This window comes from Nansenia antarctica, assembly GCF_963989245.1.
Source record: "Nansenia antarctica genome assembly, chromosome: 9".
NCBI classification, from domain to species: Eukaryota; Metazoa; Chordata; class Actinopteri; order Argentiniformes; family Microstomatidae; genus Nansenia; species Nansenia antarctica.
Window position 1 is genome coordinate 12,691,631 of NC_137679.1, and position 144,179 is coordinate 12,835,809.

The 144,179-nt window shown below is 43.3% G+C and overlaps 2 protein-coding genes across 2 annotated transcripts; one reads left to right on the plus strand and one right to left on the minus strand.

Annotated features, from left to right (window-relative positions):
• Window positions 1-14,709: 14,709 nt before the first annotated feature.
• Window positions 14,710-46,894, minus strand: ankrd26 (ankyrin repeat domain containing 26; the record flags this gene model as incomplete). The annotated part of the gene is made up of 39 exons (XM_080539502.1): window positions 14,710-15,781; window positions 16,050-16,095; window positions 20,094-20,343; window positions 20,555-20,790; window positions 21,472-21,762; window positions 22,622-22,760; window positions 23,263-23,375; window positions 23,994-24,128; window positions 24,777-24,854; window positions 25,313-25,339; window positions 25,642-25,735; window positions 26,174-26,349; window positions 27,029-27,181; window positions 27,374-28,342; window positions 28,771-28,917; window positions 29,425-29,608; window positions 29,753-29,966; window positions 30,494-30,641; window positions 30,815-30,845; window positions 31,175-31,398; window positions 32,276-32,308; window positions 33,581-34,528; window positions 35,063-35,139; window positions 35,233-35,334; window positions 35,810-36,172; window positions 36,766-36,810; window positions 37,644-37,722; window positions 39,011-39,072; window positions 39,187-39,400; window positions 41,285-41,478; window positions 41,560-41,620; window positions 42,038-42,107; window positions 42,195-42,244; window positions 42,809-42,983; window positions 43,130-43,267; window positions 43,956-44,062; window positions 44,738-44,911; window positions 45,219-45,333; window positions 46,689-46,894. 39 exons carry the CDS (start codon window positions 46,892-46,894, stop codon window positions 15,633-15,635), a joined length of 7,017 nt encoding a protein of 2,338 aa, XP_080395628.1. The 3' UTR covers window positions 14,710-15,632.
• Window positions 46,895-140,146: 93,252 nt separating this feature from the next.
• Window positions 140,147-142,058, plus strand: avpr1aa (arginine vasopressin receptor 1Aa; the record flags this gene model as incomplete). The annotated part of the gene is made up of 2 exons (XM_080539505.1): window positions 140,147-141,095; window positions 141,763-142,058. 2 exons carry the CDS (start codon window positions 140,147-140,149, stop codon window positions 142,056-142,058), a joined length of 1,245 nt encoding a protein of 414 aa, XP_080395631.1.
• Between the last annotated feature and the right edge of the window lie 2,121 nt (window positions 142,059-144,179).

A 144,179-nucleotide genomic window follows, 5' to 3' on the forward strand; every position in this document is an offset into this window, starting at 1 on the left:
TTCCTCTCTCCCTAGTTTCTCTCTGCTTCAACTCCCACTATCCACCCTTGTGTGGTCCTCCAGACTCAGCTGAACCCTTGTGCGGTTCTCTAGACTCACCTGAACCCTTGTGCGGTTCTCTAGACTCACCTGAACCCTTGTGTGGTCCTCCCTCTAGACTCACCTGAACCCTTGTGTGGTCCTCCCTCTAGACTCACCTGAACCCTTGTGTGGTCCTCCCTCTAGACTCACCTGAACCCTTGTGCGGTTCTCTAGACTCACCTGAACCCTTGTTGGTCCTCCCTCTAGACTCACCTGAACCCTTGTGTGGTCCTCCCTCTAGACTCAGCTGAACCCTGTGTCCAGTGTCGCCATGTCCAAGAGCCTATCATCACCGTCCCCTCCAGATGTGCCACGGATGTCTCCGTCACCGTCAGCCCCTGCCCACCCCCCATCCCCCCCAGGCTCTGGGGGACTGTGCTCCGCCGGCACGTTCGGTGTGGGGGCCATCAGGAGAAGACATGGTGACAAGCACCACTCCCTCTGTTCTCTACCCTCAGGTAACTATTCACACGTGGTCATATAACACACCACAATGAATGGGGTACACATACTGTACATCCCCTCTCTTTTGTTGCACTTGAGTCCTGACTGAGCAGACTTTGTTATTATTTGCATTCACTTTTCTAGGTTGTGGCTGAAGATTTTGGGGGAGAATTTAATTTCAGTGCATTGTCATTCATCCTGAGATCACAAGCCCATACTGATTCAGATATCTGAGAGAATGAAGTACTAATGGTTTGATGTTGTTGTTGTTTTTTTCTTCAGAAATGCTCCAGAACCATGAGATGTACAGGAATGCAGATATGAGGCCGCCGTTTACCTATGCAACTCTGATTAGACAGGTGAGAATTTGCTTTCTGCGGCAGTATGTTGTTCCTACATAAATGTCGTGCTATTTCAAGAGTTGCCCAATTGTTTTATTCATGTTTGTTCTTGTCCTGTTTTAGGCTGTCATGGAGTCATCAGACATGCAGTTGACACTTAATGAGATATACAGCTGGTTTACGAGGACATTTGCCTATTTCAGACGTAACGCAGCAACTTGGAAGGTACTGCATTCAGATTTTCATGTTATTCTTATTTTTTAATTAAACTGAAGGTATAATATTATTGTTTGTCTGAAAGGAAGGCGATGAGAATGTTATATTTGAGAAAATGACCCGTCATGCTGAAAATGATCTGTATTTACCTGAAGCCTTCTGTCACACACACACACACACACACACACACACACACACACACACACACACACACACACGCGCACACACACACACACACACACACACAGAATGCAGTCCGCCACAACCTGAGCCTGCACAAGTGTTTTGTGCGTGTGGAGAACGTGAAGGGGGCCGTGTGGACAGTAGACGAGGTGGAGTACCAGAGGAGGAGGTCACAGAAGATGACAGGGTAGGTACAGTACGCTGCCAGGGCTTCTCTCTTATCTACCCTAGCCATCCTAGCGACTGGATCACTTCTCTCTTATCTACCCTAGCCATCCTAGCGACTGGATCACTGGGAAAGATCTGCCACTAAATAGCCCTTCCCTATTATTGCACACAAATGTAGTCGTTGTTTTTTTGAAGGCCATTGTATATACACGACTGCACGGGTTTTCTTACCTTGTTTTGAGAGGGAGGAGAGATCGGCAGTCAGGCTGAATTAGTGATATGATGAATATTGCCTCAAACTATACAATTGTCTTGGGTTGAGAATTCATTCCAGGTATTGACTGCTGTCCTTCTAGGTCCTTCTTCTTTTTTTTCTCTTTTTTTTCTTCTTATTACTACTCGATCTTTTCAGTTTGTAAAGCGTCTTTGAGTGTCTAGAAAAGCGCTATATAAGTGTAATGTATTATTATTATTATTATTATTATTATTATTATTATTATTATTATGTGAAATGTATAATGACATTCTTATCTTTCGTTATGACTATGCAGAGGCCCAGTGCTGGTGAAACACCTGCCCTCTACCATGGCATGTGGGACTGCGCCTAAAGCCAGATTCCAGGTGGGACGACCTCTTCTCTCAAATCATCCACTTGCTGCCTGTCGGCCCGGGTCACCTCACCCCCCTGTTAGGTTTGATTGGCTTAAGGGGCATTTAACTTGACTACATTAACCAATTGACATTCTCTCACTTTCTCACTTTCTCCCAGACTACATTAGTGGAGGCTGCTCTGCCTGGGATGAATAATGGAAGTCCGTGTCTGATGGACAGCATCTCAATGAGTCTGGTGCAGGAGGATGGTTCTCTAGAGCACCTGGACACCTGGAACAGCCACAGCCCTGGGTCCCCTCCACGAGCTCAGCTGTGAGTGAGCCGTTACATTTGATCACTCTTAGGATAAAGGGTTAAACATTGTACATTCAGTAGATGTATGTGTGTAGGCCCGACCAAGTCGGTTTTTTTCTTAAATGATACTACATGTTATTGCAGGCCGCTCCTTGTCAAAGAAGAGGACCGAGAGTGTTTGATGTCATCGGTGCCAACAGCCAATCACAGTCCAGAGCTGCCGCGGGGCCGGGAGCAAGAAGAGGGGCGTTTAACGAACCTGAAAGGACCCATGTGACCTCCACTGAGTATGACTGTGACCCTACAGCACAACTTAAACAGACCCTCAGCAAACACAATGACTGGCACAGATACAGTAGACCCAGTTACTACCCATAAGGCCGTGGGTGAGCTTCCATATACTTGAATGAAGGCTTCTCTCTCTGTGAAGGTTACACACACCATACCAGAACAACTTCCTCTCTTTCGTCAAATCCTTCTCGAAATAAGTCCCCACATACAACTGCCTCACACTATCCATAAGTTTTGTGAGGAAAGGGTGAAAGCAGATCATTGTAACTTATGTAGAGTATGTGCAATATTATGGGGAGGGGAATAATGTTTTATTTGTTATTTTAATTGTATATAAATATGTAATTGTTGTCAATGATTCCCATGTGTCCTCTGTGTATGTGCTCTGTGAAGAACGTAAACATATAATCTAAATCTAAATATCCCTAAAGTAGTTTTGTGTGTACCCTTGCTTGTTTCAACTCTTTGTGTAGCTCATAATATGTACATATAAGTATTGTGTGACAATTTGTGTCTGACAATAGAGTGATGATAGATCATCATTAATGTAATACAGTTGCCCTGAATTGTGTAGGGCAGTGCACTTTTATACCATTGCTATTCACTAAATATTAATGAGAAATTTAGCATATAAACATATTGTTATGTTTATCTTTCATTTTCAAGACGCTTTGTCTTCATACAAAGAGAGTTTTGTGTTCATGGCATACAGAATAAAGCCATACAGCATGTTATAAATGTCTATAAAGGGAAATCTTCTGTGTGGTTTTTCTAATGCACAATAAATCAGTGGGATTTCATTTAAACATAATATGCCTAAATTATCGGCTTGCTTGCAGCAATCTGTTGTACAACTGTTGTTCAATTCCAGCGTGTTAGCCATAGAGTAAAACAACACTCTTTTTCTCAGATGAACTCCCTAAAAATCATAAACGGGTTATCATATTGCTGTGTGGGGCAGTGTACTCTCATCAGGAAGTAAAGAAGACAGACCCCAGCATCTCAAACTGTGTTCTACTTTAACTGTCTGCATTTGTGACTAATGCCAGTAACTGCCTGCAGTGATAGGTGAGGTGGAGGTGTTCTGACGTCTCTCGGGGCTTCCTTTGATGCATTGTCAGCACATTAGAAGGCTTTCTGATTACCTCTCTTAAGTGGCATGTTTACTGACTGAAAGTTAGCATGCCGACAGACAACTTCAACTGCTTCATTTATGTGGCGCGCGCGGGGGGGGGGGGATTCTTTGATGTGCCACGTACTTATTGCAAGGCGGGCGAGTCAACATGTTTTTCCAACACAGCACTTTGACAGCACTTAGTCAACAGCCAAAAAAGAGCCCTTTTGCTTGAAACATCCTGTAATGATGTTTATGGTGTTCTATTATGTTTGTCTAATATATTCATGCCCCTTTCTTACTGAACAACTAGTTAATGTAAAGGATGTGTTTGTGGGTAGGTGAAGACAGTAAATGCATCATGTTTGTTAAGAGTAAATGTGTTAACATTTCTGTTAAATGACAGTATTAAATGATTTGAATAAATAATGATGATAGATTGCATTTGTAAAGCATATTCCAGAAAACACAGAGACTGCAATCTAGGCGGCTGGTGATAAACATTTTGGGTGGGGCACAGGTTATGGGGGCATGCTCCACGGGGAAGAATATCAACTTTAAAATCTGGATTTACAGTCGATTTTAGCATGAGAATATATATATAGCTTAATTATTTTTATATATAACTTATTAAAGGGCAAACTGCAAACACAACAAAAATATAAGGCAACTGACAAATCAACTGGAATAGTCTTTGTTAGCAGAGTAGACCTAATGTTAACAGAATGGACTTATACCCTTTGTCTATCTGTGCAGCGGTAAGGTGAATAATTCTAGCAGTACTGTCCAGACAGTTGTCTTGTTTAGCCATTCAACTAGGCATTATTTATTCAATGGAGAAAGACATGGAACACAATGCAATTGTGATAATAAACGTGTTCTTTGTTACTTCTTTAATTAAATTGAAGTGTACCTTTCTATTATCATACAATATTTCCTTGAACATGTAATACTCTAATAATCATACAGTTGTCTTTCTATTAGTTGTCTCTGTCATACTGAACTGTTTGTTATCATCCTGAACTATCTCTGTTGCTCACCTCACCTCAGTTCTGTCTCTATTGCTCTCCTCTCCTGTTGTCTGTCTCTCTATTGCTCTCCTCTCCTGTTGTCTGTCTCTCTGTTGCTCTCCTCTCCTGTTGTCTGTCTCTCTGTTGCTGTCCTGTTGTCTGTCTCTCTGTTGCTGTCCTGTTGTCTGTCTCTCTGTTGCTCTCTTCTCCTGTTGTCTGTCTCTCTGTTGCTCTCCTCTCCTGTTGTCTGTCTCTCTGTTGCTCTCTTCACCTGTTGTCTGTCTCTGTTGCTCTCCTCTCCTGTTGTCTGTCTCTCTGTTGCTCTCCTCTCCTGTTGTCTGTCTCTCTGTTGCTCTCCTCTCCTGTTGTCTGTCTCTCTGTTGCTCTCCTCTCCTGTTGTCTGTCTCTCTGTTGCTCTCTTCTCCTGTTGTCTGTCTCTCTGTTGCTCTCCTCTCCTGTTGTCTGTCTCTCTGTTGCTCTCCTCTCCTGTTGTCTGTCTCTCTGTTGCTCTCCTCTCCTTGTTGTCTGTCTCTCTGTTGCTCTCCTCTCCTGTTGTCTGTCCGAATATCGGTTGTTAAGTCGCGACGTGTTTCCGGGTCCAAAGTTGGCTGAGGCGCTGTCTTCGAAATGCCGCAATAATAATAATTAATTATATTTATATAGCGCTTTTCCGAGGCTCAAATACCCTGACAATATGGGGAAAACGGGAAAGTGCTGTGTCCCTTGTTGTATGAATAGATCCGAGTCTAAAAAACGATTAAACTGTCATTCTACCGCTGTAGTACACTGGTATTCTGGTGCGGAGAATTTCTGGTTTGGACCCGGAAATTGCAAAACGTCACGTTTGACGTCAGACTTAACAACCGGATATTCAGGGCTCTCAAGTCTCACGCATTTTTTAATTTTTACTACCCCTAGTGGTAGTGGCCCTAGGCTGCAGCCTAGGTAAGCCTATAATCTGCGCATGCTCGGGGCGCATTTTTTGCGCCCCGACCGAGAAATAGGAGACAGCCAATTGGAGCGCTGCTACAGCTCACGTGTAAGCCAAAAGTATTTGGCCTGCCACAGACTGCCATTCGGCCGGCGCCCCGACTCCTCCCCTATGTATTTTCACAGTGAATTTTACACACACACAGATAAAATGTTTATTGTATTGGAGGATTTTTAATGAATGCTGATAGGCGCCGACAGAATATCAGCCGCATTTTATGAATAAACAATGTTTATTTTAAAAAATATTTTACAAATAGCAACTAGGAAGTGGGGCTGCGTTGGAAGGTGGGGGCGGCGCCCTAGCACCCTCTATTGGCCAGCCGCCACTGCCCATATACCATAGTTGTACACTGTCAGTATCTGGGGTACAGCTATATCATCAGAATGTGTGAGAGGAACATCAGAATCATGATTTATGTGACCATCAGAGCATACATGTAATTTGCAGCAACTATTCTTCAAAACATACAGGTACAACCTGTATGTGGACAGCTCATGATTTTGCCTGATATTCTCACTGTGTTCATATTTTGACCATTTGCTGAAGGCAAATTGTGCTCTTTATTATTGACATGTTGTTAGACATCACTTCAAGTGTATCACACTGACAAAAACAGTAGAAGTGAATACATGTTGACATGCTTGCAGTTACTACACACAAGTAGTATACTAAAGTGGTCATTGAAAATGACACAAGATTTGCAGGCATGAAACAACTGTAGCAGTGTGTTTGACGAGCATCGTTAGTGGAAGAAGGATCGTTAGTGGAAGAAGGATTGGCCTCTGATGTTTTCATGTTTGGTTTTCCCACCAACAGCCAGACCCTCTCCTTTTGAAGATGTCCTGTGAGCTTGAAGTAGTATACGAAAACTTAAAAGATTCAAATTCTAATGATGAAAACATCAGCATTTGGATTCTAACTCTGATGAACTCTACTCTTTCTTTTGATAATGATGGTTTATCAAGAGAGAGACTGACATTACAGAAATAGGATGTTTTTTTATTTGTGGCAAAAATAAAATAAATCATGAGCGATAAATGATCATATTCAGAGTGCTGCAATTTCACTGAAATACTGAAAGTGCATGTTTGTTCAAATGTTCGTAATGCTTAAGAGTTAGTAGGTTACTGTGTGTACTGTGTGTGTGTGTGTGTGTGTGAGAGAAAGTGAGTGTGTGTGTGTGCGTGTGAGAGAGAGAGAGTGAGTGTGTGTGTGTGTGTGTGTGTGTGTGTGTGTTGCTCTGCTAACAAGCTTATGGGGTATGTGTCTCCATTGTGTTAGATGACTAAAAGCAGAATGGTGGAGGCACAGAAGTAGAACACTCCTTCTATCTCTATAGATGGATATCTCTATGGGTCCAATGGAAGTGCAGGGAGCATTTACAAAGAGTAAGTCACTCGGGGTTATCCCAGTATTAACACACACACACACACACACACACACACACACACACACACACACACACACACACACACACACACATTTTTTCATTTAGTTGTGAAGAGGTGCGCTGATTCCTTGGTCTCAACAAAAAAAGAAAGTTTGTTGTTTTTTCATTGATGTCTATTGGACTCATCTCTTTGCAGGCTTTGAATACAAATTCTAGTTTGTTGTTTTCTGAATTTACAGTTATTTTTGTGTTTTAATCACCAGCAGATTGGCAGCAAGTTATGTTAAGTAATGTGTTGGAGAAAAGATGTCACCAGAGGATCATTCACCTGTAGACACCACAGAAGATGTTTCTCTGGAGGGAAGCCAGGCACAAGGCAAGATGACATTGCATTTTATATGAGAAACATACTTATAAATACAAAATATTATTAAGAAATGTTACTCCACATTGCATATTCTGGAATAATATCAATTCTACAGATAATATTACTGGGAACGTGTCACTGTTTCTTTTGGTATGCATGTGAGCTGAAACAAATGTCTGTGCAAGCAGACAATAAAGTACAATCTAATATAATCTAAACTTTCAGAACATAACTCCATTATTTTTTATCATGAACTGGAAACTCATTCGTCGCTTCTTGTGATGCATCGCTTCTTGGTTACGTAACAATGTAGTGTTACCCAACGCAAAAGTGTTACCCACGTTTTTTTTGTTTCTTTTATTATTATTATTCTATCTTTTCAGTTTGTAAAGCGTCTTTGAGTGTCTAGAAAAGCGCTATATAAGTCTAATGTATTATTTGTATTATTATTATTATTATTATAAAAACTGTATGGCAGCCATGTTGATAATGCATGACAGAATATAGAATATCATAATAACACATAACACAATTGCTCACTTGTATTCATGGTGTAAGATAAGGCAAGGCAAGGCAAGTTTATTTGTATAGCACATCTCATACAACAGGGGCAATTCAAAGTGCTTTACATACAGCATTAAAAAGTACTTGCAATTAAGTATGCCCTTTCCTTGACTCTTGCTAAAGGTAACACATCACTAATCCCAGTACAAGTACAGGAAATTGCTGCACATGGTCACATGACCAGCGAAACCACCACCAATGACCTCATCAGAAGTAAGTTGTGACCAAGACTGACTATCTATCGACATACTCACAGTGTTACTTCTGTTTTACACATAGATCTGGCACATAATGTTGAATACTCATAATCATGTAAATATCGATACTATTGATACTACACTGTGTAGCTGATATCAAAATGTGCTGTAGCCTTCAACCTTAAGTTCATTTAAAAAGGAGGCGTTCTCATCGGCGTGTGAACCTAGCTGAGTGACTCAGTGACAGAATCTTTGACCCTGAGGCTAAATTAGAACTGAGTCAGCTGAGCCAACACCATGGCAGAAAGCGGGGGCTGTTATATCATGTAATTGACCATCAATCTACCATCGATTTATTTATATATGCACTAAAAGAAAGAAAGAATGTATCTGAAAGTGCCTTCTCTCTCTCCAGCCCAGCCCGTGGCCCAGCCCATGCCTGCAGCAGCCTCAGGTCTGGGGCTCTCTGGGACAGAGACATTTTCTGGAAGGCTCCAGGCTGACTTACGTGGGGCCGGAGCCCCCCAGTGTGGCTGCAGCAGGCCTCACCCTTCACCACACGGGACAGAGTCGCACCGGGGCACGGGCCACAGGCTGTCCCCCCTCTCCCCCACAATGAGCCGGGTCAGGGAGCAAGGATCCAGTCTGTCTGTCCAGAGCAACAGCAGCAGCAGCAACAGGAGCAAGAAGAGTAGAGACAGCTCAGCTAGCACACACAAGCCTGTGGCTACACAAGACGGTTTGGACTATAACCAGCATCTTATACTTAAACCATGATCATACTACGTACAGAGCCAGGCAAGCTGTAGTGTGTTGGCCTGGTTACGCATCTACCATACAGTAGTTGTATGGTAGATAACAGTGCTGGAAAGGAGAGTGTGAACAGAGAGTGTGAACAGAGTGTGAACAGAAAACATACAAGCCAGCATAACATGGGTTGGGTTGGGCTTGCAGGGTTATGGAGCTCTTCAACTGCTGGAGTGTAGTTTGAGTTGCAATCATGACGCAGATGAATTCGTATGGAAAGTAAACACTCTAGTCTGCGCAGTACTCTTGGTCTTAAAACGACAAACTACACTTCATACGGTAACAGTTAATATCATGAAGTCTGTAGCAGGAGAAGTCTTGTTTACCACCGTGCTCCTGCTGTTTGTATAGAGTTGTACATGTAAATCAGTACTGTAGTCTCACACATCGGTCTTTTAATGTTCATATCATCATAACGTGGTTCTGTGAGGAGGACGATACCTGCTGCTGAGCAGAGAAGAGCTGAACCCCCCTCTCCCTAGGGATTTACACCACCATGTTTTTTTTTTCATTTACTTCCTTAAAGTAAACAGGATAAAACACCTTCATTTGCATAATGGGGCTCTCTCTTCAGTCTGTGTACGGGTAAAGCGGTAGTACAGTTACTATACATAGTACGTATAGTAGGCCAATAACCGACGTACTGTTACACATAACGAGGGTTAATGTATGCAATTCCGTGCGTGCTCAATTTGAATATCTGAGCAGTTATAGTATGACAGCTCTGTTTGCTTTGTGGCTCATTACGAGTGGCCTTTTTTTACCTGCTTCTTTATTCTCCCTGAGGACTAAAAACAAGTAAACACAGAATCATGCTCTATCACTTCAACAGCTCTTTTAAGTCCTGGATAGTGTTTACTTGTACTGTAGATAAACATACTATTATTAATTGAGGTTAATATTGTTGGTAACCCAGCGCTGGATAAGCACTTAGCACAATGATTAAGCTTGTCAGTGACGCTGGATTTCAAAAGGATATTATTGTCGTTAGTACTCTAAAGCCTTATGCACTTCAACATCGACGACCTTCTCTATTCTGGCTGTCTGCTCAGGTGTCTGCTGATTACATCAATACCCCTCTCTCCCTCTCACTGTCTTACGTCAGTTGTTGTCATTTCTAGCATGACCCCCGGCTTTGCCTGAACTACCTGTCTTATGAAAAGATTCTGTTTGCTGTTTGCTGACAATGCTCTCTCCCTCTCTCTTCTTTCCACTCTCTCTCCTTCACCCTTCTATCACGCCTCTCTCTCTCCCATTCTCTCTCTTATCTCTTCCTCCTCCTCCTCCTCGCCTGCAGGCTGCTGTCTGCCCCTGGTGCTAGCGTGCCTGTCGTGCCAGTGTTCGGTACTGATCCTGGGCCTGTTGGAGGCCTGCTCCTCCTGCCTCCACTCCCTCTGCGCCTCCTGCTGTGAGGGCTGTGCCCGCTGCTGCGCCGCCCTGCAGGAGGCTCCTGTGGAGGAGCTCAGCTGCCACACCCACTGCCACCAGGTGCTGTTCCGGTCCTGCTGCGAGCCCACGGAGTGTCTCGAGGTCTGCCTGGAGTGCTGTAAGATCTGCCACAACAGCTAACTATTGGCGCTTTTCCACTACAGGGCCGACCCGGGTCGGCCTGGTTTGGCCCTGTTCTTTAGCCTTTCTCCCCTGCCAACAGTACCCGTGCCATTTTTAGTACCCGTGCTATTTTTAGTTCTTGTTCGGGATGGGTAGCGAAAGGTACTTTTTTGCCAGGCTGCGTGTGACGTTGCACACCGTTGATTGGTCAATGGAAATCGTCATCCCATGTTCATAGATTTCTTCGCTAACCGCCATTTTTAAATACCACAACAGATTTCGCTCTCGGAAAATGTCACTTACTGTTTCTGTAATAACTTATTAATAAAGATTAGAAAAATTATGATAACCATCGTATTATCTTAGTTTAATGTCATTTCAATGCATCATAGAACTTTTATTTACAACAAGCATAACAAAAAAATCGCTATTATGCCGATGTCCTGTGCCTATGCTGTTCCTCAGTCCAGCGCGCTTCATCATCCCCCTTCTAAAACCCCGGCCGGCTACCTACACACCATATGCTTTGAAGTACAGTATGACCACAGCCTGTATTTCCTGGTCACTTTAGTCAGTGTTGACCTGTATGAGGACAGATCAATATACAATGGTCCATATCTATCATCACAGGGACACTGTCACAGGGACACTGTGGGGCACTGGTCCGAGCTCTGGCACAACAGCTAGCCCGCTCAGAGCCAAGACTTTGTAAGCCAGTTTGTAAGCAGAAGGAAATTAGTTCGATGCCTGTGTAGGTACACGATGTATTCGGGTCTGTTCGAGTGTTCGGGGTCCTGCCATTACAGATGATGTGCAGCCAATCATAATGTGTTATGTGATCACAGCCAATCGTACAGTGATGCATCATCTGTAATGGTAGGACCCCGAACACTCGAACAGACCGAATACATCCTGTACCTACACCTGCTTAGGCCAAGCTACTCTTAACCTGCTGTTCGCTACAATATAAATAAACATCCTATATTCAGTACGGTCTGATATTTGTTAAGGTCATTTATTCAATATTTGATTTCTCAACGGATAGAGGATAAATAACATTACAGTAGTTGTAAGTCGACTGTGAGAGTTGTTACTACCATTCTCAACTGACTCCGCTGTCGACCAATCATAATGCAGTATCTCTAGATAGACTCATTGCGTCAATTCAGTGAACACAGTCTTATCTGCCAGCCACTGGAATGTTCTACCTCCTTTAGAGTTACCACATCAGTACTAATAACAAATGTAATTCAGCACCTATAATCCAACATGAAACAACCCTGGACATAATTCAGCAATTAAAATCATGTAATGATTGTGACCCACGTGAGCCCCGATACAAAGAGGTCATCCTTCAACTGCTCTAGTTTAGTCTGGGTTTATATACATGTACGATTCCTGCTTTGACTTCTCCTTTCCCAATCCTTTACAGCTAAGGGATGGAGCCACGGAAAAGTTGTCATCTCTGTTTTGAATCCCTTTTCATATGTGTCAGATAAAGCACTTACAACATGAAAGGACGCTCAGTGGCTGACAAGAGAAGGGTACGAATGTAATGTTTATCCTGTGTGTGATTTTTGGAAGATAAATTCAATAGCATCAAGGGGGTCTTTTGAAAATGCAATGTCTTGAAGATCGATGTTGGCTCCTTTTAAGCTCTTTGCAAATGATGACTACAAAAGGTAGTAAATAGCCCAAAATACAACAAAGCCCGACTTAAGACAACACTGTCAATCTACCCAGGGATGAGAGGCTCGTTTAAGTCACGTTACAGCGAGAAAATCGAATCAAAGCGTTTTGAATTCATCAAGTGACAAACAACTGTGGTGATATCTCATTTAGAGCTCAGTGACCATATACAAGCGAACAGACACTAATGTTTGCTCCCCTTGTCCCTCTCAATTTGTCTCACATGTTGTCCATTTGTTGTCCAAGGCCTTAGCATATATTCAAATACTGTATGCAAACGAAATACAGAAAATACATGTGAAGGTTAAGTGAAATTTCAGCTCTTGGCAAATATAAATATGTTAATTAGTTCATACTCATATTATTGTTTATTGATTACCATGTTAGTTAATGAACTTGGTCCTATGATTGGATCATCTTATCCCACAGCATAGATTGGGGGTGGTGCCCCCGACTGAAGGGTCGGGTCCATTACCCTAAATATGTTGGTGCATGATGCATTCAGTGTGAGGACAAGACTTCACAATGGAGACAGGGATATTCAGTACCTAGCAAGAGCGAGGAACAAGGTGACATTAGTTGCCATTTTGACATGACACTGCCTCTGGCTATGTTAAACCAATGTGTTTCCATGCAGTGAGTCCTATCCAACCAGACAGCCTGCCTGGATCACAGTACTGGTCACAATCATAAGTAGCCTTGAGAACCGATGGACCTCCTGTTTCCGTAGCGTGAGGCGGCTTGATTTACACCGACTGGATATGACGCTGGTATGTCGCAGGGTCTTACCCTCCGATCCAACCCTGAAAGCTGAGTGCCAAGCAGGGAGGCATCGGGTAACATTATATGTCTTGGTCTTTGGTATGACTCGGCCGGGGATTGAACTCACAACCTCCCAATCTCAGGGTGGACACTCTAACTGCAAGGTCACTGAGCTGGTATAGTCACAAGTCCTCCAGAGGGGGACACACACTGACCATCCCCATTAGCTTTGAACTGCAAGGCTACCATGCCTATCATCAGTGTTCTAATTAAGCAATATCACACGAGAGGGAGTGTGTTATACTGAATATCAGCACGGCTGTGATTCGGTCGTAGGTACGAGGCCGCAGAACTGTTGTATAAAAGCAATATCACACTTGAGGTCGTGCTGTTATACTGAATATCAGCACGGCTGTGATCGTCTTCGGTACTCGGCCCGCGGCCTCGTATCTACGACCGAATCACAGCCGTGCTGATATTCAGTATAACACACTCCCTCTGGTGTGATATTGCTTAAATGAATGTATACAGTATATAAGGTACGAGTGTCTATCAATGTTTTTGATGTCATTACATTTTTAAAAACATACAGTATGCAGGTATATAGACCAGTTGGAAGTTTGTTGTGGTGGTTAAAACAAACTAAAACTGTTCAAACCTAAAAAATAACCTTATTATTGATTGATTTCCTAGCTTGATGTGCTTATGGTTGAAAACTTCTGTTTTCATAAGGACACCTACTGTACCATTGGTTTGACAAGCGACTGGAGAAAACAGAGTGGCATAATCAGCGGGAATTACAGACACAGGATGACCCACTGCTGAATGATTTGTTTTATGTGTGCGTTGCTTTTCAAAACAAACGCTTTCAACATATCTTTATTCAGATTCTGTCCATTTGTATTCCTTCCTGTTCTACATTAGATGACAATGTTTGTAACCTCTTCAATCAAAATATGGCTGATGTATACTGTATGAAGTTACGTTAAAAAAATAAAAGATAAAGTGAATAATAAAACATCTAATAGTCAGTCTGTCAGATGTGCCCATCTACTGTAAAAGAAACAAAAAAAATATGTAAGCAGATTTGAATATCTAACATTAGAAGCTGCAATGAGAAGACAGATCAAAGGAAAGTGAGAAGCATTGGAGGGGGGGGGGGCATCATAAACACATCCCTCATTTTAATAAGTGAGGGGGATGCTTTTTAAATCATATACTGTACCATATGATTTGGGGGGAGGGAGGGGACATAGTACGATGCATCAAACAAGCGGAGGGTGGGTAACAAATGGGTGGATGTAGAATATACAGTACCTGCAGTATATATATATATATATATATAATATACACAATATACCTGCAGTATATATATATATATATATATACACACACACAATATACCTGCAGTATATATATACAGTATATATACACACACAATATACCTGCAGTTATATATATATATACTGTATATATATATATACAATATACCTGCAGTTTCTTGGGCCCAGTCATTTTCAGAGGACATAAGAAAGTTTCAGAGTTTTATTTATATTTAGGATCTTCTGCAATGTACAGAGGTTCTCAAATGTTCAGGTCTTCTCTTCCCTCAAATCCATTTAATATAGTAACAGTTGACATTTAAAAAATACTGAAATGTACATTTTCTTTCTGTGAATATTAAACAAAACCAAAAAGGATACAACCAAGTTTGCTTACAAAACAAGGTACCCTGTTTAATTACGGTAACTAGAGAATATCCTAGTTCGTCTGATTCAAGTATATCTTGTGCATAAAAAAACCCTCTAAATAACAGGAGTCTCTTTTACAAAACAAAACCAAGACAAATACATATTGCACCATTACATGGCACGTACCAAATGCAATATCTTGGCAATATAATTCATTGTACATACATCCAATACTTACAACAAAATGTTGAACAACTAAAAACAACTCTATATGCCGAAACCTATATACTATATATACATACAGTACATAGATACATACCATGCTAAAAATATTTAAACATTACAAATTAAAACCGAATAATTCGGGAGGAACAATACTTGAGTTGCTCTCCATCGTACCCATTAATAACAAACATGTTAAAGATATGCCTTCAAAAACAAAAACAAAATCATGCATCTGCTCCTGAGTTATATACAGTGCCCTGCGTCAGTAATGGGACATCGCAGCATTTTTTCTTATTTCAAGCTCTATACTCCAAAGGTTTGCATTTGAAATTAAACAATTACTATGTAGGATAAATACAATCAAATAATAGCAGAGATTGTTTGATTTGAAATCCAAACTACAGCCAAAAGAAAGAAAAAATGCTTCACTGTCCCATTACTTACGCAGGGCACTGTAAGTGCAATGTGCATCATATTCGTTTACTTTCTTAAAAGAGGAGAATAAATAGCCTAGTTTTGGCCTTAGTGTTGTTCATGTATCAATTGTGTAAACAGGCAGTGAAGAAGGTACAGTTTATTGTTGAGTAGACAGATGTACCGGTAGTTCCCTGTGGGCAGCATAGATGCGTGCTTCTGTGGGGTCAGATCATGTAGTTCTTCTTCAGCACCTCTATGTACTGCTGCGTGGCCCTGCTGACTGGGTCTTGTTCCACTCCCGTGGTCCTGGGGGAGCTGGAGGCTGAGCCCACCGGGGACATACGAGCCGAGCCACCCTCCAGCTCAGCTTTCCCTGTGGACCAGAAAGAGAGAAACACTGATTAACCTGGTTAGAAATAAGCTATCCAAACAGTACTGGAGTTTCCTGTATGTTGAATTTGCAATATACAGTATTATCTAATTTAGTAATGATCAAACAGGGCATGACTTCTGAACTCTTCTATTACAATACATAAACAGAAGAATATTGTCTGTAAAATAAAATACAATTCTAATATCAGAAGTTAAAATGTCAAATGTTTCTGACGAGAGAAAAGAGAATATTGGGCATAAACCCTTACCGTGGTCCAACTCTTTCGATATGTTTCTCTCCAATTCATGTTGCATCTAAACAAAAACAAATACATAGTAAAGCTTTTTCACAGCTTACATTTTAAATGACCATACAACTGCAGAAAGGTGGGCTTTTAATTACTGTAGGTACAATTTTAATAATTGGGTATCCAGTTATCAAACAAAAGAGAGGTAAATTCACAAAGAGAAGAAGAGAAAATTGTCCCGTAAAGTTTATCGTTTTGGTAAATGGACTGAAATCGGGCTTGTTGAAAGGGCAGACTGCATGAAACCAAACACTGCAACCATAAAAGCACACCAGAACATGCAAGCAAGGCTTTCACTCATTGAGTGTAGATGAAAACCTAATGGTGTTTTTCTTTTTATGTATTCCATCTTAGACAACTTTCCCATTCTGCTTGATACAGGGACTCAAGCTGGAAGCTTTCAAATCTCAGAAATCTAAAGCCAAGCCTTCCTGGATGTCAAGTTTCCCCATTCACCTCACTACAAATAGCTTACTGTTGGACATTTTCAACATTCCGTTTTTTTTTTTTATGTTTCAATAAACGTTTTCAAGGGTTTGGGGTGTAATTTTCAAAATAATCATCGCTCTTAGCAATATTTCTGTGAACAATTCCCATTCATAGTTCAAACGACAGACCATAATATACAGTCCAAATACAATCAAAGAATCTCTGTCCTCCCATATATAGCCTTATCCACCATGAATGTCTCTCCCTATCATTAATTCAGGAAACCAGCAGGTTATCAGGAAACAGCCCTGGCCAAAAGACTCAACCGTCCATGCGTTCCCGCAATAACCATGTTCAGGGACTTGATTGACACTGGTGGGAAACACATTCCATGTGAGCTGAGACCCTTGATGAACTGCACCCTATTGCCTATAGGTGCCTATATGCTTGCTCAATGAGACACATTCAAATATTTTTTCACTTGGTTGAAGCACTGACTCTCTTCTCTCTAAAAGGGAAATATTTAGACACGCTAAATTGACACAGGACAGCAGGGTTAGGGTTAATGTTATGATTCGGTAAAAAGCAAACTGTTGATGAAAAATGCTTCTGAAATCTATGTAGAATTGCATTAAATGTGCTTACAGAAGACCACATTTTCCTGGGAGAAAACTCCAGATCCTCCGTCCAAATTATGACGACGTTTAGCACCAATGAGTCTTCCAGCTGAAATGTCGCCACTGAGTGTTGTGGGCATGCTCTTATATTAACCATAACAACATTTATTTGGCGGGAATGCACTGGCACTAAAGAAAATAGCACTACATGTTTATGTAAATATATGTTATAACATGTAAGTTGTCTACATGGAGAAGCCAAATTGCGCTCTGATGCCAGGTCTTCTGATACCAGTTCCTGTCAGGAAGTGGTGATATTGAAAGCCCAAAGGGATAAATAAGCAATGAGAAAAACACAAGTGCATCTCTTTTTTAGTAGACTGCAAATCCATGGCGTTACATATTGCGGTATTCTTTTTTCTTCTTCCTGAAACCTACTTAATGTAGTGAATAGAATCTTTGTTGGAGATGGGATATAAAAAAAAGCCTGGGCATAAAAAGGCCTAGTTAGTGGAATGTAGGCATGTAGCCTAATGGTAATCGCTAATGGTAATTTTAATGCTGAGAATCATTGAAAAGTTGAAAACACATTTTATTCATATGAATAACAATTTCTAAATGCTGCCATTTTCCCCACATGCTCGACATCTGTGATTGGTGTGCAGTCGTCCGAATTGCTGTTGTTTGAGGGACTGTGTCCATTCTACTCATTCTATTTCTATCTGTGTGGTATAGTGGGGCAGCTAGAGGACACATTTTGAAGGAATCGTGATTTTGACATAGATCAAGGGCAGGTCTTGAGGTGGGATTTTTCAGCTACAGAGCCATCACAGATGTGTAGGGTTGACCCTGTTTGATCGGCTCGTTGACTTTTGGGTATTTTCGTTCTTGGTCAACTCAGTTTTTTTTTGTTGAGGACTACCGTAATTAGTAATTAATTGTGACACAGTGACAGCCAAGACTAAATGAAACTGGCCATTTAGTACACCAAGACTGTTCAGAATAGAATAGTAAGAAAATGATGTACCTTGTTTGAGCTAGTGGTGTTATATGCTAACATTTAACCAGAAATCATTTTATATGGAAATGAATGGGCCTGTAACTAACATAAATTAGAAATGTAATAAATTTTTAATTTAATAATTTTGCCATTTAGCAGACGCTTTTATCCAAAGCGACTTACAATTACGAATTACAGGGACATTCCCCCTGGAGTAACTGAGGGCTAAGTGCCTTACTCAAGGGCACACTAGTAGTGGTGTGGTTTCAGGTGGGATTTGAACTCACAACCTTCCGATCACAAGTCCAACTCACTATCCACTAGACCACCACTACCCCAAACAATACCTATTTTTAAGGTGTTATTTATGAATGAATGAATGAATGAATGATCTTAGGTACAACGACGTAACAGCTACAACGTCACAATTAGTAATACTATAGTATTACTTATGGTCTCATTCGGGTAGGGTACATTAAAAAATAAAGCTTTGATGACCGAACCTGCACAAAGACGACACATCTGTATTCTAAACTTCAGAAATTATCAATGTTGCATTCTAATATTTACTAATATCTACTAATATTTTAAATGACTGAGATACCAAAACGTTGGATTGTTTCCTGAAGCAATCCTACAACTCATAACAAATGAGAAGACAGTTGTCACATCTTGTTTTGGACCTTTTCTACAAATATATTTCCACCTATTCATTCATTTCAGTTTGATATTTGTGACAGGCTGTGGAACGACCTCCCACTGAAAATCAAGACCACCCCCGATCTAGAGACTTTGCTTCAAACTCACTACTGTCGTGAGACGTTTCTGATGTGTTATATATAAACTCCTCCAAAAAAGTTGGGAAACGTTATATCGGTCGATTATTCCTCCCCTTTAATAATACCAATTGGTATTGTATTTTATATCGTTGGAAAGCCTGATTAGTCACCTTTACAACGAAGTACAACTTGTAAGGATCATGCATTGTTGGAATGAGCAACACAGCTAAACGTATGGGTAGCGGCCCCCCAAAAATGGCCCAAATCCCTTACAATATTCTTCTGTTGGTATTCTCTGTTTTAGAGTCCGCACCCCGGGGCACCCTAAACCGGTGTAGCTTGGTGCGTGTTTAAATAAATTGACTGACAGCTGTGATTGCAGCTGCAGATACTGCCACTGCCCTGAACTGAACCAGCACTGCCACTCTCCCATGCCCATGCAAAAACACAGTTAAGTGGAGTGCAACAGTATAAGCCAATGGGAGGGTGAGGAGGGGTGGAGGAGAGAGAGAGAGAGAAACAGCAGGTCAGTCAGCTACACACAACTACACACCTGATCATGAGTCTGGCTGAAGAGAGGAGAGATGAGAGACAGACTTTTGAGCTAGAAGCTGAAGGAGGCGTGAGAAATAGAAGAGGTTAGGCACAAAGTCCTGCTATAAGAGAAACTCCAGAAGGACAGGAAAGGTGCAAGGAATAAGGATAGGATGGAAATGTAGTTATTAAGGTCTAGTAAGAAGAGGAAGAAAGAAAGCAATTGAGAAAAGTATAAGCAAAGCCATAAGAAGAGTTTGGTAATTCAGATTCATTTAAATACATAGTTAGTTAGTGTGCAAAAGTTACTCTTCGTAAAAAACAAAAACATGTATTGATATCATCTTCACAACCGGAAATCAGAATAGCCTATATTAGCCTAGCCACTGTCCTACTGTACCTATGTTAAGATTTCTTTTTACATACTTACATACGATAAAACAATTTGCTTTATTAAACATCAAAAAATAATGTGAACAATGATGTCACCATGGAGATGGAATTTGGAAAGGTCCTAAAATGGTTTAAAAATAAATCAAGGCCATCAGAAGAATTGCTAACCCTAAACACTTCATATTTTCAAGCAATACTCTAAGCGACGCCTGCTATTAACCAATCAGAAGTGTGTTGACCAGCGCTGACTCACCTTAGCCAGGTAGGCCTCCACCCTGCTGCTCTGTCCTTCCCTCAGGGGGCTGAGGAGGGGTGCCCCCAGGTCAAAGCTCCTGCTGAGGGGCCCCAAGGTGGCCCCGAAGGCCCCTGCCGAGCCATAGGAGCCCATGTCCAGCGGGGGCCCGCCCAGGTTGCCGTTGGCGATGCTGCTGGCGATGAGGGACTTGCTGCGCTGTCTCTCGCTCAGCAGCTTGCCGTTGGCCTCGGCCAGGCGCTCGTTTGACCTGGGGACAGAGAACGCAGAGAGAAGAGTCAGAGCCCCACAACCTAGAGAAGTTGCCTGCCTGGCCCTACCGCCGCGTCACTTTAATGTTTTCATACACGCCCAAGGACTGACAATCAGTCATTTATCCAGGCCTACTTAGTCCAAGCTAAGAACACAAAGGCCCATTCTAGGCAGGGTCAAAGAACAAAGAACCCCCCTAGGCTTCTCACCTGTCTAGTTTGGCAGCCAGGGCCTTGCGGAGACGCAGCTCTTCGGTGTAGAGCTCTCTGTAGCGGTCCAGCTCGGTGCGGGTGGAGTCTCGCTGGCTCAGGCTGTCCTGGTGGGTGGAGCGGGTCCGGCCCAGCTCCCCCTCCAGCTCCCTGATGCGCTGCTCCAGCTGCGAGCGTAGGCTGGCCTCGTTGGCCGCTTTCATCTGCCCCAAAGCCTCCTGGGATGCCGCCTGGGTCTGAGGGACACACACACACACACACACACACACACACACACAACATCTGTACTGGACGTCACAGGCCATGAGAACTCTACAGCTGGGTCTGAAACACACTTACACCACACAAAAAGGTTATGTCTGTTAACGCAGGATAAAAAGCTCTTAAATACTATAGAGTTGCCTCAATTTGTAATGGTTACATGGGAAAAAGAACATCCACCAATAAGTGCTCTGAGCATAACGCTCCGATAATATAGCCACATGTACAGATTTGACTAAAACGAGTGGGCAGATGAAATGATACAGTACATTACATTTAAGTTTTTGGCGTTTAGCAGACGGCTTATTCCAAAGCGACTTACAATCGATACATTTGAAGCAAGTGAATCATCAATTCATCAGTTGTAGCAGGAAGAGTAATCCAGCTCAGGCCAGGGGCCATTGGCAGTCGTCATGATAGAAGAATAAAGATTTTTTTATTTATTTTTAAATATATTAAAATGTATAGACACTGGAGAAACAGTACAAGGGGGGAAGTAGAAATCTTAGGAGACACAGTATAGAGGGAAGCAGGTGCCTCAGGAGACGCAGTATAGGGGGACGCAGGTGTCTCAGGAGACACAGTATAGGGGGAAGTAGATGTTTATCTACTAATATAGCCTTCATCCACCAGTGTGTCCCCCCCCCCCCACCCACCTGCAAGAAGAGGTTGACCTCCTCCAGTTTCTGGCGGATCTCCTGGCGGGCCCTCTCCTCGGAGTCGCGGCGGTACTGTTCGGCCTGGCCCTGGTCCATCAGGCCCGCCTCCACCTGCCTCCGCAGGCCCGACACCTCCTCCTCCAGCTGCCTGTTGCTGTGCTCCAGCCGCTCGTTGCTGCGGCCCAGGCCCTTCAGAGAGGACAGCTGCTCCCTCAGCTCCCCGTTGAGCCGGTCCAGCTGGCTGCAGCGGGACACCTCCTTCTCCAGCTGCACTGACAGCTCGTCCACCTGTGGATGTGATGAGGTCAGAGGACAGGTAGAACACCGGATAAGAGGGATGGACGGAACAGTATGCGTTCATCGCGAGTCCCGGCTGTCTGTTTACTTTGGTTTTCGAGTGTGGGTCGCATGCGGATCGTTACAAATGTTACCAGTGTAAGCACAGGTATCAGATGTGGGTCGTTTGAAAAAGCAGGTGTAAGCAGGCGTTCCCAAAAAAACGTTTAAAGGCACTAAATCGGAACTAGGCATTACGACCTGCAGTGTAAATGCAGCCTATGTATCCAAGGTCCATGGCATTGGCAAACCTTTGGAGATATTACGACGTGTACATGCCTCTTTTCTGAGACTGTCATGGAACTGCTTCAGTAAAACTATGCAATTCCTGTGTTTTGATTAGAAGAACATGAAAAACGGGCAAGGAGACAGACAAATTGGCCCAGATTACAGATATTTGGAACACTTACTACTGTGCGTAATTCGATTGTTTGTTATAAGCCAGGAGCCAACATCTATTGTTTTCAACAAAAGCTTAATCCCCCTTTAAGCAGTTCTCGTCTTGCATGACTAACAAACAAGTTTGCCTGACAAGTTTGGCATCAAGTTTTGGTTTGCCGCCGACGTAGACAGCGAGCATTATGCTGAATGGATTTCCATACCTATGGAAGGATGGGTTAGGGGTTACGATGCAACCAGTGCATAATTGTTTAAAAATCGAATTAAATGACTTCACTGTTACACTAACTTCAACAGGTGGATGTCTCGGGACCTCAGGCTGGGTCCTTAGGTCAGTAATGAGAGCCCGGGGATTCACCCCTTTATGGGTGGCTGATCTAGCTGAGGCGCTGTAGCCTAGGTAACAAGGTACCTTGTCCTTCATCCGTCCAGTCTGGGAGTGTCTGTGGTCCATCTCCCCTCTCAGGCTGCTCATAGGAGAGCCAAGCTCAGCAGCAGGCCCGTCCTGCTCCCTCAGCTTCTTCTTAGCAGTCTTTACCAGAGTCCGCAACCTGCAACACACACACACACACACACACACACACACACTCTCATTGGTGGACAACACAAAAAAATAGGATAAAAAAACAGCTATACACGCTGGAAACACCTCATACCATTACTGAGTCACAATGGACTGCACTTATACACAACACACACACACACACATATGAACTCAATGTTAATGTCAGACACTGACATGTGAAAGAACCAGAATAATCGTGTGGTCGACTGCTAACTAATGAACACATAAACACAACAACAAGGCATATCTAACTGACAACAAACAAGAAGCAGTACATACAGTACATAAAGTACATTTCAGATGAAAAACAAACCCACAGACAGAGTAGAACCCATCTGACTCACACAAAACCCACAGAAAGGGACACCAGGGGAGGGTGAAGCGGGGGAGGAGTGCACTCTACCAGGCTCTATACGGTAGCTAGTACACATATAGGGGTCGCTCTGCCGTTGGTGAGGGGGTCGCTGTGGTGGAAAGTAAGGTGTCACCTGTACATTTCTTTCTGGAGCTCAGTGTTTCTATTCATCTCCTGGTCCAGCCTGGTGTCCACGGCCTTCTTCTGCTCTGATATCTTTTTAGCTTTCTTCTTCTCTATCTCCATCTGGAACACAGAGGGAATGATGACAAGTCCTTAAAACACATCCCCAGTCTGTCTAAAAAGATCTACCCAGGGCAAGGTCCTTTTCATTTTTTTAATTTACTTTTTATTTTTTTTACAGATTATGAAAGTGCAGATGGTAAGCTTTCAAATGATGTGTCATATATTGAAAATAGTTGAAGATGTGCTTATTTGAATGTTGGTACACCTCAAGCGGAAAGAGAAAATCACTCTGAATCAAAACACGCATTTGCAACTACATTTGCAAGATGGTAGCTAACTACCTAGGAGCTAACAAGAAAACATTGCTATGTAATATCTATTCTAAAAACACATAACTACACATAATTATTATTATTATTATTATTAATAATTAGTCCTTGCTTTTGAACACATCCTAAAACGTAACACGCTAACATGTTTTGATGATTGATTTGACTTCTAGGGACCTTTTATAAAAAATGTAGCCTCCAGGTCCCTCCCAAAAATCCCGCTTTTTTTTGCCAAAATCCAAAATACCTGTAACCTTTAAGTGAGACATGGCAGGTGAATAGGGTAACATTTTTAACTGATAGATATGCAAATGAGGCGTTACCTAATTAAATATGCACTAATAGTCACCTGGCTGCTGAGTTCTCCCTTCTCCTTCTCCAGCTCGGCCATACGCAAGCCCAGGCGGGAGCGGCTCTTCAGCTCCTCCTCCCACAGAGCGTGTGAGTCCTGGGCGTTGTGAGACAGCATGCTCTGCTTCTGCACCTGAGCAAGGGAGCGCAGGGGGGTAGGGTGAAGGGATACGGGGATATACATACAAAGGTGTTAAGTGATTTGGAGGCGCCACAAAAAAACAGATATACATCACTATGCTTAACTGACTATTCTTCTCTTCCTCGTGTCCTTTCCTTCATCTGCACTGATATGAAAGAAACACTTTCACACTTTCACACACACCATATTGAATTCAAACACTATCTGGTGTTTAAAGATCAGTGCCGACGATGGAGAGGTGAAAGGCAGCTACGTAAGACTGCAGTGTTTCCCCTACCATTGCCTTGGGGGGGCGGGCTACGGACGTAGACACCAAACATCTGACAAGTAGGCTAAAATATCCGCTTTTTAAAAATGCACCCAACCTGAATCTGGCGAGTGGCAAGCCCATGGGTTTGTTGGTAACGTTAGTCCGCCAGTAGTCTCGCATAGCCAGATCTATCTCTACACTTTGCTTCGCGCTGGACACACTCGCGTACAAGATTGTGCGCGAGTGTGCGCGCCACGCGAGAGAGTTTTTGCAGGGAGAGAGTTTCCATGCCACGGTCCATGCCACCCCCCCAAGGCAGCAAACCCAGGGGAAACACTGGACTGTCAAGACACAACCTTCATGCCACACAAACTGAGCGGGTGACCGACCTCGTGGTTGAGTTTATCCTCCAGAGACATCTTGTCGCCTTGCAGGTTTGTAACCAAGTCCTCAAAACGATTCCTGGTCTGAGGAATTAAAGAAAAGGTGAAGAAATGTGTGAATGAATTCTGTTGCTCGTCATCTGGATCACCGTGGAAACACAAGGACCAACCACTTCAATCTAGAGGATGTAAACATGCAACATGCAGCTCAATACAAACAAAAGAATGTCAGTCCCCTCGCACCAAGATTACAATAGGTAGAAACGAAGTTACTGAGGCAGAGAAACCATCACCAAGACACACACCCTGAAAAACCAACCTGACATTTATGATAAAAAAACAACACTTTCATGCAATGTCTTTGGATTTCTGATGTATAAAGGTTGTGTAAGAGGCACAGTGTCTAAGGCACAGGCACTGTCTAATTACAGTGACTAAGGTGCAGGGCAATCATGATGGGGGGGGGGGGGGGGGAGAGGGGGATTTTTCCAGACCATAGATCAACCCAGAGAAACGACCACAACTACATCTGAAATACCAACCCCTCCTCCGGGTGAAGAGTCAGATGGCTGTAAAGAAATTCAACACCTTAATAATAATAATAGTACTTAAATAACATTGCATTGCATCTTATTTGTTAAACCACATTTGGAGATGCCTGAGCTTGTATAAGGGTGAAGAAGGTGGTGCAATAAAACAGTACATTTTATACAGTACCTACATTAACATAATACAGATTCATTGAAATATTCATTGAAATATTGTGCTTCTTACAAGTCTGTACTTAGTAAAGCAGGGTTGGTTCCACTGATGTTGTGATGGTAGGGGTTAACCTAACGGGGGGTGGATAGGTTTGGAGACAGTGACTCACCACGGCAGCGTCCTGGACTCCTTTCTGTAGTGTCTCAATTCTGTTGTTCTGCTGTTTGGCTGCAGCCTCTAGCCTGGCGTTGTCTATCTCCAGCCTACAGTGACAACAGATTGACAATCACATTTACTCATTTGCTAGCACCATGACAAAAAAAAGCACAGTATCATTGAGTTTAAAAGCTCTCGTCTTGCTACGACGCATTAACTACATGGTTTAATTCATTTATTAACAAGCGTTGGGTGCAAAACAAATGACTGGAGCAGTTATGACTTCACCAGTTAACCCTCTCCCCCTCCCCTTCCCATGTATCGCCAGCACTACCTTAATTAGGCCCCTATAGTTTTTTTTTGTTTCTTTTTATTATTACTACTCGATCTTTTCAGTTTGTAAAGCGTCTTTGAGTGTCTAGAAAAGCACTATATAAGTCTAATGTATTATTATTATTATTATGACAGCATGTGCAGTATCATCTACGTACTTTAAACCCTCTTAATTTGAGCCTATTTATCTCAGAGAATGTGTGTTCTGATACCTCTGCATGGCCTCCTCCAGCTGCTTGATGGTGATGTTGGAGCCTGCCGAGGCCGACAGCGTCTCCTGGAGTTTCTGAGCGGAACTGCAGAGCTCACGCTCCTTGTCGTCTAGACTATTCTTAAGACTGTTGATGCGCCTTTCCGCCTGGACATACTGGTCTTCACTCTCCTCCAGCTACATACAAACAAACACATTACCAATCAGACCAGAGGTCAGACAGTCATCTTACAGGTCAATCCCAGGCCATGACATATCCAGGGTTTCCTACACCTTCTGAAACATCAAATTCAAGCACCTTTCAAGACTCAATTCCCTCAAATTCAAGGACCCAACACGTCATAGTTTGAGACAGATCTAGATGAGAATTTATGTAATAGGAACTATCCGCTCACAGACAACAAACAGTCTCTTGCCTTCTCTACCACAGAACAGCAAAACAATATATTGTGAAATATGTGTAAAGTTAAGCAATACAGAGACTTATTTACTAGTTGATGAGCTAAGTAAAACATTTTTGAATATATTTTTTTTTTGAGAGAGAGAGAGAGAGAGAGAGAGAGAGAGAGAGGGAGAGAAGGGAATTCAAGCACTTTCAATGACCCATGTCTATTTTCAAAAACTTTTAAGATCTTGATTTTTTTTTTTCAAGGACCCATGGGAACCCTGATATCACTCTGATCAAATCAACTGCCATCTACCATTCATAGGTCTTATGGCCAGCAGACAGCAGATTTTTCTAGTGAGTTATTTAATTCAAGCTATGGTTAAGACAGCTTGATTGATTGCACATTATACAGCTCGTTCTGTATTGTAGACGCCAATGACTCCAAACAGCCACAGGGGGGCGTCGTACCTTCCCCTTGAGCCTGTCGATGTCCTTGAGCAGGCGTGACTTCTCCTCCTCCAGGTCGCTGCGGTAGCGGGTGTTGACCTCCAGTGAAGCCTCGCTCATCGCCAGCTTCTTTAGGGAGTCAGCCAGCTCCTGCTGCAACAGCCGCAGACCAGTCTGGTGACAGAAAACAGAGTGGGCATTTCGATAGATAGACAGACAGACAGACAGACAGAGACAGAGACAGAGACAGAGACAGAGACAGAGACAGAGACAGATAGACACTGATGTCTCACTATCAGCTTGCATAAGAATGAAGGGCTAAGGGGGAGAGGTAAATCCTCTTACTGTACTCTATCCCGGCCTTACCTCTCTGTCGCTCTTCTCCTCTTCCAGCTTGAAGACTTGGTCCCGGAGGTCCGCGGCCTTGCTGGCCAGCTCTTTGCTCCGGTCCTCCACCAGCAGCACCCTCCCCTCGCAGTCCGAGCGCAGTTCGGCCAGGATGTCGCTGAAGCGCTCCTGAGCGTCCGTCACGGCGCGGTCCTTGGCCGACCCTTTGTTCTGGGCTTCCTCCAGCTGCTGGCGGAGCAGCACGGCCTCGCTCTGGGCATGGGCCAGCCTCTCCTGGGTCGCCTCCTGCCGGGCGCCGGCGCGGCTCGACTGCTCCCTCTCCGCCCCCAGGGTCCCGTCCAGCTCCTTCAGCCGGGCCGCCGCCCCCTCCTTCTCCCGCTGCAGGACGTCCAGCAGCAGGCTCTTCTCCGTCAGCGACAGCGTGACCCGGTGGACCTCGTTCTCCAGGCTGTTGGCCCGGGCCTCCGCCTTGGACAGCTTCTGGGAGAGGCCGCTGACCGCCTCGCGCTGGCTGGCCGCCTCGCCCGTGCGCTTGTCCTGGCCGCGCTGGCGCTCCTCCCGCTCGCGGTGCAGGGCCTTCTCGGCGTCCGAACGGGCCGCCTGGCAGCGCTCCACCTCCTGCAGGGCTCCGGCCAGCCGCGTCCTGGCTGACTCCGACTGGGCCTCCAGCTGCTCTCGGGCCTGCCTCTCGTGCTCCAGCCGGGTGGTGGACACGGCCAGCTCGGCTCTCAGGGAGGTCAGCTGGCCGTTGAACTGGTAGACCGTCTGGGCCAGGCCCTCCTCGCTGAGCCGGAGGTCCCGGCGGGCGTCCTCCAGGCGTTCGCGCAGCGCCTCGATCTCCTCGGCCAGGCGGCCCTCCTCCTGGCGGCTGTGGCAGCGCGAGCGCTCCAGCTCCGTCCGCAGGTCGCCCAGTTCGTCCTGGAAGACGGAGCTCTGCTGGAGGAGCTCCTTCTCCCGGTCGCTGGCCTCCGTCAGCTGGCTCAGCGCCTGAGGACGGCAAGGCACCGCACGCTCAACCCACACGGCACTGACAAGACGTTCAATACAAGGGAACAGTGTGACAACGGACCTATCGCTAAAGCCACGCCGCCTTTGAAAACTCTGACAAACAAACAACGCTTCACTGACAGTAACTGACTGACTGACCGTGACTGAATGACATTCAATGACTTACAATGGCGGGAGTTGGCACATTTCTGATTTCTGATTTACCACAGCAAGTAATAGACATGTTTTTTTTAAAGATGACAAGAATATTTAGTCTAGAAGCTTTTCACCATCAGATATTAGCAAGTTGTTTGTCTGAGTTTTCTGCCTGTCGTGACTTTTGCTGTGATATGATTGGATAATTTCTATTGTGGGACGTGGCTTAGCGATAGGTCCATTGAGGGCACACGAGGGACACTCGACGTTACCTCGTTGCTCTTGCTGACGTTCCTCCTGTTCTCCTCCTCGATCTCCTGCTGCTTGCGGAGGTGGTTGCTGAGCAGGTTCTCCTGCAGGGCGCGAGCGCTGCGCTCCTGGGCCAACAGCCGCTGAGTCTCGCTGCGGTCCTCTTCCAGCTAGAGGACATACAAACCGTTCACCACTGGCACATATTGACCTGCATTCGTGTGTCTAAACGGGCAGAGCGGATGCGGTTACAGTTAAAGAGGTAGGCTGAGGCATCACATCTGACCTGGTTTGTTTTTTTGTGTGGGCCAGTCCGTCCCACTCATATTTTTTTATTGGATAGAGACAGTGAAGATAAGACAGGAAAGTATGGAGGAGAGGAGAGGGCATGTCAGCAGGGCACGGGCCGGATTTGAACCTAATGCCGACATGGGCACACTAGTTGGCCGTTATGCTAGACCGCTAACCCGAACCTGTTTCATGTTGTTGACCATGGCTCTCTCATCTCCAGCGCCAGGTTCTCTCTCTCTCTCTCTCTCTCTCTGTCTCTCTCTCTAAGCCAAACCTGTTTTATGTTGTTGACCAGAGCTCTCATCTCCAGCTCCAGGTTCTCTGTCTCTGTCTCTGTCTCTCTCTCTCTGTCTGTGTCTCTCTCTGTCTCTCTCTCTAAGCCGAACCTGTTTCATGTTGTTGACCATGGCTCTCATCTCCAGCTCCAGGTTCCTCATGGAGAGCTGAACCTTCTCCCTCTCCTCGGCCTCCGAGCGGTGCTGCTCCTCCTTCCTCCTCAGCTGTTCCCGGGTCTTGTCGTACATCATGGAGGCGTTCCTGTGTTTCTCCTGCTCCTGCTTCAGCATGAACCTAGAGAGAGAGGAGTGGAAAAAATGAGAGGAAGAGGGACGTGAAAGAAAGAAAGAAACACAAAGAAGATGACAGAGAACAGAGAAGAGTTTGGGACAGTTGACGTTGAGAGACTAGACAGACAGAAAGAAAGAGGTGCTCTACTTGAGGTTGTTGAGGTCCGTGTCCAGCTCCACTTGCCGGTGCTCCAGGGCAGACTTGGTGTCTCTGGTCTCTGCCATGGTGATCCTTAGCTCGCCCCTCTCCAGCTCCAACTGGGTTACCTTGTCGGCCAGGCGGACATAACGGTTCCTCCAACTCTGGATGGTGTGCTCGTACTCGTGGAATATGTTCTGCAGCTTCACCATGCTCACCGGATCTGAGGGGAGAAGACATGGGTGGGGGTTTAGGGTTGAAGCATACAAAGACTACATTGTGGTTTTATGAGGTCAGCTGACTGGATTGACCCCCAAACAGAAGATTACAGATACTACTATTAACCACTATTGAACCACGATAAAATGGACTGACTTATATATAGCGCCTTATTCCAAAGCGCTTTACAATGGCCTCTCACTCACCCATTCACACACACATTCACACACCAATGGCGGCAAGCTACCATGCAAGGCGCCGGCCCACTCATTGGGAACAATTTGGGGTTCAGTGTCTTGCCCAAGGACAGTTCGACATGTGGCCAGCCGAGGCTCGAACCGCCGATCTGCCAACCCTGCGATCATTAGACGCCGGCTCTACCTCCTGAGCCACAGCCGCCAAACGATAAGTTACGCTGGACATTCAAAGTTTAGGCAGTTAACAAAGTGCAGGTTGGGAATCATAAGACAGATTGTTTGAGAGAGTCCGTGTGGTGAGTGAAAAAGCCAGTGAAAGCTGAGCTTTGTGTACCTAAAGTGATGGAGTCCAGCTGTTTGATGAGCAGAGAGGCGTGACGGTAGCCAGAGATGGGAGAGTCGATGTCCTCTGTGGCTTCGTCAGAAGACTGGGTCAGCTCGTCAAAGTCCTCCGCCATCTCCATCTCACCTGCAGTCCGCATCTGAACACAATACAAAGGATTTGTAGGCAGTTCAAATGTGGCATCAGTCGTGGGTTCTTAATATGAAACGAGTGAATATTGGGATTCACAAAAGACATTAAGTTAGTAAGATTTGTAAAAAATAAATTTAAAAAAGCTCATGATGGTATAGAATGACTATGGCAGAACTATACCTTGTCTTTCTGAAGCACTGCAGATGGAGATCTAAATAGCAACAAACAGACAAACAGAGTGGAAGGAGTTATTTTGGGAAAATGTAACATTCCCTCCTCAAGCTCAGTCTGTAGAGAGAGTACACTGAGAAGAGGTGATTTAGTTGACGTGCGACGGTATAATGCAGTATACGCTTCAAGATCAGGAAGGAAAGTAGACATGCAACTAAATAGAGCAAACCTAACTGAGTCAGGAAAATCTAATTCAGGCCAAAAAGAAAAGTCCAGATCATTTCCCATCACCAATATTTGAACTGTCAAAGAAGTGACACCAGTGTTTTTGCCAAAGGTAAAAGAAAAAATGGCATACTGCATATATACCTTCCTTCATCGTCCGACACTTCGCTTAAAGTACTATCGTCAAACACTGAGAGGGGGTCTCCGTTAAGATGGGTGTAGGGGGTCTGAGAGGCCCCACTGACCAGCTCCCGAGGGGGCAGCCGTAAGGTCCCCTCTTTAGCTACAGCTCTCCCCTCCTCCTTTTGCTGCAGCCGTGGGTATTGTAGTTCCTCTGGAGCCCTGTGGGCGCTAGGAAGAGCATAGACCTGGCAGTGAATGTCACGCACATGACATGTACATGTCGGTCACATGGTTGCTCTTTGTAAATGGACCGACTTATATAGCGCCTTATTTCAAAGCGCATTACAATGGCCTCTCATTCACCCATTCACACACACATTCACACACCAATGGCGGCAAGCTACCATGCAAGGAGCCGGCTGCTCATTGGTAGCAATTTGGGGTTCAGTGTCTTGCCCAAGGACACCTCGACATGTGGCCAGCCGGGGTTCGAACCGCCAATCTGCCGACCTTGCGATCATTAGACGCCGGCTCTACCTCCTGCGCCACAGCCCCCCCTGTGTGATGTCATCCAAGAAGTGCATTGGGAAGGGAGGTGAAACCAATCATATGACTGGGGTTGCTTTCTGAGTGGTACCACACACTAGGGTATGGCCATAGAATTAGAACTCAATTCTAATGCTATGGGTATGAAGGTATGGTGCTCTCTGAGGATTGCCTTTGGGTGGTTTGTCCTTAGAGGCAAATAACTGTTGAATGATATTATTCAGTCCCACTTCAGAACAGTGACGATGCCCATCAGAGTGGATACGCCTCTTTGCTTGCTCTCCTTTTGAGTGTAAGAACCTATTACTTGGCTGCTAAAACTATGACAAAATGACAAAGCAAACTTAACTCATCTTAAAGACAAAAAGGTGCATACCTATTTGGACTTTTTGAACACAGTCTTTGGGTAATACGGTCACTGGTCTTGAGCTGCTGTTCCCTGAGAGTTGCTCCATTTCCACTCTGTGACTCCTCTAGGTGTCCTAAACTGGTTTCAGGTTTCCTCTCTTCTTCTAGTTCAAATTCAGACGGTCTGCTTGGTCCTTCAGCGTCCCATGAAGCACTTGATTTTTGTACCTTCATTTTGGTTGTTGTCTTCTCTTTGACAACCTGAAAAAGAGAGGGTATGTTTAATGAGCAAAGCTGCAAAGTTAACACATACTGTACTGTACTTAAATAGGTTAAGGCCAGCCTAAGATGTGTTTTGAAGCAGGTATCCTTCCAACATATATAATTCAGTGTGTCACCCTTCCTCAGGGAGACTTAACACCTTGTCGTGGTTACTCTACAACAGAATATTGTAGTCAGTTAATTAAAGGGATACACTTTGACTGAGAACCCCATTCCCAAACAGCTACTTTACCCTTGCATATGAGATGTAACATATCATACAAAAACACACTTTATTCCAAAGGCTGGCCAAAAGGTTTGTGTGTAGGAGGATTACAATATTAGTCACATATTAAGATTAAGGGCCTGTTTCAGAGACAAGGTTTAAGCCTAGGCCTGGACTAAATCACACTTTCAATGTAAAGATCTCCATTGAAGATGCTTTTTAGTCTATGATTAGGCCATGTCTGTGAAACTGTCCGGAAACTAAGTCTATCACAACACCATGCAAAAACACAGTCAACATGAAAACAACAGCTGCTAGAACACATCAATCCAATCACAGCTTTGTTTTCATTGAAAAGAAGAAAACACATTTCTCCATGCACATTTCATCCACTACACACCACCACACAAGCTAGGGAGAACGAGCAAAATACAATTGACCCAAGTGAACAGAAAAACTAATATTTTCTCAAAAAGGCAGCATGCGCAACTCACAGACGGAGAAACAAACAAACAAACAAACAAACAAACAAACAAAACATTCACTAAGAGGAGAAGAATGGCTTTTCGGTGGATGATGGGAGTGAAATCCAGGACGCACGCACAACAGCTGAGTGAAAGAAAGGCCTGTGTGACCGAGAGGACAGTGTCGGGCGAGGAGTCACTAATGACGTGCTAAACGACAGTGCGGCAACTGTCAACACCGTACGTGGTGAGAGAGTGAGAGAGGTGAAGGTGGAGAGCAGAGGAGGAGGGTTAGAAGTTCACTTCGGTTTTATGAAAGAGATGAAGACAAGGAATTCTACTTAATAATACACACTCCTTGATGTGGGGAAAAAAACGGCAGATTTCTAAAAACAGAGAGAAATTGTTTTCTAAGATCTATTTCTCCGGCAATAGTTTGGGTCTTTTCTCACCCAGACTCAGCTGAGGTGGGTGAATGAAGAGATGAAGAGACAGAGAGACAGAGAGAGAGAGAGAGAGAGAGAGAGAGAGAGAGATACAGTGGGGGAGACTATGGGAGTGAGGGCGGCCGTCATCCTCTACCTCTTTCTGCAGCAGGGCCTTCTCTTTCTCCAAATCCAGGAACACAACCTTCAGCATCCCTACCTCATGCTTGAACCTCTGCATGTCTTCCTCCAGCTCTTCGTCTGAAAGGCCCGGTGGAGCTGGGGGTCGTACACTCAGGGAGGGGGGCTGGGAGGAGCACGCTTCAGGTACCTCTTCCTCTGAGAGAGATGGGTCCTTCTCTGCATCTTGCCTTTGGACAGAACAGCTTCCCTCTGCGATAAACTCTGGTTTATTGGCCACATCCGGCGCAGGTTTGGTCTTGATTTTGCTTGACGACGAGACAACATCGTCATCATCAGACTTGGGCTCTGAATTACCATCTGTGAAGATCTTAGTGGCATTGTCCATATCAGAGCCTCCTTCTACAGCTTTACTTCCTCCAGACAGTTGTGTTGAAGGAGACCTGTTCACCTGCTGCTTCTCAGCAACAGCGTTGTTACTGGGCAGCTCCAGGCCCTTACCGCCCTCGGTACTGGGGCCGAGGTGGGGGCTCCCTGGGAGATCAGAGGGCTGGGCTCTGTCCTCACAGTCAGAGTTCTCCGCCGAGTCTGTCAAGGAGTCCTCCAGCCCCGACTCCCTCTGCTCAGGGATGGTGAGCAGGACCGTGCTCTTCGCTCTGGTGGTCGGACGCACTATGGGCTCCCCCTCCTCTTCATCACTGGACTCTTCCTCATCAGTGGGAGCAGCTTCGGCCTTTCCCTTCTGTTCTTCTTCAGCAGTGACCTCAGGCAGCTCACCAAACCTCTCCTTCAGTTCAGCCGCCACATTCATAAAGTGGGACTTGACGTCCCTTTTCTCCACCTCCACCCATATCTTCTCATAGCGTTTCTCCCATGGCACCTCCTCATCGGCTGCCTCTCCTTCTCTATCTAAATCGATCCCATCCTTCTCCTTTTCCTCCTCCTTCCTCCTCCTCCTCCTCCTCTCCCGTTTGGAACCCCAAAGGGCCAAGATGGTATGGCTTACTCACGTCTAACTCTGATGAGTGTAATGCATCATCTTTCTCCTTTGATGGCATGAGTAGACAAAGAAATGTGGTTAACACTGAGACAGCAAGTGTTACCAAGTCAAACAAGAACACTGTTCAAAAGGAATGAGCATGCGGGTACGGTTTCTTACTCATAAGATTAGCACATCAATAACACAGTACAGGTAAACAGATTCAGACACTTTATGATAGTGGATAAGTGGTTAATGAAGCAGTCATGGTAAAGTAGTAATGATCACGAAAGGTGGAAGAAATACAGCTCATTCAGGGTTCACTGTTGGATACAGTGCTGAGGATATGAAAGAGTGAACGTATGGTATGATGATACAGGGGAATGGGTGACGTGTTTGAGTGAAGGTGATAGGGCAGGGTAGAGATATCATGTATAAGATACGGCTTCTTCTTGTAAGGAAAACATGACGAGGTAAGATGGAGAGGCTACAGCAAGGTATTCCCTGACTATGACCCACCACTTGTGGCTGTTCCTCAAGCTCTGGACGGCTCTCACTCTCTTGATTCACTGGCGAAGGCTTATGGGCAGGAGACTCTGCAGGGGGAAAGACACAGCTGTCTTAACAAAAGCAGTAGCAACACATAGTACATAAATAATCATACTCTTAATCAACTGTGGGTCTTTTACCTGGTTTCAACACTGAGTCAGTCTCAACTATATTTGGCATTTCCTTCGTAGTCTTGACTGGGCTGGAGGTAGAGGTCACATGATCTGAATCCCAATCAGAGTCTTAAAAAAAAGAGAAAAAAATGAAAAAAGAGATAAAATCCTGTGAACTCACGCAGTATCTATCTACAACCTGACTTAAATAACCTAATAGCAGCAGAAAGGTATTAGAGATTTGATTTGATCTTTATTTATCTCGAACATTTCAACCTTAAAAACACACACATTTGTAATAACAAAAAATAACAAAACTACATTTAAAAAATAAAAAAATAAAAAATAAAATAAAATATATATATATAAATTAAAATAAAATATATCTTCCTAGACATGGAAGTAAGTCAACAATGGTTTTGTTCGAGAAGGGACAGAAAGAAGCAAAGCTTATCTGGTCCTGCCCCTTCCTTACAATATCATATTATTATGCAAGAAATTATCTATCAATATCAAAAAAGAATATACCTATCCACTATAGCAAAAGATAACTAAATATGCAATCAAAAGCACACGCAGAGCCTGCGGTTTCATCCCTCCTTACCATCCTCACTATCCGGTCTCTGGGACTGGGATATCTTCCTGGCACGTGGCTGGGGTTGTGGATGGGGATGAGGGGCAGAGGAGGAGGAGGAGTGAGGGGTGAGGGGGGTCAGGGAGCGGGGGCTGGGCAGCGGAGGGGTCCCAGACGGAGACGGCTTCTTCTTCTCACGGCTCCAACTCCTCTGGGACGTATCCTCCCTAGGGGGTGTTGCGGGGAGGTCTTGCTCCTGCTCCTGGACAGTGGGCAGCGGGACGGGGGAGGGAGAAGGTTCCTCCTGCAGCTCCTCGACCCCGGGGGAGGCTACTCTGCGGCCAGGGAGAGTCCTCCTGCTGGCAGTGCTGGCTGTGTCCCAGTCAGAGGCATCTGGTGGTCAGTGACACAGTGAGAATAGTGTGAGAGAGAGAGAGAGAGTGGGACGTCTCTGGACATGAACAGCATGGCTACTTCACCACTACTTCATCACTCTTTTCTCTGGATCTATATGTTACGGTACATGTGGGAATACGGTACATGTGGGAAAATTAGGGTTAGGGTTAGGTGCTACGTCGACTTGGTACATGCTGGCATGTCTAACCCTAACCCTAATCCTAACCCTAACCCTACCCCTAACCGTAGCACCCTAGCACCTAACCCTAGTTTTCCCACATGTACCGTATTCCCACATGTACCGTAACATATACATTTACAGGCTACTTCACCACTCTTTTCTCTGGATCTATACATTTACAGACCATGCACTGAGGAGGCACTAAAAAACAAATAAAAGTAATATGTAGAGGCTTACGACAACAAGATATTCATATGCACTAACCTGCTTGATTTTTTTGAGTTTCTTAAAAAATAAAGTGTTTTAATGAAAGAAGAGAAAGATATTCAGAATAGTCTAATGAGATGATCTGTTGTTTAATCATGTGATTGTAGCAGATACAGCTCCGTAGACCTCGGAGTAAAGTTACCTTCCAGGTCATCTACGTCACCCAACCCCAGCTCCTCCATGAAGTCTGTAGAGCAGAATGAAGGACAATGTCGCGCACAATGTAAAATATAACATGTAAATATAACAATAGTATAATAATAGTGAGGCTAGAGGCCCCAATTTGAAGAAATCCTGCCTGTTGCGATAGAAGCCCCACTTTAATACACAGAGCAAGGGCAGGTCTTCAGCAGCATTTTTAGCTATAGGGCCATCACAGAATTTCAAAATGGCAGCTAATATCGCTTTGGGGTCAAGAAAGACCTCTCTTTTTATTTTTTTATCCCTTTTTCACCCAATTTAGTATCCAATTGAACCCAACCTAGCATCCAATTATCCCCTGCCTATTGTGTAGGATCCGCCGCACGACCCCGTGGCCGGCAGCCCCAGAGGAGATCGCCAGGCAGACTGGCTCCTCGAGCCCAGCACCGTTATTCCGGCACCCCGGGGGCGCTGTTGCGCGACGGATCCTTGTCCGGAAATAGTCCTATACCGCCCTCTGGAGCGGCCGCTCAATATGCCGCTCCCTGTGTGCCTCGGCCATATCCGGATCTGGCGAGACCGGGATTCGATCCCAGTCCCCGGTGGGCAGCTTGCACTAGTGGCTAGTGCTTAGACCGCTACGCCACCGCGGGGCTAAGACCTCTCATTTTGAATGGCCATATCTGATTAGATTATTGGTGCAGTAAGACCAATTCTTGGGTGTAGTGTTTGCAGCAGTGTGGAGAACAAACATGGTCTTTATAGCTAAACATGTTTTTTAAGACCTGCCCTGGTGTCAAATGTTGTGCTTTTATCAAAAGCAACAATTCCTTAAAAATGTGGCCTATAGCCCCCCCCACCTATAAGGAATACGTTTACCTGTCTTTCTGTCAGCATCCTCTTTGGAAGACTCGATTTTGCTCAGAACAGACAGTGGTTCCCTCTTTATCTTCTCAGGCTGCGGAAAGGCGACCTGTTACAATTTACACCAACAACCCTGTGTTCTCCCTAAATTAACTGAAGCTGAACTTACCTCATTTTCTGGGACATCATCATTGTCATCGTCATCGTCATCATCATCATCATCATCATCATCATCATCATCATTGTTGTTTCTTAAAACTGCAAGAAAACAAATATAAACACTGAAATAATTGTATATATGATGAGCTGAAAGAGCACAAGAGCGAATCAATGGGACAAGAGGACAGCACAAGCACTGCAGTTGGATGAGCCGGCATGGCAGGGTGCTGAATGAGCCAAGAGCTGTACTGTGAGTGGCTCTGCCATGCAGATGATCTTTTGCTTAATGTGCTGATTAAAAGGAGGGTGGTTAGGTAATGGACAAGAACATAGAAACAATGGCCCCCTTGCTCTTTTTCTGAGAGGGCCACAAAGCCATGCAAGTTGTTTTGTTCTATTGTTGATAAAAAGCTGTGAAAAATGTAATCAAAATGTCAGTCACTAGCTTTGTCTATAAGGCAATACGGGGGGGGGGGTGAGTTGAGTTAATGTGGGCACCATGAGTATTCACTGCATGAGTGATGAGTCCACTGGCATAACCGGCATGCTGTGCTTTATAAACGTCCATACCCGGTCCCTGGCTGCCTCTGGGCCTGCCTACACCCCTCCGTGGCTCTAGATTTGCCATCCTATAGCTCCCAGATCCTCTTAAGAAAGAGGGAACGTAAAACAGGTCTACAAAAGGAATGTAATACAGTTTGTCAAAGGGTGGAAAAAGCACCATAGGAGACTATTCTTTTGTTTCACAATACTGTGTGTTTACAAAAATATTAATTAATAATTAATAATAATAAGTTATCATACTTTAAGAGACAGAAAGGTAAAAGTAATCATTGAAAAAAGCAAGATATTTATGGTTAGCTCTACCTAAATAATGAATTGACCAAGGACTAATACTGTATGCAGTTACTGATTTTAATAGTATAGCCATACTGTTCTTAGAGAGCATGGGATGGTAGCTGGAATGATTTCAAGAAAGCATAGCTATAATGGTGGTCATCCATGTACTTGCTTAGATCATAAAGGAAAAAAACAGTACACATAGGCATTACCTTCTTTGTTATTTTCTGAAATATTGGACATCACATTGTTTAGATCCCCAGCATTCTTTTTCCTGGGACTGCCAGAGCAGGTCTGGAAGAGGAGGACATGTCTGTAAGCAAATCTGATAAAGAATGACCAATGCTACAAGGGAACTTGTATTTCTCTAGTTCCCACTGTACCTCTGAATCCCATGAGTCTTCGTCCTCGTCTCCTTTCTCCAGACCCAACTCAGAAAGGAAATCTATGGAGAAAATGTTTGTAGGTGTATGAGCTTTAACAGTTGTATGTGTGTTGTGTTTTTAGCTTGATATTAAAAAATGTCCCTTCTTGAGAAAGGCTAGGATCAATCAGTTACCTCTTTCTTTATCTTTGGAGACCTCAATTTTTGGGACTGGCGAACTGGCGCACTGGCGCACTACAACAGAAGAATCATCTTCCTCCCCATCTGCCTCCTCTTCAGTATGATGCTTTGGCTTTCCCTTATCCTTCTCCTCCTTGTGCCCTTTCTCTTCCGTGTCTATATCACTTTCGTCTTCTTCATCCTCATCATCCTCCATGGAATGTTTTTCCTGTGTGGTAAGAGATATTTTGTGAAGCTCTGAACTGTATAAAAACAAAGAATAACATTGAGTAGCACAGCCTAATGCCTAGTTCTGGTACTACTGTATAGGTTCCATCTTACCGGTTTGACAGCCAATTTGAAATCTTTGACAGGCTTTGTAATGTCTCTGAAGTCAAATGTTTCCCTATCATGCAGCTCATCTTCAAAGGATGAATCAACATCAACATCATCAATGTCTGTCTGAGGTATTTCCTCTTGATCAGAAAAGTCATCACTCTCAGGGTGATTATGTCCAACAATCATTGACACTGCGACTCCTTCATCTCCCTCACCTACGTCCCTTCGTGCTTCAGAGAAATCTAATTCATCAGCTGCTTTATCTAACCTCATCTGCTCGCTTGCACTCATGGGCCTGACTGTTGGTGATTGCAAGTCTCTTGAGGTTGAAGATCCACTGTTCACAGATTTATAACGGTCAACATCCTTTGTCCGTCTGCAAGGGGACATTGTGTCTTTCAATGTATGTGGAGCAGCCTTGTCAGGAGACCCTGCGACTGCTATATCATTTTCATCATCCCAACCACCATCACCATCATCATCATCATCATCATCAAACATCTCTTTAACCTCAACTTCTTTTTCTCCAATTTGTGGAGACCCAGCAAGAGATATATCCTCGTTATCTGATATTTTTTTATTGGTAACCTTTTTGTCTCCTGGTTCTGGAGACTCGGGGTCATTTAACATCTCCTTAACGTCATCGGCATCTTCCCAAGAATCAAAAGAATGCCGTTGTTCTTCAACTCTGCTTCTTCTTGCTGATGCAATGCTCCTGGCTGGTGGTGGCAGCTGACCTGCCCCTGTTGCAAAAACAACCTGTACATCGTGATCTTTAGAGAGTGAGACACCATCTTTCTCATGTTCATCTGATGAGGAATCCCACGAGGACTTGGGTTCATCCACCTTTTGTTTAGACGATGTGCTTTGTGAGCGAGGGGTTGTTGGTGCTGGCTGAAAATATGACCCTACTCCGTCTCCTTTCTGATGGGGAACCTCGGATTCAGCATCATCACTCCAAGAGTCTGCACCTGCATCATCATCATCTACATTTGTTTGAGCTGTAACGTCTGTGCTGTGTTGGGGGGTCATGGGCTCTGCTGGGGAACCGGCGTCAGGAACAATCTTATGATCCGATGCCCGTCCACTACAGAGGCTATCATCTTCCTCAGAATATCTTGACTCTACCCTGATGGCTGACACAACACAGTCTTCCCCTAAATGAAGAGTCACTGGGATTCCAGAGTTCAAGGTTGGAACTGGTTCAACTGGAATTTCCTCATTTTTTGGGGTCTCAATATTGGAACACTTTTCCAGACCTTCTATGTCTTTAGACATATGTACATGCTCTGAAACAACTACTGAGACATTGATACTGGGTATAGTTTGACCATCATCATCACCAACAGTTTCTACAGCTCCAGCACTCAAATGTTTTGGTATGTCATCAGTGCCGATTTCCCCTGCTGTGACTGAGGTCGCAGGGAGGTCTCCCTCTTCTAACTCTTCACCATCCTGATCTTCATCATCATCATCATCATCTGCCTCATCTTCCTCTTCATCATCATCTTCCTCTTCCTCAACTTCATCATCATCATCATCCTCCTCTTCATCATCATCATCATCATCATCCTCATCCTCAGATCCTTCTGAGCTCTCCTCAGGTGAATCACCTTTCGCCTTGCTACCAGAGGGCTGCTCTGAGAGCTCAGTCCCCTCAAGCCCAGCTCCACTTCCTGTTTGTATTGGCATTCACGGACGAGAAAAGGAGAAAAGAGAACACAGAGAAAGATGTCACAGAAGCAAAACCCAACATTAGCCACAAGCACATTACCTTTCTTGAGCTTTGGAGAGGGGTTGAGGTCATCTGGGGAGCTTTGGAAAAGGAAGCGGGTGAGGGAGGTACAAGGTGCTTGGGGGCGCTGTTGGGCGGTAAAGCCTTGGGGAGGGATGGGATTCTCTGGACTTCGTCCTGACTTTCACGCTCAGACTCAACCTCACTCCAGGACTTGTCGGGATCAACTAAAGCTACAGGGTAGGAGTGATATGTTACTACACAGCCACACACTACTGGAGAACATTTTCAAGGAAACTAGATTAAATAATTACCGCCATTATTTCCCTTCTTGGAGGCACTAATCAGTTTCTTTAGGTTTAGCTTTGGATGTTTCTGTAAGTACAAGAAGAAAAATATCTGAAACCACAACTCAAAATGATTCAACCTAGGCTGATTCCGTGAAAAATGTCCATGTGGGAGAGGCGCCTTGTACCAAGTGATTCCACATGGAAACGCTTAGACTTCTATAAATAATATTGAACAGACAAGTATTTTGTTTGTGTACTGTTACATCCCTAATAATTAATGATTCCTCAGTAGTATGGTAAACATTTAACTTATACTTGATTAGCACTGAAAGTCAAACCAGTGAATTTCCTGATGGCCAAAAGGTATATTTAAAATAATTTAATAACCTATCATAAACTTTTGATGATTAGTTGACTGGCAAATCAGATTCCACCAAGCAATTTCTTGGTCGCGTACAGCCCTAATTTACCCTTATGTTAGAAAATGATATATCATAAAGACCTTTGGGCTTAAATCCAATTCATCATCTTCATCTGTGGATGGCCATTCATCAGCAGCACTTTTTGATGCCCTAAGGATAAAGAGGAGATAAAGGTCACATTGATTATGTCAACCAGACAAAATTAATGTTCATGGTAGAGAAATAGCATTTGCTTACCGACTGATTGATTCAGTATGTGAACGGTCCTCAACATCTGCAAAAAAAATCTATTTAGTGTTGGCTGTGCATTTTTTCTTAACTACATTTGTAACAACTTAAAATCAACTGATAATCACAAACTAACAAAGACAATACCATGAAATGGGCACTGGGTCTTGTCAAATGCTAGCTACAAAACACTGCAATCAAATAAATAGCACAACTAGCTCAGACATCTCATTTAGGACAGGAGAGGCTGAACGACTATACAAAGACCATACAAACTGAGTACGGTACATGAACCCTTGTTTAAGAGCCTTAATATCCGTTAGACGCTGCAGGATTATTTGGCTTTTCATCCAAAACCATATTGGACAGAGCCTCAACTATCTAAGCGTGTCTGATCTTGTGGTGCTATTGTAACTGCTACGGCTGCTGGCAATAATACCTCTTCCTGCTCCATGCTCTAAATCCAGTCATATGGTATTGCATGAGGGGAATGGAATATCAAAGATAAATGAATATGTTCATGGGCATGATGAACGTGCACATTGTTGTGACAGCTTATTAGAGCAGGAATCATTAATTACATTGAGCCACATTTATTAAAAACCAAACATGATAAGATTTACATAGAATTCCGTACCATCTTTGTCAGTGGCTGGTCCCCTCAGAGAGAAGCCTGCTTCAACCCCTTGGGAGGGGCTGCCCAACACGGAGGCTCGCTTCTTTTTGGAGGGGACAAGATGTGAAGGAGATGGCACAGACTTCCTCTTGGTCCCATGCTCAATGATGAGATGGGAACAGCTGAAACAGAGGTACCGGAAACATACAACTCAACGCATCCTGTTCATTCAGTCTAAAAACAAGCTGAAGAAGTGTAAATATGCACAATATAATGGAATACAACAACCCCGGACCAGGAGGAGTAAAAGTGTCCGGGTAATACTTACCCGTGGTGTCCATTCATCACGGCATAGTCATCGGACGACCATCCATTGTTGTCCTTTAACATGATGTCTGCGTCATACTGCAAGAGTAGCCGCACCATACTGATTTGTCCATTGCAAGCAGCTACCATCAATGGGGATCTACAGGTGGAAATGGCTGGTTGTTGAATATGCATACAATACCTACACCCTCTTGAATATCACAACTGCATGGTCAAAACAAGTCAATGATCCCTGTCCTCCTTACTCTCTTTCGATCTCTCTTTTAGTTTTTTCCCCTCAGCCCTCTGTCTAGTAAACGACTCAGGTGGGGTAGTGGTGGTCTAGTGGATAGTGAGTTGGACTTGGGATCGGAAGGTTGTGAGTTAAAATCCCGCCTGAAGCCACACCACTACTAGTGTGCCCTTGGGTAAGGCACTTAGCCCTCAGTTACTCCAGGGGGAATGTCCCTGTAATTCGTAATTGTAAGTCACTTTGGATAAAAGCGTCTGCTAAATGGCAAAATTATTAAATTAATTATTATTAATTAAATTAATTATTAGGTGCCCGCCCCTTCCCGAGTAGGGTTTGCACTGGACTGAACCCCTGACATTGCACTTGCCCTGCCGTTGCACTATATTGTTATTATTCCATTGCACTGATTTGTCTGTTATTCACTGTTCTGACCTGTTTGCACTTGTCTCTTATTGTATATTTGTGGAAAAAATAGAACTAGCACGCACACACCAATGCCACAACAAGTCCCTACTATGTGTTTCAACATAAATGGCAATAAATGTTATCTGAATCTGAATCAAAAGGTTCATTTTTCAAACAGTTATACACTTACCTGTGTGCCTGGTCCATAGTGTTCACATCAGCGCTCTCTTTGAGTAGAAACTCTGCCATCTCAACGTGGTTGTCCTTCACTGCCACAGCCAGGGGGGTACATCCCTCCTGCAAGCGGAACCAAATCAAAACCAACTCAACCATATTATGAGGCACTGCCAGATCTGCGGCATATCCAAGTATTTTATTATGTCATTTTCATCTTTATCAAATCTGGATGTGCATCACTTCTTAGTTTCTACAAAAAGCCACGTGTGTGTGGAAAAAAACAAACAGTTTTCCTCTCTTACAGCTATCAGATAAAACTTCCTTTAACCACAAGAGCAGGTATTATTTACAGAGGTCTCTTTTGCTTAGCTTGATCCTCTTTCCATTTGAACCTACGGGAGAGGATTACTCCCAAGCAATCTGGAACCCTACTAAGATCTCCCAGGCTGTATTAGCAGTGCTGGCCCTGAGTGTATTGTGAGCCCTTAGGGGGTGGTAGTACTGCTGGCCTCTGGGTCTGGGGGGTGGTAGTACTGCTGGCCTCTAGGGGGTGGTAGTACTGCTGGCCTCTGGGTCTGGGGGGTGGTAGTACTGCTGGCCTCTGGGTCTGGGGGGTGGTAGTACTGCTGGCCTCTAGGGGGTGGTAGTACTGCTGGCCTCTAGGGGGTGGTAGTACTGCTGGCCTCTGGGTCTGGGGGGTGGTAGTACTGCTGGCCTCTGGGTCTGGGGGGTGGTAGTACTGCTGGCCTCTGGGGGGTGGTAGTACTGCTGGCCTCTGGGGGGGTTCAGCCATACCTGGTTCTGGGCATTGATGTGGGCCTCGTGCTCCAGTAGCAGCATAGCGGTGGAGACCGCGGGGATGAAAGCAGCCAGGTGCAGGGCCGTGTTCCCCTTGATGTCCACTAGGTTTGGGTCAGCTTCATGCTCCAGCAGAGAAGTCAAACAGCGATCCTGCTCGCACTGTACCGCCTGCCAAGTAACAGATAACACATTAAATGTATGTATGTGAATGCGGTACGCAACTCATTGGCAAGGAGAGGCCTTAACTGTTGCTGGATATTCTAGCATCTATTCCGATGGCTGTAAACTAGAAACAATGCACTGTGGGCTAACAAGGCAAAGGAGGACACACTGCTAGCATTACTCAGATACAATTGTATATCAAATATTTCTGATGTTTTGTCAGTGTATGATCCTCATCAGTTTCGCTTAGATAGCAAAAGGTTCCCAGAGGTTCCATCACTGTCTAGGAATGTCTCATGTCATATTCAATTACCTTCATCAAGGCGGATCGGTTTTGATTGTCACATAGATTAAGCTTGGCTTTGCTCTCAACCAGGAACTGGACCACCTCTGCATGTCCCTTGGCACAGGCGATATGAAGTGCTGTTCTAAAATAGGAGTATGGGGGACAGATTCAGTCATTCGGCTTGCATACAGGTTTAGGGTTGCAAAGTTCCAGACATTTTCAAACTTGCCATGGGAATTAACAGGAATGTATGTGGATTTTCAGCAAATGGGAGGTTTTTTTGGCACACTTAGCTGTATTTGTCTCGGAACCTTTTACTATACTCTTCAATTACAAATAAAAACAGCCTCTTAAAACGTAATTTAGGTTAACATTTTGAGCTGTAATTGAGACAGATTGTAACATTGACCTTGTACTTGTTACATTAAGTGATAACTTCCCCAGCAGTGTCAAGTCTATATTGGTTGTCTAATGTTTACAAGCATCCATCCTCCTTATCCAAGAGACTACTAGCTTCATATGATGCTATTTCATGCTAGTGATTCATGTATGATGTGATGCAATGACTTGTATGTAGGGTTGCAAAGGGGTGGAATTCTGGAAACTTTCCTTGGAAACATGGGCCTGGGAATATTGGAGAAAAATCGCTATGCTGCTCCAGAACATGCATTCTATAACCTGGAATGGACAGCCACGGGAGCTTTGACCGCCGCCTTGTTTCTATTGCACTCACAGTTGTCTCACGTGTGCCGTCACCTCATTGGACACAGCTTTAATCCCTAACAGTTTTGTTAAATAGCTGATGATGAGTTATTTAATTATTAATTTCGCTTTTTTTCAACACAGAGTGAAAAAAGAGTGAAAAGGCGATTTTTCTCCAATATTCCCAGGCCCCATGTTTCCAAGGAAAGTTTCCAGAATTCCACCCCTTTGCAACCCTACATACAAGTCATTGAAACACATCATACATTAATCACTAGCAGGTAATAGCATCATATGAAGCTATAGTCTCTTGGATAAGGAGGATGGATGCTTGTAAACATTAGACAACCAATATAGACTTGACACATCACAATTGAGAGATGGTTTATCTTGTAGGCTAGTAGTTACTAGGAAGTACTTTTAAAAGTGTCATTTCATCACAACATCTCATGTGACAACTGACTCTCCAATTACAGTATTGAATAGCCTATATTTTCAGGTCAGACATTGTAGGTTAGAGGTAACAGTCATTGTCTGCACAATAAATGTAAGCTCTATGAGGGATTGTCACTAATTGATTGAACTAATAGTACAGGATGTACTACTGCCTATATATACAATGAAGCATTGTAAAGTAGGTCTTGATAGAGTGGGGAGTAAAAAGAGGGGTAGCAATTATAAAAGAGCAAATCAAGCTGCAGGATCAGTACCAGTACACAGTTTACATCACACGGATTCTCCTGAATCTTTAAGACAGTACCATTGTGGTGCTAACCAGCTATCCTAGTTGTTTACCTGTTTTCCTTGTCAAGCTGATTAATATCATTCTTCTTGGCGAGCTGCTTCAGCTTGGCCAAGTCACCTGCCAGGGCAGATCTATGGACCTTTGGCAGATCTTTATCCTTCAGGTCATAACCAGCCACCGACAGCACACTCCCGGCGTCCGAGGCGTTGGGGGAGAAGCCTTTCTTCTTCTTAGTGAAGTTGAAGATCTTCTTCATCGTGTAGTATGGTTGTAGTACAGCTGACAGTAAGGCGACTGCATTGCTTGTGCACCGTCACTACCTGGCACTAAGATGCCACTGGAGGTCTTTGCCATCCCTAAAAATAAAACGAGTAAAGCGGATTACCGCCATTCAATAATGTCAAAGTCGCGACTAGCACTGTCGCCGTTGGACGTCATGAGAAATGGCAGAATTCCTACAACTACAATTAATTGTTACTGAGTATTTTAAGCTTGACGCCTAGAAAAGCTGAACGGACACGAATGACGAAAGAGCTAAATCGACGTCTAATAAAATAGCGACAGTAAACGGCCAAGACAAAATAGAAGAATGATGCACAACAGTCTTCTCTATCGATCTAGCGAACGAGCTATGGGCTACAAGCAAAGGAGCTTTATGTGCTGCGAGAGTATTAACTTAATCCGACCTTACCGTATTATTGACTCTTGCATCTGTATTCGTTTTTAAAACGTACATGCAACATCGAAATCGTTAGATTAGGTGTTTACAATTGTATGTATGGCTTTGCAGACGCTGTCAGGAAGGAACGTTGACCACCAAGACCGTTGCCAGGGCAACCGTTCACAAGTATCAGAAACTGGGGAGCTCCTCTTGTCTTGTAAAACACCGTTTTTTTAATTTCACATTTTGCGTTATCGTCTTACACATTATTTTCTTTGTGGTTAGTCACTTTTAAACCGATACCATCAAAAAAAATATTGTTTTCTATTTTAATTTCCCGAATACCCTCTGGCAACATCAGCGAACTGTAACGTTCATCGTAAACTCCGTCGTCACCTCGCAAACATACTTGTGCCAAACGTACTGCACCGCGATATTTAAATCTGTAACAGAGCCAGCGGACACTAAATACATATTCTTGTTAGTTTACTCATCCGTTCATCCGCGCTAAATTAGAAATCCTAGGTAGATCAGTCAGTGTCTGTCACTGGTTAGGCTAAGCATGTACATTTTTTAGAAGGTAGTTTTATGTAGCTCATGTTTGATGCTAGGCAGTTTAGGGTTAGGGTACCTTTAACGACTGCCCGGTACAAGCGGAAATAGTCCTCTCGCATGTTAAACGTATTTGCGTTAAGCTATATGGCTATCTACAGAAACATTTTAAAATACTTTCCGAAAAAAACTAGAAAGAATTGTTTGCCCATACACTGACCTGTTGATCACTTGCTTGCGTTTTCGCAAGTACAGTCAGCTAGCGACACACTAGTATGCTGTCTGGAGTGAGCCAATCGGGAATCGGCTGTATGATGTATCTCCCTCATTGTCCAATCGCGGTCTAGTAAAAACTGTCACTAGTAGCGCAGACTAGTGTGGTTGAGGGAACATAACATTTTTGTGGTCTGATTAAAATATTTGACTGATTTTGGCCCATCTACTTGTGGAAGGGCCACGCATTTTACAGTAGCTGTCACATATGCCCCAATTCCCTCTAAAAGCTGTGTTAAAATAATGTTTCTGTGATAATATCCTATAGCTGGGTTAATGAGATCAGATAGGGCTTGTTTGACTTCAACATTTAATCTGACTAGAATTCAGATGTGGCAAGTCGAGAACAGGCGTGGGCAGCAGGGTTTTTGAAAAATCGAATCCCAGTCTGTGCAGTCTCAAATTTGGACAATGATGCAATTCTGGCTGCAGGGCTTGAACATATGGCTGGCTATGACGGCTATTGAAATGCTCAATAAATAATAATAATAATAATAATAATGATAAAAAAAACTAGTATGAAAATGAACTCTATTCCGTTTTACTCATCTCCATCACCACAAACAACAAGAGAAGTGCTATGCTGCAGGTACGAAAAAGTAAGTTGTGTGCGTGGCTCTGTCATGCCAAATAGTGTCCGGCTGCCAGAATGTGTCCGGAAGGGGGGGGTAATCACCTGTGTAATCACCTGTGTTCAAAATATCTAAAAAAAAAGTTATGCAAGAGCAAGCCAGTCACTAGGAAGTGTTCTGCGTTCATCACTCCCCCTATTCTTAAATCAGTTATGCACTCCTTGGTTCTTTCTCATTTAGAATACTGCCCTGTTATCTGGTCCTCAGCTGAAAACATCCCAGTTCTGGGCTGGACATGTCACCCGTTGAGCATGTTTGGGATGCTCTGGATCGATGTATACGACAGCGTGGTCCAGTTCCTGCCAATATCCAGCAACTCCGCACAGCCATTGAAGAGGAGTGGACCAACATTCCACAGGCCACAATCAACAACCTGATCAACTCTATGCAAAGGAGATGTGTTGCACTGCGTGAGGCAAATTATGGTCACACCAGATACTGACTGGTTTTCTGCACCCCCCCCCCCCCCCTAACCCTACCTCCCCCCCCAATTACATTAAAAAAAAATGCATATATGTGAAATCCATAGTTCAGTGCCTGATAAACTGATAAACTCACCATGGGGTTTAGAGCCTTCAGCCGCTCCGCCCCTCGCCTCTGGAACTTCCTCCCCCCCGACATCAGGAACATTGATTCAATCTCCTCATTCAAAACCCACCTCAAAACCCACCTGTTTACGCAGGCGTATCCCTGTTGATTTACTGTTCCCGTGCTGCTCTGCTGCTAGCTATGTTTTATACTGTATATTTCTATGTATTTTGTATTTTGAATTTTGTAACTGTTTTTAAATTTGTTGTACGGCGACCTTGAGTGCCATGAAAGGCGCCTTATAAAATAAATGTATTATTATTATTATTATTATAAACGTCTCTTCTCAAGATAAAACTCCACATTTTAGAGTGGCCTTTTATTGTGACCAGCCTAAGGCACACCTGTGCAATAATCATGCTGTCTAATCAGCATCTTAATATGCCACAACTGTCAGGTGGATTGATTATCTCGGCAAAGGAGAAGTGCTCACTAACACAGATTTAAACAAATTTGTGAACAAAATATCAGAGAAATAGGCCTTCTGTGTACATGGAAAAAGTCTTAGATGTTTGATTTCAACTCGTGAAAAATTGGAGCAAAAACAAAAGCGTTTATAATTTAATTAATTATATTTTTGTTCAGTGTAGTACAAGTATCTCATGAATACCTGCAAACAAAAATATGATTGATTGTACTTGGTTCCCTGTGAGAGCCAGACAAGACCTCAAGATGGCGATGTGTTTCTGTGCTATATATCTCTCTTTGATTCCGGAGGAGCATGACTTGACATACCTTTGAAGGAGAGATTCCTGTGTGTAATCCAAATACAGAGTGGTGGAGCACTGCTAATTAAAAAAACGAATCACTTTTTGATTGTAGAACTTCTTTAAAACCAGGAAGTAGGCCTATCAGACTTTAGTAACGCTTGAGTAACGGCAATTACTACGAGTACAAAATACATTCCCACATTAATCATTTTCTTGACTGAAAGTGGAAATTTGTATTTGATGTTACACAACGCTGTATACCCTCCATGTTTGCCTCACATGGGGAGTCCATCAACCAGTACCTTAAACTGACGGCTCGGAGCATTTAAGCTGACTTAAGCTGACCCCATGTGGCTTAATCATAACCGTACGCACAGTCGAGCGGTTGAAAAGTGTCTTATCTCTATAAAAGTGCTGAGGAGATCCCGACAGGGCTCTAATGAGAGGATTATGTCTGCCTGAATTGTATTCAGTCTCTTTCCCTCCACAGGGGCCATGCTCAAGTGCAAAGGTGCTTTCTGGGCACTCACACGGCATGACATGAAGAGACGTCTGTCATCGGAACCTAACTGGTCCATTTGTAGTGTGATGTGAAGTGAAGTGTGGACTGCCGCTACACAACTATAATCATAACATAAGCAGTTAAGTTATGGGTTAACATTTCGGGGGTGGTTATATTGATTTGGCAGCTATGTTGGTGTTCTGTTCTATTATTAGTCGCTGGTGTGAAATTCGTTTTTTCCAAACACATTCAGAGTCACAGACAAATCCCTAGGCCTAACCATGTCCATACTAGTGGAGCCTCACTCTGACCATGTTTACTTCTGAGAAATGTGATGTTGTTTACTTCTGCACCTGAAGGGACAGTACGGTCAGTGCAAAGGGCACTGCTTTTTTTCCAGTGTGTTTTTTGACAGTCAATACCTTGAGTTTCAAGTTTCAAGTTTCAAGTTTATTGTTACGTCACATTACACAATACACACAAGTGTAATAGAGTAACATTCTTAGGTCTTGGTTGCTGACATTGCAGCACAAGACATAAGGCAATAGGCACAATTCAAGATAAAAGATGTGACAGTAGTACAGGACATAAGTGACCAAAAATAACAAGACAGGATATAGTTATAGCAGTATCCGGACAATTTGCAGACAATAAGGCAATAGGCATAATACAAGATAAAGGTGACAATAGTACATGTAAGACAGGATACACTAGTGGTGCAACTAGTAATAATAAATAGTTCAGTAGTAAAGTGGCTGTGAGCTTAAGGTTTTCATAGTCCGTATACATGTTAGGTGTGCTTGGGGATGATAGTCAATTGTCTACAGTTGGCTTGTTCATGCGCCTGATCGCCTGGGGGAAGTAGCTGTTGGTTAGCCTCTGAGTTTTGGCCCTGAGGCTCCGGAAGAGGCCTCACCTTTTGGACGGCATCGGTTCGAACAGACTGTGGTTGGGGTGGCCTGGATCTTTGATGATCCTCCAGGCTTTGCTGACACACCGTTTGTCGTATATATCCTGGATGGAGGAAAACTCACAGTGATGTGCTCGGCTGTCCGCACCGAGTTGCAGTTGCTATGCCAGGCAGTGATGAACCCAGTCAGTATACTCTCGGTTGTGCCTCTGTAGAAGGCCCGCAGGGTCTTCAACTTCATGCCAAACTTCTTCAACCGCCTGAGGTGAAAGAGGCACTGCTGTGCCTTTTTCACCACTAGTTCGGTATACACGTCCCAGTTGAGGTCATCAGAGATGTGGATGCTGAGGAACTTAAAACTGCTGACCCTCTCTACGGCTGACCCGTTGATGGTGATGGGGTCCTATTCCCAACCTTTCCTCCTGAAGTCCACCACCAGCTCCTTGGTCTTGAGTGACTCAAGGTTAAATCAAATCAAGTTAGTTTTCACATAAATGTATTTCACCATACAACACACAATCTACATTAGCTTATTGTAGTGATTTATGCATCATCACCAAGAGAACAATATCCCAGTCAAAAAATACTTCATGAATTTAGTACTCTTGGATAAGTGCAGATTGTATGTATCAGAGGGGAAACCTTGGTGCTGGAGATGTTAAATATTCCCATATATTCCCATGAGAACTGGTGACTTTTCTCTCCCCGCTATACAGTCTGCTGCTCATAATAAGAGATAGAAGATTCATCCAACCGTACTGTGAACACACCCCAACTATGAGATAAATCAATACTTGAACTGTAAGCTCTCTTTCCTCCACCAGAGCACAGCGGTCCTTAATTGCTTTCTGTTACAGCAGGTAAGGACACATCGTACCATAGAGGACTCATCGGTCCATATGAGAAAGCTCATGTCCCCTAAAGTAAGTAAGTAAGTACAACTTTATTTATATAGCGCCCTTCACAGCACGGATGCACAGGGTGCTTTACATCAAAAATAAGAAAAGTGCAATCAGAACATTAATGATTAAAAACAAAAAAGGGGACAACATAAACAGAACATAAACAGGAACAACAAGAAGGCTAAAGGTGACTACCGGCCTGCGTAAACAGATTAGTCTTTAATTGACACTTAAAAATGTGTTCTGAGTCTTGGGGCCGTCACCTCAAGCGCTCTGTCCCCTTTAGTTTTAAGTCTAGTCCTGGGTACGACCAGGAGCTCCTGGTCAGATGACCTCAGTGACCGGCTGGATGAGTAGGGGTGGATGAGATCAGAGATGTAGGCGGGGGGGGGGGGGGCTTGGCCATGGAGGGCTCTGAAGGCGAACACCAGCACTTTGAAATGAATTCTGAGTTGTACCGGGAGCCAGTGCAGGGATGCTAGGATGGGGGTGATGTGGCATGATTTCTTAGACCTGGTGAGCAGCCTGGCAGCCGCGTTCTGGACCAGTTGAAGTTGAGCCACAGATGATTTGTTGAGACAGGTAAACAGTGAATTACAGTAGTCAAGTCTGGATGAGATGAAGGCATGTACAGACATTTCTAATTCAGAGTGGGATACAATGGACCGGAGCGTAGCAATATTTCTGAGGTGAAAGAAACAGGTACGGGTCAGAGATTTCACATGCTTGTACAAATGCATAGGCTGATCAAAAATAACAAAATAAAGACAAAAACATTGTCTTTAATTAAAGGACCTTACTAAGTGTGTGGCTACTCTAGAAGCAGTGTTTTCAGCAGCTACAATCAACACTTCAGTTTTGGCTGCATTGAGTTCCACATCCCTACGTCATGTTCGGAAACACAGAGAATAAACATTGACTAGAGGCATTATGTAATGACATTAATGACAAAAGGAATGTATGGAATTAGACTGCCTATATATAGATATAGAGGATTATTCACGCACAGGTAATTTGTTAGTGATATAATACTCTGTTTATTGAGGCAAGCAAATATGAAGAGAAAAGTCAGACTCTTTGAAGTCATGTAATGAAGTTTAAAACATGTTTTTTGGTAGCATCATGGGTGACCTGATGAGAGGTTAGGAAGACAGGATACAATAGTTATGCAAGAGCGTATTACATTTGATAATGGTGTCACGCCCTCTACCTCGAGGTAGCAGGCAGTGCCTCTCTCTCTCCCTCTCCTTCTCCCTCTCTCTCCCTAATTGGCAGGAGTGGAGTCAGGTGTGCAGGTGTCCGGCTGTTCTCAATTATCTCATCGTTAGCCCTGCATAAAGACCCGGTCCAGCCTTCACTTCACGGCCAGATCGTAGCTTCAGCTTACCGTATGATACGCTTCCAGCTCCCCTACCTAATTACTACCCTGCCTGTACCTGCCTCCTACTTACCCCTGTTTTGCCTTTACCCCCAGTACCCCTACCGGACTCCTGCTACCTGCCCTACCTGCCCTCCTGCCTGCCTGCCCTACCGGCCTGACCCCTGCCTGCCTAACGACTACTCCTCCTGCCTAAGCCCCTGCCTGCCTGCCGACTACCCCTCCTGCCTAAGCCCCTGCCTGCCTGCCGACTACCCCTCCTGCCTAACCCCCTACCTGCCTGCTGACAACCCCTCCTGCCAAACCCCCTGCCTGCCTGCCAACTACTCCCCCTGCCTGACCCCCTGCTTGCCCTACGACCATTCTCTGCCTAACCCCTTACATAATTATACTTTATTTTTCTACATCTGTCTCTGGTCTGTGTCTGCGCCTGGGTTCCCTATCTGACCGTAACAAATGGGGGAACATGGGCTTGGACCCCAGACGAGACATGAATGAAAAAAAGCCTTGGCTTCCACCTAGCATAGAACATGTTATTACGCATTGTTCCCTTGTATTTGGTCAGCATGAGACAGCATATTAGAAAAAGAAAGCTTGGACCATGTCGCTATGAGCCTCCTTCAGAGTCTAGCCCCTTCTCTTTATACTGTAGCCCTGTCTGGGCGCAACTATCGGCCAAACTCAAGTCAGCAGGTCAATGATGTTGTCTATGGACACATCCCATTTTACTCCCTCCAGGAAACATACGACGACCACAGTTCTTTAATTACAGGTGAATTTATTCTCTGGTCTCAAATCCACCAGGTCACCATCATCATTCACCATCATCCTTCACCTTCGAACTCACTGGCTGCACACAACCGAGAGGGAATAAGTCCACTTGAAAGTAAAAATCTTCAAAACCAAAACATAAATCTTCAAAACGTATGCACTTCTTGCTTCTTCTACTTCTCAACTACTTCTGCTAGCCAACCAAAAACGGAGCATCTTGTCTCTCACTCATAATATATTGACATGTGTTGCTACACATAGTAAACACAGTAATCAATATCCATAAAATAAAATACATATAAATATATGTAACAAATAAAATTAATAATAGCAACAACAAATTACAGTAATATTTACTTATGTATGCAGTTAAATCCCAAACTAAACAGATTCATAAAAAAAAGAGTGACTCAGGGGAGGACTACTAGTACATACATCATTAGTAAACATTGGGGTATTTGGGAATGAATTTGCACTTGCCTCGCCTTTGTTGTGCCAGTGCTGCATCCTCTAATAAACTCTCCAAATGGGCTCAACATGTGAGTCAGTGACTAGGTTACGCGCAGAATAGTAATAAGAGGACCATTACCATAATTGCCACAAAATCAAATCAAATCAAGTTTTATTTGTATAGCGCATCTCTCACAAGATGCGACTCAATGAATGAATTAATGAATTAATGAATGGTCTTTATTGTCATTGATATAGTACAGGTACCAAACAACGAAATTTGGGAGGGGGGGCTCCCCTGGTGCTAGGAAAGAAACAAAAAACTAAAAAAAACAAGAAGGGAAAGGAGCTGGTTTACATAAATAAAGGCTATGTACACTATCCACTATACTTTCAATGCGCTTTACATACTTTTTCCACTGACAGAGTCAGTTACTTTTTGCAGGCAAAAGTAAAAACATGTACACTGTGTAGCCAGGAAAATTCCCTTGCAGCCCTCTACTCATAGAGCGACTACTACAGAAGCCCATTACCTCTTTTCTACACTACTTTCCACACCATCTTTCCTAGTTTCATACCTAATTAATTCTGAAGATATTACTTATGGACAAACTAGCGTTATCGATACGCCCATAATGATTTTGCATCTGAATGAAGATAAATTGTTTCCAACTTTCGGAAAACTGCCCCCTCAATCAGAGATTTCTATTAAAGCTGCTAATCGCTGTTAAATGAGATCAAGTGGGGGAGGTTAGGCTTGAATGCGTCATGGGACCATACTTGCAGATAAGGCAAGTTTGAATTATGCACTGCTATCCCATTATGACAAGCCAGTGAGTTGTGAATAATAGTTATTATCAGTTAACATTGGATAATGGTGCTGTCATGCCAAAATAGCAACGGCATTGGAAAGACCTGGCACCCCGGACACAGACCTGGCACCCCGGACGCAGCTTGGCATGACGGTGCCACTGATGACTACCTGAATGTAGAAACTTCCTGGGCCATGAATCAGTGTCAGATAGATATTTTAATAGGAGTAGCAGGCCTTGGTGTACATCTCATTGTTAAGCTAGAGTACAGAGAGATGAATAGCCCAACCAGACAAGGATAAGGATAACCCTACCCCTAACCCTAACCCTATGTAGACAAGACAGGATAAAATAACCCTAACCCTAACTAAATTAAACTGGATAATGACACTGATAAGACTATTTTTTTTCATGTCTTGAGTCAACAATTTTTTATTTGCTACCTGAAAATGAAATCTCAAAAGGCTAAAGTATGTCCTTTCCCAAATAATTATAATAATGTCAAGTTCATGTCAGGATGGTAAATGACATTTGAAAGTGATCACTTAAAAATGCAGTGCATGCGTCGCAGAGGAATGAATAGATTGTATTTATGAGCATAGAAAAAATTGTTTCCCTTTGCAGTGCATCTCTCCTGCTCTTCCCCCTCAGCTACTTTTCATAATGAATGTGAACCTTGTGGATGACTTCCATGATTCCATGATTTTTAGAGGCACAGTATAGTATTAATATCCACAAAACCTCTCCATGAATCCCAGGTGAGTTTTGATAAATCTAGTGCAAAAGCATAAACTTTTCTTTTATGACCTGAGCTAGCTTTTTTGGCAGTTTATTTTCAAGTCTATTACAAATGTTTTGAAAATACAAGTTTCCAAAACTCAATAAACATTTATACATGGGGTATCAAAACAAGTGGATTCTCGAGAAAAGTGGAAAGAAAACATTCTATGCAGGTTGCATTGAATATAACTAACAACACGCTAATAATATAACAGCAAGCTAGTAAGAGGCTCTATATGGATGTTTACTCTACTCATCCACATAGCTGTGGGCTATCAAACAATACATCCTGATCCTGGCATTAACTACTTGTTATTCCCCCCCCCCTATATTGTTTCCCTTGCTTAAAAGACATCCTCATAATTAGTGATGTAAACATATAGAGACGGATATTGTTGAGTCATAAGCAAATATACATGAGTTCAGTTACTGTTCAGCAATTTCCAATTACAAATAACAACATAATTAGGGTTGCAGTATGGTCTAAAGCACAGTGGCATTATTGTGAAACATGTTCGATTTGAGCAAACCTCTTTCTAGTTGTCAGTTCCCATTGTAGATAATTATGTTCATTGAACCATATTGATGTTTTACTCTCACATACTTAGCGTAGACTCCCAGAGCTCTTTATGGTATCTTTTAATGTTTGTTTCATGTCTGTTTTTTTTCAACTGTCTTCCATGAATCCACTTCAAGAGATTTGCAGTTTGGCTGCAGTTTGTGCATGCTTGCCTTGTATATCTCGTCCTTAAAGCACCTGCTAAGAAAAATACAATGGAATTCTTTCCCATCATTGTAACCTTGTATAGCATCATTCATCACAGCACATCCAATGATTAATTATATGAATCTGGTCCTCAAATGGCCTCAAATCTATTATAGAATGCTCTAAGCAAGAGGAGGAGAGTGCAATGACCACATTTCTGGTCCGATCAGTGCAGTTATGGGCTTAAACGAACCAGGCTCCCCATGAGTGTGATGTGGTCTGCTTGAGAATTTCCTTCATTGCATAGTTTTGTTTATCTTTCTGTTTCTTTGTGATTTTTGGTGGTCCGTAACGTGGGGCAATGGGCATTAGAAGCAATTGTGACATCATATTTTTCTCATCACAAAAACTGCTCACTTGTGGAAACAAAGTTAGTAGCAGCCAAAATGAAGTATGCGCTTTTAGAGCTTGAAAGTCTGAGGCCATGGATTCAAAGATCTACAATACAACAATTAGATTCAGCACTTTGTTTTATTACAGGGGATAAGTTTCCTACTCATCACTGTCTTTTATATCAGGCAGTGGGGTGGTCATCCCTAACCTCTAGAAGGACTCAACACTGGCTCTTATATATATTAAGGAATTCTTCATAAACTCCCATACTATCTTATATCCCTGGATAGCACTGGATATCAGACATGGTCTCACGATTGGTCAGTCCTTGGGGAGCGACCCTTTGTGAAATGCACTTTTAAGCTGTAGTCATCTTCCCTTCTCAATATCTCACACTGAATCATCATTAGACTATAATAGTTGCTCATAGATCGCTGCACATTTGAAGCTACATTTTGTCTGTAGATATTAGGTTTGGCGGACGGTAACGTGGGGCACATTATCCATAATTATCTTTGGAAAACATCCTGTGTTTTCATAACGAAGAGTTACGCAACATTCCATGAAGTATAATGTTATTAGATAAAGGTTAATTCAGTACACCCACACAATTCAATGAATCACTCATGTAAATCATCAAAGCTTTACAGACACTGATGGATGCTTGCCAAAAAGAAATACTGTCCCTGAGCTCCTAATGAATCCAATAAACACCACAACATGGCCCTCAAGAGGCAACAACCCCTTAGATAGCGAGATAAGGGACAGGACAGAGATTTGACCTTTTTAAACATGTTGGCTGGGGTTTTACTGTCATCTACTGCCAGGGAGAGAGAGAGGGGGAGGGAGAATTGTCAAGTGGACTGGCAAATGGTTTTATGACCAGTTTAGTTTTTTTTTCTTTTTTCTTTTTAGTTCAGTTGACCATCCGTAGGATTAATTGAAATACAATATTGTTGTTGTGACTCTCAGTTAAAGGAAAAGCAGCTGGAGAGTGCCTCCTCTTCTGGGATAATAGTTTCCATTGAAAAAGCATGTCTGCTTGAAAAAAGCTCTGTGGAAATTTCACATGCGTGAGGACAGAGGCAACCAACAAATGCCTGAGCCCATCTGGAGTTTAAGAATGCCCCAGAGTTTAGAGTGCAGGTCATGCACTCACCAACATGCAGTAAACTGTGAGTGTAAAAGCTGTGTGTGTGTTCACTCACTTCATACACAGAGGGAACTCAGGGACACCAGAGGTCAGACCCCAGTGACTTTTACATTTGTACTGTATGTATTATAGCCCACCTCAAGTCTCACTTAATTGCAGAGAGGTGCTAGGCACTGTTTTTCTTTGATGTGGAGAAGCGAGCAACATGTTTGCCAACCCTCCTTCTTTAATCTTGCACAGCTATGTAAGAGCTGAGGTTTTAAGAAATAAGTGTGCAGATGTGATTTTCATCCAGCTGTAGCAGAAAGATAACAAATGTATAGGCAGGAGTGGCCTGGGGTGGTCCAGTGGTCTGGCACCGCGGTCTACAGTGCACACATTATGCCCATGATTCGAATCCGGCCCATGCCCTGCTGACATGTCCTCTCTCCCTTCTCCTCCTTACTTTCCTGTCTGTCTTCACTATATCTGTCCAATAAAATGCAAAAAAATTAGTGGGACTGCCCCACTCCAAAAATATTTAAAAAAAATATATAGGCAGGAAAGCTGCATGCGTTCTTTGGGTTTCAGAGCCAAGCTATCCAAGGTTAGCCTATATTAAATCAAAGGTGGAGAGCCTCCCAAAAACACCTGTATTTCCAAGAGAATCATCCATCCCTTACTTCAACTTCACAGTTGACACGCATAGTACAACAAACAACAAAGTTCAGTTTAAATGTCAATGGAGGTCGACTTCACTATCTGTTCTGACTATGAGTGACAGTACATGACTGAATGTATGTGTGCTTGTCTCTCCTCTTCATTCCCCTCTATCGTTGCCTGACTCCATGTAGATTATTATCAGCAGATGTACAAAGACAACGAAACGTAGTTTGGCATCTAACCAGTGCAATAGTGCAAAAGCCATAAAGGTATGAACCGATATATGTACAGTGTGATATATCCAGACATCGGCGAAGGTATGTACAGTTAAGATATATGCAGTATGATGTACAGAAGGGCAATGTATATCAATACAATATGTACAGAGTCCTGAGTGGTATGGGGGGTGGTGTACTTTGACACCATGAGAGAGTGGCGGTGTCAGCAGTAGAGTCAACTGGCAGCTCGGGGAAACAAGCACCAAGGGAGTGGAGGCCTGGCAAAAGGAAGAACAATCTCACGATATAATCCCCCTCTTTTGCCTTCAGAACTGCCTTAATTCTTCGTGGCATAGATTCAACAAGATGCTGGAAACATTCCTCAGAGATTTTGGTCCATATTGACATTATAGCATCACACAGTGTTGCTGCAAATTTGTGCCAAGAAAATGTCCCCCACACCATTACACCACCACCACCATTTCCACCCACAAGACATGGTAATACTGAGAAGGAGCAACACAAGAGCGCTGTATTCCCATGGAGTTGTGTCTGAAGTGAGGTCAGAGGTGAATGGGATTGAAGCAGGAAGTCAATAATGGCCTTATCTTTGCCATCTGTTGTTTTTCCCCATCTCAGAGGTGATGTCATAATGAGATGGCATGCTATGGTCAAGTTAATAGAAAAAACACAACAACTCTCTTTAGAGTTAAAGGTCGTTACACTAATAGGACAGGATGAGACAACGCTTCAAGGAAGTTTAAGCAGAAATATCCCCTTCCGTGAATTGTCCATGATTGCTCTCACTCTGACCCTAAGAATGCATGGAAGGATATACTATGGATGCCTATACAGTGGCCTTCATAAGTATTGGAAAGAGGAAGCATGTTTGTCTTCTTTTAGCGCTATAATCCAGCAGGTTGGATTTGAAATCAAACAATGACTATGAGGGTCAAGCTTTTTATACATAGTCTCCCTATTGCAGGGGACCCAAAGGTGATGGGACAGTTGGCTTGTTTCTGGTTCATCAGGTGTGTCCCGTCCGTCACATCATGTGCAGTCATAAGTGAACTCTCAATGTCTTTTGATTCTAGGCTTTGTGTTTGCCTTTGGAGTCTGCTATTGGTGCTACTGCTATCTGTCAACATCAAGAGAGGGTTTTATGGCTTGGCCATGTATGGTTTCCACTGGAACTGGCTCACTTGTCTTCATTGATGATATAACGGCTGGCGGTAGCAGCAGGATGAATTGTACAGAGACATCTTGTCAGCCCAAGTACAAGCAAATACCTCCAAACTCATTGGACATGCGCTTCATCATAAAGCAAATCCTATTTAACATGCATTTCATTTGCTGAAGAGGAGACTCTCTTAAAACTCCTCAGAGCATGACAAGAGAAGGTACCCTGTGTTCAAATCCAATGAGTGTAGAGCCAAAAGATTAAAACATGCTCCACTGTCCCATTACTTAACGCAAAGCATTGTAAATATGATAGATACACAGGAAACACCATAATGCAAGAGTGGCCCCTCAAGAATCATTAGAGCATGGTCATGAGGTGAGTAAATATGCAACACTGCATACATCTATTCTATGACTTATGTTTGAAAAGGATCAACTTTATTGTATAAAAAGTACCTTGACAATTTGAGGTTGCTGCTGTCACATTTCTTTTGCGTAAACACCTGTGAGTAATGTATCATACTTTCAGGGTTAGATCTACAAAGCTACCCCCACACTCAACAACATTTCAGGAATGAGAGAGACCCTTTTTTTTTTTAAGTACCTGTATTGTTTGAGGTATTTTATTATAATGCAGCTAATAATTCATACCAGCACCTGTCAATACTACTGGTTTGTATCACCCTTTGGAAACCTTCCCAGAATACATAGGAGATATCTTAGTCGGACTCACATTTTGTAAGCACTATTAATCATCGCAGCATAACAACATTTCTGTTTATCAAGCATGACCTCTTTCCAACCCCGAAACCTGCACGATCATCATCATCCCAGCGTTTCTCAACCTTTGCTGCCCTCAGAACCGTCAAAGCTATGGAATTTGAAATTGACTGACTTCATTGTTTTTCAGCTAGCCTTCTGAGGGATGGGTTAGCAGCATCACAGAGACTGCTCTCTCCCTGGTGGGTTGGTAAAAAAAAAAAAAGCTTCCTCGATTTTACACTAACATGCATTTCATTTGTTTCGCACATGAAGGATCTGTAGATGCCAGTGGAAAACAATTGGGCACATCTGTGGCTGTGCCCTCTGACCTCAACAGGTTTTCACTGAATAAATTCAAAATAAAAACATCCCATTTATTTTCAACATGAAAAAATATATAATTTGATGTTCAATATACATTATTAAAATAACATTTGATTGTAAAGTAACGGTCATTGTCTGTAGTATTACAAACATATCCATTATTTTACCTATGGGAAATGACTGTACTTTCATGCCATCCACAGGGGAGAATGCGGAGAGGCAGCATTGGGGCAGGCGAGCCGTTGGGGGAGCGGGTGGGGGAGAATGAGCAGGCCCCAGGAGCTGGTAGATGGAGTCCACCTTTGCCTGGAAAAAGTCGAGAAACTTGGAGCAGAGGTCAGGAGCTCCTGAGGGGTGGGGTGGGCATCAGGGGGGGCGGCGAAGTATGCGGTTAATGGTGGAGAACAGAGCTCTGGGGTTGTTTTGCTGGGCGCCACTGAGGTGGGAGTAATATTGTTTCTATTGTTGTTGGATACCTGTATGTAACCAGCGTGTAAGAGAATGACTTTAATTCCACTCTCACGTAAATGTCTGATGCTTGTAAACCTAAAGGCTTAATTTGTAATAAGAATGTGAAGTGAATCCAGATGTACTTGATGTATTGACACAGTCTGAGGGGGACAGAGGTGTCAAGTCATAAAGCCCCTGCCTATAAGCGCAGCGAGCCCTCAGGCGTCCACTGAGAGAGGCCAAGTTCCAGGTAGCTTCATTGACATTGTGTTAGGTGCTGATGTGAATCAAAGAGGAACTTCAGATGCCGATAAAGAACAAGAATTGTTTAGGAATATTTTGCTGATGATTTTATAATAGGTACTACTGTGTGTTGAAGATGACTTAATGTACTGTATCTTGGTTGCGTAAGCCATATGACAGACAGCAATCTGTATATGTCTGAGACAGCTGGCACTCACATGTCTGCTAGACCACAGGCGTGAAATCCATGCACGTGAGATGAGTGTGAGACAGAGTTGATGACTAGTATTGTAGTCAACATTACCTGCTACACCAGCGTAGACATTGAGTTGCTCAGGGTTCGAGTTATGTGGGAGCCAATGGGAGCTGGTCTGAGGCTCTCTGAGCTCCCATGAAGGCAGTAAAATCAAAAATCTGTGGGGGTCGCTAATAATACATTACCACAACTATTATTTGATCAAAATGTCAATGTAATGAATATTATTTAATTTATATTATAAATATTGTAAAATAAACACGTTTTCCAAAAGAACTACGCGCACCATTAATCTCCTGTGAATGACAGTATGCCTTTGACTGCCTGCACTTCACCACCAAGACACCATGGGGCGCAGTAGAATATTGTGCAACAGCAAAAGGTTGATTAATCAGCTGTGCGGTAAACCGTTGGAACACACAGTGCACAGCTGATTAATCAATTAAACCAATAGAGTGAGACACCAGTTGCCTTTCAGGAAGTAGTGAGATCGTGCACCTAGCCTATTATTGAGAAGCAAACATTCATTCATTAGCTATACAGGAGTATATACATACAGTAGTAGCTACCATGCCGCCCAAAAAAAGGCCACTGCTGCCGACCGGGTCATCAAGCCTAGAAAATTTCGGGGTTTTATCAAAGACAAATTTGACCCTCTCCCGTTCATCCAATCTTGGATAAAGAAAGGACATCGGACGTCAGCATCATGGGTTCCAGGACCTCGACCGCAGCCTACTGAAAACAGACCACTTTGGTCTATCTTGTCTCCGTAAAGGTAAGGTGGCTTTTACTTTTTACTAACCTAGTGTACTAACCTAATGTATTTTTCGCTCCTTCTGTATAGCAAAAATAACACAATTATTGGCCGAGATACATGTGTGACTATCGCTTTTATAGCTGTTGTTTCATGTGGGGCTGTTGATGTGGTGAAATGAGTAGCCTGCAGCTGTAGCGTCAGGATATGTTGGGATTTGAGGATGATGTTTCGGTACCGGTACCGTTTTTAAAGTATCGATTTGTCACCGGTATCGAATAAAACCCAAACTGTACCCAACCCTAACTATATGTTTACATGCCAACTAATTAGCTAATTCATTTCTGTCATTTAGAGCTGAGGGGAGCAACAGAGAGACGGACAACAGGACAGCAACAGAGAGACAGACAACAGGACAGTAACAGAGAGACAACGGGAGAGGAGAGCAATAGAGACAGAACTGAATGCACTGAACCTTTTTTTTATTCTTTGCATTATTAACACTGTTGTGTTATTGTGTTATTAAAGTGTTTAAGTGTTTTATGGTAAAGCATTATGAGTGGTGTGTGTGTGCAGGGTGCTCGTGAGTTGTATATTTTGGGGAGGGGGGAGGCTTGTGTATGGGGGCAGGGGGGTCCTCACACAAAGGAGTAGCCTAGGGCCACTGACCACCTTCATCCGCTACTGCCTATAGCTAATTAAAACTTGTAAGTCCCATCGCTGTGTGGGCATGATTCGCGCGTGCATGAGAACATTTCGCACTGTTATTTTGGAGACCCCCACAGAGTTCAGCTTATAACTCGAACCCTGGTCAGTGGCTGCTCTAACAGTAACATATCATTAGAATTGGAGTAAAAAACGATGCTGATCCACATGGATAGGTTTCAATGCTTTTTGGATGCTTAAAAACATATTCCCTCAGCTTCATAGTATGATAATGTAAAATAGACATCTATATTAGTAATACACGCATACAATAGTGGCCGGTACCTGTTTGAAAATCGAGCTGATAAACCAAAATCGGAAAAGTCTTTGTTTATACTTGGTTAATGCCCCAAAATATGACTGGACTCTCTGGACTCTCAACATAAACGTAAAAGTTCAACGTGAGGAATTGATACATTTGAAGTTATATGCAGAAACAGACAGGCGGGGGAGATAATCTATTCTGCATCCAAGTGCGCAATTGTTCACATTTCTGGTGTAGCACCTGCTACATGACAGCAGGGGCCAGCGCATTGGCAATGTGGTTGACAGTTTTATCGCAGGATCCTGTAATATTACAGCCCTTTGGTAGCCGTGGGATATACAGTATGAAGAATATATTATATTTATTTGAACATTGGTAAACCGCAATTCAACTAGCGAAGAAAATTGCCCTGAATCAAGGCAGACAAGCACACTGGTTTCAGACTGTGCTCCATCATGCTCTAACTAATGTTAAGACCTGGCTCTGGGCCATAACAAACATGGAGACACACACCATATAAACGGAATAGAATCAAGAATTGAGATAACCTAGGCCAAACTATACAATACAAACTATACCATAATCCAATGGGGTATAATAATCAGTATGTCAGTAGTGTAAGTGAGTGAATGAATGCAGTGGAGAGTATGGTGTGGAGGGTGTTGTATGGTGTAAAATAACATATCAAAGCGCAATAGCCTATAACTAAAACCAAATGGTAGACTACATCAGTAGAATGTATTATAAGTAGAAAAGTACAAGCTTTATTTCTTTTAACAAAGTGTGGTGTGCACAGCAGCGCGATATCTGTAAACAAACATACAAGCTGTAGACTCTCCGCTAAGGGTTGCCAGATGGGATTGAGAATTTCCAACCTAACCAATCTAAAAACGTCTAAATCCACCAAAAACCAGCCCATCTGGCAACCCTGTCTCCGCTGCATCAGAGTCTACTTGTTGCGTAAAATTGGCCAGGGTTAGTCAAATCCTTTGTTGGACATCTCGTTTCTTAAGTCCTGGTATATTGTGGCATTTCTTTACTGTTTGCCATCTGGTCTAGGAATACCCAGGGAGACGCAGACAGCAGAAGTAGAATAGAATAGTAGAATACAAAAAGAAACAGCTATATATAGCCTAACCATGCTGAATGATGTACCTGTATGATGCACTGACAGCCTGTGACTGTGAACCTGGCCGGACCCTGCCCTTCTGCCTGAGTTTGAGTATGATGCTGCCCAAATAAATGTTATTGTTTAGTGCTGTACGCTTTCATGGTATTATATTGTGTGAATTATCATCTGTATGTTGTTTTTCTTTCACTCGACTAACCGCCGAGATAATACTTGAGACATGTACTTCCGTAAACATTATTTTTTTTATTTGATTATTTTACAATATCGGACCGACAGTCCCACATATAGCGGCTATAATGTCCAAATAGAGAATCTACCACCACCTGAATAACGATGAATTGAGAATCAAGGACCCCAATTGAAATAAGCCAGTGGCTTTCTTGGGTTTTTATCCTGTTAGTTGACCTTGTATGTAATATGTACTGTCATGTACCTACTTCTGCAAATCTTCTAATAAAGTTTTCAATCAATCAATCAATCAACCTAAAGAATGCTTATTGTACTTGTATCAAGTTGCAGTAACACTGGCCTCCACAGTGGTGCTGCTAGCAACAGGTGCATCAACGACGTTTGTCCCTGACCCAGTGCTAATCGCATCCATAACCGCGTCTCAGAAGCTGCATTGGGTAAAAGAAAATATGACAAGTTTCGCTGAATTTTGTTCCTTTTTATAGGAAAGTTCCCGTTTTTGCGCACCGCTGAGGTATTTTCGCTTGCTCATTTTCCTTGTGTCTCGCTGCCTACGTGGATACGGCTAACTATGTATATATTTTTAAATATAGGCCTATATATTAAAATTAAGGTTGACACAATGAAGGGCCACTTATTTTCTTTGTTTTATATTTTTTTAAATGTAAAAAAAAAAAAAAAAAAAAAGTTTGGATCCAATGTTAGGGGGCCCCCTAGTGGTTGGGGCCCCCCCGCGGTGCGTCGCTTGCGGGCCCGTCCGCTACGCCACTGATAACTACACATAATGATGATCAGACAGTACCTGGAGGGTATTCCACGAAGGTCGATTATCTTCTAATCCGCGATAAAGTTCTAATCGGCGATAATTTTATCTTGCGTTCGGTTCCATCAATGTGGCTCAAATAATTCGCTGTTTGGTTGCTATGCAACATAGCCTCCCGAGTTATCCGCTTGTTAAGTCGTGACGTGTTTCCGGGTCCCAACGTTGGCTGAGGCGCTGTCTTCGAAATGGAGAAATAATAATAATAATAAATTATATTTATATAGCGCTTTTCCGAGGCTCAAATACCCTGACAATATGGAGAAAACGGGAAAGTGCTGTGTCCCTTGTTGAATGAATAGATCCGAGTCTAAAAAACGATTAAACTGTCATTCTACCGCTGTAGTTCAGAGGTACTCTGGTGCGGGGAATTTATGGTTTGGACTCGGAAATAGTTAAACGTCACTTTTGACGTCAGACTTAACAAGCGGATTCTGGTCGTGAGCAGGCTAAGAGACTGGCTAAGGTAATGCGTGCGTCAAAAATGGCTCACAGGCGGAAACTACATCCCGAACGACAGTTCCTCAAGTGTCTTTTCGGAAATATTAGTTCCCACTTCACACGAGATAGATAGATAGTTTGACTGTGTGATAGATAGATAATTTGATCATTTGAAAGTGTGATCGATCGATAGATAGATAGTTTGATTGTGTGATAGATAACCTGATATTTTGAAAGTGTGATAGATAGATCGATAGATAAATACATTTAAAAGTGTAAAAAATAAAATAAAATAAATAGGTATGTCTATCAACTTGCATTGCTTTTGTCACAGCGGCCTGGCTGGCGCAGTGGTTAAGGCAACCAGCTAGAGTTCCGAAGGTTGCGAGTTCGAGACTTGATTTTAGTGATTATTTTTTTTATTTTTTACATTTAACCGAAACCTTCATGCAAAGGCTTCAAACACCATTGTAATCGTGTCAGTTCTTGTAAATTAGCCTGCACCATAATTTTATAGCCTACATACTTTTTTTGATGAGATTTTAGATTAGATTCAGACAACGAAATGCAGTAAAAAGTGTGTCTGAAGAGGGATTCGAACCACCGATTTAAAATGACGAATAAAAACTATGGCAGCGGTAGATACCACTAGGCCATTGGGACGATAAGCTTGTAGCCTGCTGCTGATATCACCACAGTAGTAAATGTTAATTTATTAAAATATGAACATATAACAATAACTGGGGCTAGTATGACCTACGCATTTAATCGGTCAGCAATTTCTTGCCAAACCATTTCCCTCGCCTTGTTAATTGCGGCAGTATTGCACTATTTTACATCTTCTTTTTCCGTCTTCATAAAGATCAATAATTCGGAATGCTGTGCAAATGTAGAACCCCTGCAGAGTGGAGTATCTTCATTTCGACAGATCGACTCTTCGGGGCTCTTTATGTCGGCGTGCACGCGCCCATATAGAGGATTTCTAAGCCGGTGTTCTGTGAACACTGATGACACAAGCCTGATCCTCGTTCGAGGAATCACCTGAGGCTTGAATTCCAATCCCGAGTTGCCTGATCGCCTGATTTATTTCAATCGCCGATATACTGATCCACTTTAGTGGAACGGCCCCCTGGTCATGGGCAAGACAGTATCACCAACACTCACCCGAGTACAAGGAGCAGAAGGTGTTACGTGACACATGATTATGATCGCTTCTAAATAGTTAGTCTTTTTTGACATGTTATTTATTTTACAAATGACATTGTTTACAAAATGTTCTGCCATCCCTTTCATAGCATCTTCAACCATACAGACAGACAGTGGTTCTGGACAAACACTCTTCAGGTGTTTACATTTTAGATTTTACATTTTGGCATTTAGCAGACGCCTTATTCCAAAGCGATTTACAATCGATTCATTTGACTAAGCAAGTGAATCATCAATTTACCAGTTGTAGCAGGAAGAGTAATCTATCTCAGGCCAGGGGCCATTGGCAGTCGCCGTAATAGAAGAAATCTTTATTTTTTTGGAAACTGGAGAAACAGTACAAGGGGGGCAGTAGAAGTCTTAGGAGACACAGTATAGAGGAAAAGCAGGTGTCTCAGGAGACGCAGTGCTGGGGGGTAGTCTCAGGAGGAGCAGTTAAGGTGTAGCCTGAAGAGATGGAGGTCTTCAGTCTCTGACGGAAAATGGGTAGTGACTGCTTATTTTCTATATATTTATACACATTGCGCAGCAGAATTCTTTAATGACGCTATTGAAACGGACACCATTGCTATTTTCAAATACCGCAGTATACCGTATTACTGCCCAACAGTTGTGTTTCTTTTTGTTCAAGACTGTAAACATTGTTTGCTGAGTACATCAATTCAGCGATACATTCCTACAGTGCATGTAAAGAGGTTGTTTTAGTTTTTTTGTTGATTTAGGGAGGCCACAAATACAAATATTTTCACCACACACTGGGGATACCGGCGACGAGTCTGACTGGAGTTAGAATTTGAGTCGATAAATGAGGCCGTTGGTTGGAACATCTGGAAAGGATTTAACTTTCTCATTGTCGACTCTACAGAGAATTCTGTCTCAGAGTCAGCAGAGCACAGCTACACTCTAAGTCACATAACACTGATAAACAGCGAGGTGAGCGAGTGTAAGGCCATGCAATTACTCCACAGAATAATACAACTTTAATGATTAACATGAGAACATACATTTAAGATGATGAAGCCAATACAAATCTTATTTTTATGGCAATTGAGTATAATTTCTAGATAATTGAAGGACGACTACTGTTTTTTGTCTACTTTTGTCTACAGTATAACTGATTGTGACAAGAAAATATGATTACTGTGAGTAAATACCAGAGTCCTATTTTGCGGTGCACCACAAAAACAAAAAGAGAGGTAAATGAGACAAAGACAGGCCATGATATATTCTATTCCTAGGGGGAGGTCAAGGCTGATATTTAATTGTTATGGAACTCAAAGCTGTGGTATATCGTGGATATCGGCACAGCTAGGGGGTGTAACGGCACTCCGCTTCGCGTCGTGCCTAACCACCCCGCTAGCTGTGCCGATATCCACGATATACAGTACCACAGCTTTGAGTTCCATAATGCTTTTATACAATGTTTACCACATTTATCTATCAATATTTCACACAAACTTTTAATTAATGTATTTTTTTATTTTATTTTAATTCAGATTTTATCCCCTTTTTCACCCAATTTGGTATCCAATTGAACCCAACCTAGCATCCAATTATCCCCTGCCTATTGCGTAGGATCCGCCGCACGACCCCGTGGCCGGCAGCCCCAGAGGAGATCGCCAGGCAGACTAGCTGACTGGCTCCTCGAGCCCAGCACCGTTATTCCGGCACCCCGGGGGCGCTGTTGCGTGACGGATCCTTGTCCGGAAATAGTCCTATACCGCCCTCTGGAGCGGCCGCTCAATATGCCGCTCCCTGTGTGCCTCGGCCATATCCGGGTCTGGCGAGACCGGGATTCGATCCCAGTCCCCGGTGGGCAGCTTGCACTAGTGGCTAGTGCTTAGACCGCTACGCCACCGCGGGGCTAATTAATGTATTTTAATGGAACTATGTTTTATTGCAAGTGTATTCATCCGCTGAACAGTTATTTATTGGTTGCTAAGCAACGGTAATAATGTAACTTCGATAACGGTAATATACAAACGCGGAGTAATATGAAACGATCTGTCAACATTCCATTTAGCCCTGCGAATATCATGGATATCGGCACGGCTGGAACGCAAACTGACCAATAGAGACAATGGACCGGATCTATCCGTTGTATAAATATATATATATAAAATAAAAGGCTGAAAGCATTTCTAAGCGCTAGAAGCCGACCTAAGCAACGAAAGCCTATGCAGATACGTTGTAACATGTATTCTGATGATTTTTTTAAACTAGTAAACATCCTGCTTGACATGACAGCCTTGTCTTGAGTTTTGTTTGGGGAATGAGGGGATTTGTTTGAAACAAACTTTGAGTTTAACTGACTGTGAGTGTCTCTAACTGTAACCTGTAACCTCTGAAGCACTCTGAGATTCTTTTGAATGAAAGGTGCAATATAAATAAAATGCATTATTATTATTATTATTTAACCCCTAACCCTAACCTATTTCCAAACTAAATGATGACTTTCACCCAGCCTCCTTTGCAAGTTTCGAGGCCATGTAACTAAGACATTCGCTAGATGTATGCTAGACATTCGCTAAATGTGAAAGTGATTAATCGGAGAAGTGTGTACTGTGTAGTAGCCAGTCAGGCAACCAGGTAACGAGCACCCTTACCATCAGTGTAAGCTGGCGGGGTAGTTTAGGGAGATATGGTGTAGTGTATCCATGACAGGGTGTTCTGTCCGTATGAATGCACAGCTGCTGGTAAAGCACTCATTTCATGTGAAGAGTGTAATTGTAAGTGTCTCTGCTGGCTGGTTCATATCCAAGTTTATGTTTATGTGTACTTTTCAAAACTAAATAAGAGCTGCATTTTCAACCACCTAGTTTAAAGATCATGTAACTAATGCATTTCCTGGATACAAATTAGAAAATGATTGACAGATGAAATGGTTCATTTAGAAGTGGTCTGCAATCCAAACCACCAGTTTATCTATTTCAAGATATATTGATTGATTGATTGATTGATTGAAAACCTTTATTGTCCCCAATGGGGAAATTTTGTTGTCAAACAGCTCAGTTAGGGCAGAAAACATTCAGTACAGAAAACAGAAAAACATTCAATAAAAAAACATAAAACAGTGCAGGCTCAATAAGTAAAAAGTTCCAAAAGTTCCATCTCCAGGTCTCCCCCACCCTGCAGGGCCTGGTTGTAGAGTCGGAGTGCAGCTGGAATAAAGGACTGTCCAAATCTTTTTGTACTTTGACGGGGGAGAACAAATCTGTGGCTGAACTTGCTCCTCATCCCTGCCAGCTCGCAGTACATCGGGTGGGAGGGATTGGCCAGCATGGCCGCCAGTTTTTTCCCCATCCTCTGTTCTGCCACCACCTCTAGGCTGTCCAGCCCGGTCCCCACCACAGAGCTGGCCTTCTTCACCAGTTTGTTTAGCTTCGCAGCATCCCTGGCACAGATGTTTCCACCCCAGCAGGCCACGGCGAAGAACAGAACGCTGGCAACCACCGACTGATAAAACATTTGCAGCAGCTTGTTGCAGACACCGAAAGACCTCAGCCTTCTCAGGAAAAACAGTCTGCTCTGCCCTTTCCTGAGAAGAGCCTCGGTGTTGTCAGTCCAGTCCAGTTTGTTATTAATTTGTACTCCCAGGTACCTGTAGGAGTCCACCCTCTCGACTTCCACCCCCTTGATGGTGATGGGGGCTGGGGTCCTTCTCTTCCTCCTAAAATCCACCACCAACTCCTTTGTTTTGCTGGTGTTAAGCAAAAGGTAGTTGGTGTCGCACCACTGCACGAAGCTCTCCACCAGGGCCCTGTACTCCTCATCCCTGTCGTCTGTGATGTAACCGACGATAGAGGAGTCATCCGAAAACTTCAAAAAAACCGAAAAATATCAAATTATTTATGACTCATCTTCTCATTGGCTAGGACTAAATATTGGTATATTGTTCCCAGCAGTGGATCAGCATTCCTCGTGCATTATAAGGGTCATTAGTATTATAAATCAACATATTCATTGCATTCCTTAGCAAATCCAAATGACCCAATGTTATGGATATGAATACACAATAATAACTAGGCCTATAGCTATTGTATGTTAACACAGTGTTAGTATCAATACATTATGATTTAGTGCTGTATGTGGGCAGTGATACAGCATGTAACATTTGTGGCTGAATTAGATCCTGAACTGTAAAGTCTTGTTGGACTGTATCTTGTGGTTCCTTCATCTTTATTGCTATGGTAACTGAGCACACATTTGGAACAGGTCTGGCTCTTGTAATAGTTGCTGTTTTGGGGCACTCAGCAACATGTGCCATCACAAGACCAGATCTGACCCACAGTTGTCTGCTAACTGGGAGGAACGTATCAGGGCCATATTCTTCCTACCAGAGTAGGTCCACAGCAAATTGCCAACTGTCCCCTGCCCACTGTATCCTGCTCCATGAAGGTCTTATTGTGGCTTGTCATGCAGTGATGCCACACTGCAGCAATGTGGTTACAGGGATTTATAATATAATGTTGAGGAAAGTGCATACATTATGGGAAGACTGATTATTAGCTAGCTATAGCCAGCTATAGCCTTTATCATGTTGCTATTTATGCATTTGAGAGGAGTTGTCTGTTTCGTCACGAAAGCTAGCAACTGTTCAGTAGCCACTGTTCGCTAGCTATTGGTCCAACAGAAACCACTGTACAGCAGACAGGTGGATTCCAAGCAATTGTTCAGGGTGATACACTGAGAAATAAAAGTGCAACTTTATTACACACAACTGGGAAAAAACTTTCCGGCCAATTAACTGTTTGTCATTACTTGTTCACACATCTCGCATGAGAGCTGGCTGGAGAGGAGCTCACAAGGAGCTACGATTGTATGATGGAAAAAAACATGCAATTATGAGAACACGAAGGAGGCTATAAGGATTATTAAACATATTTATTCTCAGTTCCACATTGCTTCACACACCATTTTCTGTGGAGACCTGTGGGACCTCATTACCATGTGATTATCAAACCTAGGTGAAGCCACACATTGGCTCACACATTGATTGATGAATGGTTACAGTTACTGCAAAATGGAGGCAGTGCAGGCAAATCAAAACAAAAGATGAAACGGGGACTGATCAAAATACATCACAACATCAATTATTTAGACCCACAGAAGCATAGAGCAGTGCTTGAAGTGGTCCGGTGCTACATGTTTCACTGCAGTACCACCACCTCTTACAGAATGACAGCCGTTGAATACACTTTGGTACGGTAAAAAACGTGAACACTCAAAACCTACACTTCAAGCACTGCCTAAAAGTGAGTTTTCATGTGTTATGCATGTTATGGAATGCTCAAGGGTTATCTGGTACAGTATGTGCAACTCTCAACTTCTTCTTTAAAGTAGATATGCCTACCACAAACATAAATTCCTCTAATAAGGAGTTTTGTTCATGCTTCCTTGCAGGTGCTCCAACTCTTTGCACTGACCTGAGATGATTTGGGTGAACTTCCTGTATGAGGCTATGGTTGATCTCTCCTTCTCTCACAGGATTCTTCATGGCCTCCCTCCCCTCCCCTCCCTTCCCCCACCCCTCCCGTACTGTTGTCTTGTGTCCCCTCCCCCCCATCTCCCCCTCTCTGTGTAATCTTGTTTTCAATCATTGTTTATATTGTAAAGTGCTTTGAGTTGCATTCATGTACGAAAGGCGCTAATAAAGTTTCACTTCACTTCACTTATCGTACTATTATCACACTAAATAATTTACGCTTACATCGTCTATCGATGCATGTCATACAGACATGAATACATACTGACAACACACAGCTTTAGAATTAGAACCTCCTGACACACACATGAAAACGCATAACAGGCACCACCATGGCAAATGCAAATACAATATACCGTTGGCATGAACATGTTTGATGAGGTCCAAGTTGGAACCTTCTCTCTCTCTGTGTTGGAATGTTAGGGAATGACACCTTTTTGGAAACCAGTTTGGCAGTTCACACCAGTCTGCCAAAAATGGAATGACATGGGAAAATACGCAGTGCATATAGGGAAAAAAACATCAGCAGATTCAGGTAACTCTCTGATGGTGATCTGAACTGCATTTTGATTGGCCATACGTGCTTTCAGACTAAAGGGGTTTTCTTCTTTAAAGTAGATATGCCTACCACAAACATAAATTCCTCTAATAAGGAGTTTTCTTCATGCTTCCTTAACATGCAGGTAGATACACCGGAGTGCTCCAACTCTTTGCACTGACCTGAGATGATTTGGGTGAACTTCCTGTATGAGGCTATGGTTGATCTCTCCTTCTCTCACAGGATTCTTCATGGCCTCGTCCTTTGATAGGCTTTCCCTCCCCATAATGAAAATGGGAGAGATGGTTTGCTTTGTCTTGTTGCGCCCAGCAAATACTCCAGGTCTCCTTTTCTTTAGTGGTAGTGGTATTACTTGACTCGGACATCTTGCCTTGTTTTGTGACACTACAGTACGTTAAAGGGTTGCTTCAGATATTTCAATAGTTGTCTTTCCCCGGCTCCTATATCCCCTACAAATGCTACCCTTATGGATCTCCAAGAAGGTTGCTCTTGATATAGAGAGGGCATTCTCCAGATTCATATGGCATGGCAAGAGGCCTAGACAGAAAATTAAAACATTACAGTTGCCCTCTGACTGGGGAGGCCTGGCCCTGCCAAACATACTTTTTTTACAACTGGGCGTGCCATGCTCGTTTCCTATGGGAATGGTTACATGCCCATTTCGAATCCAAGCCCTGTTTAGACACGTGGTCTACCTTCCTCATTATGGAGCCTGGTCATGGGAGATAGGAAGAAGTTACCTAAGGATATCAAGAATAATCTGATTATATACAACACAATCAGAGTGTGGCAGGAAGTGTGTAAATATGTAGGTAGAGGAAGCTGCACCTCGTTCTTGACTCCTATCATAAGGAATCAGGATTTTCCCCCAGGTCTACCCCCCAATATTTTTGACTTATGGCATGACGGTGGGGCACGTGTGATTGGAGACTTATACCGTGATAGGGCACTGATGACTTTCCAACAACTACAGTCACAATTCAGTATCCCTAGAGAACACTTTTATGGTTTCCTTCAGATGCGCCACTTTGTTAGATCTAAAAGTTTACCTCCTCCTGATTCAATCATGTACAATGACGTAGAGAGGTTCCTTATTGACCTATATGTAATAGACTGAGAGCGACACAGTATAAAATACTACACCGTCTACATATAACTCCCTACATACTAAACAAGATGGACCGCCAGGTCTCCCCCCTGTGTAATAAGTGTCAAAGAGAGATTGGAACATACAGTATTACCATTATTTTTGGCAATGTCAATTGGTTAAAAGATTTTGGGGCACAATTTCCCAGGAGCTGAGCAGCATCTTTCGGGTAAAGATTAAGAGAGACCCAGGCCTTTACATTCTTGGCCTCCCCTCAAAGGAGGTAACTCTAACTCGTTTACAGTTCAAACTATGTGACAAATTACTATTATTGGCAAGAAAATGTATTTAGATTAATTGGATCAAGGATAAGCCACCTACTGCAACATTATGGTACAGGGAGATGTTCAGGGTTCTCCCTCGTGAAAGAATTGGTGCGGTTCTGAGGGGTAATGAGAGGTCCTTTACTGACATGTGGTCTCCTGTACTTGACTACCTACTTGGAGAATTAACTCAACTACTGCTGAAAGGCCAATATTCATTGCAATGGTAACAGCCACCTTGAATAGACTCATAAGTGTCTTTCTCTTATATTTTGTGGCTTAAATATGACTGTTTTAGTATTTTATTTCAGGGATAGGGGCGGTCAACCAGGAATTTGTTTGTTTTTTATATTGACAATGGATGGATGGCACTATTATTATTATTTATTTATTTTTATTGGATGTTTACTATTTCATTTGTATTTGTCTCTCTCTGTATTACTGATATGATGGGGGAAAATGTCTAGCCTAATTCTTGTCTATGTTGAAAATGTTTGTTTAAAAAAAAAAAGAAGAGATTTCAATAGTCCAACAATATGCATTCAATGTTGTTTAAACTAGTGTATAGAAAGTCAACAAGTTAAAGTCTTATACAGGGTTAGGGTTAGGGTTGAGTTGTTGTTGATACGTCTTCAACCTCAACCCAACCCAGCTATCTGTTATGAACCTCCACAATAATGCATGATGGATATGCTTAAGTAAAAGGAACTATCGAGAGAACAAAATGTTTGTTTTTCTGCAAAAACCCAAAAATAACAAAAGAGATGGGATTCAAGTCAAACTACACCATTCATCAGATGCCTTTAGGGAGAGAAGTGTGCTGAGGAATCTGCAATGCTTTCAGCTACAAAGGCCTGCTTAAGTAATGGGACAGTGAAGCATTTTGGATCGACTATGAGGTTAACGTCACAATGTCATCACTGAGGATGTCTTATTGCTTGTCTTGGCCACCAGAGGGCACAGATTAATATAAAATAAAAACATAGATGCGGACCAAAAGACTAGAACGTGTCACATTTTGTCTGTTCAATAAACAAGAATCAGAACTCAGTGTTTAGATCAGAAGATTTAGCTCAGAGTACGTGATCAGATGTGTTCTGATTTCTAAGATTCTATAGTGTTTTTCTGGGACACAAAGACAGGAAACAAGTTCTAGAAACAACAACAACTATTCCTGGCAGCAAGGGGGAAATGCAGGACACTTCCCCAGACAGAGCCTGTCAGTAACGACTCCCTAATGAAAGGTCCATGACAGCCTGACTCTTAGCCCTTTCTCTAAGCTGTATCATCATCATCATCACCACCACCACCACCACAGTCTTACACAAGCATACCACACAGGTATTTCATTAGGACTTGAATATTACGGTTCAAGTAATGTAACAAAAAGAGAAACATATAAGTTGGTAGGCCTGGTCTGCTCTGGCTTAGTCTAGCAGGAGGTAGTTAGTGGTAGGATTATAGGTAAAAGAGGGAGTTGAAAAGTGATGTGTGATGACAAGTGGAAGAAAACTCTGAGAAAAGAGTGAGACATTCCACAGATCCATCTGCATTTTGTTTCCACTCACAGGTAAGTCAGATATATACAGTATTCTCTTATAATGATAATCATCCCAAGAGATTTAGAGGAGAATAGTCCCAACACCTGACAGAATGTCGAAGATTCAATCTGTGTTTATAGTTAAATTCCATTCAGATGTGGTTATCTAGTATAGATGCCAGTGGCTAGTCTTGAGTATTCTTAATAGTAGCACAATGCTTTTCCCTAGCACTCAGAACAGAGGACAGTTCAGATGCACTTGACTGGCAGAAGGCTCTTGGCTCTCTGGATACAAACACCATTAATCTTCATGTCCTTGTCTTTCCGCTCCAGCATATTGCACAAGCGTGTGAGGGTGTGAGTCCAAGCTCAGCCTGTGCCAGAGAGATGAGGCAGAGAGTTGGAGGAGGTCTACACAGATGATATCATTCTACACTCAACTACTTTTGACCCTGACTTCAAATCATCTGTGGCCCATTTTGGCCTTAAAGTGGCTCTGGGCTCCCTCTCTAAGATGACAAACAGTTAATGAGATAATGCGCAAAAAAGGTCTTGCATAATTAGTGTTAATATAATCTAATTATAAAAGACAATCTATGCCAAAACATCATGAGCTAAATCCCAGGGCTTTTCTTTACGCCTCATTTGATTTAGAGGATTCTCTAGCGTTCAAAAGTGACAATGAATTCAGTTCTAAGAATGTATTGTTTTTTCGTTGTCCTTGGTTATGTGGCCTCTCAAAGAGGAGAGAGATTATCAAGAGATTATCAGCTACAAAATTAACCGGAAAAGTGAGAGAGAGGCAATTGACAGTAGAACCAGGTTGGCATATTTGATAAAAGTCTGAAAAATGTCTGATCTCAATTTCTTACTGTTGAATAATGTCAAAGCAAGGACATTATGGCTTCTGGTGATTCAGCAACTTCTCTGTGGTCTTGTGTGAATGGATGGGTTCTTCCCATTTTGAAATTCAGTCCAAGCTTAAATAACATTAATAACACTGTCTGGTTGGTTAACACTAGCGATGTACGAGTGACATGCCCACACGAGAGAGTCAGCGGGAAAGTGGCAATGTTCATTACCTCAGGTTACTGCTCAAGCCCAGGGAGACCATAACCAATCATAAGCCACATGTGACTGTGAACAGAGACACGGTTGTGTGGGGAGAAGAGCGAGGCTGCCCTCGAACAGGCGGTACAGGACCATGTCCGCAAGGACAAACAGACTGAAGCTCAGCTTCTACCCCAGGGCCATTCAGGCCCTGAACACAGCAAAGACCTAGGTTCTAGGCCCTGGACAGTCTAGACAAATTGATGGCAGCTACTAGATTGAAATCAAGTGTAATACTGAAACACAACTGTGTACATTTCAAACCTGCAAACTGCGACACTTTAAATGAATGTGCAATAACACTATGTGCAATATGACAACCCTAGGGTACATAAGGTTCAGAGAATAGGAAATGTTAGAATAGGTATAGCATAGCATAGAGTACAGCACAGTGTTTTATTTGTATAGTATAGTATAGTGGATAGTGTACATAGCCTTTATTTTATGTAAACCAGCTCTTTTCCCTTCTTGTTTTTCGTTTTTTTTCTTCCTAGCACCAGGGGAGCCCCCCCTCCCAAATGTCGTTGTTTGGTACCTGTACTATATCAATGACAATAAAGACCATTCATTCATTCATTCATTCATTCAAGAGCCTTGAGTAGCTAAAGAATTGAAGAAAACTATCTAACTGTTGCAGCTCTGAATGTAGAAAAATGTACCCAAATGCACTTGTGTCTGTGATGGCAATTCCTCAGGTTAGGTCACAGTGGATTTCTTTAAAGTTATGTATTGTCTGAGGGTTCAAGCAATTTCAAGAGATCAAGAGATCCTTTCAGAATGAGTTACAGGGTCATGGGTAAGCAAAAAGGTGACTGTTATCTTGTGTGTGCACCTGGACACAATCTTCTCTCTGAATGAACTGACAAAAATAAGTCAGATGTCTTATAGACTCGAGGCGAGAGCACTGATTGGCTTCTGTTTCTTCGTGCTGAGCTCAGACAGACAAGGGTAAGTAGGTCAGGTCAGAGTTATGTCTTGAATGTTCCTAGCCGGGCTTAGAACTAGCCACTCGGTATACAATAGTCTATACTCTGCTCTAAAGTACTCTAGCAGCAGGAAGTCAATTTACAGTAGTCCAAAAGGAAGCCGTGTATAGCCTTGTAAGTATTGCATGGTATTGTAACAGCACCTCCAGGGTTTTTTTTCTTCCTGTGAGGGTATCCATTATCTTCTCCCTCCAGCTGCTGACACAGCTGGTGAAATGTGTATGCCTTTACACGTTGACGCCATCCCTTCATACCAAGTTATTCACTGTGGAGATTAAGGTGACACTATGTTCCCATTGGCAATTGGTTAACTGGCCATTAACTTTGCATTAAAGCCACAATCTGTATTTAGTGAAGCCATTAAAAAAATAAAAAGTATATATATATATATAAAAAGAATAATAATATAATATACTGTATATATTTATTGGTTATTGAAGAATATTACTACGGAAGCGCATTGCGTTCACCCAAAAAATAAAAAAAGACTTATTGGGAGATACGTATCTCCTAATTAGGAGATCCTATCTATTTATCTATCCTATCACCTATCAAATTTCCATTTCCACTGAACACCAGGAATCACCTCACTTCCAATAGGTCAGTCTATCAGTCAAATTCTGTTTAAATTCTGATAGCAAAACCTACCAAAAACTAAATTGATCTATTAAGGTTCAAAACCACTTTCCGGAGATAGGCTACACATTCGTTATTATGATATTTAAAAACGTCCAATGGTGTGAACACCATCATCTATTGGCATGGTTGACCATTAATTCAAACAAGCAGCTATGAATGAAAATGATGTAATTCTCACTTTTGAAAGTATGTTATTCACACCTTTGAGTGACAATCACCTGATTGGCTTTGAAATAGGAAGGAGACGGAAGGAGACGAAATAGGAAGGAGAAGGAAGGACACGTTCTACGTATTAGTGGACTATAACATTACCGCTGTAAAGGCAAATCCGACACATGTTGTACATAGTTGGTCAAATTATACCTTTTCTGTATAGAATATGTTGTACACTATTTCCCCCTTTACTTCTTGGTTTGAAATGTGTGGTTAAGCCTAGCCTATTTCCTAAAAAATATTGTATAAATTCTATAAAATAAAAATTCTAAGGGAATTTTCACACCCCTCCTCCTTCAATGTTTAGGGTGAAAGGAAAAGGTCAGAGAGCTGTAAAAAAAAAAAAAAAAAAAAAAAAAAAAAGAGAAAACCTGTCAGGCTCATAAATCGGATGACCGGAAAAGAGGAAGAATGACCAATTAGAGAGAGGATTGTTTTTCTGCCTCAGCAGCCACTAAGTTTCTTAACAGACCCGAGTGGTCGATTGCACTTTCCGCATTGGCGTGTTTTGACTGGTGACGGGGCATTTTTCGATAATGTAGGTAATTTCCGTTATCACTCTCGGACGATCAAGTCCAAGTGTAATGAAGCCAAGACTTGGCGACCTAACAAGAAAAATAACTGATCTAATGTTGCGAAAACGTTGCTAAACGGGGAGGAGAATGACACCGAGAACTTCACTTTCCAATATTCAGCAGTTATTGCCGCTCCAACTCAGTGAGTAGTTGAGGCAGTCTCTCTCTACTCTAGATAATGGTTGACCTTACATGGAGACTCATTGGCCTTGTGGTTAGAATCAGTGGTGTAGTCTAGTTTTTTCTAGTGGGTATACTGTGATTTTTCCCTCCCAGCCTCATATCGTTCATTTCGGAACGCCATGAAAATAAAGCTGCGCTCCCTCTCTAACGTTATATATCTAACATTACAGGTTTTAAGGCTGATCTGTGCATGATAGTGCTGCATTTTGTCATTCATGTCTCATCTCCCCCCGTTGATGGTATATGACGCTATAGTCAGTCCCAATGGTCCAAAAGCCAGTGCTTCGTAACACAGACGGGGTGAATTTTATGAATGAAAGTGTGAAAGTTCACAAAAAGCCTTTGACCTTTCCTTGACCTTTCCTAGTGGGTATACAGCGTAGTCCTGCGTATCACATAGACTACACCACTGGTTAGAGTGTCTGCCCAGGTGTTTCTGTATGTCATGCTGCTTCAGGCTACAGAAACAGGAGATAGGCTCCTGCCCCTATGGGCCGTTCTGGCTTCTGTGTTCAGAATCAGAATCAGAATCAGAATCAGAAGACATTATTGCCATGACATGTAAACACGTTAGGAATTTGGTATGGTACAGTACAGCGCAGTTTACAACAGGACAGGTGCCAGACAGGACAAGACAGTGCAAACCAACATCATAGTGCAAAACGTAATAAATAAATCTAATTACTTTTTCCACTCTCTTGTCCTGTCTTGCACCTGTCCTGTTGTAAACTGGGCACAAGGCTACGTTCGCTTACTTTCACTTTTCATGTAGAGGGAAGATAGAGCAGAGAAAGGTCTCTAGTAATCATTTTCATCAATCGATAACCTTGAAAAACAAGCTTTTGTCGAAACTTTATGTTATTGCTTTATGAATGGCTGGCTGGATGGATGGGTAAAATACATATAAGACAGTAAGAAGGATGGATGAAATACAGTATGATGGAAGGATGGGTGAAAGAATGAGGGTAAACTGGACTTTGAGCCTTTCGCTTACTGGCTGCCTGTTAAAAGTAGGACCGACCCTAATGACAGCTATCAGCTAATCTCTGAATTCTCTGCAGGCCAGGGTGATGGATTCTGCGTCGTTCGTCATTTCTTCCCACTGACTCATTACACGATCGACTCCAACCCTTCATCAACTGTTTCCTCGGCTAGTCTGGTCTACAGTACATGCGTCACGTTTCAAATGGTCTGAGCGCTGAGTTATGTGGGACCGTGGCCAGGACTCACTCTGCAGCCACTCAACATACCACCCTGCGCAGTGACATCACCGCAGACTTTTGGGGCTTAGCCATTCAGAAAAGCAAGGGTAAGAAACGTAAGTTTGATCAGGGGGGAGTAAGGAAAGGCAAAATAAGTTTGTATTGTAACGTAAGTTTTTGTAACGTAAGTTTGAGTAAGGAAAGGCAAAATGTCCCAATGTTGCTCTTTATGTGTATATGTTACGGTACATGTGGGAAAACTAGGGTTAGGGTTAGGTGCTACGTCGACTTGGTACATGCTGGCATGTCTAACCCTAACCCTAACCCTAACCCTACTCCTAACCCTAGCCCTAACCCTAACCGTAGCACCCTAGCACCTAACCCTAACCCTAGTTTTCCCACATGTACCGTGTTCCCACATGTACCGTAACATATACAGTTTTGACACGGCTACATTTTTAAAGTCTATTATAATATGAATGTGAGTAACTCTATACCATAGGCACATACAGTATCAACACCTGAGACCCATGTGATTGTAGTTGATTAGAGAACCTATGGTAACCAACTTGGATATTGGGTTGGGTGTTATATTCCTGGTTATGGAATCGGTCGATTTGTGTTGTTTTTACAATAATATTGTAATATTGGACGGCCACTTCCTCGGCCAGATAGCTCATCTGGAATTGATCTTAGTGAGACAGCGTGCTGGATCTAAAACGGCTGGGATTAGAAGAGATTAAGACGGGAAGGAGCGTGTGCCAGTTTGGTGTCTGTTTCATATGTTGCATGATGCATGTTGCAACTTTGCCAGCAGGCTTCGGCTTCTTCCACAGAGCTATCACTCTGATAAACAATCCCCCCCTTCCACACACCCCGCTGAACTATTGCCCCTCCCCCCCAACACACACACACACACACACACACACACACACACACACACACACACACACTTGACTATGACTATGACTCTCAGTACCCCCCCCCCCCTCCCCACCTTGGGATACTAAGGACTATACTTGATACTATCACTCTATAACCTTTGCACTACTGATGTTTACATTACTACCTTTGTACTACTGTATATTGCACATTGCACATGTCTCCTGACATAGCTTAATTTATACTCCACACATTAGATACTGTACATAAACTACCTCACTGTACATAGCTCATAACTGTATATCGCCCATAACTGTATATACCTCTAAACTATACTGATGTTTACAATACTACTTCTGCACATACTGTATATTACATAGTTACCTATCACTACATCTTGTTCTATTTATATCATGCCCGTATATCACTATTTGCACTTCTGGTTGGATGCTCAACTGCATTTTGTTGTATTGTACTTATACTCTGCGATGACAATACATTTGAATCTAATCTAAAAAACGTTTATCTCAAATTCACAAAATTGGTTCACGAACAAAAGGATCTCCCCAATATACACAAAGCTGTGAAAGGAGTATATGCAAGAGGATTAAATTACGAGACTCGCATAACAAAGGCATCCGCAAGGCCTCATGATTTGGTAATTTCACGCTTTTTATGTGTGTGAAGTGAAGGTTCTCTCTCTCGCCCTCTCTCTCTCTCTCCCTCTCTCCCTCTCTCCCTCCCTGTTACTATGTTATTAGCAATGTATATAGTGAACTTGTGTCCTAACTGAGGTGTCAAAACACATCGTTGAGTTGTATAATAACTAACTCACAATCACTCAGATATACTGTAGATATTTAGTCTGGTGCTGAATAAAAAGGTGAGACTTAATGAAGCCAGCTCTCCAGTATCTCCATGTGAAATATGTAATATGTATGTGAAGTATTACAAGCCTCTATATATAAACTATACTCTTATTCAACCCAGACCTTACAGCCGTGCATGGTAATGCTTGAGAGGGGTTGAATGAGGATATGGCTTGAGTCAATTCCTTTGTGCTTCAGAGAGGATCTGATTATGTTTGAGATGGAAGCGGAGATGAACATATAACGTTCTCAATCAATACATATTTTACGTTCTCAATCAATAAATATTTTACTTTACTCAAAACACACTGACGATTACAAAAGAGGCCTTCAAGTGTATTACCTCATATGAATGCTTCACTCTGTTTGAAGATATAATACCCCAGGTATGTGGATAGTCTACAGAGTGCTGATCTGAAATGGAATTGAGGAAACAATGAAATGGACATACTGTAACACCACGTGTTCAGAATAGATTTCAAGATCTTTCTGCTTCTTTATAAAGCTCTCACTGGCACAGCACCAGAATATCTGAAAGACCTTTTTCTAGCATATCAGCCCAATAGAGCTGTCAGGTCTTCTGACGCTGGTTTTCTCTGTGTACCACATGTACAAAAGAAGAGATTTGCTGAGGCTGCCTGCCACCCAAATTGTGGAATGCACTGCCAGTTTACATTAGGGATGCAACCTCAGCAGATATGTTCAAATCAAGACTAAAAACCCATCTTCTTAATATGGCCTTTAAATGACTAAATTATAAAATGTGGATTATATAATGACTGGAGCACTTTGAGCTGCAACGTTTGCAGGAAAAGTGCTATACAAATAAAAGTTATTATTAAAACGTATTATATACTGAGAGTATAAAGTCTGTCAGAACTAACGCTAATAAAACGCAGTGAGGAGTTCCTAAAGGAAAGTTAACCACTGTAAATGTATATCATTCCCCTCTGCGTGTGTACAGCATATTTGATCATTGAGGGTATGCAATTTGAGATGAATGTTTTTTCTTTGGCAGGGGATACAGGAACAACAGCCAGGCTTGGTTGATGAGAAAACCAGCACATCAAAATATTCCCAGACCTCTCCTCTCTATCTATTGCAACACATTATGCTGACAGCAAAACCGAGTTCATTAAAAGCAAAACTATTAGATTATTGAGCTGAATGCCTGTCCTGTTATGAAAATGTAATTACTGACCTTTGCATTCTGTATCTATGGGTTAGGGTTAGGGTACCTCTCCTTACTGTAAAATGATTTACAGTGCTGTACTGTATAGGCGAATTACAGTAACTTGCTGGCAACTGTGGTTTTACCATTTTACACTGTAGCTCTGTCTATAGTACTATAAAACCTGTTGGAGTACTTACTTACACTTACTCACTTGTTAACAACCACTCATCATCACCATTTTTTTTTTTACCTATGTCCACATTACCATAAGAATGGGTGGACATGTGAACAACTTTTGTGTTATCTAAATGAAAAGCCTAGGTCTTGCTAGTTTGAAGATTTTACCCTGAATGATGTATTTTGGGGGTAATCACATGGTTTCGAAAACTACAAGGAGCTTTAGGGAGGAGTGATCTTACCTTTCCCAAATTAGCTACTACCTGATTGGTTTAATCCATAATAACTGCACTAGCACATACATCTATCACTTTTTACAAACTTTTTTACATTTGTACTAATGTGCATCTTAGTTTACATATGTGTGTGTCTCTTAATTGCCCAATTTAATAAAAAGAAATACTTCCTGGCTATATAGACAACAAAGACCATGTATAACTTGCAATTGAGACGTGATGACCATTGGTGAAATGTTGGTTCACCCCCTTTGCATGTGTAAATGGTAAATGGACTGACTTATATAGCGCCTTATTCCAAAGCGCTTTACAACGTCCTCTCATTCACCCATTCACACACACATTCACACACCAATGGCGGCAAGCTACCGTGCAAGGTGGCGGCCCGCTCATTTGGAGCAATTTGGGGTTCAGTGTCTTGCCCAAGGACACCTCGACACATGGCCAGCCGGGGTTCGAACCGTCGATCTGCCAACCTTGCGATCATAAGACTGTGTGTAGGCTTAGTAGACCCCTACTGGATACTCTGCTGTTCACGAATTATAATGGACATTTCTCCTGTTTCAAAGCTTGCGTTTTTGTGTGCTAGCTGTGTTGGGACCCCCTGACACCGGACCTACCGGCTTACTAAAAGTGGTGCCAGGGAACGCTACTCCACTAAATCCAATACGCCTTTGCCCCCCTTTCTGGGTGGTTCTGTTTTGTTACCGAAGTATAGTGTTACAGAAGCAGAAAGCTGAATTTATTGGCCCTTGAAAAACCCATAAGTATTTTTGGTTTACACTTTTTTCCTCTCATCTTGGGTTCATGACATTGTCAGCACACAGTCATTATCCACATTTTATGGCCTTAGCTTAGGCCACGACCTGCATCTGGTTTTCATGCACATCTCTCTAAAGTGCCATATTTCAGGCTTCATTGTTATTTTTCCGTCGGTGTGATCACAAACCTCTCCTCGAGTGGCTCTTTAAACGTTATCCTTACGCTTCAAAACACAAGCGCTGAGACTCCCAGAGAACTTGATGTATTTCAGCCTGTGTCGTGAGACATTCCCTGGCCTCTCTGTTGGGTTAGCCTCTGATGGAAGGGGGGCCTTCTGGGATTTATTCCTCGAAGGTTCATCCCTCGTTCTAAGGACGTGAGTGATAGTTGAACACAGGAAGTGGAACAGAGGTATGACGAAAGTCCCAGTGACATTATATTGAGATGTCTTAAAATAGGCTCCATCTGTTGTTGTTCGTTCCTTAGACATTTCTGTATTCAGAAACATTGTTTATAAGGCCACTTGCAGCATGTACAAAAAAATCCCGAAAGATCCCAGATTGTTTAAGTCACCTGTTCTATGACACAGTATCCCCGATGAAAGAGACTGACGATTTTGTAAATTGCTCATGTCAAAGGTATTTACAACAGACTCTCTTTTTGCAGATGTTTGAAGAACCCTTTATCATACTACTTCAGTGAATAGGATACCGTTCTGGAAGATAACTCATTAAATCACAAGCCTCTCTTTATTACCATATAGATAATTAATTAAATCACAAGCCTCTCTTTATTACCATATAGATAATTCATTAAATCACAAGCCTCTGTTTAGTACCACCGTGGTGGGCTGCATCTCGGGGGGGGACGAGGCGGCGTACAGGGATGAGGTAGAGCAGCTGAGCAAGCTGTGCAAGGTTAACAACCTGCTGCTGAACCAGTCAAAGACCCAGGAAATCATCGTGGACTTCAGGAGGAAAAAATCTCAGGTCCAGCCCCTGCTCATCGACGGAGAGAGCGTGGAGAGAGTCTCAACCCTCCGATTCCTGGGGGTGCAGATACAGGATGACCTGTCCTGGAAGAACAACACAGCAGCCATCATCAAGAAGGCACAACAGTGGCTCTACTTCCTGAGAGTCCTCAGGAAGGACCACAACAAGCAGGAGATACTGGTGGCCTTCTACCGCTGCGCAGTGGAGAGCATCCTCACCTACTGCATCTGCAACTGGTTCTCCAGCTGCACAGCCGCAGAGAGAAATGCGCTACAGAGAGTCGTGAGAACAGCCCAGAAGATCACCGGCGCCCCCCTCCCCTCTCTGGAAGAGCTGTACAACACGCTGCCTCAGAAATGCCTCCAAGATCTCCAGAGACCCATCCCACCCTGGGTACGAACACTTTGCCCGGCTGCCCTCGAAAAGGCGGTACAGGACCATGGCCGCAAGGACAAACAGACTGAAGCTCAGCTTCTACCCCAGGGCCATCCAGGCCCTGAACACAGCAAAGACCTAGGTTCTGGGCCCTGGACAGTCTGGACGGATTGATGGCAGCTGCTGGATTGAAAAATCAGGTGTAGTACTGAGGCACAAATGTGTACATTTCAAGCCTGCAAACTGCGACACTTTATGTGAATGTGCAATAACACTATGTGCAATATGACAACCCTAGTCGTTTTATCTGTACAGTATAGTATGGGGTCGGCAATTAGGTTTGGCCTCGGGCCCAAAAAAATTAGCCACTAGATGGCGGGCCCGAACATAATCAAAGGATAATTTAAGTAATTGATTGTTAAAAAATGCGACACGTTCTAATGCTTTGACTTTTCTTTCGAGAAATGTACACATCGCTAGTCAACTAACACAGCTTGTTTTGTGAGCCTGCTAACAATGTAAAGTAGTGTTATAATTAACTAGGTAGCAGTCCAATCCATTTCGTTGCAGTATTAGGCTTGACTAGTGAGTTTGTGTTGTGATTCTCAACAACGTTGAAACGTAGTTTCACCCTTTTCCATAGTTTTGAATAATAAATGTGTGGACTGACGATGTATCGCAGCCTAACTTATTCTAATAATTATTTAACATTTAACACTTTTATTCTGAATGATTCCCCCCCTCCTCCAGACAAGGTCACATTATTTATTATTGGATTGGTTGTTTGCGTGCCGGGTGAAGTTAGCTAAACATTTAACCTGCTAACTAGCAAGAGATACATAATGTCACTCTCCAAAGGTCTAAAGAGGAAAGTTGACGGTGAAAACAGGGCATTTAAAGAGGAATGGACAGCGAACTATACGTTCATCCTACCTGGTTTCATCAATGCAAAGCCGTTGTGTGAGACTCACATCTTCCGTGCTCACAATGTTCCCTTTCTATACATGCGAGTCGTCCTTTTCCTCAATGAATGTGATAAAGACACACGAGAGGAATCGATTGATGCATAAAAAATAAAATAAAAAAACTGCCTGCGGATTAAAGTGACGTCAATATCACCAGATATCAAGCAAATAGTGACCGATGGGAGATGCCACTTTTCACATTAAGTGAGTACCAAGCCTGTCGTTATTGTATTTAATAACCTAATTGTATTTTGTATATTTTGAATGAATGGCTTATGGCTCATTGTACTTATTATCCCTAATAGCGCGTTTGCTCTGTCGTTTCAGGAGCATAGGCCTACCACCACTTTTGCGCCGATTTTGTTGTCAATGTTTTTCAGAAAATTAAACAGAATTTGCTTTGTTACTGTTCATATGTGTGTTGCAGTCACATACGTAAACATTACGTTTGAATGATTTAATGAGCTGATGTTATTTTTTTCAAACCACACCGCATGTCGGCTATTTCAGCACCACGCCTTGTCCACCTACTTATGATTCACTCTGAGGGGTTCAGCGTCAGTGCGCTTCGGTGCACCCCGCTGCCTGATTGTCTGTCCCTGTGTCATTCACTCTCAACATGAATAAAAGTACAATAAGCATTATTCAGGTGGAGGTAGATTCTCTATTCGGACATTATAGGCGCGGTGTGGGACTGTCGGTCCGATATTGTAAAAAAAAAAAAAAAAAAAAAGTGGATTCTCAAAATAATCTGCTGGGCCAAATATTATTGGTGACGGGCCAGCAATGGCCCACAGGCCGCCTATTGCCGACCCCTGGTAGTGGATAGTGTACATAGCCTTTATTTATGTAAACCAGCTCCTTTCCCTTCTTTTTTTTCCTTTTTTTTCTTTTTTCTTTTCTTTCCTAGCACAAGGGGAGCCACCCCTCCCAAATTTCGTTGTTTGGTACCTGTACTATAGCAATGACAATAAAGACCATTCATTCATTCATTCATTCATTCATTCATTCATTCATTCATTCATTCATTCATTCATTCATTCATTCATTCATTCATTCATTCATTCATTCATTCATTCATATGGCTAACTCAGTCTAGCTTGTCAACGGTTTAATACTTGAACTTTATTCTGTGATACCGGATACTGTAGCAGCCACCAGACCAGTCATCACAGTTCTGGAACCTTCTACCATAGGCCTACCTCACTTGCTACTGTCCAAGTAATACTTTAATATACAGTTAGGTCCGGAGATATTTGGACAGTGACACAATTTCCATAATTTTGCCTCTGTATGGTACCACAATGGATTTGAAATGAAACAATCAAGATGCAATTGAAGTGCAGACTTTCAGCTTTAATTCAAGGAGTTGAACACAAATATTGTATGAAACGTTTAGGAATTGCAACCATTTTTATACGGTCCCCAATTTTCAGGGGCTCAAATGTAATTGGACAAATTGACATACTCATAAATCAAATGTTCATTTTTAATCCTTTGTCGATTTATCACCAAATGCTGGGTTTCCTCCTTTGTGATGCTTTGCCAGGCCTTTGCTGCAGCTGTCTTCAGTTGTTGTTTTGTCTTCAGCAAGTGGAATGCATTCTTGATCGGGTTGAGATCATGTGATTGACTTGGCCATTGCAGAATATTCCACTACTTTGCCTTAAAAAAAACTGGGTTGCTTTCGCAGTATGTTTGGGTAATTGTCAATCTGTCCTGTGAAGAGCCTAACTGTATCTGGAGTTTAGACTATGTTTTGCCACATTTCTCTTCAAACAATGTATTGATGGAGAAGAGCAGATACTAGATGTTTCCAGATGTCTAAGACTAGACATAAACATCTGGTATTATTACACTTTCTATTACAGTAATTACGTAGTATTTTTAGATAAAAGGGAAGCCTGCTAAAGTATTGTTCTTGCTGCACATGTTGAACAGTCATGGCAATTCAACACGGATCACAGAGCGTAACAGTACACATGTTCCTCGGACTCTGCAGTGCAGATAAATACAACATTTGTCTTGTGTTGCAATGTAGTTTCTCCCTTGGGTATACTGTATATTAGCAAATGTGATTCGACCTCTATAGGGTAGAGATAAAAAAACACTACAAACCATAATCTAAAATATTAAACAACAAAGGGATGTAGCTTCACACTTTACCATAAGCACCATTCTATGTCAGCAGTACTAAATAGCAACGTGCGGAAACACATTTTCTCTATTGGTAGACAATGATTCATAATGGGGCGGCTGTGGCTCAGGAGGTAGAGCCGGCGTCTAATGATCGCAAGATCGGCAGCTCGGTGGTTCGAACCCGGCCTGGACATGTGCCAAGGTGTCCTTGAGCAAGGCACTGAAACCCTAATTGCTCCAGGGTCGCTGTCTATGGCAGACCCCTTGCCTAGAGCATACAATTCCAACAATTGACTGAATTGACAGTTATTATTATTATTATTATTATTATTATTATAATGTTGACTCTTTTGGGTTTAATACTGTACGTTTCTCTCAAGCGGTCGTTTGAATAGAAAAACTGTGCAATCACAATAAGGATCCTGGACACAGAATAATACCTCTCTTCAAGCTGGAATCTATTTCAAATACAGCCAGTAAAGACCCTTTCCCAAAAATGTCTATCCTTTTGAAAAAACACAGAGTTTATTTTTATGCATAGGTAGGAAGGAGTAAGCTTGATAGAAAATGATCATGGCAGACAAACACTTTTGTTTTGTTATTTTGTTTAGAAATCCTTTGAGACTTCACTAAAACATATTCATATGACCTTTTGACAAGTATGCTTTATATACTTTATAAATATACTTCAGTTGTTGATGCGATGTCATTTTTCATTTGAATTTTCTCTCCTCTCGCTAAATAACTTTTTAGCAGGTGCCTTCAGTTACAGTACATGCCTCCAGACTTAGTGTGGGTGGTGAGAACTACAACCACTGAAAGGTAACTGCCATGAAATTAACTGCCTTGATTTGTTATGGGCTGTGCCTGTGTGTTTTCGCTATAACATCTGAAAGCTTTGACATCTATCAAAATTTGCCGAAGGCCAAGCAAGGAGAACCTTTCCTTTCATCTCTTGCAACAGGCGAATCATACCGAACGACCAGTATGATATTTTCATATGGACCCATCAAAGGAACGCAGACATATGTCGTTTTTTGCACAGGGGACATGGATATGCAATGTATGAGGTCCTGCAGTTTGCTGTTGGTAGGTTTTTGATAATACACACTCTAAAAAAATAGACACACACAAAAAAAAGTATAATTCATATGCTACTGTAGCATATCTATTAGGATATTCATAATTGACCCTTACTATTGACTTTATTGCAGACGACAAAACTAGGAATATGTCACTGTATAAAAAAATAAGACAATGCTAATAAAATATTTAATTCTAACTCTTTTAAATGAAATAATGTGTCCAGTTTAATCAAATTATGTTTGGTTGTTTGTGATTGCACTAGTGATGATATTATCATCATCATCATCATCATCATCATCATCATCATCATGTAATTAGGTAATAACCAAGGGCCTTTGGGTCCTAAAGAACAAACCAAGCTGATGCACATTTTCCTTGAAGGAAATCTTAGGGCTTGTGTGACTGTATTATAGCAACAACATAGCTTTGCAGATGATCATTGAGTCACTGATGATATGATCATTTCCACTGATGAGGAAAATGCTGCCCTTTCCTCTCACACTCAGAGTGTGTCTCTATTGATCACTCCTGCAGATTTGTCCTCAACATCAGCAACATCAGATGGATACGCCCATTCCTCACCAGAGAAGCAGCTCAACTTCTGGTCCAGACACTGGGCATCTCCCGCCTCGACTACTGTAACGCACCCCTGGCCAGGCTCCCTGCCTCCCCGCCCTCAGATCTCTGCAGCTCATCCAGAATGCTGCCGTCTGTCTGGTATTCAACCACCCCAAATTCTCCCATGTCACCCCTCTCTTCCACACCCTTCACTGGCTCTGGATAGTAAGCTTGCATTAGGTTTAAGACCTTTGTTCTCATCTACCGGGTGGCTAAGGGAACTGCCTCTTCCTACATGCAGGCAATGATCCCCCCACACCTGCCCGTTCACTCCGTTCCTCCACCTCTGCTGGCTGACTGGCTCCACTGCCTCTGCGGGGATGCAGTGGTCGTGCTGCCCGGTCACGGCTTTACACCGTCCTGGCATCTCGCTGGTGGAACGAGCGAGCCACCGCTGTCACGACTGCAGAGTTACACCTTGTCCTCCGTCGTAGACTGAAGACCCACCTCTTCTGGCTGCACCTTAGCTGTCCCTCCTGAAGCTTCCAACTATGTTTTATTATATTACTGTTGTTTTATCTCGACCGAGTAGTAGTTTTTACTTGATTACAGTTTGTTTTTTTGTAAGTCGCTTTAGACAAAGGCGTCTGCTAAATGCCCTAAATGTAAAAAAAAGAAAGAAAACAAAAGGCCATACAGGGCAACAGACCCGTTTAAAACTGGGTAAATAATCAGTCCCTCTTCATGTATTCCCACTGTCAACATGGATTATCCTAATGTATTTGCACAGGAAGCGCCAATGAACAAAAAGGGTACAAAAGCTATGGTGTTCATTTGCTCTTTCTATGAATAACATGTCTACCAGTGTTACAGTACATAATGTTTACTTGGGTCCATTAACTTATCTCCATCTTTCTAATAGTTCAATTTCAATGTAACTTTATTTGACACATAGGTCCATACAGTATAAAAGATAATAAAATACAATACGAGGACAACACAAATATAATCATTGCAGTTCACAGTGATTAAAATACATACAGACATTTGTTCCTGTGTTTCCAAAAACAAGAGGAGTACCTTGTGTCACTTTCTGTGGGCTCAGTTAAGGCCATTATGATAAAAAATATATATAATCAATTAATCGACACATACATTTGTACATAAAATTCCGTAATACAGAGTGAAAGGTGGGAACATTACTAGTCACAAACATATGACTTGCACTTGTCCATCTTGGGAGCTGGAGCAAGATTCTAAATGCATCCTTAACACTAGAACAGCCGTTTCTATTTTACCTAGTAGAGTAAATAGACCCCCTTTTTGAATGTAAATCTGCTATTTACACACAGAGATCACTAGAGGGCGCTTCTTTTTTTAGTCTGCCTCCTACACAGAAAAACTGCAAAACAGCTTTATATTAGCTTATCCTGAAGTGATTTTGAAAATGTAAGGATACTGGGTGGTAGAATGCACATAGAAAATCTAGGAAAAGTCATGAAAGGAGTGTCCTGAAATTTGATAGAGTGCAAAGTTAGAATTTTTTGGTTACTCACAGGGGTCACCGTGACCCCTCGTGGCTCTTCTAGTGTTAAATGCCACCTGAAGCTGTTTCATTGTTGCTTTACTGTAGCTGCACCACAAGTGGGTTTTAACATCAACTGTACACATATAACATTTGCGTGCCAGCATATTGGCTTGTGCATCCTGTGTGCAACACTGGCGCTGCACATCGTCGTCATCACATAAATCATTCCTGATGATGTGAACAAATATCTTATTTTGTTCACCACATTTAGCGCTTGGTCTGCCATAAAGAAGGAAGGAAAATCTTGCTACTGGTCCTCCTTGGTTTTAGCGATCATGACAACACTCTTTTTAGAGTTAAATTTAATGTCCTACTGCACCCCATAACTTGAGCAGACTCTAAGCAGTTGCTGTAAGCCAGCACTATAAGGAGACAGGACGCCTAAGTCATCAATGTATATCAGATGGTTAATAGAACTATCCCCCCACCATGCATCCAGTCTTACACTCTTAACTTTTTAGAAAGATCATCCATATACAGATTGAAGAGAACAGGTGACAATATTGTCGTATATTGTCGAACCCCATTAGTCACTAGGAAGGGTGCAGATATACTCTTACCCCAACTAGCTTGCATGGTTCGATGTGAATACCAAAAGATCATTATCAAATATGGGGGGACCCCTCACTCTTGTAGTTTAACAAACAATTTCATTCATTCCATCCTGGCCTAAAATGATGTTGTTTATCCCTTTTTTGGCAGAATGATTTACATTATTTAGACAATTCACAATTTTATCATACATTTTACATAAATCACTATTGTGGTTTTAGTTGTTACAGTTAATGTTGCCACACAGAATAGCATCAAGTGATATCAATATTACTTAGGCTCTTATCAGTCAGTGAATTGTAAAGCCAGAAGTCATCTTCTGTAAGCCTTGACCAATCTAATTTCCCACTTTGTTCATGGTTATCATAATATAATATATTATATAATATGTTTTGTTATGGTATATTTTGGAACCCTAATCACATTAGGTGGCTGCATATTCAGTGTGGACAAATCGATGCTCCAGGACCCGTGGAGTAACAGTTAGTAGCCTAGGTTGGATACAGAAACATCTTGTCTGACAATGCCTCTGAATTCATTGGATGGCACTTCATCATACAGTAAGACAAAGAACACTGCCATAGCAACTAGGGTGTTTTTCAGGGCTGAAAAGCGGAATGTTCCATGATGAAAATGAGTCAATTTTCTGATTTATTGTAAATCCAATTTATGGATTTAATTTCCTGATGATAATAATTCAAAAGGTGAATGGTTACTGCATAAGTAATGGGACAGTGAAACGTTTTTTCTTCTTTTGGCTCTATACTCCACACTTTTGGATTTCAAATGAAACACTTACTATGAGTTAAGTATACAGTATATTCTCAGCTTTTATTTGATGGTTTTTCTGTTCTGGTTTCATCATTCAGAAATGCCACTGACACTTTATATATACCTAATATTCCCCCTATTTCAGGGCACTATAATGACAGATTAGTATAATGTCCAAATTAAGCACGCAATAACTGGCTGAAGTGTGTGACCCATAGACTCCACCAGACTCTGGGTATCTTCTGGTGATGCTCTGCCAGGCCTGTACTGCAGCCATCTTCAGTTGTTATTTGCTTTGAGGTCCTAAATGATCGGCTGTCCCTTGCCCTCCCTCAACTCCCTGCATGACACCAGGGCTCTGAGGAGGGCAAGGAAGATCATGGCAGACCCCTTCCACCCCGGCCACGGCCTCCTCACCCTGCTTCCCTCTGGAAGAAGGTTGCGGCTGCCTAAGGCACTGAAGGCCCGCCACAGGCTCAGCTTCTACCCCTCAGCCGCCAGGCTGTTAAATGACTCTGGCTTCCCCCCCCCCCCAAGTCTGCCCAGGACTGAACTGGACTCACTGTAAAAAAACTCTGCACTGCACTTTACTTTATACCGCACTATCCAATGCACTGTTGTCTGTCCTGTGTTGTTGTTGTGTTGTCCTGTTTTTTGATATGTGAAAAAAGTATAAACGCACTTGCTGTGGTGACGAAGCAAATTCCTATATGTGTAATGCATAGTGGCAATAAACGTTATCTCAATCTCAATCTCAATCTAAATTATTATCAGGAAATTAAATCCATGAATTGGATTTACAATAAATCTGAAGATTGACTCAAGAACATTCCACTTTTCAGCCCTGAAAAACACCCTAGTTGCTATGGCAGTGTTCTTACTGTAATGATGAAGTGCCATCCAATGAATTCAGAGGCATTTGCTTATACTCCAGCAGCATGTTTCTGTACCCAACCTAGGCTACTGACTGTTACTCTAACACTTACTCTTACTAAGATTCTGCAAATCTTCTAATAAAGTTTTCAATCAATCAATCAAAACTCCACAGTCCCGGAGCATCGATTTGTCCACACTGAATTTGTATTCAGAGCCTTTGCTATGACACTCTTTAAATGAGCTTAATGCTCAAGTTGAATATGAATGTAAAAAGTCAATATATCTGCATGAATATCAGTATGATATATACAGTAAAGATATATGTACAGTGTGATTCGTACAGGACAAGGGCGAATATATATGTACAGTTAATGTGTAGAGTGCACATATTCTCTGTGTGCACTCCTTCATTATAGAATGCCTGAGAGGTAATATTTTGATTTATTTTACACAATAGTAGCAATTTCAAAGCGTTTCTCCAGTTTCATCCTTCTGCCAGCGGAGTCACAGTTGCTAATTTCTCCAGTTTCGGTGCGTACGCTATGGGTCCCAGTGTGCATGGAGGAGCGCACATTTTCACGCCAAGCTGTTTTTTTTAATTAAATCCCCAAATTTGCGTCAAAGTTGCATACGCGCGTTTTTGGACGTACGCAAGCTTTATAAATGAGGCCCCTGGTCTTTACTCTGAGGACAAACAGAGTGGAGAATTCCTTATAGTGTCAGCGCCTCTTCTGGCTTCTGTGCTCAGTGGCTAATTTATAACAAAGAAGGGCTCCCACTCTGTCGGGATCTCTGCATCAGATGGATGTCTGAGACCTACTGCCGCCAAGGCCTTCGATCTTCACGGACATTTCGGGACTGCCAAAAATAATAACATATCAATCTTCTTTTTGCGGGAGGATCCATCCTCCTGTAACAAATATTACAGGAGGATGGATACCAGAAAATGTCCTCTCATAGAAGCCCCTACGGTTTATACGAATATTCTAACTTATGAACTGCGTGGTTGGACTTGTCTCAGGTTTAGCAAAGATTTAAACGGAATTAGATGTCGACAACTATTTGAGAAATGTGATCCGGCTTTGCATGGGGGTTTCAGTCAAAAAAGAATTGTGTTTAAAGCAGATTGGAGCTCCAATATTATTCTTATGAAGAAAGACTTTAATGAATGAACAAGCCATTTAATGAACAAGCAATTCAAAACTCTTGGAACTCTATTAATGTTGTCTTTACTGCTACTGTATATGTATTTTTTTTTATTAAACACGAGAATCTATGATGTTTGTGACAAATAAACATTAGATAATATGTGGATGTTGATTATCTGGATGCATGATTCTTAATAAGTTCACAAGTACATCACCGGTGCCCAAATCCCTGCCATCGCGGACCTTCATGAGAAGCGGTGTCTGCGGAGGGCGCAAGGCATGGTTGAAGACACTTCTCATCCCAGTCACGGACTGTTTGCCCTCCTCCCACATGGGAGGCTGTACAGGACTCTAGGCTCCCGCACCAGCAGGCTTGCGAACAGCTTCTTCCCTGCAGCTGTCAAGCTGCTGAACTCAAGATCCGTCCGCTAGCCTTGCTCCCTAGTCCCCTGCCCTATTCTCTCCCCCCCCACCTAGCCCCCTCCACCTAGCCCCCTCCACCCCACAACAGGATGAACGTTACACACTCCTGTACCACTCAGGAATTTACCTCAGCTTTTGCCCACTGCTGTTTTGTGCACACTGTAAATATACTGTACATATTGTATTGATAACCATTGCCCCTTGCTCTGTACATATCTCGCCCCTTGTCTGTACATATCTCACTGTACAGATATCTGTACATATATCTTTATGGCTTTTGCACTATGCACTATTGCTGGCTAGATGCCGAATGCGTTTTGTTGTCTCTTGTACTTGGATGGTAGAAGACAGATGGAGAGTGTCCGACTACAGTCCTGAGGGCTGGCTGATGCTCTCTGTGTTCTGTACCTCATCAACAGAGGTACTGGGAGGCCACAGGGTCACACCAAAAAAAGAAAGCCTGTGATGAAAGCAGCACCTCAGAGTACGGCCCTCTTTCATCCATGGATGAAAGGAGACGTGTTAGTCAGGGACTAGCTGTGCAGTACACTGTAAATAGTATTGCTAAGATAAGATGTAACCTTTAAACAAATTAATGTCAAAAATAATTAAGCTCTCTACTGAATTATAATGATGTCGATCATCACGCCACATGAGATGGTGTGTCATAACTTAACTATGATATCATTCAAATGAGGAGATCTCCATGTCACAGATGGTATGTTTGTTTCTTTACTGAGAAGAAACCAAGGCATGCAGGCTGGTTTATAGTCTCTGTATAGTCAGAGGCAAGTTTATATGAAAACCACCTGTGCCAACCACCTGTGCCTACATTATTCATTTTCCATTCATCAAACAGTAGACAGGCTGAAGCACCAAACACACACACGAGCACACAGACGCACGCACACACGCACGCACACACGCACACACACACACACACACATACCTGCCCGCGCACGCACGCACGCACGCATGCACGCGCACACACGCAGACACACACACACACACACATACACACACATACACACACACACACCACTATTCTACAAACCTCATCTGACAACATGAGATTGAAGCAATAATACATGAGGCCACTTTTTAAATCATGGCTGTGATGAGGCGAAGCGTAAAAAAGACAAACACATAACACATGGACAGTAGGCCTATAAAGTATAAAATAATAAATTATATTATTGCTTTTATACACGTGGTGACCAGCATTCAAAAGCAATATTAATTCCCAAACCATCACCAACAGAATGTAATTACATATACAACTAAAGCTTGTTGTGTATCACCCAAGATGGCGCCTATCATGGTCGCCTCGGTGTGTTGGTGCATCTTTGTTTGGCTGTTTTTGTCTTTTAATTCGGTTTATTACGATTCCACTCAGATTACTTTCACAAGGGACGAGATGTTTAATATCAGAGACTCAACTCCTTCTGATTTTTGTCCCAATTTTCTCGCCTCATCTGTGGATTTATTATTTATTATTCTGGACACAGGTAAATGGTAAACGGACTGACTTATTTAGCGCCTTATTCCAAAGCGCTTTACAATGGCCTCTCATTCACCCATTCAAACGCACATTCACACACCAATGGCGGCAAGTTACCATGCAAGGCGCCGGCCCGCTCACTGGGAGCAATTTGGGGTTCAGTGTCTTGCCCAAGGACACTTCGACATGTGGCCAGCCGGGGCTCGAACCACCGATCTGCGATCATTAGACGGCGGCTCTACCTCCTGCTCCACAGTCGCCCCACACAGGTGCTCTGGCCCCCAGGCAGTGAGGCGAGGACGGAGACAGAGAGGCTAGCATGCCGGGGCTCCCCCCTATCATGTGTGACTCCCCTGTTAGCAGTGTGGAGTCATTCAGATTCATGGGGACAATAATTTCACAGGACCTCAGGTGGGCAGAGAACATCACCTCCACCATCAAGAAGGCCCAGCAGAGGATGTTCTTCCTGCAGCAGCTGAAGGAATTCCATAAGCTGTAGAAAGTGATCTACGAGTTTGAGTTCTACAAGTTGACTGCAGTCTGTGCCACACACATAGTGGCTTGTGGTTGGCAGTGATCAACCCAATGTTGCATTCATTACGTGTGGCTGGTTAGCAGCTACAGCAGCTAGATAGCTGGCTGGATTAAAAGCGGTGAGAGGCACCTGACAGATTTACATAATTTGTACAGCTCATGTACTATAGCTGGTTTACTAGATAGCTGGCCAACTAACCTATATTTTTGTGGTATGGCTAGTATTAGTAAGAGCAGCTAGTAGTAGTAGTAGTAATAGTTGTCGTAGTGTGCATTGCTAGTTAACAACGTAAATGATGTCACTTTTTATGAATGAATATGGTCATGTGTATGTTGCCTAATATATCATAGGCAGGATAGACTCTAACAATGGGATTTCCAAACCAACCGTTGTATAAACGCTAATAACCAACAGCCACAGCACCTGGGCACAAAGGTTAGAACAGGCGTGAGGAAAAGGTGCTTAAGCTCCTTAAATGGAGCTTAAGCTGGCACAGGCTATGCCAAGGGAGGGAGAGAACCTGCTTCCATTATCGCCCATTAACGTTAACCAAGAGGACAGGAAGGCAGAAATGGACCAAAGCTGGGGTCAGCCTCTGCCACTCAAATATAATCACTAAAATGTACTGTGGCCTTCATCCCATTACCCTCCTAGATGGCCTAAAACTATCACAAACCATTTGGGGTGATGTGGATGGCATCCCGAACTGAATATCTGCTTTAGGCATGTAAGAACCTGCGGGATGGCTCCAGGTCAAGTGATACAGTCAAGTTACACTTTAGGATTTGCACACACACACAATAACCAATGAAAGAGAAATTGAAAAGGCATATTGTGCAGGGGAGGCTAAGAAACCCGGTTGGGCTTGTTGAGAAGACTCCCCTAGAAAGTAATAGTTAGGGTTAAGCTAATGAACCCAGGTGCAGAACACAGACTCAGGACACCTGATATCAATGATAGTGAATTTAATGTGAAAATAGCAGGGGACGGGGCAAGGCAGGGATGAGAGGCAGGCAGGCGGGGCATGTAGGACAGGTTCGGTAGGCCGGGCAGGCAGGCACATAGACAGGGCAGGTAGGAAAGGCAGGCAGGCAGGTAGGAAAGGCAGGCAGGCAGGCACATAGACAGGGCAGGTAGGAAAGGCAGGCAGGCAGGTAGGAAAGGCAGGCAGGCAGGCACATAGACAGGGCAGGTAGGAAAGGCAGGCAGGCAGGCAGGCAGGCAGGCAGGCAGGCAGGCAGGCAGGCAGGCAGGTTTTGGCTCTGTACACTACACTACTACAATGGATTTGAAATGAATGAATTGAGATGCAATTGAAGTGCAGACTTTCAGCTTTAATTCAAGGGGTTGAACAAAACATTTGTATGAAACGTTTAGGAATTGCAACCATTTTTATATGCAGTCCCCTATTTTCAGTGGCTCAAATGTAATTGGACAAATGAACATAAATCATAAATGTTCATTTTTAATACTTTTTCAATAATCTTTTGCAGGCAATTACTGCCTGAAGTCTGGAACCCATTGACATCACCAAATGGCTGGGTTTCCTCCTTTTTGATGCTTTGCCAGGCCTTTACTGCAGCTGTCTTCAGTTGTTGGGTCTGCTTCTGTCTTCTGTCACATCATCAATTAACACATCACACTGCCTCCACCGTGTTTTAGAGATGATGTGGTATGCGGCGGATCATGAGCCGTTCCAAGCCTTCTCCGTACTTTTTTCTTCTCATCATTCTTGTACAGGTTGATCTTAGTTTCATCTGTCCAAAGAATGCTGTTCCCGAACTGGGCTGTTTTCTTTTAGATGTGTTTCACCGAAGTCTAATCTGGCCTTTCTATTCTTGAGGCTTGAATGGCTTGTGGTGAACCCTCTGTATTTGTTCGTGTGAGGTCTTCTTTATGGTAGACTTTATGGATAATAATTATGCCTACCTCCTGGAGACTGTTCTCCACTTGGCTGGATGTTGTGAAGGGGTTTTTCTTTACCATGTTAAGGATCCTGCAAACATTCACCACTGTTGTCATCCATGGACGTCCAGACCTTTTTGTGGTGCATTCTTTTTTTCTCAGAATATAACAAACTGTTGATTTGGCCACTCCTAATGTTTCCTCTATCTCTCTGATGGATTTGTTTTTGCAGGCTAAAATGTACCTGTTTCACTTGCATTGACCACATGTTGTGCATTCACAGCAAGAGCTTCCAAATGCAAATGCCACACTTGGAATCAACTCAGACCTTTTACCTGCTTAATTGATAAAGAAATAATAAAGGATTAGTCCACACAGGTCCATGAAACAGCTTTTGAGTCAATTGTCCAATTACTTTTGGTTCCTTGAAAAATAACCTGTAATTCCTAAACCCTTCCTAATTAAATCTGAGTCTGCACTTTAAGCCCATATTCATTATATAACTGTAACTTGAATATGTTTTGGTAAACAGCTAAAATAACACAGATTCGGTCAGAGTCCAAATATATATGGACCTAACTGTATACTCTTACCTTTGTTTCGTTGTCCCCTGAGACTGCAGCCGCAAGGGACACATCTGGCGTAGTGGAGAGGCCACACCGAGGTCTGCAGCCCAGTGTACTCCAGTACGTGAGTGAATTAATTCCACCTTATTGACATTACAGCCTCTCATCCTGTGTATTTGTGTTCCCCGCTAGAGCTAACGCCAGCTTCTCTACACCACCCCCCCCCCCCCCTCCTGCAGCAACATCCTCACACAGCTGATTGACAGTGATAGTGTGATTGATAGGACTGATTGATAGTCCATATGCATCACAGACAATGGGTAAGTGATAATTGGGAACACCTCTTTTCAGTAATAGCTGTGTTGCTAGTATATACAGATTTGACTCCTGTAATAAAATAAAATAAAGAGCCTTTTCTTGATATCACATCTTCCTAGTTGTGTTTATTGTGGGATCCTGGAACCTGTAGAGTCAAGTTGTGTTAGTGTAAAGTAGAAGCCACACACTCTCGTTCCAGATACTCTCGTTCCAGATGCAAAAAGTGTATATTTATTGACAAAGGCTACGGCCGAAACCGCTGTCAATAAATATACACTTTTTGCATCTGGAACGAGAGTGTGGGGTTTCTACTTTATTCTTTAGTATTCTGCTCCGTCGCCAGCACCTCGCTCAAGTTTTCTGCGGTGTGCGTTCTCTTCTTTGTCAATTAAGTGTACTCTACATACCTGGTTACCTACCTCTTGACACATGCTCGGTAGGAGAGAAAGTCACCCAGGGTTTAGATGTAGTGGTTAAGATGTGTTACTGCGGGGCGCTTAGGTGGCGTAGCGGGTTAAGCGCTGACCATGTAACCGCAGGGTCCCTGATTCCGGCCGGGGACATATCCTGCATGTCATCCCTCCTCTCTCTCTCACCCATCCTTCCTGTCTAAATCTTCACTGTAACTGTCAATAAAAATAAAAAATATGAGTGGGACTGCCCCACTCAGAAAGAATAAAAAAAAAAAAAAAAAAAAAAAAAAATGTGTTACTGCACGTTGACAGAGATATGCCTGGGCAGCATGGAGCAGAGACATGTTAAAATAACGTATTGTGTAACCAAAGAAAACACTTCTTGAGATAGATTTATCAAAAATATTTAGAGGCTTTGGCTCCTCTGCCACTGTGAGCTCATATGGCAGTTACCCTCTCTAAGAAAAACAACAATGTATCAACATGTTCAGGGTATCGACACAATGAGGTTTCAGGACCAGGAAACCTTTCTATGTGGTGTCTGCACAAACAAAAACAACATGCTCATGTTGCTCCGTCTCTGTGCTGATGGTCATTTAGAGTTGAGTGAAGAGAACGAGAACATTGTATTCTCTTTTTGCTCTCCCACCGGTTGATGCATCAAGGGGGGAAAAGACTGAAAGAATGATTGAATGAACTGTAAACTACATCCAATTGTTAAGATTGTTTTTCTCTTTACCTTGAGGGTGTTGTTCAGCCCTGTTTGGGACTATATTGCAGTCATAAAAGAGAATGAGAAAGTACACCTGGACAAAAACCGTATGTACCATTCCTCGCACCATTCCTCAGGTCATGCCCTGTACTTTCATCTTTCTGCTTTAGGGCGGTGGAATCATTTGGAGAATGGTAAAAGCATACATTTGCAGGGCACAGGGCAGAGGAGAAAAGACACACTGTGGTCTAATATCGTGTCTTCTAGATTGTTCTCAAATGTCACTTTGCTCAGAAATAGGAATTCCCCGTAGGTTCAATATCACAAAGATATTAAAACGCCCCCAGGTCAGTGACAAAGGCTGAGATCTTATTATTTATTATTATTTATTATTACCCCTCCTAAATTTCGTTGTTTGGTACCTGTACTGTAGCAATGACAATAAAGTCCATTCATTCATTCATATTTCTCTCCTATTGGAAATGGAGATCATTAGCCACTGCTGGGGTCAGGATCACAGTAGTGAGAGAGTCTAATTAATTAAGCTTGTTAGTCACACCATTATCCATCAAGGTCATAATCTATAAAAAATCAATCAAATCTTTAGATGGTAACCTCTGACCATTAGGCTATAGGCCAACTGACTAAAATGCAGATCTCAGTTTTGCATCAATGTGAAAGTGTTGAGTTATAGGATTCCATTACTAATAATGATATTAGTTATTATATAACTAATAACTAATACTATCTTAGTACCTTATTCCAAAATAAATTGAGATACTATAGCCTTCATACTTTGAAGCTATTGTTTCTGCATGCTGTATTGTTGTTTCTTACAGTTGGCCTAAATACTGTATCTGTGAACTTAATTTATCCTGAAACAAAGAATCCATAACAGTCAAATTCAAACTGTCACTGAAATGTCTTTGTATTGAAATGAAAGTGACATGCCTATGCTATCAAGATTAGCTTCTTTAGGACCTCTGCTACTACATGAGAACCGAAACAAACCCCACATGATGTTATACTAGCTAGCTAACACAGTGGTGGAAAGCCAGACAGAAATGTCTAGCCATGTACTGTATGAACCTGGGGTTGAACAAGTCCAACTCTATTTATCCAGCGACGCATGTTAGCGAACATGCAGACAATCAAAATCCAAATCAATTTCCGTTCGGATAATCAGCTTGCTAGATAACAACTTCAGAACTATGAATGATGTCTTGATGCACATTTACTTTTACTGTATTTATCCTCTCCGTTGATAAAAATAAAAAAAACACACAAGGGCTAACAGTGATTGGTCTATTAAAACGACGCACAGTTTCACAGTGTTTATTCAATATCCCATTGTGCACATAATAATATCATTCACAAAGCAGTTTACACTGGGGGAAGCGGGGGTGGGGGGGGGGGGGGGCTGGGGGGAGGGCTTTAACAGAGTAGTGTTTCTCAATATGCTATCTTGTTGAGACTCACATACTGAATGTCTTTGGTATCACATGTGTGAAGGCGACGTGTTGTATAACACTTCAATAAAAGACAGGCAGTCTGTGTGCCCGAGAACGACCAGAAGTGGAGGATTGCCTTATCTGGCGTCCTTTTGACAAAAGCTGTTGACTTTTCCCCCCTGGTGTCGTTTTATCTGCAACAGGGCCCTGTTTAAGAACCGAGCTCAGTCATGGGCCATACACTGAGGATCAATATTGACTGTCTTTTACAATATTCAGTAAAGTAATTCAGGAAATGAAGCAGAGATGTGACACACGTACGTAGTCACCAAAGGGGTTCCGTAACAACCAGTCCTGACAAACAGTCAAAGTAACACTAGGATAAGATAATGTCAAGACTGTGTTTGTACGTCACCAGGGTGAAGTCTGGATCAGGCAGTTAGCTATACACACTCTAACTGAAGATTAGTCTGTCTCTGATGATGGCTATACAATCACTCGGAACCCTGGTGGAGGGTTTCCACACTGTATAGAAATGAGTGCACTGTGTGCGCGCGCACACACACACGCACACACACACACGCACACACACACGCACACACACACACACGCAGTATGTTGATCTCAGATTAAATTTTTTACACCGTTTTTGTGTTTGACCTCAGATTTAATTTTTGACCTCAGATTTAATTGTTTGATCTCAGTGTTTGACCTCAGATGTCATTTTTGACACCGTTTTTATGCTTTGCAGGAGCACAGTGTGTGAGACTGAAGCAGATGGGTAGAGAGGAATCAAAAAGATGTAGGACATATACATACATATACACCATAATCCTATTAGCATGAGGTGAATTCAAATTAGAGGCGGAGCACTTCATTGTTCACTAACACCGTCTCTCTTTTTCTCCCTCTCTCTTTCTTTCTCAAGCTCTCTCTCTTGCTCTCTCTTGTAGTATATTAAGTAACCTGTTGGCTACTAAAATGAAGAATAGTTCTTGAGCAGGTTAAGACCATTTATTCAAAGTACAAAAGTATACAGATATCAAAGCTGGATTCTGGTCTGGTCTGGTAGAGAGAGAGAGAGAGAGAGAGAGAGAGAGAGAGAGAGAGAGAGAGAGAGAGAGAGAGAGAGAGAGAGAGAGAGAGACAGAGAGGAGCGGCCTGGTCAATCTGAGAGAGAGAGAGAGAGAGAGAGAGAGAGAGAGAGAGACAGAGAGAGAGAGAGAGCTGCGTGTTCCAGAGGTGAGAGAGAAGAGAGAGCCCCTCAGAGCCCACACCCTTACTTATAAACAAAGTCAAAATGCAGTCACAGCCAATGGTCCTATCACATTACCTAGAGATGGTCAAGATGTGAAAAGAGGGCAGTCACCTGTGATGTCACTATGGCCTAAAGTCATTCCAGGAAGTCATTCCTCAGCTGACCATAGAAGGACAGTCAGTGTCCTGAGCATATGGTCGTCATACAACCCCCATCTTCAGTAGAACAGGCCCATTATTATACAATTCATAGTAAAAATATACTACACTCTCTATCTTTCTCTCTGTGTTGGAATCATCCACGTGTCGGTAGTTTAGGTTACAGGAGAGATGAACACATTGTTCCTGTAATATCCTGTCTCCATTAAACCATACTACCGTGTAGTTCATGTGGATATAGTGTATTCATGCACATAATCAGCAATTATTGTGAACTTCACTTGAAATCCAAAATCATCCTGACCCTCTGCTGGAAATGACCATGAATATTAATGGTCAGCAACGCCCATCAAAAATAATATGAAGTAATTCTTCAGAGATTAACACTAGAACAGCCGTGCCTATTTTACCTACTATTAGAGCCTAATAGTCTACTATTAGAGCCGCCTCGGGGGGTCAATGACCATAGTCTTTACAACGGGAAGCTGCTACTTACACACAAAGACCACTAGTTGGCGCGTCTTGTAAATTAGCCCGCCTTCTACACAGAAAAACTGCAAAATAGCTTTATACTAGCTTAACCTGATGGGATTTTGAAAATGTAAGGATACTGGATGGTAGAACGCACATATCTAGGAAAAGTCATGAAAGGAGGGTCCTGAAAGATATTTAAATAAAATTACTCACATGGTCAAATGACCCCACCCATGGCCATGAATATTAATGGTGTTAATGAGTACAAGGGAAGTAACAGTAGGAAGTCAGAGCTGAAACAAGAATGATTGATAAGAACTTTACTCTAATGACTCCAGTTTGAATGACGGAAAACAACCGGGTGTCTCTAAGAATGACAGTGGCTCATACACAATGAATGGGGGGATAATAGTATTTGTCTTTAGCTCTTGAAAGCATGTAATCACTGCAATGGCATGGGAGTATTGTTCATTAATAAAACTCAAGGAAAATTGCAAAAAATTCAAAAGAAAAAGAAAAAGAAAACCAAGTGAGCAGTGAAACTATCCAATTGCTGTAAATTGGTTGATATCAAGTGTCTACTCAATTAACTTGTCTGGCCTTTGGGTAAATCTATGACGCGGGAAAACAGGAATGCTCCTTACTTCACATGAAAATCACATCATAATGACTACAGACTGTACATTATTATTGCAACCCTGAGAGCTCCAGTGTATGTTTTATACTGACTGTCAGATAATGTAAATACCTGATATAAATAGATATAGAATAGTGCCATGCTATCACTTTCACCATCATTGCTGCAGTAACTGTATACAACTGTATATACAGTGCCCTGCGTCAGTAACGAAACAGTGAAGATTTATTTTCTTCTTTTGGCTTCACGCTCCAAAAGTTTGGATTGAAAACAATTGAAACAATTGAATTACTATGAGGTTCTCAGCTTTTGTATGACATTATTTGTGTACATATTGATTTCGTCATTCAGAATTACAACACTGTTTAGTCTCCCTGTTTCAGGGTATCCAAAAATAAGTTTAGTATTTAGTCAACAGTCCTTTGCAATAACTGTCTGAAGTCAGCGACCTATTGACCTCACCAGACGCTGGGTGTCTTGTCTGGTGATGCTCTGCCAGGCCTTTAAACTGCAGCTATTTTCAGTTTTTACTTGTTTTGAGGTATTTTTGGCCTAAAATCTTATCTAAAGATTGTCTTGCCCAGTCAAGAACTTTATACTTTTTGGCACTGAAAACTCCCTAGTTGCTATGGCAGTATGTTTTGGGTCATTGTCTTACTGTAAGATGAAGCACCATGTAGCCTCATTCGTCAGTCATTCACTGTGTAGACGTCTTTGGCCTACCAGCCCGTTGAGGTCACCACTTTTCTTTTTCTTTTTAAGGATGTTCCAAACTGTTGATTTTGGCAAGTTTACATTTTTGGCTATGTTTCCAATCTTTTTTTTTTCTCAGATTTTTCAGCCTAATAAAGGCTTTCTTGACTTTCATTGACATCACTTTGGTCCTCCTTTTGACAGACACCAATTAGCAGACTGCAAATAATCAATACTAGACATTGGCAGCTCTCTTTGGCAAAATCCAAACATTTTGATTGGTTGCAGACTTGTTCCTGCTTTCACCAGATGTTGTCACAAATGATTTGTCAGACTTGCCAGAAACACCTGTCAAGCCAATCGTCCCCTTTCTTTTGGGTACCCTGACATAGTCATTTCTGAATGGTGAAACCAATATGTACACAAATACCATGAAATAAAAGCTGAGCATCTCTACTTTAACCTTACAGTAATGTATTTCAAATCCAAATGTTTGGAGTGTAGAAGAAAGGAAGAAAAATGCTTCACTGTCCCATTTCTTAAGCATGGCACTGTATACCTGTGAAATGTATAACACTCACTATGTTACGAACACACCATCTTGGAATTCAGTTTTCTGACAACATACTGTAGTCAAAATCTGAATTATTCCCTCAAATGCCAAATAATCAGTGGATTGTGCTGATAGTATAGAGTACTGTACATCATTTGATATTGATGGAGTACTCCGCTAAATAAATATAAAGCACATACCTCATCTTATACTCCTGGCACCCTGCTGCAGTGTTTAACACTAGAACAGGCATGGGATTGACCATGTGAGTAAAAACATTTTCAGGACCCTCCTTTCATGACTTTTCCTAGATATGTGCGTTCTACCACCCGGTATCCTTACATTTTCAAAAAATCACATCAGGATAAGCTAGTATAAAGCTATTTTGCAGTTTTTCTGTGTAATAGGCAGGCTAATTTACAAGAAGCGCCAACTAGTGTCGTTGACCCCCGAGGTGGCTCTTATAGTAGGTCAAATAGGCCCGGCTGTTCTAGTGTTAAGTCTGGAAGCTGTCACCATGACAACCGTGATAAGGGGGCATTTTGGAAAGACAAAGGCGCCTCTGAGGTGGCCAGTGAGGTATGTATAGCTAAGAGTCCTCGGTCATAACCTATCCTCCATTACATAAACGGTACTCATAAATACACTGGGGTCTATATAGACCAGGGGTGTCACACTCAATTTCATCCCGGGCCACATCACCATTATGGTTGCCCTCAAAGGGCCGGTTGTAAGTGTAAGACTATATAAATGTATCTACTCTTTATCATATTACATAATTTCTTCTGCATTCGATTATTATTGGTTTTAGTAATAACTTAATTAATAACCAGCTCGGAAAGCTTAAGTCTAGAAAAACGAATGCCAAGCAGACATCCAAGTGTTTGAACTATTGTAGAATATATTTTAAAAATGAGTTTGGTAATAAAAAACACATGCTTGTGCATCAATATATATCCACGTACGTAGACACAAAAATACTGGGCACACACACTCACATTTCTGTGTTATTAATAACATACATCTTTTATGAGATTAAGAAACCCTCATCATTACATCAAAGACCACATTTTTAAGTGAATAATAAAGTTCTTCTTTTTTTGTTCTACCATCACACAAATATTATCAAGTACTATTTATTACATTAACTTTATGGTCGCAGTTGAAAGGGGCAGAACTATGGTACAACAAATACATACTGTGGCATATAAATAGCGTGTGTTGCAACAGCTAATTTGCTGAGAGCATGTGTGATAGATGACATCATGTGTGATAGATGACATCATGTGTGATAGATGACATCATGTGTGATAGATGACATCATGTGTGATAGATGACATCATGTGTGATAGCTGACAGCATGTGTGATAGATGACATCATGTGTGATAGATGACAGTCGCGTGGCATTTAACAAAAAACGAATGGCTGCAGATAGCCTTGCAGTGTGCATAAGCCCCATCAATGAGGATTGGCTTTGGTTATAGTAAACATGTGGCTGCATGAACACACACACACACACATACAAACACACACACGCAGACACACACGCACAACCTATTCTTGATTGAAATACGTTTCATGATATTGTATATATTGTATACGGTATATTTAAATGCTTACCTATTTGTTTTCTGGTTGATGTCTGGCTTTAGGTCTTGTGCTGTAGCAATCCGTAACACAGCGATACTGTGATACTGTGATACTGTGAACTGTGATACTGTGATACTGTGATACTGTGATACTGTGATGCTGTGATACTGTGATGCTGTGATACTGTGTTACTGTGATACTGTGAACTGTGATACTGTGATACTGTGATACTGTGATACTGTGTTAGTGTGATACTGTGAACTGCCATAGTGTGATACTGTGATACTGTGATGTGTGATACAGTGAACTGTGATATTGTGATACTGTGATACTGTGAAACTGTGATACTGTGATATTGTGATATTGTGATACTGTGATGTTGTGATACTGTGATATTGTGATATTGTGATACTGTGATACTGTGATACTGTGATACTGTGATATTGTGATACTGTGATACTGTGATACTGTGATACAGTGAACTGTGATATTGTGATACTGTGATACTGTGATACTGTGATACTGTGATATTGTGATACTGTGATACTGTGATACTGTGATTCTGTGATACTGTGATACTGTGATACTGTGATACTGTGATACTGTGATACTGTGATACTGTGATACTGTGATACTATGAACTGTGATACTGTGATACTGTGAACTGTGATATTGTGATCAGTGGCGTAGCGGACGGGCCCGCAAGCGACGCACCGCGGGGGGGCCCCAGCCACTAGGGGGCCCCCTAACATTGGATCCACATTTTTTTATTTTTTATTTAGATGTGATAGATTCTCTATTCGGACATTATAGCCGCTATATGTGGGACTGTCGGTCCGATATTGTAAAAAAAATCCAATAAAAAATGTATGTTTACGGAAGTACATGTCTCAAGTATTATCTCGGCGGTTAGTCGAGTGAAAGAAAAACAACATACAGATGATAATTCACACAATATAATACCACGAAAGCGTACAGCACTAAACAATAACATTTATTTGGGCAGCATCATACTCAAACTCAGGCAGAAAGGCAGGGTCCGGCCAGGTTCACAGTCACAGGCTGTCAGTGCATCATACAGGTACATAATTCAGCATGGTTAGGCTATATATAGCTGTTTCTTTTTCTATTCTACTATTCTATTCTACTTCTGCTGTCTGCGTCTCCCTGGGTATTCCTAGACCAGATGGCAAACAGTAAAGAAATGCCACAATATACCAGGACTTAAGAAACGAGATGTCCAACAAAGGATTTGACTAACCCTGGCCAATTTTACGCAACAAGTAGACTCTGATGCAGCGGAGACAGGGTTGCCAGATTGGCTGGTTTTTGGTGGATTTAGAAGTTTTTAGATTGATTAGGTTGGAAATTCTCAATCCCACCTGGCAACCCTTAGCGGAGAGTCTACAGCAGGGGTGCTCACACTTTTTAGGCTTGTGAGCTACTTTTCAAATTACCAGCTCAACAAGATCTACCAACCAAATAAAACATATTGCCATCGCTGCGAACACAAAAATGTACTGTAATAATAACAAATTAAGGCCACGCTACACTGTTTCAAAATCAAAGAAGAGATTTATTAAACTATATAACAAATATTCACACTGGTAGTCCATTAACATTAACATTAACTCAGGAGCTCTGAGTGGTTTACACCAGACTGGCCAGTGCCAAGCCAGGTGCCATCGACGTCTCCGGGCGGCGGAGTGTGTGTGTGTGTCTGTCTGTCTGTCTGTGTGTGTCTGTCTGTCTGTGTGTGTGTGTGTGTGTGTGTGTGTGTGTGTGTGTCTGTCTGTCTGTGTGTGCATGTGTGTGTGCTTGTGTCTGTCTGTCTGTCTGTCTGTCTGTCTGTCTGTCTGTCTGTCTGTCTGTGTGTGTGTGTGTGTGCTTGTCTGTGTGTGTGTGTGTGTATGTGTGTGTGTGTGTGTGTGTGTGTGTGTGTGTGTGTGTGTGTTGTGAGGCGGCGCGGGGCTGAGTGATGCCCTCTCCTGTGTGGTCCAGACGGGAGGCGTCCCGTCTGGACCACACAGGGAAAAAAAAAAAAACTTTTTTTATTTCACTTTTTTTTTTTTTTTCCCCCAATGCCGTGTGATCTACCCACACTACCGATCAGCGATCGACGTCACACTGCTGTGCACACCACACTTTGTTAAAATAAATAAAGCTTGTACTATTCTACTTATAATACATTCTACTGATGTAGTGTAGTCTACCATTTGGTTTTAGTTATAGGCTATTGCTCTCACTTGTTTGTACCTTTTGCTAAGTCAAGCATTTAGAATGTAGAGTGCATATTGCGAAATTTCGCAACGTCAATAACGCATCGGCCTCTAAAAAACGCACTTTTTTAAAATTTATTTTTTAACTCCGTTGCGAAAGGGCCCCCGCCGCCAACTTGCGGGGGGGCCCCGGGATTTTGCGCTACGCCACTGATTGTGATACTGTGAACTGTGATACTGTGATACTGTGATTCTGTGATACTGTGATACTGTGATACTATGAACTGTGATTCTGTGATACTGTGATTCTGTGATACTGTGAACTGTGATACTGTGATACTGTGAACTGTGATACTGTGATACTGTGATTCTGTGATACTGTGATACTGTGATCAGGGGCGGATTTAGGATTGTAGGAGATCCGGGGCTTAGCCCAGAGGGAGAATATAATGTGCGCGCGGAGCGCGCCGAAATGTTTTGCCTTCAACCTTCAACTTACCACCACCTTAAAGCGGACAAAAGGCACTGGAGAACACATATACATTCACACCCTTTAATGAAGCAAACTAATTGTGGTGGTTCTGGGCACAGAGGGAGGTCAGCACACGTAGCTCCCCCTGTCAGTCACCATCATTTATATTTGTATAGAATTACATAATTGATGGGCTGAGGCTAGTTATGTTACAGTATGTATATCAGGGCAGACTCTGTGCTCACCACTTATATTGTATTTAGAGTCTTGTCCTGTGTTATATGACGATATATTACATGTATTGTTGGCCTGTGTATAGTACTGTGAAATCAAATCCCCCCTGGGACATTAAACAAACTTAGTTAGTTAGAGTTACATCTTAGGATAGATTTGAGTCATGTTCTATAAGTATAGAACATGTATTATAAGTATAGAACATGTATTATAGAACATGTATTATAAGTATAATATTACTTTTGTTGTGAAGGCCCACAGTTTAGCGCCAGTTTAGTTTCCCCAAATCAGCCCTTTTGCCCTGTTATTTACTTTCTTATTTTCTATACTATTCCTATACGTTTTATGAAGGTGTATGTATTATTATTGTACTGTTTATGTATATGTTTGATGACGTAGTATATCCGGGGTGTGTCCGTGACCCGGATGCTACGTTCGGTGGTGTATATATAAGAAACGGAAGTAGTCCGCGAGTCAGTGTGTGATGAGCATCAGAACGAGAGAGACCAAATGAGAGAGAGAGTAACGCGAAGTCAATGTAAGATGGCGGATTCAGTACGACGCACACCGTGCAGAAGCTGAGGACGCCAGGAAAGCGATTATTGAGTGTACCACTGTAGCCCGTTTAGTTGTGTTCCCGTTGGACCGCCTTGCCAGCAGCCGGCTGTTCAACGTTGGACCAAGCGAGACGCCAGCTGGACATAATCGTCGCCTCCACGAGCGGACTGCGACCGAACACTGACACCAGCGGAGCTTCGACGCGGACCACCGGACTTGGGCCCTTCACCTCGTTGTGGACCACGAAGACGGCCCTTTCCCTCCGCGTTGCTACGTCACCCCCCCCTTTCGTCGGCTAACTTCTTCGACGCACATGCCATCCGACCAGGCCTCAACGCGCACCACAGCCCTGGACTATAAGCCTGTTCAGGCCAGAGACTATGAGTGAGTGATTGAGTGTGTGTGTGGCCGGCGGGGAGGGAATGTATATCTGGGGATGTATACATCAGTCGTGTATAATAAATGTGTTGTTCATATGTGATACCGTTACCGTGTGTTAGTTGTTTGTATGCTAATGCTAAGTACAAGGCTAATGCTAATGCTAGTTCCAATGCTAAATGCTAATGCTAATTACAAGGCTAATGCTAATGCTAGTTCCAATGCTAAATGCTAATGCTAATTCCCATGCTAATGCTAACGATAGTAACTGCTAGTCTAACGGTTTGCTGGCGCCCCCTGCCTGTATCCTCCTACACTGCCTATTTAGCTCCATTAGTTAGATAACCAGCCCCTTCCTAAATTATACAGTCCTTTTCAGCTACTCCCTGGTTACAATTGGTCCTTCGAGCCGGATCAGGTAGTGTAGTGATAGCATGGCTGAGCGCAGCCAACCAGACCAGACAGTTACCCCCCCTTCTCCGCCCCCTGAGCCAGAGCCACGACCACAGAGAGTCCCGCGGTTGCCTCCGAGGTTACAGGAGTATGAGCTTGAGCTCGAAAGCTCACGGAGTGGTAGCGAGGAGCGCACTCCACGGGATACAGTGGTCGGAGAGGCCGAGGTGTCCGCCGGCGCGCGGGTGGCTAGCACTGAGACAGCCCACAAAGAGCACCAGCCAGAGGATGAGATGGCAGAACCGCAGGGTTTTGCCGTGGAAACGGAAGAACAGGAAGGAGAGGCCCGGTCCGACAGCGCCTGCGGGCGGAAGAGGGAGGGCCTCAGCCTTAACGATCTGCCTCCCAGTACGGCGCGCTCGAGACCTAGCTCCTGCCGCTCAGTGGCTTCCCACCGGTCCAGGGTTTCCGTGGGCAGTTCTGCCTCTGGGGCGGATAGCCTGCACTCCAGAGGGAGTAGTGCCGCGCTGTCCGAATATATGCGCCAACAGGCCGAGATGGCGTTAGAGCGGGAGCGCCAACAGGCCGAGATGGCGTTAGAGCGGGAACGACTCCAGTTCGAGCGTGAACGCCTCCAGCGCCAGGAGGCGCTAGAACGTGAACGCTTCCAGATGGAGCGCGACCGCCTCCAGACGGAGAGACAGCGCCAGGAGGCGTTAGAGAGGGAACGCATCCAGTTCGAGCGCGAGCGCCTCCGGATGGAGGGGGCGGAACGCGCGGCGGAGAGACAGATGGAGGGGGCGGAACGCGCGGCGGAGAGGCAGATGGCGAGAGAGCAACTGCACGCAGAGAAGATGGAGGAAATGATGCAGACCATGCGCGACGTGTGCATCAGCAGAACTCCGTCGGCCCGTAGCTCCAGAGCATCATCCGCACGGCCCTCTCGAGTGCCATCTCCGGAACCCCCCGCCGATGGCTCCATGACCCCCGCCATGACTGTCCAACTACAGGCCCAGCTGACCACCTGGAAGGAAGAGGACCCGGGACCCGACCGCTACGCGGCCCAGAGGGAGCCAGCGTCGCTACCCGGGAGGGGAGCCATCCCCCAAGAGCGTAGCACACCCCTAGGTCCTCCAGTGCACCAAAATGCATGCAGGCCGGACACCCAGACCGTCACTCCAGCCCCGATGATCCACTACAGGATGTTCCCCCAGGTGGAGGGACCCAAGTTCCCCTTCTTCAAGGACGAGGACAGGAGCCAGTATGTGGAGCTACGCATCTGCCTAGACACGCTCTTGGACGACTCCTGCTCAGAGTCCTACAAATATGCGATTCTCCTTCAGCATGTGAGGAACCCCAGAGCCCACAACATGGTACTGGCCCATGCCTCCGCACCGACACCTTACACCAGAGCGCTCGCTGACTTGGATGCCCGCTACGGTCGTCCCTGGAACCACGCCCTTGCTGAACTGCAAGCCCTCGAACAGCAGGCCCCCATCAAGGATGACCGGGCGCTGGATGACTTAGCGCTCCGCGTACACACCTTGGTTGGAATGCTGAAGACGCAGGGCCCAGCTGGCGCCAGCGAGATCAACAGCACCTCCAACGTAGAGCGGCTGCTCCGCAAGATCCCACGCTTCCGGCAGGAGAGGTTCCGGCGGCAGCAGCGCGTTCGTAACCCCGGGAAGTTGGGTCTGAGCATGGCTGCCTTCGCGGAGTTCCTACTGGAGGAAGTGCATGACACCAACGTAGACGCCATGGGTTACGCTGAGCCGAAGAAGGAGAGGGAGAAGGGAGACCGCTGGGACGGGCCGAGCTCGAACAGAGGACGCCCAGTAGGAGTGCTGCACACGGAGGAGGAGCCTCGGAGAGAGAGGACCACCCGACCTGAGGGAAAGGATTCCTCTCAACCCCCTCAAAAGGGACGGAGAGGTCCACCGCCATGTCCGTACTGCCCCAGCGAGCACTGGTTCAATGAGTGCAGTGACTTCAACAACCTGAGTACCGAGGCCAAGCAGAGGTGGCTCGAGGAGCACAAGAGGTGCTGGAACTGTGGGCGCGACCATCTGGCGAAGAACTGCACCTTGAGGAGGAAGTGCAACCGCTGTGAGGAGGTCCACCTCCACATCCTACACGAGGTCTCCCTCGCCAGGTCCACGGAGGGCAACAGAAGCCCTAGGTCCGGTCGCGCACCGGAAGAGGAAACCCCTGTCTACTACCTAGACTCGCCACAGAGCAGCGGCTCCAAGGTTCTACTGAAGGTGGTGAAGGTCCGACTTCACCACAACAACGCTGTGTACGACACGTACGCCGTTCTAGACGACGGGTCGGAACGGACCATCCTTCTCCAGGGGGCAGTGCGCCAGTTGGGGCTCCAAGGGACTGCGGAGAAGCTGACTCTGCGCACGATACGTCGCGACCTTAAAGAGGTCACCGGGGCGAGAATCAACTTCTCTATCTCCCCGGCGGGGCGGCCGTCGGATAGACATCGGCTTCAGAATGTCTTCACCGCCGACCAGCTAGCGCTCTCCCGCTACGACTACCCCCTGGAGAGGTTACGCGCAAGATATCCCCACCTACGGCGAGTAGACCTACATCCGATAGAAGGAGCGGAGCCAACCCTTCTCATCGGCTCGGACAACGCTGAACTGATCGTGTCGCTCCGTCCTCCGCTGAGAGGACCACGAGGCTGCCCGATGGCTGTTAAGACTGCGCTTGGGTGGGCCCTCCAAGGCGCTACCAAGGGGAGAGATAGAGACGGGAGAGCTACGTCATCCCTCCATGTCCGAACCGAAGAAGCAAACCAACCAACCGGACCGCCTGGAGTGGAATCTATTGCTGCCAGTGCACCTGGAACAGTTAGTACCACAAATGGTTCACCACAGGATGACCAACCAAAGAAGAAGTCTCTGTGGACAGAGCATAAGTCTCTGGATGGGAAGCCTTACTACTACAACTCCCAGACTAAGGAGTCCCGGTGGTGGCGCTACCGTGCCATGGCGGCAACAGCTGTTGCCGAGGAACACCTGCAGGTGGCCATGCACCCTCACGTGGCCGAGGTCAGCATTGACGCACCCGTCAACTCCGTCGAGTACACGTCAGCCATGGAAGTCTCAGCCAGTATTGTAGACGCCTCCAAGGAGGAAAGGCCGGAGTTGGCGAAGAAAACGTACAAGTGGAACCCAAAAGAGGAGGCCAAGCAGGCCTTCAAAGAGCTTCTGAAGGAGAATGGTGGTTCATCCAACGCGTCATGGGAGCAAACCATGAGAATGATCATCAACGACCCACGCTACAGCGCCCTGCCCAAGCTGAGTGAGAAGAAGCAAGCGTTTAAGGCCTACAAGGCTAAGAAGGAGAAGGAACAAGCCAAGCAGCTCAGGAAGAGGAACTGGGAGGCGCTGAAGAGCATTCTGGACAACATGGCCAACGTCACCTACCGCACCACCTGGTCCGAGGCCCAGCAGTACCTGCTGGACGACCCCACCTTCGCTGAGTACGAAGAGCTGCAGAACATGGACCAGGAAGACGCTCTGATCTGCTTCGAGGAGCACATCCGCGCCCTGGAGAAGGAGGAGAAGCAGAAGACTCTGCTGAGAGAGAGAGACAACTTGTCCGAAGGTGCCGTGGTACTGGTGATCGACCAGTCCCTTCCACGCGCCGCCTGGCAGACAGGCAGAGTGACCAAGGTCCTATCCCCTCATACCTCACGCTGCTAGAGCAGCCTAGCCAGTGTGCCTTCTTTAGTTAACTGAAACCGAGGGTTTCATGGGGCGGCTGTTGTGAAGGCCCACAGTTTAGCGCCAGTTTAGTTTCCCCAAATCAGCCCTTTTGCCCTGTTATTTACTTTCTTATTTTCTATACTATTCCTATACGTTTTATGAAGGTGTATGTATTATTATTGTACTGTTTATGTATATGTTTGATGACGTAGTATATCCGGGGTGTGTCCGTGACCCGGATGCTACGTTCGGTGGTGTATATATAAGAAACGGAAGTAGTCCGCGAGTCAGTGTGTGATGAGCATCAGAACGAGAGAGACCAAATGAGAGAGAGAGTAACGCGAAGTCAATGTAAGATGGCGGATTCAGTACGACGCACACCGTGCAGAAGCTGAGGACGCCAGGAAAGCGATTATTGAGTGTACCACTGTAGCCCGTTTAGTTGTGTTCCCGTTGGACCGCCTTGCCAGCAGCCGGCTGTTCAACGTTGGACCAAGCGAGACGCCAGCTGGACATAATCGTCGCCTCCACGAGCGGACTGCGACCGAACACTGACACCAGCGGAGCTTCGACGCGGACCACCGGACTTGGGCCCTTCACCTCGTTGTGGACCACGAAGACGGCCCTTTCCCTCCGCGTTGCTACGTCACCCCCCCCTTTCGTCGGCTAACTTCTTCGACGCACATGCCATCCGACCAGGCCTCAACGCGCACCACAGCCCTGGACTATAAGCCTGTTCAGGCCAGAGACTATGAGTGAGTGATTGAGTGTGTGTGTGGCCGGCGGGGAGGGAATGTATATCTGGGGATGTATACATCAGTCGTGTATAATAAATGTGTTGTTCATATGTGATACCGTTACCGTGTGTTAGTTGTTTGTATGCTAATGCTAAGTACAAGGCTAATGCTAATGCTAGTTCCAATGCTAAATGCTAATGCTAATTACAAGGCTAATGCTAATGCTAGTTCCAATGCTAAATGCTAATGCTAATTCCCATGCTAATGCTAACGATAGTAACTGCTAGTCTAACGGTTTGCTGGCGCCCCCTGCCTGTATCCTCCTACACTGCCTATTTAGCTCCATTAGTTAGATAACCAGCCCCTTCCTAAATTATACAGTCCTTTTCAGCTACTCCCTGGTTACAACTTTATTTGAATAAGTATTATCCTTTGTTTGATTTCTTACCATGTACCATAACAGTACCTTGCTATGTTTCATTTTCATTATAACATAACGTTATGTTATGATAGCCAGCTAGCATTAGCAAACCGGAAAAGTAGTGTCAGTGAGTCAGTCACCTTTCTAATAAGATTCACAAACCTGAAACATCATCTATGTCATCACTGCTGGTGAAGTCATTGTTGTCAGCTGCTGATACGGCTGCTGCAACAGTTCTTGGCGCTTGTTTTGTTGAAAACAACTTTGGGATATCCATCCTTACAATTGTGCAAGTCAGGCACTGAATGAGATCACTTCTTCTTCAGGGCAGGGCAGGCTACGCAGTATGCAGGCTAATGTCGCGCAGCTGCTGCCTCTCTGTTGGACTCCGGTACTGCACGTTACTCACGATAGTTTTTTTATTTTTTTTTTATTTTTTTATTTAAGTAAAACATTCGGGGCTTTTCAGAAAACATCCGGGGCTTGAGCCCCAGTAGCCACCCCCTAGCGCCGCCCCTGACTGTGATACTGTGATACTGTGATACTGTGAACTGTGAACTGTGATACTGTAATACAGTGATTCTGTGATACTGTGATACTGTGATACTGTGAACTGTGATATTGTGATACTGTGATACTGTGATTCTGTGATACTGTGATTCTGTGATTCTGTGATACTGTGATACTGTGAACTGTGATACTGTGATACTGTGATTCTGTGAACTGTGATACTGTGATTCTGTGAACTGTGATACTGTGAACTGTGATACTGTGATACTGTGATTCTGTGAACTGTGATACTGTGATACTGTGAACTGTGATACTGTGATACTGTGAACTGTGATACTGTGAACTGTGATACTGTGATTCTGTGATTCTGTGATTCTGTGATACTGTGATTCTGTGATACTGTGATTCTGTGAACTGTGATACTGTGAACTGTGATTCTGTGATTCTGTGATTCTGTGATTCTGTGATACTGTGATTTTGTGAACTGTGAACTGTGATACTGTGATACTGTGATTCTGTGAACTGTGATACTGTGATACTGTGAACTGTGATACTGTGATACTGTGATACTGTGATTCTGTGATTCTGTGATGTGTGATACTGTGAACTGTGAACTGTGAGACTGTGATACTGTGATGCTGTGATTCTGTGATTCTGTGATACTGTGAACTGTGATACTGTGATGCTGTGATTCTGTGATTCTGTGATACTGTGATACTGTGAACTGTGAACTGTGAGACTGTGATACTGTGATACTGTGATTCTGTGATACTGTGATGCTGTGATTCTGTGATACTGTGAACTGTGAACTGTGATACTGTGAACTGTGATACTGTGAACTGTGATACTGTGAACTGTGATACTGCAATACTGCGATAGTGTCTTGACAAGCTGACATTGTTAAAAACCTGTTTATGGTCAGGGCACACCTGCTCACATACCTTCAGCATACACTGCTTTAAAAATGCACCTTCTGAAAAACACTTTGAAGAACGGGCGATCTCTTCAGCCACAATAAAGCTGGCTTTCATTGCTGCATCATTTGTTGCTGTAACTTTTGCAAACATATTCTGTTGAGAGTGCAGGCTGCCTTTTAATTCTTAGACTTTCTGTTGCTTTTCTTGGTGGGTAAGGTTAGCATACTTGGCTCCGTGTTTGGTGTCGAAGTCCTGCCGTAAATTGTATTCCTTGGGCACTGACACTGCCTCGTAGCAAAGAACACATACCGGCTTGTCTCCATTAAGCACAACTTATGTATTCACTTTCCCATCTCTCATTCAATTGCCTTCTCCTCTGCATCAACTTTTCTTTTCTTGGACATTTTGATACTATTCATATTTTTTTCTTTAGAATTTTTCATTAACGGGTATTTCGTCTATGCAGGTAGCAGAGTTTTTGATTGACGGAAGGTAGCTTGAGCTAAATCGACGTACATTGCACAAGTGTACCCCCCCTCTAGCGGTTGTGGCCGTCAGCAACCTACATTGCTTGCATCTACATTGTAGGCTGTTATGTAATTATCAATCAGCAACTACACTGTAACTTGCATAATCGCCCATGTAGAGACAAAGCTTTCACAGGATAACACTGATCTATGAACATGTTGACACAGATTAAGATCTACTGTGTGAGTGTGTGTGTGTGTGTGTGTGTGTGTGTGTGTGTGTGTGTGTGCGTGTGTGTGTGTGTGTGTGTGTGTGTGTGTGTGTGTGTGTCTGTGCGTGTGTGTGTGTGTGTGTGTGTGTGTGTGTGTGGATGTGTGGATGGGTGTGTGTGTGTGTGTGTGTGTGTGTGCGTGTGTGTGTGTGTGTGTGTGTGTGTGTGTCTGTGTGTGTGTGTGTGTGTGTGTGTGTGTGTCTGTGTGCGTGTGTGTGTGTGTGTGTGTGTGTGAATACTAGTAAAACACACTGGTTACAACCAATGTTCTGAATCCTCGGTACATCACCCGTGTGGGGTGAGGTATACCCTGGCAGAGGAGGGGTGAGGTATACCCTGGCAGAGGAGGGGTGAGGTATACCCTGGCAGAGGAGGGGTGAGGTATACCCTGGCAGAGGAGGGGTGAGGTATACCCTGGCAGAGGAGGGGTGAGGTATACCCTGGCAGAGGAGGGCCACCCTCAACAAATCTGCAACATGGCTCGGAATTACATAACAAACCCAGAGGAGAGGAGAGAGGGTGACAAGACAGGAAGGAGGCGCCATGTGTGGTGACACACAGACTGACAGACTGACAGACAGACTGACGCCCTCCCTCCACGGTCCATGCGCTAGCTGTGTGCTGGCGGTCCTTTCATGCTCTGGCCTGCAGTATGATGAGTTATTCATGATGAACAGTGGCTTTCATCGGGCCAGGACACAGACTAGCCAGCCATCCTCCTGTTCAAAAACATGAGCTGCGGCCAAGTCATTCCCAGATGAAATGGAATGGGAGAGAGGTTTGTGGCACTGGAACCTGGGTGTATGACTTTTAACACATAAATATGCATAGGCGTATTTCTTTTTTTTTTTTTTTTGAAAACACAGTACATACAACATACAGCAAATCAGGAAATCAGGAAAAAGTATATATTTCTTGATACTGTAGGTAGGCTATATTGTGGTGGTATATAATATAGTTATTGATACTGTATGTCGTGGTGGTATATAATATAGTTCTTGATACTGTATGTTGTGGTGGTATATAATATAGTTCTTGATTCTGTATATTGTGGTGGTATATAATAATAGTTCCCAAAACTACAAACATTGTCAAGGGAACACAGACCTACTACGGGGCAGGAACATCATAATAGGTGATTTAAGCGTGACATTATCGTTATTAAATCACGGCTTCAAACGCCTCTCCACCAATAACAATGCTTGTCTTCATTGAATTAATTCTCCTATATGTGTGCATTTAATCTACTTAACCACTCCCAGAGTTTAGGGACAGCTGGGATTTAGCGATCAGCACTGTTAATACATCACAACCTTCAGATGAGGAGGCCCACCATTTTGTGTCGTTTAAAACTCTGACATGCACTTAACATGTAAACAAATCTCCTCATCATCATTCACAATGTCAAGGCATGAAGAATCCCAACTATCTTACTCATTACTCATTCCTGTCAGTAGATTTAACAGCAGTTATTTAAATCTAACGGTTAGTTAGGTGTTACGGTGAACTTAAGCTGAGACCTAGCTATTGAAAACATTAGCGTTTTGGTTAAGAAAAACAGAATCTGAATTCCATTACACTCAACATGACCACCACTCAATGTCAAAGTACAACAGCACAATATGGGAAACATTGGCTGTTCTTTTTACAGCAAAGCTCTTGTACAGGGTTTATACGTCAATGAAGTAGAGTTGGAATGGTGTAATGAAGCTCAATGAAGTAGAGTTGGAATGGTGTAAGATTCCAATAGCATTTGATGGACCCTCTGGACTTACTCAAATGTGCAAAAAAAGGAAGAACAGTGACCTTTTCCTACATCAAGTTGCTGCCTCTTGGGAATTCTATATGGTGGGTCTAAACTGCTAGGCTAGTGTAGAGGATTTTTAACATATGACGTTTAACATTGACATTTAACGTATGAATTCTGTAAAATGCCTATGGGAATATGTCTGTCCATTTCACACAGAATGTAGACTAGTATAACTGTAGTGGCTGTAACTGTGCCCATAGGATTGTTGAAAGTTCATCTCTGTCCTGTTTATGAACACTCTCTCCTGAGTTGAACACTCACTGGAGAACGGTTTCATAAACATTTATGGAATGCGGACTCCTATCGCTGTTGTGTCTATGTTGACCCTATACAAGAGATGTGTTGTGTGTGAGTGGGCACTTCAGTCTACATTCAGTAGGCTGGGTCCAACTCGAGTTGTGAAAGACCATTTCTTTTAATAAATATTATACTGAGATTTAAAGTAAAGCTATCTTGAGTCTCATTTAAATCCACGACACTATTCACATAGAGGTGACATGTAAACAAATCTACTCATCATCATTCACAGTGTCAAGGCTGAAGAATCCCAACTATCCCACTCATACCTGTCATGTAGAGTTAATGGCAGCTATTCAAATTGAATGGTTATTTTTAGTTAGGTTAGTTTAGGTGGCCTTAAGTTGAGATAAAAAAATAAATACCACTCACTCATTCAATGTCACAATAATAGTTGCCAGCTTACTGTAACGTGCGTTCATTCACACATCACAGATACAAAAGCAAGAATGTTTTGCTCTTAGGTAGGGTAGGGGTGGGGAAGGGTGGATAACCAAGACTTGCAACCTGACCGTTGTAGGTTTAAGTCGGTTTTGGGGCAATTTTGACAAAAATACTAGTTTTGTTGCCTTTCCCTTACGCTTCTTTTGGCTTTCCCCAGATAACTTACCATTACCGTAACCGTAACATCACTACTGCCTAACAGCCTCGTAAGTCCATGTTCTACATAGTTGCATCGCTAACATGCTGTTTTTTGCTTCGTGCAGATTTCACGCTATAGTAACGTTATGGAGGCATTGTACTATTGTATGTTTTGCTAAGAGACTGTTTTGAAACCGCAGTGACATGTCAATTCTAAAGCCAAGGACAATGTTCAGACCCCTCTAGATCTATGGGCCTCTCAACAAGCACCCCCTCAACACAGACAACCCTCAGTCCTTTGATGGGGGACTGAGGAAGCACCCTCCTCTCTCACTCCATGGCTAATCCTACTGCTCCACCATAGCTGGGAAAGCACACCTCTGTCACAACTTCAAACGCCCTCACCATGAGACAGCGGAGAAGCTGGCAGTGGGGAATGAGACTGGACAGAAACATCTTTGGAAAGATAAATAAAGAACTTCACCCACAGAGGGAATGTAAATCTGTTCTCTCGCACGCAACAACTCTCTAGACAACTCTCTGTTTTTCTTTCAAGCCATCCCATTTAATGTAGGTAACCTTTGTACAGGCCTAATTGAAACACTAGCCAACACAAACCTGCGCCACCTTTTCAAAAAACCATACAGTATGACTTTAAGACCATGTCTGCATATGACCATGGTACAGGCAAGGACTGAAGTGGAGGAGGAAGCAACGTTGCAAAACGATTCCATTGAGAAGATTCACAAAAGATTCAAATGACACTGATGCAAAATGATGCAAATATATGACACTGATCATTCGAATGAATGAATGGACTTTATTGTCATTACTACAGTACAGGTACCAAACAACGAAATTTAGGAGATCATTTGGTCCTCATGTCGGGATCTGATGTAATGATCTGATTGATCTGACTTTTCTTTCGAAAAATGTGAATACATTTCCGCGTTGTTGAAAATCAATGACACATCGCTAGTCAACTAACACAGCTTGTTTTGTGAGCCTGCTAACAATGTAAAGTAGTGTTATAGTTAACTAGGTAGCAGTGGGGATTACTCACCCAATCAATCGCATTGCAGTATTTTTGTCATGCCCTCTACCTCTAGGTAGTGGGCAGTGCCTCTCTCTCTCTCTCTCTTTCCCTCTCTCCCTCTCTCTCTCTCTCTCCCTCTAATTGGCAGGAGTGGCTTCAGGTGTGCGTTTTGTCCGGCTGTTCACAATTACCTCATCGTTAGCCCTGCATAAAGACCCGTTCCAGCCTTCACTTCTCTGCCAGATCGTAGCTTCAGCTTACTGTAAAGATACGCTTCCAGCGCCCCTACCTATTTACTACCCTGCCTGTACCTGCCTCCTACTTACCCCTGTTTTGCCTTTACCCCCCCAGTACCCCTACCGGACTCCTGCTACCTGCCCTCCTGCCTGCCTGCCTGCCCTACCTGCCTGCCTGCCCTACCTGCCTGCCTGTCCTACCTGCCCTCTTGCCTGCCTGCCCTACCGGCCTGACCCCTGCCTGCCTAACGACTACTCTTCCTGCCTCTCTCTCTCTCTCTCCCCCTCTAGATCCCTCCCTCAGATCGTAGCTTCAGCTTACCGTAAAGATACGCTTCCAGCTCCCCTACCTATTTACTACCCTGCCTGTACCTGCCTCCTACTTACCCCTGTTTTGCCTTTACCCCCCCAGTACCCCTACCGGACTCCTGCTACCTGCCCTACCTGCCCTCCTGCCTGCTGACTACCCCTCCTGCCTAACCCCCCTGCCTGCTGACTACCCCTCCTGCCTAACCCCCCTGCCTGCCTGCCGACTACCCCTCCTGCCTAACCCCCCTGCCTGCTGACTACCCCTCCTGCCTAACCCCCCTGCCTGCCTGCCGACAACCCCTCCTGCCTAAACCCCCTGCCTGCCTGCTGACTACGCCCCCTGCCTGACCCCCCGCTTGCCCTACGACCATTCTCTGCCTACTCCCTAAAATAAATTATACTTTATTTTACTTTAACCTGTCTCTGTCTGTGTCTGCGCTTGGGTTCCCTATCTGACCGTAAAAATGTTGGCTTGACTAGCGAGTTTGTGTTGTGATTCTCAACAACGTTGAAACGTAGTTCCGTGTTTCAAAAGAAAAGTCTGAAAATGTTGATTGGTTGCCAACATGTGGACCAAATTTTCAGACTGTGTAAAATATTCAAAATGTTGGATAATATGCTTTCCAACATCAGCAGGATCTCCTTTAGGAGATCTCCAACGGCCAAGGTCAGCCAAGTCACAGTGTTGCGGCTGCTTTTTCACATGCACACATGTTGAACAGAATGTGTCGTTGAAAGAAGAAAATGGTCCTCCGAATTTAACTGAAAACACCCATGGTGTCTTGTTTTTGTAGGCTATTTAGATATGACTGAATTAAACAGTAGTAGAGTCTCCAGAGAGGATATGCAGAATAACGATTGACATTCAGACTGCACTCGGTCCTGTGGCACTAGATTGTTGCAGGTAGAGAATGGTGAGGGGAGACTGTTCCGGAAGAGAACATTTAAATTGCCTGCTGAAAGGGCAGGTTGGAGTGCCCTTGTTACTGTTATCACTAACATGGCTCAACGCCCCCCCCACAGGGGCTATTTCTGTTCCTCTCAGCGAGGCGTCGCAGTCTCGCCCTGAGAACAATAACCGGCCACAGTCCCACTGAGGGTGTGTAACCTGTTAAAAAACGATGTAGGCCTTTAATAAAACAACGTTTATTTACTCACACAGCTCATTTTTTGTTTGATGGGGACATCAGTGTGGAATGTTGAGGGACAACGGGGGGACCAGATACACTGTCACTACTGTCTATCTGACTGGGGTATGTCATACTGTACCAGATACACACTGCTATCTATCTGACTGGGGTATGTCATACTGTACATACTGTACGCTCCACTTCAGAGCTGCTACAGCATGAAAGGAAACCCTCAGCCCAATTGGTCAGTTGTGTCTTCAGTCAGCTTGGCTGCAAGAGTATCATTGCAAAACATGCTTATACAATTTCTAGGCAATATCCTATTTAGTCAAAATAGAATATGTCTAAGGAATGTTTTTTAAATAAATGGGTTAGGATAGACTAACATGGTGGTTAGGCAGAATTAGGGATTCACTTTGAGTGTTTAAGGTAAGGGTTAGGGTTAGGGTTAGGCATTAACTGTGAGTGATAGGGTTAGGGTAAGGGTTAGGAATAGCTACGAAATGGCTAGGGTAAGTGTGATTTATCAGGGGAAGGTATTAGCAAATATTAGCAACAATAATTTGCAAATGAAACCACCACATCGCAAAATAAAGCACCTTTGCCAAAATTCCCAAAGCAGATTCAAACCCGAAAAAAGTCCTGGTTATGTATTCTCCACCACTCCAACCATTCAGTAGGATTATTCCTTTTGTATCAATAGATATGAGAATTTCGTCTTATATAATATGACCAATAGGAAAAGTGTTTGAACATCAATATGTAGCCTCATAGCATAATTGTCATGTTTTGGCCAAATTGAGATATCTGCCTAACTCTACTCTCCTAACACTGCTGATTCACTGTGCATTATTGCCTATGCCATCAGCCTATCAGAATGCTTGTTACACTCCAAAATCACTATCTGCCCAAGTCATCTCTTTGACATAGGCATTTTTGACACTACATACCAAGATGGCTCGGCTGACCACAAGTGAAGCATGACTTTATTTATGCAATTATGCTATGAGGCTAACGATGTGCAGGTATTACATGTCATACGCATGCAGGATACTCGTCTTCAGAAGCAAATGCTTTGCGGCCGACTAATGGAAGGGCAACGCACACGAGGGGGACAGAAGGAGCGTTCTAAGGACAACAGCAAAGCCCACCTGAGAACGTGCAGCTTCTACCTCAACAGCTGGGAGGAGGCGGCTCTCAACAGAGCTCGGTGGAGCAGCATGGGCTATGATGGCACAGCACAGCAAGAAAAGGACCTCCACTGTGCCACAGAAGAAAAGAGGCAACAAAGAAAGGAGAGATCCACCACCAAAACAGCCCCTCCAACTACCACTACCGTGACAACCATCCACAAATACCCCCCATTGCAATAAAATCTGTGGATCACAAACCGGACTCTCTACCGAGGGGGTGATTGCCGATGATGGAGTGTGTGTGTGTGTGTGTGTGTGTGTGTGTGTGTGTGTGTGTGAGAGAGAGAGAGAGAGAGAGAGAGAGAGAGAGAGAGAGAGAGAGAGAGAGAGAGAGAGAGAGAGAGAAAGAGAGCAGAGACCATCCTGACTAACTGCATAACAGTGTGGTATCTGCGGAGGGTGCGAGGCATCATTGAAGACACCTCTCACCCCAGTCACAGATTGTTTGCCCTCCTCCCACACGAGATGCCGTATAGGAGTCTAGGCCCCCACACCAGCAGGCTAAATAACAGCTTCTTCCCTGCAGCTGTCACACTGCTGAACTCAAAATCCCAGCGGTAGCCTTGCCACCTAGCCCCCCCCCCCATACCTTCTACCCCACCCCCCACCCACCCAGCCCCCTCCTCCACCAACGGGAGGAACATTGCACACACACCCCTCTATACCACTCAAGGACATCAACCGTGCTGTTCTGCACTCTGTACATATACCCCTAACTACATATTGTATTGATATCCATTCCCCTTGTTCTGTACAACGTATGTTTACAATGCAATGTATGTTCACCATTATGTTGCCAGTAATGAGTGTGCATCTGTATCCTGGATATAGTGGCAGTAAGAATGTAAACAAACTGGGGGTGCTTAGTGCTTAAACAGCAGAGTTCCCGTCCCAGTTCAGTGACTGGGATCAGAGGCCTGAGAGGAGAGTGGTATGGGGACGTGGGGGTCTGGGGGGACGTGGGGGTCGGGGGGACGGGGGACAGGGGGGTTTAAAAAGCCAGACCACCAGTAGGGACTTTTCACTTCTGATAAATGATCAGTTGCCTTCATGGCCTATAGTTTCCCATGAGTCTTTGTTGATTAGATACCAAGTTCACATGAGACACACACAGAGAGACTTCACTGGGAGAAGAGTTTCCATGATTCAGCTCATCTATTTTAGCTATGAGATAGCTGCAGGTTTTTTAACATTGTTGTTTCTTGGAAGAAACTTTCTCATTGGTCTGAGTCTACAGACATATGTGGTTTTGCTAGAACGGCGGGCTGAATATGCACATGCACAACAAACATCATAAATGAACATAAATAGCAATGTGTCGACTATACCAATTACTGACTCATACAGTAGATCGCCTTTTAAACACTATGATATGTCAGTGTGTTATGCAACACATGCAACTGCGCACTGTCTGGCTGGCAGGTAGAGGTATAGCCTGGTACGGTATACCAGTATTATACAGGCAGTCTGGTAAATTACATTATACAACGGATAGATCCGGTCAATTGTCGCTATTGGTCAGTTTGCCGATATCCATGATATACGCACGGCTAAATGGAATGTTGACACATCTTTTCATATTACTCCGCGTTTGTACATATTTAATATGTACAACAAGCAACGGTAATAATGTAACTTCGATAATGGTAATTTTGGTATTACCATTATCGAAGTTACATTATTACCGTTGCTTAGCAACCAATCAACAATTGTTCAGGGGATGAATACACTTACAATAAAACATAGTTCCATTAAAATACATCAATTAAAAGTTTGTCTTGTCTTTCTTTTGTGAAATATTGATAGATAAATGTGGTAACCGTTGTATAAAAGCTCTGCTTCGTGTCGTGCCTAACCACCCGGTTAGCTGTGCCAATAACCACGATATACCACGGCTTCTCGTTCCATAACGCTTAAATATCACATCACTGTCTTTGGAAATCAGTGGAAAGCAGTTGGTAGAAGAGACTGATCTGAGATATTGTACTACTGCAAGTGGCCTGTGAGGAATAGCACTGAGGAATGATCTGACATTGGGTGGGAAAAAAGGGTCACATGTTCATGAGAGACTGACTCAGCCTGATGAAGGTCAAGTAGATCTGACAGACAGTGGTCACCCTTGGCGATGGCCTCCAAGAGTTCCAAAGAAAACTGACGGGCCATTTCTTTGACTCGCTATTTTTAGTTTCCACAGTTAGCTATGGCACTGTGCGGGGTTGTTTTCAAAGCAGTATATTCTCCTGTTTGTCATTTTCAGTTTTAAAAAAGGATATTTATTACTAGGTCCACATATCCCGTAGCTCTCTTTACAAAGTGATGACCAGTTGAAATGTTCCCATAATAACACATTGATCAAAACATATCTAATATCATATCATATCTTCATTTCCAATAATGCTTCATGTGGAAAATGTGATTGCAATGTTCATGGACACATTGTGAATTATTCAATGGATGCATTAGACTGGGAACACAATTAATTAGTTATTAATGAGTTATTGTTAACATTCTATAATAACAATGTCAATTACTTTGATTTGACAATCCCCCAAAGCACCATAAAAGAGGACGTAATAATAAGAAATGATTTACATGGAAAGAATGAAGAGCAACAAGAACATCTTAAGGTTAAGAAGCCCGTTCATGAGGCTGGACATACCCAGTCCAAGGGTGAGCTTCTGTCATAATAACCTACTTGAACTTTCACCTTAGGCATGTCAACAAATGTTCAAAGCTTTATTTATTGTTTCATTTATCATAGAAATTAGACAAGCATTTATGAATCATCGTGGACCAACTCTTTCCTGACCCTTGTGAAGAAGGAAGAAGGAGTCCTCTGTGGCTCAGTTCGTAGAGCATGGTGCTAACAACAGCTTAGGTTGAAGGTTCGATTCCCCCTGGGACCATATATACAGAAAAATGTATGCACTCATTGCAATGGAAGTCGCTTTGGATAAAAGTGTCAGCTAAATGGCCTATATTATGATTGTGAAATGTATCTTGTATTTATAGTAATAATGGAGGTCAGGTCTTGTTCGATGTTGCACATCTGCGTCTACCTAAAGTTACATACATGTTTGCAGTTGACACATTGTGGATCTGCTTTGACAGTCAATGTGGCCTTTAAATGTCTTAAACATACAGAGAAAGGCAATGAATTCAAATTAAAGTGGCTGGTCTGAGATGTTCATTATGTCATTGGTGTACAGGTTGCTAACCTACAATGACAGCAGGTACCTTCACACATAGTAATAAAACCTGCTGCCCTGTTTGCTATGACATCCATACAGCACCTGTGGGCAAACTAGAACACATAATATAAACCTATGTGTATAACACTTACATAAGCCATAATTTATTGGTAGCTTTAACAGAGCCCAGTGTGTCTGTTCAGTTTATGAAGTTACCATAAAAATGTAAATTACATTTCCTTTGATTTTGACTTTACAGGCCAGATATTGGCATGAAGAAATAATACATGATGTTTAAGAGTAGCTCTGATGTACAACAATCATTTTATTTGAGGGAAAATATAACGACTGAGAGAGAGAAAATCCGGAACTTGCTGGAAAAGGAGTGAAGCGGGCTGCTGGCTTTTGACCTTAGGGTCGCAGGTCTCCTCCTTGGTTGTTTGAAGTACTTCTAGGACTTGGGTGGCAGATTTAGGCACTATGAATCATCTCTCTTTGCACAGCGTGTTGCCCTCTTCACGAGAATTAATTGTGGATTTCTCAGTAGGGATTTTGAAGTACTCTGATTGCACTGATTGGCACAGATAATTACATATGATTTATTATGCCCTATGTCTTGTGCTGCAATGCAATGTCAGGATCCGAAGCCTAAGAATTGTACTCTGTTACTCTGGGTGTAATGTGACGTAACAAATAAACTTGAAACTTAAACCTGAAACTTGAGATAAATCCCTAACCCAATAAAACCAGAAGTTAGTTTGAACAAAACAATAAACTGGGGCAAGTCAGCTTCATGCACAACTGCAACAGTTACATCTAACACAATAACTAATATGTCCACATGACAAATGATAAAGCTCTGTATTAATGACTATTTTATGAGAATAAATGTTTATTACTTTAACATATTACATCACTCTTGCTGAGACATGTGTCTCCTTCTCGCAAATACGATCACATCACCCCCCATCCTCAAATCCCTTCACTGGCTCCCCGTCTCACTCAGAATTGAGTTCAAGGTCTCCCTCCTCACCCACCAGTGCATTCATGGAACTGCCCCCCCCCCTACCTCAAGGAACTCCTCCATACCCCTCAGACCTCCTCATGCACCCTGTTGCCACCAACCTCCTCAAGACCCCCAGGACCAAGCTCCGCACCATCGGGCATTCTGCTGGGCTGCTCCCAGGCAGTGGAATGCTCTCCCTGACCACCTAAAGATAGATAGATAGATAGACTTTATTTGTCATTGTTACAGTACAGGTACCAAACAACGAAATTTAGGAGGGGAGGCTCCCCTGGTGTTTAAGAAAGGAAAAAGAAACACATTTTGGAAAAAGCATAGATGCATAAAATCACAAGAAGATAAAGAGCTGGTTTACATCAATAGAGGCTATGTACACAATCCACTGTACTATACTTTACAGATAGTCAACTAGGGTTGTCATATTGCACAAGAAAGTATTTTTTCACATTTTTTTTTAAAGTGTCACAGTTTGCAGGCTTGAAAATGTACATGTTTGTGCCTCAGCACTAGCTGCCATTACAATCCGTCCGGACTTGTCCTGGGCCCAGAACTTAGGCCTTTTTCTGTGTTCAGGGCCTTGACGGCCCTGTGGTAGAAGCAGTTCTTCAGTCTGTTTGTCTTAGCGGCCGGGGTCCTGTACCTCCTGTTCGAGGGCAGCTTGACAAAGTGTTCGTGCCCAGGGTGGGTCGGGTCCTTGGAGATCTTGGAGGCCCTCCTGAGACAGCGTGTTTCGTACAGCTTCTCCAGAGAGGGGAGGGTGGCGCCGGTGATCCCCTGTGCTGTTCTCACGACTCTCTGTAGATCGTTTCTCTCCGCTGCCGTGCAGCTGTGGTACCAGTTGGAGATGCCGAAGGTGAGGATGCTCTCCACTGCGCCGTGGTAGAAGGCCACCAGCATCTCCTGCTTGCTGTGTTGTTTCTTGAGGCATCTCAGGGTGTATAGCCGCTGTTGTGCCCTCTTGATGGTGCCTTTAGTGTTGTCCTTCCAGGCCAGGTCATCCCGTATGATGTGTCCCAGGAAACGGAGGTTTGAGACCATCTCTACGCTCTCTCCGTCGATGAGCAGGGGCAGGATCTCGGACTTTTTCCTCCTGTAGTCTACGATGAGTTCCTGGGTCTTTGACTTGTTTAGCAGCAGGTTGTTTACCTTGCACAGCTTGCTCAATTGCTCTACCTCATCCCTGTACGCCGCCTCGTCCCCCCCCGAGATACATCCCACCACGGTGGTGTCGTCTGCAAACTTTACGATGTAGTTGCTGGGGTGGATGGGGGTGAAGTCGTGGGTGTAGAGGTTGTAGAGGATGGGGCTTAGCACGCAGCCCTGGGGTGACCCAGTGCTGAGGCTGAGGGCTGTGGAGGTGTGGGGGCCCACCCGCACCCTCTGGGGGCGGTTGGTCAGGAAGTCCTTGATCCACGCACATATAGAGTGTGATAGACCCAGGTCTAGTAGTTTGGTCACTAGCCTGTCTGGAAGGATGGTGTTAAAGGCGGAGCTGAAGTCCACGAAGAGCAGTCTCGCGTAGCTGTTTCCCCTCTCCAGGTGGGATAGAGTGGCGTGGAGAGTCGTCGCTATGGCGTCCTCTGTGGACCTGTGGGCTCTGTAGGCGAACTGGTATGGATCCAGGTTGGGCGGGAGGCGTGTGAGTATGTGGGCCCGGACTAGTTTCTCGAAGCACTTCATGATGATTGGTGTGAGTGCCACGGTAGTCGGTAGTCGTTTAGGCAGCTCACCGTGCTTTTCTTCGGGACTGGGATGATAGTTGAGGTTTTCAGGCAGGGTGGGACGGTGGCCTGGGACAGGGACTGGTTAAAGATGTTGGTGAAGACCCCGGCCAGCTGGTCGGCGCAGTCTCTCAGCACCCGTCCCAGGACGCCATCCGGCCCCGAGGCTTTCCTGGGGTCCACCGCCTTCAGTACGCGTCTCACCTCGTGCTCTGTGAGGGTGAGGCTGCTGAGAGCTGGAGAGAGTGGTGTCTGTGTTGTGGTTACCTCCGTTCGCCCCTCGTCGAACCGGGCGTAGAAGGTGTTCAGCTTTCCCGCCAGCAGGGGGTCGTCCTCTGCGGCTGTGAGCCTGTTGGCTCTGAAGTTTGTCATCTGCTGAACCCCCTGCCACATCCGCCTGGAGTCGTTGCTCAGGAGGCATTCCTCAATCTTCTCTCTGTGCTCTGCCTTGGCCGCTTTGATGCCGCGCTTTAGGTTGGCCCTGGTGGAGCTGTACAGCGGTGTGCGCTTCCCTGCGAAGAAGGCGTTGTCCCTCTCATTTAACAGTTTTTGGACCTTCCCAGTCATCCATGGCTTCGTGTTGGGGTAGACCCGGACCCGTTTGTCCACGGTGACTGAGTTGGTGCAGTTCACTATGTGGTTCAGAACCGACGACGTGTACTGTTCCAGGTCCTCATGCTCATATTCCTGCCATAGGGTGTCATTTAGGCAGATCTGCAGTGGAGCGGACCCTTCTGGCCAGGTTCTGACAGTCTTAGTGGTGGTGGGAGCACTTTTCCCCATTGTGGTGTATGCAGGAATCAGGAGGATTGACACATGGTCAGACATGCCTAGATGAGCTAGCGGACTAGCCTTGTAAGCACGTTTGATGTTGGTGTATACCTTATCCAGTGTTTTTTCTCCCCTCGTTGCACATTTTACATGCTGGTAGAACTTGGGTAGTACTGCCTTCAGGTCGACATGATTAAAGTCCCCCGCTATGATGTGGATAGCCTGTGGATCAGTACTTTGTTGGCTACTAATGACGTCGTATAGTCGCGCCAATGCTACTTTGCTGTCTGAGCTAGGTGCAATATACACACATGTAATTAGCACCGCGTTAAACTCCCTAGGCAGGTATGTGGGTCGGCATTTAACAGTCAAGTATTCTAGGTCTGGTGAGCAGTGGCTACTTACAGTTTTCGTGTTTAAGCACCAGCTGTCCTTCGTCGATATTATGATCCCACCTCCTCTTGACTTACCGCTAAGCTCCGTGCGGTCAGCGCGATGAAGCGTTCGGCCCTCTAAGCTAACGTTAGCGTAAAGGCACCACAGTCTGAGGATGCTTTAAAACGAGGCCTTAAAACCTACCTTTTTAATTAGCCTTTTATTAGCCTTTTTTAATTAACATTTTGTATTAACTTTTTATTCTTCTTCTTGTTTTGAATCATTATTATTGTTATTATTATTATTATTCTCTGTGTTCTGCATGTGGGTTCACTAGCCTGACCGTTATAACATGATTATTTGTGCAAATTTCTCTCACAAACTTTCCCTAAAAGGAAAGGTTTGAAAGTGAGTCTTGACATAGAATACAAAATTGCAGCGACCAACCTGCGCCCAGACCTAGTCCTCTGGTCCAAGTCCTGCCGGCGTGTCTTCATCGTAGAACTGACGGTCCCATGGGAGGAGGCCATCGATGAGGCATTCGAACGGAAGAGGCTGCGGTATGCCAACTTAGCAGTCGAAGCAGAGGGGCGGGGCTGGAACGTGAAGGTGTGGCCAGTGGAGGTGGGCTGCAGAGGCTTTGTAGCCAGCTCCACCACAAGGCTCCTGAGGGCAGTAGGGATCAGAGGACAGGCCCAACGGAAGGCAATTAAAGAACTGTCCACTGCAGCAGAACGGAGCAGTCACTGGCTGTGGCTGAAACGTAGGGACCCAACATGGGCTCCCAAATGACCACGTGGTGCCACCGTGCGACACACACCCAGGCCTGATCAGCCTGTGGTGGGCCAACCTCGGCAGAGGGTGTCTTGTGATAAATGGCCGAAACACCCAATGAGGTCCGGGACCACAACTGAAGATGTGTCGTACTGGTGGCACCACGTGATCATTGCCAAATTCCACTCCACCCAAGAGGACATCTCCAGCTCCACTCAGTCAATTGTTGTGCTAATTATTTAGGGATTTTAACATCTAGTCCTATTAAGAATCCATACAACATTTTTCATCCTGTCGAATATTCCCTGGTAGTCTGCATATAAATTGAAAATTAGAATTTCTTGCAGAGTCAAGCAAAACGATGTTGATTCATTCAAAGACGCTTTGTAGACGTTAGACCATCAATTATGTTACATAATTACATAATATAAATTCAAACTCTTTGCATTATGCACGTTTATTATGATTGAATTTGAAACACATAGGTTGTATTATGAAATAAACACAAATAAAATACACTTTATATATTGTATTATGCAAGAGTATTCTATACAATGTATACTATTCATAGGGGCCATCAAAGCCCGAGCTATTCGCTAGTATGAGCTAAACTAAATGAGCTCTGAGCGGAACAGCATTGGGAAACGACATCGAAAACGATTTAGAGTGACCACTCCAGCTACCAGAGACACAACACACATTCTCCTAGTTCCTCCTAGTTCCCCGGACACATTGTCTATGTGGAGGATGCAGACACACACACGTAGCAGGTTCCGTTGCTAATGAAACACTAAGTGCCCCGGAGCAGTAACAACAGATCATCACGTCCACTCTGAACCCCCAGAAACAGGACACAGTCCAGCCTGGGCTAGGTCGAGCTGCAGTGGCTTAACAGACCCATCTGCCTACCTAGCCCCGGGCAGGACAGAGGACAGGACGGATAAGGCTGGTGAGAGAGGACACTCCAGCCCTCCAGCAGGGCAGCCAAAACACCAAGAAGTACCAATAAGAGTCTGTGGTCTGCACCAGCCCCTGCGGCATCATGGGATTTCCCTTTCTTATTGGTTCTGATCTGATGGGAAGATTAAGTATATTGTGACATGACATCGGACAGCGGGTTTAAAGGGGACACTTTATAATTCCAGACAGACAATTTAACTGACGCAAATAAGTTTCCTGTGTGAAATGGAGTTTATAGGGAACGCTTTATAATTCCAGTCAGACAATTTAACTGACGCAAGTTAGGACAAGGACAAGTTTCCTGTGTGAAACTGAGCTTCAGGTTGCGTCGCCGACCACAGGGATCGTGGAATGAACACAAGTGAATCGTCAATGTTACGTTGGTGGAAGGCCAACAGAGGCACATGGCAACTATCATCATGACCAGATGGATTTGAAAATCCACCATTGTAACCATAATCATTGTATTTCGAAAACGGAAGTTGTTAGTGAAGGATATTTTTAGGAGGTCAATTCAAAAGCACACTGGCGTCACTCATAATGGTCAGACAATGAGTTCCAAGTTCCAAACAAATGAACAATGGGTCTGTGAGGAGGGTGGGATGTCCAAACATGGCCAGAAAAGAGGGAGGAGGGGTGGGCACTGGACAGGGAGTAAAGGAGAGATGACACTGTTGTGAGTCGGTCTAAAAAAAGGTCAAGGTTGGCAGCTGAGGGACAGAAGAGAAATAAACTGTGAGGACAGAAAGGAAGAGATGAGAGAGAGAGAGATGAACAATACAGAAAATACTTCAAAGCCAATGACATTCCTCTAAACCATTCTATTAACATGCCTACTGTATGTTTGATTAAATGTAATTGACTATAGTCAAGGAACCAGTGGTCCTTCTTCAACAGCAGGTTTCACAACAGAGCAGAGTATACACTTACGGTACTTACTGTATTATACAATTGATATGAGGAGTTCAGTCCTATAAAAAGAGTTTGATAGCTATAGTTACACACATGACAAATATTACCTATACACTGACATATTTACCTATACTGACATAATACTGTAGGATCCAGCTGATCCATCATATTTGGTCTTTGAGATAAATGTTTCTGGTTCATCATACAGTTTGATATTCCTCTGTGATGTGTCAGACAAATGCGTATTCACCCGAATGCAGCCAGCGTCACACTATTTCAAGTACCAGCCATTTTGACATGCAACTTTAAACATTTAATCATTGTCTTGATTACACAAAGCTGATTGGAGCTGAGGTGAACTGGGCTGAACTCAAGCAGTCTCAAAGCCAACATTCCTGCTTCCATTTCAACTGATGTCTATCTGTTGGATGAACAGCTATTTTACCAGGAGAAGAAATCCTATAGAATAGCATATTCAACTGACTAAACAAACATGAATATGCTCATTGTTCTGTGTACAATTGGCTAGTTTATAATGTCGTTTTAAAGTAAATGGAAAATGCTTGTGTCAAGTTGTGAAAAATGAAATATATGGTATTCTGAGAAAAGTATTTTATAGTATAAAATGTTTAGATAATACATAAAAGGTAACTAAATGAAAAACCCTTATTTATGTATTGATGTTGGATGTACCGTGCATTCAGAAAGTATTCAGACCCCTTTCACTTTTTCCACATTTTGTTGTGTTATAGACTCAACTTAAAATTGATTAAATTAAAAGAAGTTGCCATACATCCACACACAGTCCTGAATGACAAAACAGTGAAAAAAAAAGTGAAAACATGTTTTTTGAAATTTCAGTAAATGTATTAAAATTGAAATACAAGAAATAGCCCATGTACGTAAGTATTCAGACCCTTTGCTATGACAGTCTTAAAATGTGCTAAAATGCAAAAATGTCATCAACAAATGACACAATACGTTGAATTGAGTCCATCTTAATGCAAGAACAATAGTTTGTGTCATTTTGGAATGAATATCTTTGTTTTTATAGGGTTTTGCATACAAATATACAAATATACCCATAACTTCATGCAGCTACCACTATTCTTCAGAGACGGTGCTGAAACTGCATTGCATGTGCTGGATTTGCACTAAACTTATAATGCTTTGTAGTAAAACCAAATAAACACATTTCCAGTCACTTTCTTTGCTGTATCAATTGAATTCATTGTTGCAAACACAATTATGGATATGAGATAGATTATTTTTCCATTAAGGGATTATTTTTGGCCACTTGGTTATAGACCATTGAATGTGCTTTTTCCTCTCCACCATTCTACTTTTGTAGATTTCTCCCCAGGCCTCAGGATGGCATTCTTGAGCAGTTTTGTTCCTCTCCATTTGCTCATTAAATGAGCAAATGGATTATTACAAAAATGTTGTAATGACAACCAGATCCACAGAATGGCTACGGCATTTGTTTAATTAAACACAGTAGCCTATATCTATTAATGCACATTTTAGAAAAGTCTAGCATACTACAATGCATGGGATCTCAGATTATTATTATTTTTTCCAAAGACTTCAAAATATTATCTTAACTAAGAGGGGGTGGTCAGACGGTTTGGTGATGTGGGGGTCGTGTCCAGTCCTGCGTAACATCACTGGCTGTCGTCGGATACGCGGGTGGGTTTGGCTCTAACCGCTTTGCGCGTAGTGGCTGAAATTTGATTCGTGTTTAAAAAGCTCAGCAGCTCACAAAGCAAGAAGAGTTCGCTGGAGTCCTATTCTCTACAGAGTCAGGGAGTACCATATACGGGGACGCACTCACCTTCGCCCCTCTGGCACTGTAGCTGACACCAAGCGCGCAAAGGGAGGCTGAACCATGCACACCCCCGTCCATGCGCTCCTCTTCAACGGAGTCAACCAATCTCTATTATTCAGTCCCACGAACGATCCAATGATGGAAATCCTTGATAATGCTACGGTCCACTCCAACGAGAGTGATCCATTTGGCAGAAATGAAGAGGTCGCCAAAATCGAAATAACGGTCCTGAGTATCACCTTTGTCGTGGCGGTGATTGGGAATATCAGTGTTTTGCTGGCGATGTACAACACCAAGAAAAAGATGTCAAGGGTGCACCTCTTCATGAAGCACCTGAGTCTCGCTGACTTGGTGGTCGCGTTCTTCCAGGTCCTGCCGCAGCTTTGTTGGGAAATCACCTTTCGCTTCTACGGGCCAGATTTCCTCTGCAGGATAGTGAAGCACCTGCAGGTAATGGGCATGTTCGCCTCCACCTATATGATGGTGATGATGACCTTGGACCGCTACATTGCCATCTGTCACCCGCTGAAGACCCTCCAGCAGCCCACCCAGCGGTCCTATATCATGATCATCAGCACCTGGATGTGCAGCCTGCTCCTTAGCATGCCCCAGTACTTCATCTTCTCCCTGAGTGAGATCAAAAATGGCTCGGACGTCTACGACTGCTGGGGCCACTTCATAGAGCCCTGGGGCGTAAAGGCCTACATCACTTGGATAACCGTCGGCATATTCCTAATTCCCGTTGTCATTTTAATGATATGCTATGGGTTCATCTGCCATAGCATATGGAAGAACATCAAATACAAGACCAGGAGGACAACTGCGGGAGCTGCGTCTAAGAATGATTTAATTGGGAAGAATTCCGTTAGCAGTGTCACCGCCATATCCAGAGCGAAGTTGAGAACTGTCAAAATGACTTTTGTGATTGTATTGGCGTACATCATATGCTGGGCACCCTTCTTTATCGTGCAGATGTGGTCCGTGTGGGACGCTAACTTCCAATGGGACGGTAAGTGATTTGGATGTGTTTGGAAGGTGGATTAGACGTTACACGTCATAACAACTAACGAATGAGTCATTCTTACTCTTTGATATCTAAACGTTACAATATCTGAAGCGCAATCTGTAAAAAATCACAGTATAGGAGCTGCGCAAAGTATTTCGGCTCTTCATTTGGACATCTACTCTAAACCGATAAGCCTGCTTTTACGCATCGACTGGGATGCTGAATTCGCCGATGAATATCTATGAGGATTGACTTGGAGCACTTGTTCACTCGTAGCTGTGATATTAACTATAATTTAGCATGCGACTGATTTGTCATAGAGAGAAAATGTCATTGCGCGTAATTATTTTGCACCGCTTTAATAATCACATAGGCCTATTTTAATCGTTCCTCTTAGAATGAATGCCATTAAAATAAAACTATTTTATATATATATGTTTATGTATATAAAATATATATATATATAGTGATAAGGTAAATGCATATTGGAGGCCTATTTAACGTGTGGTTATGTCTAGATCAGCATATGATTGATGGTGCCATAAAACAAATGACTTAAAGTCCCTTGATAACACCCCTCCGATTGTGTGATTTGCTGAACTATTGATTTATGACATAAACCAGCTGTTGGACTCATTCTCAACAACAACATTCTCATTTCTCCCTCCAGATTCCGAGAACACTGCGGTCACCCTCTCTGCACTACTCGCGAGTCTTAACAGCTGCTGTAACCCGTGGATATACATGATCTTCAGCGGCCATCTCCTACACGATTTTACGCACTGTCTCCCGTGCTGTGTCAAAATACATGACAAGTTTAAGAAAGAGGACTCAGACAGCAGTTTACGAAGAACTACGCTATTAACAAAAATGACCAACAGAAGTCCAACGTGTAGCTCGGGCACTTGGAAAGACATTGACATCTCCCCGAAATCCTCCATTCCATCAATTCAAGTGGCATCATAATGCACAAATTCATGTCAAATATTGTATTTATTGACTTAAAGGTACCACCACTAGAGTTAAATTGTTGATTCAGTTGACACTGAGTGATTGAAGTGTCAAACAAAAAAATGTGATTACGCAATTGTTTAATATTGGCTGTGAGACAGAAAAAATACATTCATAAAGTTGTAAGAAAATCATATTATCTAAGATATCTAATATGGTTTGGAAGTTTGGGGATAATTGTGGGCATTTAAATATGGGCAATTTACTCTTCATTGATATCTCATATTTTACAATCTATTCATACAGCAACATCCAGACCACTGGAAGTAAAGTCCAAAAATAAAACTTAATGAAAGATCTCTGTAGTCAATGAGCCTGCTGAAAAGCCATTGATTCAATAATGACACAGATAATAAGAGCATGCTCTTTTTCAGTAACAGTAATTGCAAGCAGCTTGGAGGCCATATTTCCCTGGTGAGTCACTCAGTGTGAAAACTCATGGGCCTTGACTGTTTACAAAGTATCAGAGGCTCTACTGCAGTTACAGGAACCCTCAGGATGTGTTGTTGTCTCCTAGTAACCTTAGGATTAGAGCTTCAAAGTGTCTGACCTTATTTTTTCCTCTTTTCCCTTCCGCTTCATTTAAAGGCACAAACTATGATCTGAAAACCAGTTGTTAATTGTTTGTTTCAATTCAAAATACAGTGTATACCAAAATTATTCTTGAAGATATAACTTATAAATGCCTTATGAGCTTAGCACACTTTATACATTTTTTTTAACCCAACTTTTTTTAATCAAACAGTGTTATTACTCAGTTGTTTACAAATACAAGAACGTTAACAAACATGCACAGTACATTTACAAAATATGTTTAAAACTATCATGTAGATGTTGGACAGTCAGTTGCATAGAGCACTGTCTATGTATGCATTTGAGAGGGGTTACTCTTTTCGCAGCCCCATCGCTCCGCTGTGAACCAAATCAAGCAGGGCTGCTGGTTTGCTGGAAAACAAATCTCAGATTGTGGCTTTAAAAGTCTGAACCAAACGAAAATGGTTTCAGGATAAACCATGTGTGTTGAAATGTTCTAAACTCTATTCTCTGTCGGACTGTTTTTCCAAAATTCCATTGAGACACGTACCTCATAAATCAATGAATATCGGTTTAGTTTGGAACATGCACCCTGTGAATGGTGCACTGCACTCATCCAGATCTACGTTAGGATTAATTCTTTGATCGTTTACATCGTGTCAGGACAATCATCAACCTTTGTATAAAAGCAATGGTTTCTATTACAATCTGCAAAAGAGAGTCTGTGAACAGGTGACCGGAGATGGGGGGGGGGGTTAAGTGATCAACTCCACGTCAGCAAGGTTTAACAAAACAAAACAAAAAACATTATTCCACACACACCACATAACAACTCACAGAAGCACTTCCTGACTTCCTGCCTCGTGAAGCCCATTGTTTTGAACACTGCATGACCCCATGCTTTTTCATTTTTTTAGATGCTGTATATTCATGCAATGTATTTTAGAGTGAGATGTGACTGAAAAGCTTATTGGTAGATTATGTTGGACAATGAAAATACTCAAAGATACAGAAAATAGGCCTACAGGTTTTCATCATTTGTGTTTGAGTGTATATTTTGTAGATAACATGTACTTGTTCAAGATATTTGTTGATATTAATAATTTATATAAAGCTGTTTATTGTGACTTTTATCTATCTGCCTCTGCTTGTACACATTGTAAAGAAAATAAATATCACAGAAAATATAAAAGAAAGGATCCAATATACAAATTATGAATTTACTTTGAAACATCTCTGTCCCTTATTCCATTCAAGGACTGAGCATAGGAGTGCTATACTGTTAATGTGAGCAGAGAAGGGAAACATCTGAAAACAGGACATCTGCTTCAAAAGCCTGAGAAGATCTGTGTTCAAGGCTTCTCATGTTGAACACCTTCTCTCCCCCCTCTTCAGTTCCAGACAAACCCCTGGTGGTACCAACCAATCAGATACGCCTGGTATCCTAAAGACCAGTGGGCGGGGCAGGGGACAATCTTCCACTTACTGTGATTGTGTCAAATGAGACAGAACAAGCCATGCCCAGAACGGCCATATCAGATT